Here is a 144,179-nt window from a genome sequence, read left to right on the forward strand (position 1 = left end):
CTTTTAAATACCTAACAGTTTCCCATTGTAAGAAAATAACACATTTTGTTTATCTCATCATCAGTTTGTGGACATTTAGGTTATTTCTACTTTTTCGCTATTGTCAATAATCACACTTTGAACTTTTATACATCTCTCTGTTTGGGCTCGTGTTTCTGTCCATCTTAGGTAGATACCTAGGAATGGGATTTCTAGGCTGAATATTAAATTTATGTTAAGTTTACGTTTAATTTTTATTTTATTTTATTTTTTTATTAGCTTTCTTTATTTTTGAGACAGAGACAGAGCATGAGTGGGGGAGGGGCAGAGGGAGAGGGAGACACAGAATCCGAAGCAGGCTCCAGGCTCCGAGCTGTCAGCACAAAGCCTGACGTGGGGCTCGAACCCACAGACCGTGAGATCATGACCTGAGCCGAAGCTGGACGCTCAACCGACTGAGCCACCCGGGCACCCCAGTTTATGTTTAATGTTTAAAGAAACTTTCCTTTATATACCCTTCTTAGTCTAAAACTATAGAATTGTTTTCCAAAATTGTTTTGGCTCCAGCCCTTCATCTGTTTTTTCCTTTTAGATTTTTAGAATAGGCTTGCCAATATATTCCTAAAGGTCTGTTGGCATTTTGATGGATACTAGGTTGAATCTGTATGTTAAATGGGGGAGAATTGACATATTAACAATATTAATACTTCCACTAATAAGCCTGGCATTTATCTCCATTGAATGAAGTCTTCTTTGATCTACTTTGCCAGCGTTTTGTAGATTTTAGCACACAGACCTTGTACATGTTTTCTCAGGGTTATACCTAAGCACTCTATTTTTTGGTTGCTATGGCAAATATGATGTACCAACTTTTCATTTCTAGCAGGTAGAAATACAAGTGATCTCATATAGACCATGTATGACTCTCTTCTGTAATATTGCAAAATATACTTACTATTTCTAGAAGATTTTTCTGTTTCAAAGACTCTGGGAATTTTTAGGTAGATAATCATGCTTCTATAAATAGAAATTTCTGATTTACAGCACAATTTGATGTCGAATTACAGTGGCAAGAGAGGAAGTCCTTGCCTGTCATTCAGTCTGATGGGCCATCATTCAGGCATCCGTCATTAATTATAATGCTGGTTGTATGTTTTTCATAGGTGCCACTCAGCACACGTAATGGGGAATTTTTATCTATTCCTAATTTACTGAAAATTTATATCATGAATGAAGATTATTATTATTTTTTTGTCAAATGCTTTTCCTGAATCTAATGTGACTTATCTCATTAATATGGAGAATTCCCTTGATTGATCTGCTGATATTTAACCAGCCTTAAATTCCTGGGATAAACATCCATTCTACTAATGGGTCGTCCTCTTCTTTCTTTGCTGGATTCGAGTTGCTGATACTTAGTTGAATGAAGACCAGTTGATTCTGTTCTTTAGTTGGCTTATCTTGTATTAACTTTGTCCGGATTCTATACTGAGCGACGTTTGTGTGGTTTTCTACACTCCATTTCTTTCCTGCATTGTGGAAGAGATTACGTGTACTTGCCAACGATTCTTCAGCGTTTGTTATACTTCACCAGCGATACCATCTGAGCCAGAATTTTCTTTATCAGAAGACTCCCAACTATGAACTCAAGTTCTTTGACAGATACAGAACTACGCTGTTGATCTGTTTCTTCCCAAATGAGTTGTGTCTTTCAAGGAGCTGGTCAATTTCACCTGCGTTGGCAAATTTCTAGGCTTCTGTTTTTCTTTGTATCCATTATACCTGCAGGTCTGTTTTCCTGATTAATTCTAAGCTTGGGCAGGCACACCTGCCTGGGTTACCGGTATGCAGCCTCTTGGTGCCTCTGCCCTCATGCTAGTTTGAGTCTGACCCCAGCACGGATGTCCCCAGCACGGACGTCCCCAGCATGGACATCTGCTTGTCTTCTGGGGCTTGTGGTAAATTTCTCCTTTCCCACTACCCTAGCTGAAATGGGTTTTCATCACTATCCTGAAAGTGGTAATGTTCATATCCATAGATGATAGATTTTTTTCAAAGATTCTTTGGGAATTTTTAGATAGATAACCATGCCTAAAGATTACAGATTCTTTTCCACAGAGGAAAGAGAGAAAAGTACCAGATGGGTTTTCATGATCTGCCTACAGTGAACAGTTGTTCCTGTCCCCAGACCTACATCACAGGGTTGACTTCCTCAGCTCTCTTACAACTTTTAAGGAGATTCCCTGGTTTGGCTCTAGAGGGAAAAGCTTGTAAGATGATGCACATGTCTTTTAAAATCTTAATTTCTTTACTGTAAAAAGATACTGAAAGGATTGTCATAAATAATAAAGAAGTGAAGGTTGTACTGATTTCAGTATTAACAATGACTATCAAGGGGCATCTGGGTGGCTCAGTCGGTTAAGCATCTGACTCGTGATTTCGGCTCAGGTCATGATCTCAGGTTTGTGAGTTCAAGCCCCATGTTGGGCTCTGTGCTGACAATGTGTAGCCTGCTTGGGATTCTCTCTCTCCCCACTCTTCTGCTCATGTGATCTCTCTCTGTCTCTCAAAATAAATAAATAAACTTAAAAACAGTGACAATAAATTTGGTGACTACAGAATATATATTTAGGATTTCCTCTGGCTAGACACGTTGCAGGGTCCTTTACATAACATCTAATGTTAAAACAACACAATGAGATAGCTGGCATTATTGTTATTTTCTATTTTTCTAGTTTAGAAAATTAAAGCCCAGAGTCTTAGTTTCACCAAGTCACAAAACCAAAATAAATAAAACATAGGAGATTGTAAATTTGTTAAGTATTACTTTTGTTCACGTAGGGCACATTCAGTGTATTTATAGAGCATAAGTAATACAGTGTGTGCCTGCATACAAAATAGCTTTGTTTAATATACATTATACCTTCCATATGCGTACAACAGGGTTCAAAATATGTTTATACACTCATGGATGAGTCAGAGGGGGTTTTCATTTTTATAGTACAAAGCTCCTAATTATAATAATCTTCTAGATAAAGATTTCCAAGGAAAGATAGCCAAGAGTGCCATTAGTTTGGGATACCAATAAAATTCATTATTCTGTAAGTAATGAATATGTGGTTTCCCCAAGATAATAAGTTTAATAACAATGAGATACTAGTGAAAATATTATAACATCCTGAACACAAGTTTCTTAAAATTACATTATTTAAGTTATTAATGAGATCTAAGTTTTCATTAAAAGAAACACACTAAATAAATGTGGCACCCTAATTATTGGAACTGTAATAATTTAACAAAAAAAAATAGAGAGTTTATATTTCAGTATTTATGGTACTGAGTATACTCTTTGAGTGTTACGGTGACAATTATATTTTCCATAACTCAAATGTGCAACTAATTTATGAGAGAAGCCTAGAGACCAAACCCAGCTTATTCAAAACAAACAACTTAATTAGGGGCTAGTAATATTTTGCTGTAATTGGCATATAAACACCCCCTTGACAAATGTTGACTTTTATCATTTTGATCACAAGATAAATTAACTGGTGATTAATTAGGTTAGTTACTTCCTGGCACAATTGAAGGGAAGGGCTCTGATTTGCTTACTTTTAAGGAGAGAATTGGGTTTCTTCAATAACTCAAAATAGATATCTAGGTGGATAACAACCTTATATTCTCCTTTATATTTTCCTTATATTCTCTTTGTGTGTGTGTGTGTGTGTATATATATATATATATGTATGTATATAAATATACTTATATTTCAGATGTTCTGTTCCAGTCCAAGAGAAGAAAATTTGCAAGGGGGTGAAATGTTATGAGCAATCACAGAGTGCAAGTTGGAAGCTTGGAAGTTATTGCTGTGTGCCAAGAACAGCCAAAATGTTAGGGCGCCTGGGTGGCTCAGTCAGTTGAGTGTCTGACTCTTGGATTCAGCTCAGGTCATAATCTCACGGTTCCTGAGTTTCAGCCCTGTGTTGGGCTCAGCACTGTCAGCGCAGAGCCTGTTTGGGATTCTCTCTCACTCTGTCTCCGCCCCTCCCTTGCTCTCTCTCTCTCTCTCTTTCTCCCTCTCTCGAAATAAATAAGTAAATTTGAAAAAAATAGCCAGCATGTTAGAGCAAAGTTCTGTAACTCCAAGGTTGGATGGCTTTGCATACTTGGTTTTGACAAGTACCACGAAGCTGCTGTAATGAGAGCAGTGTGCCAATGCTGAAACAATGTGCACACAGGTCAGTGGTACAGGAATAGAGAGCCTGGAAAGGGACCCACACATCACAGTGAATAGTCAACTGACCTCTGGCCTTCCCAGGGGAGCAAAGGCATTTCAACAGAGAAAAGTCAGTGTTTTTAACAAATGGCATTAGAATACCATATATAAGAAGAAGACAAAAAGAACCAAGGCATAGACCCTTCTTAAAAATTAACTCAGAGTAGACTAAAGACCAAAACATCAAACACAAAATTGTAAAAGTTCTAAAAGAAAATATAAAAGATCTATGTGAATTTGGATCTGGTGGTACATTTTTAGACATATCGCCAAAAGCTCAACCCAGGAAAGAAAACATTGATGATTTGTAATGTGTTAAAATTAAAAGTGTCACCATTGTGGAAGTCACTGTCAGAGAATGGAAAGACAGCAGCAGACTTGGAGAAAATATTTGCAAAAGAAAAATCTGATAAAGGACGTGTGTTAAAATTATACAGGTAACTCTTAAACTTCACCTGTAATATGACAAACAGTCCAGTTAGAAGTAAGCAAGAGATCTGAACAGACACCTTACTAAAGAAGATGTAGAGATGAAAAGTAAGTGCATGAACAATGCAAACTCTTGGCCAGGGTATGGAAGGTTCTCTGCTGGTGGGAATGCGAAATGGTGTGGTGACTTTGGTAGAGAGGCTGGTGGTTTCTTATAAAACTAAGCATGGTCTTAATGATCCATTACTCATGCTCTTAAGGGTTTGCCCAGCTGATTTGAAAACGTATGTCTACACAAAACCCTGCACATTAATATTTACTGAAGCTTTATTCATAATAGCCCTAAACAGGAAGCAAGCAAAATTCAGTCGGTGAGTTGATTTCAAGCTGTGTTATGTCTATACGATGGATATAATTCAGTGATAAAAAGAAATGAGCTAGCAGGCCATGTAAAAGAAAATAGTGAATCTTAAATACCTATTTTCAAGTGAAAGAAGCCAGTCTTTAAAAAGACACATACTGATGTTTCCAATTTTATGTTATTCTAAAAGGTAAAACTTAGGGGCACCTGGGTGGCTCAGTTGGTTGAGAACCTGACTTTTGGTTTTGGCTCAGGTTATGATCCCAGGGTCATGGGATCCAGCCCTGTGTTGGGCTCTGCACTGAGTGTGGAGCCTGCTTGAGATTCTCTCTCCCTCTCCCTCTGCCCCTTCCTAGCTCATGCATTCTTTCTCTCTCTCTTTCTCCCTCCCTCCCTCAAAAATTAAAAAAAATAAAATAAAAGGTAAAATAATAGTGATGGGAAAAAATATCAGTTTGCAGGGGTTTTGAGAAAGGACAGAGTGTTGAATAGGTGAAACATGAAGGAAAATTATGGATGGTAAAACTATTTTGCAGGTTGCTGTAATTATGAATTCAAGATGTTGAGCATTTGCCAAAATTCATGGAACAAAGCTTCAGAGCAGAAAGAGGGAATTTTAATGAATGCAAACAAAAGATCACTTAGGAAGGGCTGGATAGACTATAGAATGTAGCAGATACATTTAGATTTATGACAGTGTCTGAAACAACTTCGTATTTGTGCGGGAAATGGGTGTGAACTTGGTAGCTTCGGTAAAGCATGGTGTTTGGAAGGGTAAAGGCAAAAGCGGCTGTGCATAAAGACTGTATTCTTTGATCGAGCTGAAGTTCTTTCCCATGAGGACAGAAACTAACAGTTCTGGAAACAGTACGCACACATACTGGAATTGAATGGTGAACTACATGCATGGGGGAGGGTGGGAGCCAGGTTTCCATTGTGGGAGTGGGTTGTGTACAGGTAAGACGGGGGGTAGGACAGAGTGATCCATGTGGCAATCGATGAAAGTTGCAGATGTCAGTATGAACTCTTGTTTAGCTTAGTGTAGACATAGATGCTTATATACCAAAATGTTTCGATACATGTGAATACCTGGGGTTGTAGAGACACCTGTCTCCCTGCTTTGCCAGCCGAAGGCCTAGAAACAAGGACACTCGGTAGCAATGAGGACCCCAGCTCCTACATCTTGGGTTCTAATACCATTCTGTAAAGAAAGGAACCAGGATCTGAAAAGGGATGGCTCCAACTTGGGGAAGGTAATACACGAGACGATGACAGCAGCTCTTTACCACTGCAGTCACCTCCCAAGACACATTGTCCTGGTCTAACCTTGGAAAAACATCAGATAGGGCCACGTGGGTGGTTCAGTTGGTTAAGCATCCAACTCACTCTCAGCTCAGGTCATGATCTCGCAGTTCATGGGTTTGAGTCCCACAGTGGGCTCTGCACCAGAAGCATGGAGCCTGCTTAGGATTCTCTCTCTCTCTCTCTCTCTCTCTCTCTCTCTCTCTCTGTCAAAATAAATAAATAAACTTTTAACATTTTTAAAAAGAAAAACATCAGATGGATCCCAACAGAGGGCATTCCATAGAACACCTGACCAGCACTCCTCAAAGCTGTCAAGGTCATCCAAACCAAGGAAAGTCTGTGAGACAGCCATGTGACTTGTAAATGTTGTGTGATGTCCTGGGTGAGACCTGGGACAGAAAAAGGAAATTAAGAATAAACTGAGAGGACACGTGGGTGGCTCAGTCGGTTGAGCATCCAACTTCAGCTCAGGTCATGATCTCGTGGTTTGTGAGTTCGAGTCCCACATCCGGCTCATTGCTGTCAGCGCAGAGCCTGCCTCAGATCCTCTGTCCCTCTCTCTCTGCCCCTCCCCTGCTTGTGCTCTCTCAAAAACAAATAAAACCTTGGGGCGCCTGGGTGGCTCAGTCGGTTAAGCGGCCGACTTCGGCTCAGGTCATGATCTCGCGGTCCGTGAGTTCGAGCCCCGCGTCGGGCTCTGTGCTGACTGCTCAGAGCCTGGAGCCTGTTTCAGATTCTGTGTCTCCCTCTCTGCCCCTCCCCCGTTCATGCTCTGTCTCTCTCTGTCTCAAAAATAAATAAACGTTAAAAAAAACTTTTTTAATAAATAAAACCTTAAAAAATAATAAACTGAGGAAATCTGAATGAATCACTGGCTTTATTGAATAATAATATATTCATTTTTGTCAACTAATTTTGAAAAGCATACCTACTAACGTAAGATGTTAATAACAGAGGAACCTGGGTGGAGGCTGTGTGAGGGCTCTGTAATATAGCCACAGTAATGCTGTAAATATACAACTATTCCGAAACAAAAAAAAAATTATTTAAAAATCCTTAAATGAATTTAAAAGTAAAAATGGTAGATCGATGTTAGGTGTGACCACAAGTACAGATATTTGTGGGCTGGGGATTTAGAAGTATTAACAGAATTTTAAACTTCTTTGTATGGTTGTTATATTTAAGTTTGCTGTGCTCCTTCAGGTAATCCAAACCATGAGTGTGGTTGAATCAGGTGCCTCCTGAGTGTTGTTGAATCAGGGTGCCTCCGGATGCCTTAAGCACACTGGAAATTTCCCTTATGGTGTCTTCCTACCTTCCTCAACCTGAATTAGAGCTTGTCAACATGGGACCATATTGAACAGGAGAGTGAGCTGAACTTAAAAATAGGACCCTGCATTTCTATTGTATTTTCCTTAAAAATTTTAAATCACTTATGCAATTATTTTATTTGTTATGCTTAAGTATATTTTGAGTCTGTTGTGATATTATTATTGTTTTTTTATTTGGATGAGAAAAAAGTTATCTAAGTCAGACAGCTAATTCTTGGCAAATCCACTCATTTATTCTTTTATTCAATCACTTTTACAAACATATATTTATTGAGTTCCTGCAGTGTGCTAAACATAATCTTAAACATTTGGGAAGTATCAGTGAAATTCTCATAAAAGGCATGAGCTCTCCTAGATGTTACACCCTAGCAGGGCGGACACATAACGAATTCTGAGCGTGACAGACACTTTGTTTGTAAATGATGTTAGAACATAGGAAGTGTAATGGAAAATGAAAGCACGAAGAGTCTGGAGGATTAGGGATGTAGGCTTGGGAGAAGGGACGTCTTCCAGATTAAGTAGGATGGTTAGCACAGGACTTTTTGAGAGTTGAGACTTGATACAGGATTTAACGAAGGACAGGGGATCCATCAAATGGTTATCTGTGAGAAGATGCATACATACCCCCGGTGCATCCCTAAGGCAGGAGTGAGTGGTTTGGTGTGTTTGAAGTACAACAAGGAAGCCGGTAAGACTGGAGCAGGGCACGAGGGGAGGAGCAACAAGAAAGGGCTCAGAGGACAGTGGGCAGGCAAGGTGACACAGGTGTCAGTCCATCCTGAGGACTTCAGTTCTATTGCAGACAAGATGGGGGACATTCTGGGACTGTGACCACTCTAGCTCTTGCCTGGAGAGGGCACACTGTCACGGGTGGAGGGAAGGAGCTGAGACATTCAAGGAGGAAGCCAATGCAGTAAGCCAAGTGACATATGATGGTGGCTTTCAGATCAGTGACCAGATTCTGGAATTATGTTTAAGACTGAGCAAAAAGGCTTTCCTGAAGGGTTGAGTGTAACAGAAAGAAAGAAAACACAGTTTTCTTTGGGGTGGGGAGACCTCAAGGAATTGAAAGGCGGAATTGGAAGAGTTGAAATGTTGAAGACCCCTGGCAGAACAAGTTCAAGAGAGGAGACGGGTGAGAGGTTCACCGTGGCACGTGTTGATTTGAAACTTCTGTCCAAGTCCAGACGGGAATATTGAGTGCGTAGCTGGATGTAAAGTCTGGAGGTCTGCACAGAAGCCTGGGAGGTCTGCACAGGAGGCATAACTCTGGGGACGTCGACACATATTTAAGGCGGGACGATGAGATTGAGCAGGGGAGCTACGGACAGACAGCCAAAGAGCAGCAGAGACGGGCTGGGACCAACACCCACATTTCCTCATCCAGCGTTCTTCCTGTGAATCTTATCAACACAGGGACACTGGTGTAGAATAGCTCTGTTGAGACCGAGATGTTCATGTGTGCACAGAACAAAAATAGAAACAGATATGAAAGGAAAGGTTTCACCATGATTTCCATCGTAAGTAAATGTTGATTTCATTGATTTTGGTAATTTTCCATCTCCCCTGAAATCCTGGCAAGATTCTTCATGGAATATCACCAACATAAGTTGTTCTTGCAAAATCTAAATTTTCTTCCCCATTAAATGGGAAAATGTAATCTACATTAAAACAAATTATTACCAGCTAAAGACCAAGGAATGCATTTAAAATGTAGTTAATTGTTTAGCTATTGCAGTGCTTCTATTTTTGTGGTTTTTTTTCTGTTGCTCTTGTAAAGTTGCCTTGTTTAACTTTTTAATAGAAATTGTAAAATTAAAGTGCCCAGGGGCAACTGGGTGACTCAGTCAGTTGAGCGACCGACTTTGGCTCAGGTCATGATCTCACGGTTCGTGAGTTCGAGCCCCGTGTCGGGTTCTGTGCTGACAGCTCAGAGCCTGGAACCTGCTTCGGAATCTGTGTCTCCCTCTCTTTCTGCCCCTCTCCCACTCATGCTCTGTTTCTCTCTCTCTCTCTCTCTCTCTCTCTCTCTCTCAAAAATAAACATTAAAAAAACACTTGAATTGTACAACATGATGGCAATATACATACACATTTTGTGTGTGTGTGTGATGAGTGCACCTGAAATCCACTCTTAGCATTTCCAGTGTTCAGAACAAGATTCCCATCTGCAGTCCTCATGGTGCGCCTGAGACCTCTGACCTTTCTCGCCCTACAGAGCTGCAACTTCCTGCTCACCTCCCCTCTTCTCCCCCTCCCCACCCCTGGTCACCAGCCTTCTCCTCTCTGCTTCCTTGTATTTGACTTTTTAAAGATTCCACATGTGAGATCATGCTTTTTTTCTTTCTGTCTGCGTCTGTCTGACTTATGTCACTAACATCATGTCCTCTGGGTGCATCCATACGGCTGTAGATGAGAGAATCTCCTCTTTTAAAGCCGAATAATATTTCATTCCATATATGATACCTTACCCCGGTCAGGTGCTATTATTGACACAATAACAAGTGTTGGCGAGGACGTGGAGGAAAGGGACCCTTGTGAGCCATTGGTGGGGATGCAAACTGTTGCAGCCACTGTGGAAAAGGGCACGGAGGTTCCGCAAAGAGTTGAAACTAGAGCTACCCTATGACCCAGCAACCCCACCCCTGGGCACGTATCCAGCAGAAATGAAACCGGTACCTCGAAGAGCTGTCTGCACCCCTGTGTTTGCTGCAGCGTTACTCACGGTCGTCAAGATAGAGGAACGCTTTAAATGTCTGGCAACAAATGAATGGATAAAGAAATTGTGGTATGTGCGCCCTGCGTTTAAGTTACATTTCCAGAATTGGGAAATGCCACAGAGACTAGGACACAGTAGAGCAGATTAAGCCCTGCTCCTTTTTGTTCTCAAATCTACAACAAAGTGTCCGTGTGGGAGGGACCGGTGAGGGTACATAACGCTCGGTGACATTTGTAAAGTCAACCTTGCTTTTGCTTTTAATGTATGTAATGAATTTAGATTGTTATTTTTAAATATATATACATTTTATTTTAGAGAGAGAGAGTGAGCAGGGGAGGGGCAGAGGGAGAGAGAGAGAGAGAGAGAGAGAGAGAAAATCCCAAGGTGGCTCCACGCTCAACACAGAGACTGATGGAGGGCTTGATCCCACGACCCTGGAATCATGACCTGAGCCAGAATCAAGAGTTGGCCTTTCAACTGACTGAGCCACCCAGGCGCCCCTCTCCATCTTTTAACACGCCATGTATGATCCTGAATTCAACTTAGTCCTCTGTGGTGATGACAGAGTCGAACTAGGTGCTGTGCTGGATTTTCCTCAGGACACGGAACGCCTCCCCCATCCCAGCTGGAAGGGCATCTGTGGTCACCGCACTTTCTGGGCTCCTTGGTGAAAACCGTAGCACACTTGCGTTTAATACACATCCAGGTTTTCCAGCTTAACTCTGAGCGCCGAGGGTATATTGTCGTAATCCAGAACGGGTTTGGAGGGCCTCCGACTTGTTCTCTCCAAATCTGCCACTAAAATCTGTAAGGAGGGAAGAGTGTTCTCACTTGTTTTAGACAGAGTACGTGTTTCCCCCACCAAGATTCACGTGTAGAAGCCTAACCCCCAAAGCATGGTGTTTGGAAGCAGGTCGTCTGGCAGGAGAGTAGGATTAGATGAGGCTGTGCAGGTGAGGCCCCCAGGATGGGATCGGTGCCCTTATAAGATGAGAAAGCGTCGGGGCGCCTGGGTGGCTCAGTCGGTTAAGCGTCCGACTTCGGCTCAGGTCATGATCTCATGGTCCGTGGGTTCGAGCCCCGCGTGGGGCTCTGTGCTGACGGCTCAGAGCCTGGAGCCTGTTTCAGATTCTGTGTCTCCCTCTCTCTCTGACCCTCCCGCATTCATGCTCAAAAATAAATAAATGTTAAAAAAAAAATTAAAAAAAAAAGATTTAAAAAAAAAAAAAGATGAGAAAGGGTCTGGATGGAGGTCCTTCTCTTCTCCAAGTGAGGAGACAAGAGGAGGCGTCTGTCTGCCAGGAAGACAGGCACACCAGGAATGGAATCTGGAATCTGCAGGCACCTTGATCTCCGATGTCCAGCCTCCAGAGCTGTGACAAGTAAACATGTGTTCTTTGAGCCGCCAGCCTGTGGTGTTTTGTTATAGCGGACTAAGATATCGCTTTAACTCATGGCTAAACCCAAATGACAAGCAACAATGACCAGCTTCTCTTTCTACACCATTAATGGAGGAGCACCTCCCCTTTAGGGGAGCAAGTGGGATCCTGGCAGATAATACAGAGCGCTCTCCTACGTGAGCAGCTATGGCCCCTGGGGGCGGGAGGCATTCCATGCTAAGGCCTTTGCTGGTGGCGGCTGGAAAGACACAGGGTGCAGAAACCTGCCAGGCTGAAATTCCAGGGTGGGCATCTCTGCGCACCTGGGGTAAAGTGTGTGAAATACACGTGAGGAACGACCACCTTTCTGCAGTTTCCTACAATGACATCATTTTTCTATTACTATTATTCAGAACTAAACACTAAACACTGATTTTTTTTTTTTTTTTTTTTTTTTTTTTTTTTTTTTTTTTTGCATTTCAGTCAAAATAGGGGAATTATTTAATCCAAGTATTCGATGAACTGACTCCAAAACACTTTACCATTTGGAGCGGTTTTGTCCCCTGGAATACTAAAATCAAACTTTGCAAAAAGGAAAAATATGGTAGTTCATCCAAACAAGGTCAAAGCATGGACCAAATGGTTGCTTTCACTCCATGGGGAAAGCTCAAAGGTGTGTGATATTTCACTTCGAGATGCTCTGTCACTTGTGATCTCTCACTTATGGGGATAATGTTTCGTTGGAACTGTGTTTTCAATGAAAGAATTGTATGTTTTGATAATTGTACATTCTGTACTAGAATGGAATATTATTGAGAAGGCCCATGAAATTCTAAACATCTAAATTTGTAAACGTAGGGGCGCCTGGGGGGTTCAGTCTGCTGAGCCTTAGGTCATGATCTCGCGGTCCATGAGTTCAAGCCCTGCGTCGGGCTCTGTGCTGACAGCTTGGAGCCTGGAGCCTGCTTCGGATTCTGTGTTTCCCTCTCTCTCTGACCCTCCCCCACTCATGCTCTCTCTCTCGCGCTCAAAAATAAGTAAACATTGAAAAATTTTTACAAAAAATAAGTAAATTTGTCAACGTATGTGCAGTTTTTCCCTTAGCCAGACTCTTGAGGTGACATTTCTTAGTACGTGGGATAAATATCCCGTATTAGAGACTCAGTTTAGCAAAAATGGCATCGCAGTCTTTCTGTGCGAGGTACCTTCTGCAAGCTGGAGACCCTGGTGGTGTCACTCACCGTGGGTCCGAGGACCTGGGAAGCAGGGCAGCCGATGGGCGAGCCCCGGTGCGAGGGCAGGAGAAGACTGACGTTTCAGCTCAGATGCTCAGGCAGACGCAGGGGAAAACTCCTCCTTCCTCACCTCTGTTCTGTCCAGGGCCACAGTGGACTAGATGAGGACCCCCACACGCAGGGCATCTGCTTTACAGACATTGACTCACCCTCCCGGGCACACCCAGAGTAATGTTCAGCCAGATATGCGGGCACCTCATGACGTGGTCAAGTTGGCACAGAAAATGAACCATCCGTCTACACTTAACTTGCAGGGGTGTCCGGCCTCCTCGCCCTGGTGCTGCCCAAGGTAGAGATGAAGGGGCTTAGCTGTCGATCCGGAATATGGCTCTTACAGTCAGAGACCTCCCTGGAGGCCCCCTGCCACATCGCCTCACTGTTTCTGCATGTCTAGACTCATGTTTACCCGGTTTAACTGGCTACACAGCCTGCCTGACTGCCTGCACACAAGGTTAGAGAAGCCCTCATCGACACCCTCCCCTGGCCCCCCCTGAAGCCGGGACACCTCACTTAGTTCTTGGCGATGTGTGTGGACGCTGCCCAGCCCCGGGGCCGAGAAAGTGAGTGTCCACCCTGGGGACTGCCTTGCTCTCTTCCTCTGGCTGAATTGTGCCCTCTTCCTTTACTGTCACCTACCCTGAGTACATACTGTGGAGCCCGCCCGAGCCTGCAGGTCCGTGTGCAGCCCCCGTGGGCCCTGGCCGACGCAGGAGTGAATCTTCTGGGCCTTACTGGAATATGTAGATGAACCAGGAGAAACACGGATAGCGTCTTTATAAAAATGAATTTTTAAACACGGATTTTTCATTTTAATCAGCCTGCTCTCTGTTCTGATTTAAGAGGGTTTAAATCTCTAGAATGACGATTATTTTCCGAGTGTTGTGACATGTATTTTGTTTTGTTTTCTTGGTTAATGGGCCATATTTGTAGGATTTCTGGGGTTGCAAGTGACAGGAGAGCAGTCTCCTTGCCTTGGAGTAGAATTGACCTTCGTCACGAAGACACTGGGTCTTCCTGCGGAACTCAGGAACACCGGAGCAGGTGGGCCCAGAACCAGAGAGCATCACCCCTGCCTTCTCCCCCCTCTGGGCACCTGCTGACTGCTCCTGGCAAGTGCACGCCGGGCCACTGATTCACACGGAGCGAAACGAGGTACACGCCTCGGAAGCCCGTGTCTCCAATGTGTGTGAATCCCACCAGAGATCCCTCTGGGGTGGGCACGGGAGGGCCAGTGAGGATGAGGCATCTCCTAGCCCTGCCTCACTCACCCCTGTAAACCATTCACATATCTCGCTGATAATCGTGCGGCCGCACATATGCATCTATCCCTACGGATTAGAGCCGGAAGGGGCCCGCCTATGCTTTTTAGCGACATTTTGTATTTTCTGTGTCAGAATATTGGAACTGTTATATCACCATGAGAGCGGATCAGGGATGCACTCTGTCATTGTGAAATCACACAGTTGTATAGTTTTTAAAGACACGCATCTTATTCACGGGGCAAAGTAGGAGCGTGTGCTCCGGGGCCCCGGGCCTACTATTTCTTCCCTTTCCTTCTTCTTGGAGGCTCTTCATGGTGTCTCCGTGGTAAGGGTACCAGTCCACGACGGGGGAAGAGGCAGGTGGTGAGCTGCGTGTCCCGGGCACCCCTATCCCCTTTCCCTTGTGCACACGCACCGGGACCGTATGGCTGCCCCACGGTGTTTCCGTGTGGCCCAGACGGCCGTGGTGATGTGGTATCTCAGTCCTCCTGCTCCATTTCTCCCTTCCCCACCCCGCTGAGTGAGATTCACGACTCATCAGGTTCACCCTTGTGCATCTGGGATCCCACACCCTCCCTCCCCACTCTCCGGGCCACCCCACCCAAACCCCGGCACTGTAACATCCACCTGCCCTGCTCTGCGCGTGCTGGAAAGAGCCCCCCACGATGCCGCGGTCTCCCGTTGAACCCACAGTATTGCGTTCTGGTTCAGCTACGGTCACATAACTCCTCATCTTCCTCTCGAGTCCAGGTATCTTCTGCCGTGTGCCACGTGTAAACACCTTATGTGCTTTAAGGCGTAGACATGACTTTGAAGAATTAACGTGTGACTTACTTACAAAGGGTTAGGACGTGCAACCTTGGCCTCTGATTTGAGCGTCGAGCTGTCCATGGCAATAAGCCCAGTGGGCAGAACGTTTTCACGAACCGATCTGTGAAACACACATCTGATTAGATTTTGAGGCAGGTGTTGGGTGTACTTTATGGATGACACAGGGATGTGGCTGGGAACATTTTAAAAGTCCTAGGCTTGCGGGCGTATCAAGTTGAGTATGTCCCACAGAGGGAATAAGGTCTCCTTAATTGTCATCCAAGACCACAAGGGTGTTACGCACAGAAATGTGTGGGGATCTGAAAACACTCGACGTGAGTCGTGAGCTCCTGCCGCTGTTTCCTGTGGTGTTCTCCCCGGATCAGGGTTCGGGGAGGAAGCCACGTGTGGCCGGCTGTGCCTTTAAGCTGTTTGGACGACGATTTTCGGGCGGCTCTATCTCTGGTCAGTGCCCGAGCGAACAGCCGACACAATCCTTCTGGTTAAACAGTACGTTAAGCCTCTTTGTTTGGGCAGGAGCACTGTATGCCTGGAGGTCCTCTGGGAGATTTTTAACAACACAGCTCTTGCCTCTAGCTGTACAATTACTCTCTTTTCCTTCCCTCTCAGGTTTGTGTGTGTACTCGCTGTGTTTCCACGGTAAAAACTTCATACGCCGCCCCCCCCCCCCCGGAGGCTCTCGGGGAGCCCCTGAGCCACAGTTCTGAGCGAAGGGCTTGTGTTTGTGTCTGACTTCGGACTCTGGCTGGAGGCTCTGCAGACGTGCACCTGCTGATGGGGGCAGCGCTGAGCCCCCAGGTGGCGGTGCTCGACCCCGCCCTCACAGAAATGATCCAGGACAAGGTCTGTCACGTGCCAGGGTCAGATAGAATCAATCCGCATGGACTTAAAAATCCAATCGAAAATATCCATTTGTGCATTTTCTGGTGCACAAATGTTGACGCATCCAACGATCTCTCTTGAACGAGGAGAGAAGTAGGAACAGGGGCATAAAAGTGTGTGCGTCTGTGCGTATACATGGACACATATACTCACTTCCTCAGGCTGTACACTGAAGAGTATCTAAATGACAAGAATGGAGAGCTCTAAGAAAACTGTAAAATTCAGCAAAACATGACTTAGTTATTGCTATGGACTGAAGAGTTGTGTCCCTTGCAAATTCCTGTGTTGAAACTGAACCCCAGAGTGATGGTCTTAGGAGGTGGGGCTTTTGGGAAGGAGGTCATAAGGGTGGAGCCCCCATGATGGGTCCTTACAGGAGAGACCTCAGGGAGCCCCCTCGTCCCTTGGCCAGGCGAGGACATAGCGAGAAGACACCGCCTGGACCAGGAAGTGAGCCTCACCCGACACCAGGTCTGCTGGCTCCTGAATCTTAGACTTCCAGCCGCTAGGATTTTGAGGAATAAAGGTTCATTGTTTACAAGCCCCCAGGCTATGGCATTCTGTTATAGCAGCCTGAGCTAAGACAGGTGGATGATAAAGAAAAAATCTTTTAAAAACCCAGTAGTAACCCCAACAGTGCCACAACGCCCATGTGTTTCCAGGGCTGTGGTCCACAGAGCCGGGGGGAACGCCTAGTATCCCCTCCCAGGAATACAGGGTCGCACACCTGTTCTCTCCTTCTTGAACCAAGGTGGGCGTCAGCAGCTGCGTGAACCTCAGTGTGGAGTATTGACCAGAACTTTAATTTATGCCTCGAAGCGTTGCCCTTCTAACTTAGCACCCGAGGGAGGCGCCGTTGCATGGCCTCGTGTGACGGAGGCGTACTGCCCGTGCAGGTGTGCAGCAAGCCTGTGTCCCCCCCATCCTGGGCACAGAGACCAGGCTTCCCCTTCATCCCTGCAGTTGGGCTGGGCACCGTGGCTGAATTGCAGCAGAAGCAGAAGTGGAAGGGGCCGGTGCCACCAGTGTATCTTCCTCCTACAGAAGCCTAGAGGTGTGGCGTGTGCTGTGTGTGTGTGTGTGTGTGTGCGTGCTTCCTGTTGGTCCTCCCTAAACCACCTCAGACCTGATGGGCCTCGGCCTGGACCCTGACGGGAAAGGCCTCACTCAGGCTCTTTTGTGGCTGCCTCCTTCTGCATGAAGCAAAGTCACCATTGGGAGCTGGAGCCCTGGCATTGCCTGCCTAAACATCTGAGCAAGTGCCAGGACATGCTGGGTCCTCTTCTCCAGCCCGTTTCCTGGAGGGACGACCAGTGGTCAACATCCACGCTCGGCAGCCCAGGCTTTGGAGATCAAGTGTTGTTGGCAGGGTAGGCAGATGGAGATTGCATGCATCCACACGGGGATTGCATACGTACCACGGGGATTGCATGGGTCCACACGGGGATTGCATGCGTCCACACAGGGTTTGCCTGTGTGCATAAGGGGATATCCTGCATACATATGGGGATTACATGTGTACAAATGGACAAACATGGCCCTTTGTGACATTGATGGAATCTGGGGGGGGTAGGGAGAAGAAGGGAGACTAGCTGGGGTGGAGAGTGAGAGCCGGCTACTGGGGTCAAGGGCTGTTCCTCCATTCACTACCACATTTTGGCATAATGCAAGGGGTCTGAGAATTTACGGTTGAATCCGTCCTTTAAAAGATTATAGCTGTATGTTTGTCAAGGTAGGGGACTAAATGCCCTGCACAGTTAGTTCCTGATTTATCACTATAAATATTTAGGTGTGTACTATATGGACTTTTTTGCTTGCCCCGAGCCTCGCAGATACAGTGAAAGGGTCATTGAGCGAAGGGTCCGGTGGAGTCTTCTGAAGTTCAGGCAATGGAAGAGACGACTCACGGACGACACGGCTGCTGAGGCCGGGTGTGGGCACGTGCTCCGAGCCCGGCCAGCTACACTGGATTCCAAGGAGAGCCAGGAGTACAGTTGCTGATGTTAAACCACGTCATTTATTTCAAGAACCAGAATTCTTTACCTCAGTGAGTACAGAAATCGGAAGTAAGGGGGAGTGTGCTGTAATAAGGAAACTTCTTTAACATTTATTTATTTTTGAGACAGAGAGAGACAGAGCATGAACAGGGGAGGGTCAGAGAGAGGGAGACACAGAATCTGAAACAGGCTCCAGGCTCTGAGCTGTCCGCACAGAGCCCGACGCGGGGCTCGAACTCACGGACTGCGAGATCATGACCTGAGCCGAAGTCGGCCGCTTAACTGACTGAGCCACCCAGGCGCCCCAGGACACTTCTTTAAAGACAGCCTGGGGCTCTGTTAGCATTACAAGCTAGAGAGATGGAAACTGGGCTGTGGGCTGGCAGATGTCTAGGGAAACGCTCCCCTGATGAGCACTGACCGAGCGTCATGGGTGCCATTTCTTCCCATCCCTTGGTTCCTGCTTTAAACCCGTAAACCATGCTTGGTGCTGGAGCAGCGACTTGGGAAACATCTGGAAAAAATAATCGGAGATTCGGATATATCGAACCCATGGTAAGTCATTTATCCTAAAGTTGTTGTGTGAAAACATTAACTATTTTTTAGCTAACATTTGTCAGATTTTCTGTTACACCCAGCCCAAATTGTTGGTCTAGGATACATTGCTCAACTAGTCAGATACACAGATATATATTTTCCCGTGGCTCGCTGCCCTTCTAGCTCCTAAAACGTCATCAGATGGTTCCTACTTGCTCTGACAACAAATTTAAAGTCAAATCACACCCGCGAAAAAGTTACGTAAGCACCAACTCCTACAAAATAGAGCAAAATTTCAATTCACTAGCCAAAGTACTATTATTATATGGCAATAGAGAAAGCATAGAAATAGAGATAACATATTTAATTGGTAGGTTAGAAACTGTGCAGTCTTCATCAATTAAAGATATATAGACATCCACGGGGCGCCTGGGTGGCTCAGTCGGTTAAGCGTCCGACTTCAGCTCAGGTCGTGATCTCGCGGTTCGTGAGTTTGAGCCCCGCGTGGGGCTCTGTGCTGATGGCTCAGAGCCTGGAGGCTGCTTCCGATTCTGTGTTTCCCTCTCTCTCTGCCCCTCACCCGTTCATGCTCTGTCCCTCTCTGTCTCAAAAATAAATAAAAACGTTAAAAAAAAAAGATATATAGACATCCTTTATTTCAACATTTGTACAGAAAAACGAGATTCTATTAATATTTTGTGTCCCAGTAATTCACATTTCCACATATAAAACCCACATAAAATGGCAAAAGAACTCTATCTCCTTTTCTGTTGATTTAATATCGGTATTATTCTGGATCACACACCTATATTCTTTGAGTACATTAAACTCACAAAGAAAGAAGTTTCACGCAAATATTTTAATTCCTACAATTTTACATAGCTGGGTCCATACTTTCCAGGGCTTTCTAAATATTTGAATCAGAAGTGGCCTCGTTTCCCTTGAATGTTGACATTCCCTCACAATTTTGGTTTTGGAAATGATTACATCCCCACGATGGATGAATTAATTTAATGAGGGCAAGTGTTCAAACACGTTGTAAAATCAGACGAAAGCAGCTGTAGACACGGAAAGTAAACACACATGTACACAGGGAACTGACCGGAAAAGAGCGGCAGGATCTCGGCCTGCTAACAGCCATCCGTTTCCCCCAACTGTCCTTTTTATCATCTGACAAACTTCAGCACGAGCATGTCTTTTGGAAACGCGTACATCGCGATCCACCGAATGTCCTCAAGGGTTTGTTCCCGGCGCTAGTTGAGAGGTGACAGGGGCACTGGCTGGTCCCTTGGGTCCCTCTCTGTGAGTAGCGACCACCACGCCCGCCCGGTTTGGGGTTCTGGTAGAACAGTCTTAGGAAGGAAACACCAAACCTGTCTCGAAGAACCACCCGTGGCTAACAGCACTATAATATGTGCTCGTACAGAGTGCGTTACCGCTTAGGGTGAGGGCACTAATTTTAACCTCAGGTCTACATGTTGCCAAGAAGTATTGCTTTGATGCTCTACGCGCAGTTTTCAGTCCTGGTTTACGTAAGAAAACGTGTTCTCACAGCTACGGTGGACTTAAATCTGGCCACCGGAACTCTCGTTGCTTAAATTTCACGCTGATCTTCTTCGTGTCTCCCCAACCACCCTCTAGCTAATTTAAGTTAATTCACTAAAAAGCAAAGCTCCCTTTTTAGAAAGCTAGTGTATTTCTAATTTTCTCCAGTTCTGTCTCTGTGGCCCCAGGTATCCGTTTCCCCCCGGTAGGGAAGCAGTGTGGAGAAGTGTGGCCTCAAATCTGAGGGTCCTCTAATATAGAACATCGAAGAAAACTCCTTCCCCCACAATTGCTGCACACACACATTACTGCTATTAGAAGCTCGCTGCTTCTAGCTGTACAGAAGGTACTTGTGGATTTTTGCAGGAGGTCTCATGGCTGCTGTCCTCTGCGATGTTCGTCCTGCCTTCCTCCGTGAGAGTCCACCAGCAGTAAGTTGTGGCATTTGCATGAGACTGTATGTTGCTCTGCTGACATCTGACACGTGCAGGACAGCGGGCAGGCATAGGCAGAACATTCTAAGAGGACACCCCTCTTCAGCAGCATAAATCACGAATTTCAAAAATAGGAGTTTCTCAGATTTTAGGATTTCATTCCACTCCATTCGATGGCCTCACAGGGCCTGAACACAGCCGCCGGGAACCGACAAAGAAGGCATGAAAAAAATCTCCTCTGTTTTCATGTCTTCCTTCGAGATATGCCAGAACACTCCTCATCAAGCGAGTCAGGATGCCGGGGGCTTTCTCGGGGGCCTCTGTGTTCTTTCTCTTCTCCGTGGTGATGGCTTCAAGATGAAGTAGAACACCAAGGCATTCATCACAGGAACTATTGCTTTATTCAAAACATTTAAAAAATAAATACAATAAATCAGGGTTTTTTTCCTTTGCAAGTATTAAATACAGATGTACTATATGCATATGAAATTTTTGATTAAAATGTCTTTCACCAGTCTGTCTCTTTAATTAAATAAAGCCTGTTTGGTATTAATCAAGGCACAAAGAATTTATACCCCAAATCCAGATTAATTAAAAGCCTGGAGCTCGGAGAACAGACTGCGTATAAAGACAAAAATAAATCAATCCAAACATGATATTTATGAATATGGACTGTTTGTGAGCAAAATATAAATAATTTAGACGGAGTAATATATGTCAGATATGTGATAGGATTATTTTATATTATAGAGTGTATTTACATGTAAATTTGAACTCACGTTTTGAATTAAGGTTTCTATTTTTAACATTTATTGTTCATTACAGAGTGATGATAGCTCTTCCTGGCTAATCCTCTCACAGATCCTGACGCTTTTAACTACCTGCTCACATGCATCAGGAAAGGGAGCGCCAACGTGGACCCATAACTCTTTTTGCTCAGTTTGGTTCAATCTTACTCAACATTACATCTGTGTCCCAAAATGGAGCACAGTCTAATGCCCCGTCATGAGTCACTGGGGCCCAGCTCAGGCATGACATTTAAACTTGGTATTTTGAATTCATTAGTATGTTCACCAAATTAAAATTTGTATTAATGCTTAGCTATTTTTTAAGTGGGAATGTAATACAAATATTTGGTCAGCTTTAAAATTATACATGTAAGATATATATATATATATATATATATATATATATATATATATATGTGTGTGTGTGTGTGTGTGTGTGTGTGTGTGTATGTAACAAACAATAAAAATGTAGTGTTTGGGGGGTGCCTGGGTGGCTCAGTTGATTGAGTGTCCGACCCCTGATTTTGGCTCAGGTCAGGATCCCAGGGTCATGGGATCAAGTCCCACATCAGCATGGAGCCTGCTCAAGATTCTCTCTCTCCCTCTGCCCCACTCCCTGCTTGTACTTTCTCTCTCAAAAAAAAAAAAAAAAATTAGTGTTTGGAAGAGACCCTGACACCTGTTAAGTGTTAGCTTAAATCATCATCATCATGATTTTATTATATTTTAAAAGTAGGCGAACACATTCTTTAAGGCATTTATTTATAACTTTCAAGTCAACTTCATACTTGTACTACTTTTCACAAGTATATATTGATTGACATCCTTAACGATCTCAATTTTAGATTGTTAGTTAAGTCAAATGTAATTACAGCAAAATACATAAACAGACCAAAATTCATCTAGCGATAATGAATGTATCAAAATTACAAGGGTTTTTTGTTTTTGGTAAAATCACATATAACTCTATTTTATTATGGCATCCTGATTATCAGTTACTCATTCTTTTAAAAGATACTGCACTTAGTGTGCATAATTCTCTATTTTTGAAGTGGTGTCCATAGTAGCAATGTGTCCAGATTTAAGGAAAAAGCAATAACTGAAAATAGCTTGGAAGGTTGTGAAAAGTTCGGAAATGACAGAAGTAAACCCAGTGGGTCACTAAAGTGCTAATTTGTGGAAGTTTATTGTGCATGCACCAGAAAGGCAGCTGGAGTTGGGGGGGCACTCGACTGCACCCCAGAGCGGGGCTCGGGGTGTATTGTTCTACCCCGGCATGGTGAGGAGGTGCTGTGTGTGCCTCACCGTGACAGGTGAGAAGAATTTTGTTAAATGATAGGGAATTGGTCGGTGGTTACCTCCCACCGACCTTGGGAAACAATTTAAGTTTTGCTTCTGATTTTCAGTGGCATAAACAACGAATGACCCAGGTCAGGTCAGTCTTGTCAAATAAACTAAATTAAACTTTGTGGGACTAAAAGCATGTCTGCTCAGGGACTTTTCAAGGCTGGTCTCCGTTTGTTTTGGATTTGAACAAGGACATGCAAATTCCCAGTGCAGAGCCACCACCAAAATGATGAAATCGCTTTTCTCCCAGAAGGGATGGGAAACTCTGGCGAATCCGTGCTTTCATTCTAATCTTTCATCAGTGACGAGTACCAAAAATAATTGGTGCGAGGTTTGCAACATTTCTAAGTGAAAGATGTATTTTTAGCAGAGAAAGGAAGTTTCTGTGCCTTGTTTGTTAATGCATGGAAAGGAGGTTCATTCGTTTGTCGGTATGAATCCGTAGAGGGATCTGGGAGCTTGCGCCAGTTATCTGTTCCTCATTTCCCTGAATTAGTAGGTCTCAGGCTGTCCTGTAGACTAGAGGTACAGTGATGTGGAAGATCTATTCCCCAATTGTCTTCTGGTGGGAAAGACTTGCCAGTGACCATCTGAAAAGAAAACAAAACAGAAACAATTGTCTGGTGACAAACAGTGATGGTGGCGAGGAAGGACATCAAAGGAATAGTGGTGAGTGAGAAATCTGCCCTTTCAAATGAGGTGATAACCCTGGAAGGCTTCCCAGGAGAAGCAGCCCTTCAGCATGAAGCCATTAAGATAGAAATAATCTCAGTTTCTTGAAGTCCCTTGTCTTTTGACTTTACTGATGTTTCCCATGAACACTTTCTTCATTTTTTTTTTTTGCTTTCCAAATACTGTTTTCTCTACACTTTTCCTATAAAATCTGGATTTAAGGACACTAATTTTAGTAGACTGTCCTTGAGTCACTACAATCTAGTGTGGACACAGCACATTTCTTGTTTTTCACTAACAACTCTGTAATTATGGGTGCACACACACACGTGCACACCTCCCACACACGTGCATATCCCCCCACACGTGCACACAACATACACCCATGCACACCTGTACACAGATGCACACACCCACACACATGCACACCCACACTCCCTCACATCCATGCACACCTGTACACACATGCACACACCCATACAAATCTGTACACAGATGCACACCCACACATGTGCACACACAGTTTCTAAAATTGCTAAGGAGGGTGGGAGACCTGCTGGTCCGTCTCATGGAGTCGAAGCACTAATCTCATGGACAACAGAGAGAGAGCAAAGCAATAGCTTATTGAGAGAAAGTACAAAGCTGTCAAGAGTGAGAGCGGTCCCGACTGGGCAGCCGCCAAGGACTTTGTCCCCGACTTTTTACTGGGACCTGATCAGAAAGTGTGTGCAACTCTGTGCATGGCCCCTAGCTCGGGCAGGTGCGGGACACGTTTACCTCCTCGTTTTCTTTTCCAAACTCCTCTGCCATTGCTGCCTCCTCACCTCCCACTTGCCCCCTGCAGCCTCCCCGGAGGCCCTGATCTCTCCCTGCCTGGTGTTAACCCTCTTCCTGCTCAACATCACCAACCCTTCCTTTCTGGAGAAGAAGAAACTGTGGGCTGAGGCACTCCTGCCCACCTGAAAGAAGTGCAGAATCTGACAAAACTGTTTCTGAGACCTTCCTATTTTGTAGGATTGAATTTGTAAAGAATCACACGTTGGCAATTAATCAATTTGGGCTTATTTAACCCTCTGCTGATTCTTCGCCAGCGTTCACGCTCTTTCTTTAAGTGCTAGACCCTATGGTATCATTTAGCACGTTTTGTTGAGCAAAACACCTTACTTCAGGAAATGAACCCAAATTGGGAGCTGCAAAAAAAAAAAAAAAGACTGGTCGATACTGTGCCTTCCTGTCTCTCCCTTGGAAAGACTCTCGATCAAGAAAATACTGAAATGTGAACAGACGTGTGTGTGTGTGTGTGTGTGTGTGTGTGTGTGTGTGTGTGTGTGTTTAATTCAAGCCGATCACTTCCCACGCCATTGTCTGCGCGGATGACGAACGCCAGCCCTCCCAGCTGGGAGACGATGGTTGCTACCCCTCGCTGCTCTCCCCAAGCAAGTTGGCCCGTTCCAAACCCTAATGTGAGAAGTTCCTGAAAGATAAAAAGCTCTTGGGGCACCTGGGTGGCTCAGTCTGTTGAGCCTCTGACCTCAGCTCAGGTCATGATCTCACGGTTCGTGGGTTCGAGCCCCGCGTTGGGCTCTGTGCTGACAGCTTGGATCCTGGAGCCTGCTTAAGATTCTGTGTCTCCCCCTCTCTCTACCTCGCCCCTGCTCACGCTCTGTGTCTCTCTATCTCAAAAAACCAAAAAAAAAAAAACAAAAAAAAACCCACAAAAACGAAAAAAAAAAAAAAACGATAAAAAGCTCTTATTTGGACCGTTCAGCTTTCTTCCTAAATTTTCTTTCTGTCACTTCACAAACCATGGTAGACTGTTGAATGTTGAAAATAAAAACCGGGGCGTCCGGGTGGCTCAGCCAGTTAACTGTCCGACTTCAGCTCAGACCATGATCTCACAGTTCACGAGTTCAAGCCCTGCGGTAGGCTGCGTGCTAACAGCTTGGAGCCTGGAGGCTGCTTCGGATTCTGTGTCTCCCTCTCTCTCTGCCCCTCCTCTGCTCATGCTCTGTCTCTCTCTCTCTCTCAAAATAAATAAACATTAAAAAGAAGAAAAAGAAAAAGAAAAGTCCTTGTCCCAACATAATCAGTCAAGGAAAGTTCTGGACTTGGAGCACTCGCGTTGGCAGGTTCTCTGGAATTCGGGTCTCCCGCTCAGTGACGTTTGTTTGTTTCGACACCTGCACGTGCCAGCTGGTAATGGTTACTTTGTTTTCTACCACTTGTGCTTTTGTGTGGAGCTTGTTAATAAGGATGGATGGGGAGCAGGTGTGGCCGTTTCTGAGCGCGGTTATTGGTACGTAATTGCCCCAGGCTATTGTTTTCAGCAGTTTCCACTTGTACATTGTCGCGTTGCAGCTGGCCGTAACAGCCGAGCTGCGAATGCGCCACTGCCTCGTGCAGGCTCCGCTTACGAATCTAATTTCGTCATGGAAAGCGGCCAGATCTGTCCACTTAAGCAAAAACACTGGTGATGAAAGCAGAGTTCAAACTAGCCGAACCGGCGAAAGGTTGAAAAAAGTTGCGATCTTTTCAAGAATGTCAAGGATGTCATTTTACGTTCACAGGCCAACCACTCGCTGATAAATTAAAAAATCTGAAATTTTCACCACGTTTGGCAGTAAATCAAGACTACCATAAGAGATCGAGATTAAAGACTCATTTTAGAACATCCCGCTTAAGATGGTTTTTTCCCCCAATTGTCTTCTCTAATTCAACTCAGCAACTGAAACGGTGGTGTTGAGCGGTCCGCAGATGTGATGTGCTGCTCTTAAGTCACCGCAAATTCGTAAGCCGTGGAAGAAGTGTTGCCAACTGAAAATTCCGGTAAGAAACACGTGTGCTGCACGGTGTTGGGGAAGAGGTGGGGCGATCAGTTTGGGGGCTTGGAACCTTTTGATCATTCAGATGTTTTTAGCTCATGTTTGGAAAATCACAAAAGATAATTGCTTGTTTAGGGCGAAAAGGGGAGTAGCTTGACGTCCTGGTGTAGATTATCTAGTCTTTTCAGGGAAAATATTTACAAATGGGACTCTTGAGAGGCCACTTTGTAGAAATCATCCCATGGCTTCGTTGCACCCAGGAGCGAGGGCGGGCTTGGTTTACTCCGGCACGTCCCAGCCATGGGCGTAACTCTGTTTTTGCCAAGTTGCTGCCTGCATTTGGACAGACCACCTGCACTGTCAGCCTGACCTTGAAGGGGCTTTGTTAATTTTCCTTCACCGGTAGGGATTTCAGCACTGAAGTCCCTTGGCCAAAACAACCTGTATTAATCAAAGGCTGCAATCATTGCTCACCAGCCACGCGTCGTGACACGTGCATGCAGAATGGGATTCGTAGAATCTAGACATCCAAGGGGAGAGCTGAGGGGAGCACTCTGACGCCGGGGCTGCCCCTCTGACTACCCAGATGTCCACACTCACACACACAGGGCTGTCGTGTGCTACAGAACGCTTGCCGTACCGGGCAATTCCCAGTACTCTCAAAGCAATGTCAGGGTGATACATTTGCTGCCAATATTACTCTCACATTCAGAGAGTTCCTGAAAAACTGCACGCATAATTGCTCTGTTTGAACTTCCTGACGTTGATATTATCTTTCAAATTATTCTCCCACACGTACTCACTTTTAAAATCATAATTGTGGGGGGAGAGGTTATTTTGTGGAGCAGGAAAAAAAATCAAAGTACACGTGTTCTTTTTTAAAGAAGGAAGTTGGGTGTTATTTTATTAGTGCCCAAAACTTTAGAACGTTTAGAATTTTGTAGAATCTGTGTAAGGTCATAAACATCTCTCAGGTATCGTGTAGAAAATTCAGGCTTTGGAGGTGTCTGCACCCGGGCGAACGCCCACTGTGGTCTTCTTCCTGTGTGACCTTCAAAGCCCAGTTCCTCTGAGTCACAATTTTCTCTCTGCGAAGGCAAAACATGTAGCAATTGTTGTGATGCTCTTTGACGAGGTGATTGATGTAAACTCAACGTGCATTGAGCAGTTACCCTGTGGTAGGTTAATACACACGTTTCTAAGCATTTCCTCTGCCTCTTGTTCAGTCCTCAGAAAAGCCACGTGTCAGAGGCTGCAGGAAGTGAGGCGCACAGGGACTCAGCATATGCCTCGTCTCAGAACCGGAACTCAGGCCCTGGACCTGCACGTCTCCCCCTCCTGCTCCCAGCTAAGCTGCCAAGGTCAGGCTACCTCATGTAGCATTCCAGGGAGCATCTGTTTTAGGAAGCACGTTAACCAGTGTCTACTACTTTTGTTGGGAATGGCCATGTCTTACCCCTATTTCTGTAGAATCCTGGTATCCCAAGAACTAGATTACAGTGTTTACCACCAAATTGTACAGTATTACCTCCAAACCAGTTTGTAAACAAAACAAAAAACAAACAACCACAACAGGTTAATGAATAAAAAGTCTTACGTAATTTTCACATTTTCACCCACATTTTTCCTCTTGGGTACCTTCTAGAAAGCCAGAGAGAGGGGACAGATGATGGACTCAATCAGCCAGGATTAACTAGCACCATTAGGAACAGGTGAATATGTTTAAGTGAGTCAGCACCAGGAAGCTGTGATTTTAATTTGACATCGTACGAACACTATTTACTCATATTCTCTGGCCTTAGTTCACGAGGTGACATTAAACGTGCCGATCCCTCCCCGTGCCAGGCAAAATGTCACGCGTTTCCGTGAATGCCAGCCAGCCAGTGTTCTGAGGAGCCCTTGAGGCCCCCGCACCTGCATTTAGGGCCGGGGGGGGGGGGGGGTGGAGAAGACACTGGGTCAAACCTGTCTTCACTCAGGACACACGGGCCATTTTCCCGATGATTTTTACAACTTCAGCCTGTGCTCTTGCCTGGAACACAGATACTGAAAAGTGGAATTTACTTAGGCTTTTGCGAGATGCACTTTTCTCTCATCAGGACTGCTTTCAGAGGTGAGGAAGCTTGTCTGGGGCTCGGGAGGGGGCGCCGCAGACCGGAGGTTTGCACCCCGACCCCCTCTGCGGTGTTGAATCTTCACCCCCCAGGTGAGGCCACCAACCATCACCTTGGGCGGGTGGGCCCCGTGGGGGCGGAGCCCTGGCGGTGGTAGAGGGAGGGCGGCCCCCTCGGGGAGGTGGTGGGGGCCTCCTCAGAGCAAAGGAAGGCCACGTGGCCCCAGGAGCCTGTAACACACACGCCCATTCGGACTGCTTGTTAGAAGTTGTGTGAAAGGCTCCACCCCGCTGTGCTCGGGCCCAGCCCCTTGGGTGGGAGCCCGTGGAGCCCGTGGAGCCCGTGGAGCCCGTGGAGCCCGAGCCTCGGCCCGTCCCTCTGGGCAGGAGTTCTGACACGTGGTGCATCCCTTATAAAGAGAAGCCAGGCCCAGCGGCTGCTTTCTCTCCTGGGTGTGAACAAGAAGGAAGATGCCCGCGAGGACGCTGTCTCTGCACTGGGGAGCGGCCTTCACCGGGACTCCCCACGCTGGGCTTTAGCCCTGAGCCTACAGCTGCCACGAGCATCTGGGGTCAGTGCTAGTCGCCTGGAAGCCCAGGTCGGGGACCTCTGTTGCTGGGCTAGCACTGTGAGCCTTGGCTTCGGGCCTGCTAGGAACAGGCGCCTTGGTCAGCTCCTCTCCTGTGCTATCTCCCCCGCTGCTGGTGTGCAGGTGGCCTGGGGCCAGTGGGCCTGCTCCGGGTCCCCAGAGCACGGCAAATTCATAGGGGGCCCCTGAGAGAGGGGCACGCCAGGGGTCTTCGAGTGCCTTTCCAGACAGCCTGGAATTTTCTAGTCTTTGCTGCACAGAAGGTAACTGGGAACCGGTTCCCTGGTTTCCCCCGGGGGAGCCCTTCATGCCCCCCACCCCTGAGAATCGCACTGGGGACTTTTGTAGGGTCTAATCCCAAAACCCTAGAGGACTAAACTCTAATCCTTGTCTGGTAACCTTTCCTCACAGGTGAAAACAGGCAGCAGGTAAGGGTGTCCCCTCTCATTCTAGAGTTTCCGTGTACGGATCTGCCTGCTAGACTGGCAGGAGCTCTCCTCAGTTCTCCCTGGGCTACCCTGCTGACTGGGCTGTTCCAAATGGAATCTGCCCCAAACCAGATCTACTGTTCCTGTGTCGCAGACCTTCTGTTCCTAGGAAATGGCAAAAACCTGTCTGCAGTTGCTCAGACTTAGGTTGGTGGCCTCTCTCATCTGGTTGTGAACCCTGGCTGCTTGGGGAGGCACAGGGAGAGCCCCCCGGAATCCCAGAGCTCAGCCCGGCTGCAGTGGTCTCACACAGGCCTGTGGGTGTGGTGACCCCAGGCCCATAGTGCCCCTTGCTCCCCACTCTAACTCTGCAGGGTGTTTTTAGAAGCCCGTCTGAAGACCCTTCCCACTCTGGAGAGCTTCAGCCCGAGCCCCTTGGGCCTGACCCCAGCTGGAGCCCCTGAACTCGGACACCAGCGCCGCTGCCCGCCTCCCCCCCTGCCCCCGCACAGGTGAAGGGAATCGGTTACTGGTGGGGTCATGGGGAGCACGGCTTCCTGAGTCCCCGCAGGCCTCTGTAGGAGGAGCCAGTGATAAAAACCTGGGCCCCGTCTGATTTCACGACCCTGCTGACCCGTGGCCCTCCCCAGCCCATATTACACTTGCAGCCTCAGGCCCCTGGTGTCTGACTTCTAGAAACTTCCATCAGCTATAAACTTATTCCATCGACTTGTCCTTTTCACTGGAACGCAAATGTTAGTCTGAGTCAATCTTGCTCAAAGCCTGGCGTTTAGAGAGAGGCCTAGGCAACTTACAGGAGCTCGGGATCATTTAACAAATGGGTTAATTTAACAAGCCTCTGGGTAGACGCCTGGCAATCCCAGGATCAGAGAGCCAGTATGAATTAGCCAAGGGCGCTTCTGGGTAGATGGGGGGCCCAAAGCTTCACAGCCTCGAATTTTGCTTGCTTTGGGTTAGTAATGCCAGTATACCTAGTTTGACTCCGTGAGTGTAGGAGAATCACAAAAGCGAGCTAAGGCACCTCGAAGTCAGGTTTTCTCTCCCTGGGTCGGTCTCCACTTCTGTGTGCGTGGTGCTCTCATCTCTTAAAGCCAAACACCAAGATGCAGGGGAATGAAATCTAGTCCCCCTTCCCCACCCCTGCCCCCAATTAGCAGGAAGTTACCAGTGTAGTGCTCAACAGTTCACGCTTCATTTTCACCACTTGTCCCAGTATTAGAGGCTAGAGAAAACATGTTTGGGATCTAATCTCGGACCAGAGGTCAGCTGCTCATATCCTGCATGCTGTGCCCTCGGAAGAGGGCTCCTATGCTTCTTCACACACTACCCACCGGTTTTGCCTGGAGCAGCTCCCGGTCCCCTCCAGAAAGGTCCCTGGCCCGGGGGGGGGGGGGGGGGAACCTCAGGAGGCCCAGGTGGGGTGTCCCAGCATTATGACGTGAACGTGGGTGTGGTTGTCTGCTGGGTTCCCTGGCACCTTTGTCCTGAAGTCTGTGCATCACTGGGTGGGGGGTGGGGGGGGCTTTGGGCCTACATGAGTGGTGGTTGGGTGGCTGGGTTTGCATTCAGGATGCCCTGGAAGCACCCCCAGAGGGTCTCCTCTGTGCCACCTTGACTTGGGGTCCCTGTGGAGCAGCGGCTTGCAGCTGGGGGGTGGGTAGTTGGAGACGACTGTTTGCCCTCAAGCACTGGTGACTTGCTGGTGTCCTAGGACTGCTGGCCTGTGACTTCCCCTACCAGCTTGGAAGTAACCTTCTCCAAGCTACTCTGAGGGTGCTCTTCCCAGAGACCCCAGAATGTCTAACTAGTCAGATGAGCTAGGAAGTAATCTGGGACGTCCCCCAAGGGTGAAAACCGAACAGGGAGCCGAAAATGGGGATTTTGTGGTTCCCGGAGGCTTCAGCTGCCTAGTGGGAATTTTGCCATGGAGATCAGGTGGGGCCCACGTTTTCATCACTGGCTTCTCCTGGAGACACATGCAGGGGCTCAGGAAGCCAGCCCCCCTTGCCCTCACCAGTGACTGATTCCCCTCACCTGTGAGGGGGGGAGTGTTGCAATTGAATTGGGGTCTGGCTTTTAATGGCCCAAAGGAGTCTAGTGACCTTGTCACCCAGGACTAACAGCGGGATCATGAAAGACGGGCCAGATGTACTATAGCCAAAAAAAACTTCTCAGGCTTTCACTTTAAGGTCTAATGAATGGTCTCCTATAAGGTTTACTGATGTTTTTGGTTCAGAAAACCTGTAGTCCGTATGTACAAATGGATTCTAGGAAAACCTTAGAAGGAATTAAAAAAAAAAAAAAACCCTATGGCAGCGGATTACAGGGAGATTGAAGGATCTGGATGGGGAGTATTCCTTTAGATTTCTTAAAGGTGCATAAACCATTTGAGAGGTGCTAGGAAAACCACAATGTAGGCTCTGGGTCTTCCCAAGTACCTGGCAGGGGCAAAACCCTGTCCCCCGTGGATGAACTGGCTTCACAGAAATACTACAGGTAAACATGAACACAACATAGAGTGCATCTTGTCCTGCGAGTTGGGCTCCTGGGTGACAGGTTCAGTTGGCTTGAGTACAGTTCTGGAAGCCCAGGGCCGCGTGAGCTCATGTGTGGAATCAGACTGAGGTCTTAGAACAGCGGGATGGGGCTGGAGGGTGGGGGAAAAGAGGTTGGTGGGACTTTGTTACAAGTCCCAGGGACCGGGTGTGTGGCCTCACACCTGCGGTTCACACTGGGTGGTGTGGGTGTGCGAGCTGTGCAATGCACTTGTGTTCTCACCCTCACAAGAGGGTGGTCCTGGGAGATGAGGGTCGTGTTTGCCTTACTGTGCAATCTGACTACAGACCTCACCTTGTATCCCTTACACTTAGGCTCCAGGCTATTACCTCTGACTCCAGGAGGAGGCTCCCACTCGACGGGTAGAGGCTCTTCACTGAAGGCAGGTAGCCAGTCCGTGCTCACTCCTGAGCTGCTGGTGACAGGCTGGGGGCCAGGTCACACCCACACTGGTGCTCAGAGGAGCCCGTGCGGCCACCCTGCTCACTCTGATTTGGCTGTTAAATACTGGGGTGCTTCTATTATAGGGTGTACAGGAGGCCTTGCCTGGGAGTGTTCCCACAGTGGCTTTGCATTGGCCTTGTTCTTAAGATCTGGGCTCCGTCACATCCTACACTTTTCTGTATCCAATTCTAGAATACTTAACAGTAACTTATTCACTTATTATACAGGAAAACCATCTGAAATCATCCAAAATTCCAGTAACAATGCATGTTGTATGCCCTCTTGAGTAAGGTTAGGGACCGATTACCTGATGTTCTACTGAACTGAATAATCTACACTTAAATAAGTCTTTGAGCTGAGCCTAGTGACTCCTTCCCTTGCTCTCTTCCTCCTGCCATCTTCGTTTTTGTGAGACCCCTCGGTTGCTAGACAGGTGTTCAAGCCTCCAACTATGATGAGCGGTTGTGTCTGTTTCTTTTGGCTCTAAGGGTTTTTTGCCTTGTGTATTCGTGAGCTCTGTTGGGTGCAGACCTGTTTGGGAATGTTAGAGAGTTGATCTCTTCGTGACCATGAAATTCCACTTTGTCCTTCATTTTCCATGTTTTAATGTCTGTTTCTCTGAAGTTACTATGGATACTTCATGTGTGGGTGAGAGGGTTAATCCCTTTGTGACCATCTTTATATGGCCTTCTGACATAGCATATCTTAAAATCCCTTTTGTCTAAAGTTCTTAAGGCTTTGGTAAAACAAAATCAGTGGAAAGTTCTGTTGAGAATAACTGCCATTGATGTTTTGTATTTGGAAAATAACAGGTATAACAAACACAGGAGATTGGTTTCAGGTGTTCAACACAATCTGATATTTATATACTTACAAAATGATCCCCATGGTAAGTCAAACACCTGTCACTTTACATAGTAACAGATTTTGGAAACTGAAGATCTCCTACCAATACGTAATGGGGTGCTAACCCTAGCAGCCTTGCTGTGTGTCACTTGCCTGTGACTTCTATAAAGCTGCACTTACAATTGTCCCTTTTGACCCCTTCACCCCTTTATCCCCCCCCCACACCTATGGGAACACCTATCTGTTCTGAATTTGTGTGTGTTCTAGTTTCCACATAAAAGTGAGATCATGTACTTTTTCCTGATCTGCTTCGCTTACCTAATGCCTTTGAGATCCTCTGTGTTGTCACAAATAGCCGAGTGTTCTGTTGTGTGTATATGTCATGTGTCCACCAGTAGGTCCTTGTTTCAGTATATGGCTGCTGTGAGTCAAATGAGCATGGGGGTGGGTGTTATCTCCCCAAGTTCGTGTCTTTGAATACCCATTATTGGAACTGTTGGATCCTGTTCTGAGTGAACTCTGTACTCCTCTCCATAGTGGTTGTGCCAACTGACACTCCCCCCAACCATGTGTGGGGTTCCCTTTTCTCTGCATCCTTGCCAGCACTTCCTGCTTTTTGATTCTAGATATTCTGACAGGTGTGATGTGATAGCATTGTGGTCTTGATTTGCATCTTCCCCATTTTATGCATCTTTTCATGTACCTGTTGGCCACCTGTAGGTCTTCATAAAACTATTCAGCTCCTCTGCTCTTAAATCAGACTTTTTTGCTCTTGAGTTGTGGTTATTTGTGTAGTTCAGATGTTAACCCCTTATCGGATAGTTTGCAAACATCACTCTAGGTTGCCTTACCATTTTACCTTGCTGTGCAGAATCCTTATAGTTTGATGTAGTCCCACTTGTTACCTGTTTTAATTTTTGCATATGGTGGAATAGTGGTCCAATCCCATTCTTCATTTGCTTGTGGCTGTCCAGAATTCGCAGTATCTTGTGTGGTCTTTGCTTGTTTGTCATAAGATAATTGACCATATAAGTGTGGGTTTATTTCTGGGGTGTTTGTTCTGTTGATCTGTTCTATGCCAATATCCTACTGTTCACTGTAGTTTCATGATATAACTTGGTATCAGAGCGTGATTCCTCCAGCTTTATTTTTAAGTTTCCTTAGGCATTTTAGGGTTCTTTTTTCCATGTAAATTCTCAGATTTCTGAAAAACCCCATTGGATTGTGTTAAATCTATAAATTACTTTGGGTAACATGGAAAGCTTAACCATATCCCAATGTAAGAGCAGAAAATAGCTTTCCATGTGTGTTATCTTCAACTTTTATATGTAGTTTTCAGTGTTTGTCTTTCACCTCCTTGGTTATTCCTATTTTGCTATATTTTACTGTCAGAACATAATTGAGCCTTGTTCCCCTTGTCTTCTCACTGGTGTGAGTAGATCATATGAAGGTAAACACAGGAAAGAAAGGTTGGTGTCCTAACTCCTTGTGTATTAGACATGTGTAGATCTCTACTGCTCAGACGAAATCCCACCCTTACGTTCAGAGGTGATTCTTATCTACTGGGGCCACTTAGAGCCTGTTCAAGATGTTGGTGCAGGGGACCAAAGTGTTCCCATCTGACCCTCTCAGACCTTTCTCGGGTCTGGTGAGAGTTGACTGAAAAGGATTAAATGAACTCAGAAGATTCCTTATTTTCCCAAGAATTTTAGGCTAAAATTAAGGTATCTTGGTGAAACTTTCTATATCCTAGTGAAGGTTGGAGATGTATTGCTAAGCTGTTCATACCAAAGCATCCCCTCCCAGTGAGTTCAGTTTCTAACAATATATCCTAGAACATTCTTGTAAGGTTGTCAGCTGTGGAAGTATCCTTGATGTTCTGGTCATGGTGGCTGTGTGGCACACAGAAAATACTCCATCGTGTGTGGCACGTGTTTATGGAATGCAGCCTGGGACAGAAGATTCTACAAAAGCCCACTCCCTTGTGTGTGGGGAGCACATGTTTCTAGAATGCAGCCTGGGATGGAAGTTTGTATAAAAACGTTCTTTGGGTCTGTCTCCCTGAAAGCCCTGGGGCTGGGGATGTACCAGTTTAAGGACCTTTGGAAATCGTGGAATCTGCAACTGGAGGCCAGGGCACCATCTGTAAGCACTGCTCTTGCTGATCCAGCTTCCACAGGGAACAGGCCAGATGTGTCTATAAACTCCAAAGAACCCCTGAATGATCCATGTAACACATAAGCCCTAAGCATGATGTTTTGCTGCCTAGCTCTACATCTAAAATAGTTAAATGTTGGTGTATGCAGGGATTAGAATAGATCTATTGCTGTCAGTTAATAAAATCTGGAAGCAACCTAAGTAGCAATGAGCATGTCCAATGCCTAATGTTTTTAATTTAAAAAAATTTTAAGCTTGAGTGTAAGTGGGGGAAGGGCAGAGAGAGGGAGATACAGAATCGGAAGCAGGCTCCAGGCTCCGAGCTGTCGGCACAGAGCCCAACGTGGGGCTTGAACCCGTGAACCGTGGGATCATGACCTGAGCTGAAGTTGGCTGAACTGAGCTACCCAGGTGACCCCCATCTTCATTTTTAATCCCATTCTCTAATCCAAGCATCATGGGATTCCTAGAGAAATGGCTGAACCCGAAAGTAGAGAAGGGAGTTTCCGTAAGCCTGGTGCCTCTTGTAATTCCAGGGAGAAAGTGCTAACAAGCATTGAGTAGATGAAAGGGACACAGCCAACTGAAACCTCCAAATGGTCAAATTTGAATAATTTGAGCAACTAAGTTATAAACCAAAGTAGAACATAAGTGTCCTTGAGTTTGTAGGGGTATAGTTATTGAACATATAAATGGCGGAGATCTGTGCAGAATTCTAAACTCCAGTAGAAGTATTTAGTGGAATATTGAGTGTAGAAAGAATAGGAGAAGGTGGATGAACACTACCTTGTCCAGGTGACCAAGGTCCATCCTGATGGTGACCAGTCATGGCAACCACATGGAACCTTGCAATGGGTTTCAAAGGTCTTTAACCCGGTCTGAGATAAGACCTCAAACTCCATTTGAAGGAGCTTCCCGAGTACCAGCACCCCTCAAAAGTGCCCAGGTCTTCAAACATCGGGAAGTGTGAGAAACTACCACACCCAAGAGAAGCCTGAGGAGACTGGACACTCCAGTGTAATGTGTCCTTTGTGGGATCCTGGAACAGAAAAAGGACACAAGGGAGGAACAAATAGGAAGAAACCTATGGATGTTAGTAAAGAATGTTTCATTTCCTACTTGTGACAAATGTACCATAATGTCTTCCATAGAGTCCTTGGGATCTTTTGTAGTATTTTCAGGTTTGTTTCTATAATCCTGAAACCTAAAATGTTTTAAAATTGGGTCATGTTGTACTGTAAACCTTAGACCCTCGGAGTTAATCTATACTACCGATAAAAGCTTTACTGGATGTACTGAAGTCCCTAAGTTACACATCACCAGAGGGAATATATGCCTTTCTTATGCAGGTTTTCAGATAATCCTAAAAATGTCGGGATGGAAGTCGTGTACTTGGCCTCTCTGAGGGAGCAGGGATGTGAGCAGTAAACTGCAGGCAGCAGTAACCGACCCTCCAAGATAGTTCTCATGTTGCACTTTGAGTCTCAGAAATGCTAAATGCCTCCGAGGGATGAGAACCTAACACATGGGCACACAGCAGAAGGTGGAGGATATGGGCATTAACCCAGAGCAGGATGGGTCTTGACCATGAACTCCTCCCGGTGCCGGTAAAGTATAGTCAATTACTTCTATGATTGCTCCCGCACTAATGCTGGTGTCCTAATGGGATCAAGACCATTCTACTTTGATCTGTTCCTACATCCTATGAAGTAGGGGGTAGGAGGTATGTGTTAACCATAAGAAACTCTGCAAATTAAAAAACCTTGATAATGACCTGAGTCCCCTAAAGTCAGGCTGTTGTGATTTGCTTTGGTCAACTTACAAATGATTTGAAGGAAGGGAATTCTGGCAGTTCAGATCCTGTATGGAAGGCATAGTGACCTCTTCCTGCCATGTTGGATCATCACTGTTTTGGCAGGATGATGAAAAATTAAGGGTCAGCTCCTTCAAGTCAAAGCTGTTGGATATTGTCTGGAAAAACCGGGTAACCTGGGCTGTACTTGGTAGACCTGGGGCTCCAGTTTATTGCCGTGTGCGCCTAGTGGACTCGGTCTTTATTGAGTCTGTGTTCAGTGGGGTTAATTACTAAAGTGATAGACCATTTTAGGAAGTACTCAAACTGGCAGATTAGGAATATATCTAGCTTCCACATCAAGATGTGTTTCTTTTCATTCCTTTTGTGTTCTGGGAAACTTCATGCTTTAAGTCAGAATCTTAAATCCTTGTGTACAAATCCCTTCGTAATCCAAGAGTATCTGAGGCAACATTTGAGTGAATTTTGACTGGCTCCACAGCTAGTTTTGAATGCTTGTGGTGTGCAGAAAGGGGTGGGGAAGACCGGCTGTCATTTCAGGTATTTCTGTTAAAAAAAAAAACAAAAAAAACCCAAAAAACAAAAAACTAAAGCAGTGGGTCAGATCTTGCAATGTCAGAGATGTGCCGTTTCTCGGGAACGATAATGTGCTGCTGGCTGCTACGGGAGTACAAATCTGACAGCTGCCGGCAAAGGGCAGAAAAACCACATGTTGGTACTCCTTGCTGAGGACGAGGATGCAGCGAGTGCCTTCCTGACGACGGCTGGCATACTGCAGTAGAGTCCTCAGACATTCTATAGCTCAGTGTGTGACCAAGACCTTCGATACTCCCGGGGGATCTTCCTGACTCACCAGGGGTGCTGAGGGGGCGGTTTTCTGGGAGGAAGAATGTAATCTGTGTTGACTTTTCCTTGGGAAAAGCCTGAATTTCCTACGAACGTCCTATCGGATCACCTCACGTTATGTGCAGACGGTCTTGGCGTTGCAATTCTGTATCGATGCTGCTCTTCTGGAGAGCGCCGGTGTTCTGTGGGACTTCTTTTCCCTTCAATTGTTCTCTACTGTCTCAGAGATGGCAATCTTCGCGGATAGGTAAGACACTTATGTTCAGACTTAGAAGCGGTGGAACCATCTGGATCCACCACACTAACTTCTGTACAAGAGATCAAGCTTATTTTTTCTGAGATTGCTATGAATTCTTATGGTATAGTATTACTTGTTCACACTGAATTTACTTAGAAAACAAGTTTTCATGACTTCCCAAATATTTACACATTAGGGGTAATTCACACTTTGAAGACCTGATTTGCCTGAGTTGGGGAGGACAGCTGCCCCAGCAATGGTCCTTGTTAGAGTCCTGTTGGTGGATTTTGCTGGTATTTAGAGAACAGGTGTTGTGATCGAGCAATCTAAGTCTGGAAAAGCACAGCAAAGATGGATGAGGTCGCCAGCAGAGCTATGGGCTACCCCATTCTCACTGGCAAGTAATATGGGCTGTATTCCCTTGGGGTCACCGAAGGCCACGGTTTCAAATCGCCTCGCTAATTTGCTCATTAAACTGCACCTATTTGCAGGTGTCACACCTTAGAGGAAATTGTTCTTGGTTTTCTTTTGCTTAAAGTAGGAGTATTGGTCTTCCTTGCAGGGCATGCGTGAGAATGCTGAACTTGGGGACTCTGTTCTCAAAATAGAATGTATACATAAACTGACAGCGTAGGGGGATGTGAGGGTATGAACGTCAAGTCCATAGCGGGTGTGTGTGTGTGTGTGTCTTGGCCAGTGCATATGTCCTGCTCTACCTCTCAGGGGAGACCAAAACTCCACACTAGAGCCTGATTCCATGTTCAACAACTACATCTGTCACACTCACCTTTTCTGAGGTATAACGGACCTGCAACAGGTGTAGGTACCTGTATGGCATGATTCAGTATCTGTCTACATTGAGGGGGGAAAAATTTCTCAACACCTGTCCCTATGCATGGTTATAAATTGACTTTTTCTGGTGACTGGGGCTATTAAGGTCTATTCTCTGCAACTTTCAAATACTCGGTACAGAATCAACTAGTCCTGCTGTTCGTTGTATCCCAGTAATTCCTAACTGGAAGTTTGGACCCCCTTCACCTTTCCACTTCTGGTAACTGCCCATTTGCTTTGTATCTAGGAGCTCTCTTCTACTTAACATCAGTGGGATCATATGGTGTTTGTCCTGCTCGGATTTAATGCCCTCAAGGTCCATCCGTGTCCTGGCGAATAGCAAGATTTCCTTTATGGCTGAAAAGTATGTGTGTATATACATACGTACCCTTGTATCTAGTCACCCATCAATGGACACGTGGGCTATTTCTTGGTTATGGTAAATCTGCAGTGAACATCGAGGTGCATGTAATCCTATTAGTGTTCTCATTTTTCAGATCCCCACAAGTGGGATTGCTGAATATGGCAGCTCAATTTTTAACTGAGGAACCTGCCCCCCATAGTTTTCATAGTGGCTGTACCAATTTACGTTTCCACCAACAGTGCACAAGGCCCCTTCTCTACAAGTTTCCAACACTTGTTTCTTGGGTCTTTGATAGTCCTGAAAGGTGTGCTATCACCTTGTGGTTTTGATTGCATATTCCTGATTAGGGACGTTGAGCACATTTCCAGGGTACCTGCTGGCCATCTGTATGTATCTTGGGGAAAATGTCTATTCAGATACTCCTGCCATTTCTAATCTGATGTTTTTATTCTTGCATGTTTTTATTCTAGGAGTTCTGTATCTTCAATCTAACCCCCATCAGATAGGATTGGTATATATTCCATTCAGTGGTTTGTCTTTTCCTTGTGTTTCCTCTGTGCAGAAGCTTTTAATTTGATATAGTCTCACTTGTTGAATTTTGTCATTGCCTGTGACCTCAGATGAGAAGAAAAACCTTGCCAAGCCAGTGTCAAGGAGCTTACCATCTGTTTTGGCTTGTTCTATGGTTTCAGAGCTCTAATCCACTTTGAGTTAATTTTGTGTACTGCCTAACATAGTGGTCTGGTCTCATTCTTTTGCATGTGGCTGTCCACATACAAAATAAACTCCTAGCACCAGTTATGGAGACTGTCCTTTCCCTGTTGTATTTTTTTTCCTTTATTGCAAATGAATTGACCATAAATGCACAGGTTTATTTCTGGGCTCTGTGCTCCATTGAGCAGTGTGCTGCCTGTCAATACTACAGTGTCTTAATTACCGTAGTTTTGTAATAGTTTGAAATCAGGGAGTGAGATGCCTCCAGCTTTAATGTCACTTTGGCTATTCAGTATCTTGGCTTCCATACAAATTTTAGGCTCTATTTTGTGAAAACTTCCAAGGCATTGAATCTTAGACTGCTTTGGGTATGGTGGACATCATTAACAATATTCTCACAACCCATGAACATGTAATACATTCCTCCAATTTCATCGGTTTCCTAAAATTATCAGTGTATCTCTTCCACCTCCTTGATTATACTTATTACTAGATGTTTTTGTTTTTGTGGGGTTTTTTGGATGCAATTGCAAGTGAAGCTAAGTCCTGATGGTTTGTGTATAGAAACACAACAGGTTATTGTAGAATGCTATTGTATCCTGCAACTTCACAGTTTACTTGAACAGATTTTTGGCAGAGTCCTTTGGGTTTTCCACATAAAACCCCATGTCATACGTAAATAGTGACAGTTTTACTTTCCAATTTGGATGCCTCCTCTTGCCTAATTAGTCTGGCTAGGACTTAAAACTCGGTGTAAAAAAACAGATCACCAAGACCAGGATCCCACATTCTGAGGAAACCATCCCAGCTTTCCACCACTGAGTATGTCTGCCATGTGCTTTTTCTCTTTATTCCCAATTTGTTGAGTTTTTTCTTAACATAAATGGATGTTGGATTCTGTCCAGAGCTTTTTCTTCATCTACTGAAATACATTTTTTAGATCATTTTGTTTTAGGGTATCATACAGACTGATCTGGGGATGTGGAACCCTGGATCCCTGCATCCCTGGAATAAATCCTGCTTGAACATGAATGATCCTCTTAATGTAGTATTGAACTTGGTTTGATAATTTGGGGATTTTTGTGTCTGTGCTACTGGCCTGTAGGTCTTGTGTCCGTATTTGGTTTTGTCCTGGCAATGCTGGCCTCATAGGAGTTTGGAAATGTTCCCCTCTGTTATGAAAGGGTTTGAAGAGAATCCTTATCAATTGAGTGTGGGAAAATTTACCTGTGAAGCCCTCTGGTCCTAGACCGTTTTTTTGTTGGTTTTCGATTAGTGATTCCAATCTCCTTACTAGTAATTAGTCTGTTCAGATTCTCTGTGATTCAGTCTTGGAAGATGGTAAAGGTATAGGAATTCACTCATTTCTTCTAGATTAACCAACTTGTTGGTGTATTAACTTTTCATAATGGCCTTTTACAATCCTTTTGTATTTTTGTGTGCATTGTAATTTTCCTCCAGCCCTCTTTTTTGGCTGAGTCTAACCAAAGGAGTGTCAGTTTTGTTCCTTCGGAGAGAAACCACTCTTTTGTTGGTCTTTTCCATTCTTGATTTCACTTCTGCTCTGGTATAACTACGGACTTCGTTTTTTTTGTTCCTTGAAGTGTAAAGTTAGGTTGAGATGTTTTTTTCCCCTCTTTCTTGAAATGGTGCTTAAGGCCATGAATCTCCCTCTATAAGCTGTTTTTGCTGTATCCTGTAAGTTTTGTTTTCATTTAACTCCAGGTGTTGGTTTCTTTCATCCATTTTTTCATTAGCCTATTTGATCTCCACATAGTTTGTAGATTTTAATTTTTTTTTGTAATTGCTTTTTAGTTTCCTATCTTCCCCTGCCCCCACCTGCCAAAAAAGATATTTCAGTCTTAGTCTTGTGGCCTAACCTCTATCCTGGAGAATGTTCTGTGTGTACTGATGTGTTTTGGGATGGAATGTTCTGTATATAAAGTCCATCTTGTCTAATGTGTTATTCAGGGCCAACGTTCCCTCGTTAATGGGATGATCTCTCCATTGGCCTATGTGGGAGTCCCCTGCCATTTCTCCTTTTGCTTCAGTTGATGATTGCTGTATATATGTAGGTTCCTTGTTGGGAGTATATTTACATGCTCTTGTTGTATTTCACCCCTTTATCCTGATGTAATGCCCTTCATTGTCTCTTACTGTGGTCTTTGTTTTGAAGTCCATTTTCTGATAAGTAGAGCTGTCCAGGCTTTCTTTTGCTTTCCATTTGCGTGGAATCTTCTCCTACCCCCTTCACTTTGTATTCTCTCCTTAAAGGTAGGAGCTGCTTTTTCTTGTGCCCAGAACCTTGCAAAAACAGTGGCTGGTACATGCACTGAATGGTGATGGTTTAGATGGTCTTAGAAACTAATCTGCTAGGGACTGCACGTTACTTGTTTCACACTGTAAATCATTCGCTCTGCTTAATGCAGGCTTCTTTGTAGATCCATTTCTCTTGGGGATTTAGCATCTCAACATTGCAGATAAGCAACTGGGTCTAACGTTTTCAAGACTTTTCATGATGCTTCTGTAACTTTTCAGTCCCTGGGCCCAGACTAGTGATGTCTTAAAAGGTACCATCAAGGGCAGTGGAGGATTTTTTTTGGAGGGAGGAGACCCAAGGACACACTTGTACATTGTGTCACTGCAAAAAGTTTTTCAAAGGTTTCGACCATGTAGTCTAAATTTTTGACCTGCCCATACAAGAAATGTGCACACATGACGTTTCATGCTGTTAGCTCTAAGCACAATGCTAAGAATTAGAAGATAAAATCCAATAGGGGTAAAGTAATATTTCAGCAAAACTGTAAAATAAACTGCATTTGAAAACAAATGATGCATGATTGTAAACAAGGCAGTTTCTGAGATGGTCATTAGGGTCACTTTTGGTCTCCGACCTTGATTTATGGATGGAGACCATTTATGCGTCCATCCCAAGCCCTCTACACTGTCCATGACCAGAGTGCTCAGTCTTGGTACATTGATACTCCAGTCGTCCTGGGAAAGCCACTGTTAAAGATGCTTCACAGTTCTCCATCTCTAGGTATTTACTGAAATATTTTTCTGCTGTTTAGTTCTGGCCAGTTTCTCTCTGGAGATCAGAATGCTCTGGCCAAGAAGCTGATTAGCAAAATAACAGCAAGCCTCGTGGTGACCTCTGAAATTGTCAGGCACGTTCCAATCCAAGATCTGAGATTCATAGCCCTAATTGTTTTCACTATAATTCTCCGTGGCCATTGGAAGGAAACCATTATGGATACAAATGCATGCAGCATTCCTGGCTCAAGATTATCAATCTTCCTCCAATTTGGAATCTTTGTACATTCTGCCTATGGGAGGTCAGAATTGCCTTCCATGTCCTCTTCGGTTTCTCTGTCTCCTTACTCTGTTTTCTGGGATCCTCTGTTTCTTCTCTGCCCTTGTTTTGGTGAAGCCCATCAGGTAGATTTTGGCAAAAAAATCTATGGGAAACGAGGTTTTGTTATAAAACTCCTGAATAGTTGTGCCATTATGTCCCTTGACTAATAGTTTGGGGGTAGAATTCCAAGTTATAAATAACTTTTCATTGTTAGGAAACACTGTGGAAATGATTTCATAACTTCCACTGTTGCTATTGAGAAATCTAAGGATGTTGTAATTCTCTTCAGTAGGACTAGATTTTTTCTTTCTCCTGGAATTTTACCATTGAGGTGTCTTGTTGAAGTATATCGCTTTAAATATGGAGTTGCTGGAGTGAGCCATTTTGACTAGGAAACCATTCACTCTTGAGGCTCCCCTTTCTGGGTTTAGTTGGTTTCCTTCACCCATGTTTGGAAGTTCCTGATGAAGCTTTGGGGTGATGGTAGGGTGGTTTCAAGCTGATGGCCAAGAAAATTCTTGAAGGCCTCTTTGGTGCAAAAATGTGACTATAAAAGCACAGGAACAGAACCTGTAAACCGAGCTGCACGGGGCTTGTGGCAGGTAACTGGTTATATACTGTCAGGTTAGGGCTTAAGGATAGAGTAAGTCTCTGGTATTTTGGAAGCAAGGTTTCCAGGACCTTGAGGGGCTGGGTATTGTTAGGAAAACAAGCCATTTATTACCATTTAGGAAAACCTCAGTCATGAGACCCTTCAGATGTATATGGGGGGGGCCCTAAGCTTGGAGGATGATTACCAGCATATATCTTGGGGTGAGGGTGAGGTAAAGGAAGTTTCCCAAGGAAGCTTGTTGTAGGTTAAAGTAGGCTTACGGGTTCCTCGTGGGGTGGGGGGAGTCAGGATAATGTTAAGCCAAGATTCCCTTATGCGTCTAGCAAGGTATCCTCATCGAGACAGGTGAGCTCCTAGGGGGAGGTCATTCTGTTTCAAGGACTTGTCACTGGGCTGTAGGCAGTAAAGGAATTTTTCACCTGCCTTAGTTTCCCACATCACCATGGCAAGCACTTAAACCCCCCTTACATCTTGATGAGGGTGATATTTGGGCTCCAGGAAACGGAGTTCTGTAGGTTTCTGGAAATTAAGCTTTGGATAGGATTGCCTTTTTCTTGCAGGTTACTAAGTTGTCGGTAAACTTGGAGACTCCTGTCCTGCATGACTGATCTGTTGGTCAACCAGCTGCTTTCCTTCCTTTCCCCTGTTCTGGGCGGCCAAGAGTGTCTGAGGAATGTCACAGTCACACACACATCCCACCTATTGGGGGAGGGGTGTGCTGTTAGCTTGTGCTGTGCTCTCTGCTTGCCCCATACTCCCTCCTCATGGACGTGGAGGTGTTGAACTGTGTAGGATTAATCCCTCAAGTGCCTTCCCTCTTCCTGTTACCTGTGCTTCTGTTCGAGTCCATCTATATTCCAGTTTTTCTATTGAGCTTTTGTTATAACAAATATGGAGATTTGTCCGAATGTCTTTGAGAAGTGCCTTGTCTCAGGTGCACAATGATGTGTGTTGTCACTCTAAGAACTTAATGACCTGGCTTGTGAATTTTTCTTTGTATAAAGTTGTGTACTACTTGCCTGAACTCTTAAAAAGCTTTATACTTCGGGTCCTAGACTTTCCTTGGATATTGGGCCATTCATGAGTATTTGTAGATGAAAATAATAGAATAAACTGGTATTTGGAGTCTTGAGCTTGACGATGAAGTAATTTGGTGGGTAAAACGTGTGTTTTCACGAAACAAAATGTCTTATTCTTGGTGGGGTTCAGGTTCTTCATAAGTGTAATCTTAAATCTAGGGATCCATTCAATAGTGTTTTATTTTTAAGTTTTGATGTTTACCCATTTTTGAGAGCGTATGAGTGGGGCAGGGGCAGAGAAAGGGAGACACAGAATCGGAAGCAGGCTCTGAGCTGTCAGCCCAGAGCCCGAGGCGGGGCTCGAACTCCTGAACCGTGAGATCATGACCTGAGCCGAAGTTGGACACTTACCCGACCGAGCCCCCCAGGTACCCCGATCCAACAGTGATTGGTGAGCCAAGTTCGGAAGAACTAGGCAGCAGCCTCCAGTGAGCAAGGCGGGACTGCTCCTGGCAGGAAGGCCATGACCTTAATTGTGACTGTTTTCCAGTCCTGAGCCTCTGTCTCCTCACATGGAATAAATTCGCAGACTTGCATGAGTGGAAGGCAGGGGCAGGAGCCCGGAATGAGGAAAACATCCGAGGAGCACATTGCTTCTCAAGACTCCAAGCAACCCTGACTTGTATTTGGATTCTCCAGAGAAAGAGAACCAGTAGGATGTGCATGCATAGAAATCCATACTTGGGATTTATAAGAAGGAATTGGCTCTTATTGTTATGGAGGCTGGAAAGTCCTAAGATCTGTCATAAATTGGAGACCCAGGAAAGCTAATGGCTTACTTTCTGGTCCAAGGGCTGGCAGGCCTAACCCCCCAAAAGCAGGGGTTTTGGTTTGAGTCCCACTGAAGGGAAAATTCCTGTCCCAGTTTGAGGGCAGAGGGAATTTTCTTGGGGGGGAGGGGTCAGTCTTTGTTCTATTCAGGGCTTCTGATGATTGGAGAATTTTGCCCCCTATAGGATTCAGTCAGCATCACTGGCTTAAGTGTTTTCTCCATCCAGAAAGGCCCTTACACCCCTAGAATTCTGTTGGACCAAATGGTTAAGAATACTGTGGTCAACACACAACCATCAAAAGCCACCTTTTTGACTTCGCCCCCCTTCATCAACTCAGTGTTACTGGAGGGGCCCTAGTTTCTGAACTTTTGAGGAATCTACATTTAGATCGGCCTTCTTCCCCGTAGGTTTGTGGATGCCCTCTTGTATCTGCTAGATGGGTTCCTATTTCCCCATCTTCCTTCCAGACTTAATATATAGACTTAATATATAGACTTATGGCTTTCTTCTCTCCAGTTCCCCCCCCACCTTTAATTTTTAAAGTTTGAGAGCAATGAGAGTGTGTGAGCAAGAGGAGGGGCAGAAAGGGAAAGAATCCCTAGCAGGTCCCGTGCTGACAGCATGGGGCTCCCATCTCCCGAACTTGAGCTGAAATCGAGTCAGGTGCTTGACCGACTGTGCCATCCAGGTGCCCTGTGGGTTTATATTTTTAAAGTATATTTAGTACTGGGGCACCTGGGTGGCTCGGTTGGTCAAGTGTCTGACTTCGGCTCAGGTCATGATCTCCCGGTTTGTGGGTTCGAGCCCCGTGTTGGCTCACTGCTGACAGCTCAGTCTGGAGCCTGCTTCAGATTCTGTGTCTGTGTCTCTGCCACTCCCCTGCATGTGTGCGAACGCTTGCTCTCAAAAATATTAAAACAATGTCTTAAGTACCAAGGACTTGGAGAAAGGATTACTATAGATTTCTTTCCACTAACCCTGAAATTTGACTTGAATATCCAATTTAATGTACTAAGTATTTAAGTTGTAGTAGTAACTATGCTATGTGTGGGGCATAGAGAGTTGATAATGGAATTTTGGGTAAGAACACAAACTGAATTCATTACCACAACTCAAGAATTAACACATTCAAGAATGACACCTATGCACATGTGCAAATATTGTGTATGTGAGTGTGTACAAAGATTATTCCTTCGTAGGTGGGCATTCTTACAGTTGTTCCTGTGTAAGGCTGAAGGCTAAAACTCCCTAAGAGGAAGGTGTTGGAATAGTTACAAATCTTAAAGATCCTACTAAGGAGTGTTAAACTGTGTTTTTCAACTAAAGTTGGAAAATTCCAAATGGACTGAAGTCCTTCAAGTATGTGTGCTATCACAGTCTTCTCAAATACCTAATGTCTAATTTCACCTAAACTGGAAGGTATTTTGCTACTCAAAAAAAAAACCCAAAAAACAAAAAAAACAAAACTGAGTGTAGCAGCAATGCCTTGTCCTCTGAAACCGGGTTTGTGGTGTCAGAAATGTAGGATACTCTTCAGTGAGTATTTCAGGTATTTTGGACCCATAACATCTGGTGGATAAGCATCTATGGTGGGTGGCAGGATTATAAGATTAAAAAATTTGCATAAGCATGTTAGGAAATTCCTGCCCTTGGCGGGGGGGGGGGGGGGGGGGGGGGGGGTGGTTATCTTAATTTGTTAGGCTGATTTCCTTCCCCAGAATCAAACTTCCATCACTTGCCATGTGCTGTTTCCATCCCCTGCTTCCACTGGGTGTCTTGCTGGTGGTATGCAAGAGTATTTCTGGTTGTGACTCCTTTTTTGAAATTATGTGATTAAATTATAGACTTTTATTCGGAATCCCTTGACTACTGTCAAAACAAATTTGTGTCAAGGTTTCAATCCCTGTCATAATTTGAGAAGCTTTGATTAGTTCACTTTGAACACTTCTTTATGAGAGCATTTCTTAGCATCTTGATCTTTCCAGATCATTTATAACCAGACTAATCTATCAGAACTTTGTCTTAATGAAGATACAGTTGGGGTTACTTTGTCACCTATTTATACAATAAAACATACTTTTAGTAACTTATTTCTCCAATTCTTAGACTCAAATAGTAAAAGGTGACATTAAGTCATTGTTGTTACTGATACATTTACAAAATCTTTGTGTGATATGTGATGACTAATGCATTTGAGAATGTTCTATAAGTTGGGAAGTGTAATAAACTTAATACTTCAGTGATTTATCCTTATTCTACACCTGAAATTTAATATTAATGGCATGTTGGAATGTAAATAAAAATTTGGAGGAAAAAATAGAAGAAGCAACAAAAATACTTATCTCAACATCTAAGAAGTAATTGGCAAGACCACTAAGGTACTTGCAGGCTGTGGTCAAGACCCATTGTCCTGTCTGACCTGGACGGATGTCCCTGATTTTGTCTTTCCTTTGTTCTTGTTTTTATCAAAGTGTGCATCCTACATAGGACCGTCTATCTTCTACCTTTGATCTTCTATGACTGGCGTTAGGCTATGTGCAGTCTGAATTTTATTTTCTAGTGCCCAACCCCACGATCTGTCCCCTTTCACGTATAGCTGTACTCCCCCTCCATGGCTGTAGTGTGTGAACACGTGATGTTTTCAGTTTTCCATTACCGGAGGTCTTCCCTGCATACAGTCTGAGTGTTGTGGGCTCAGGTTCCTGAGCAGGTTTTGTGCTCACGTGTGACCCTCTCTCCTCTGGGAGGGATGTACGTGTTTGAGTTTGTGAAAGGATTAGAAGTTCTTGGGACCTCTGCACAAGATTTCCTTTCACACCAGTAATAACACAAATGGGCTTTTCTGGCTGTAGTATGGTTATACTGGACTACTTTTGCCAAATTAATAGTTAGAAACCTGTATTACTGTTACTTTGAAGTTGTAAGATGTCAAACATCCTCCCATTCATTGGTCCTTCGTGTGTTTAAATGGGTGTTTTTCCTTCTATTTTTTTTTTTTTTTTTTTCCCCTGTACTGATCTGTGTGCTTTCTATCTTCAAGTTAGTAAAATTTGTTTAAAAGGGGTGCCTGGGTGGCCCAGTTAGGTGTCTGACTCCTGATTTTGGCTCAGGTCATGATCTCCCAGCTTGTGAGTTTTAGCCCCTCTTGGGGTTCTGTGCTGACAGCGTGGAGCCTTCTTGGGATTCTCTCTGCCTCTCCCCACATGCACTCTCCTGCTCGCTCTCAAACATCTTAAAGTGAAAATCCATTTCCCCAGTTAGTACCTCCATGTTCTTGCTGTTTTCTTTAGAGGAATGGAATGTCTTTACAGTATTGATGTGTTAAAATCTTTGAGAGCACCTCAAATACCCTAATTCTAATACAAACTTATTCTCCAGGGTCAAGACAAGATCGTTCTTCTATGGTATTTAAAACTTCCCTTTTGTGTAAGCCTTTAACTTCTTTGACGGTGGTTTTAGAAGTGGTTGGAAAAGGATACCCAACTTAACTTTTCAAATAGAATCCCCAGCCCTACTAGCATTACAGCCCTCCCCCCAGAGTGCACCTGGCTTACAGCAAGGCCTCTGGAGCCGCTCAGTCTCTGGCTTCCATTTTTCTCGGCCTACTATCCTCATGGCTGGTTTTGGTCTTTGTTTTCCAGCTCACTTGTATTTTCTTTTATTTCAGTTATAACTAATGTAGTATTTGTTTCAGGTATACAATATATTCATTCAGCATTTTCATGTATTTCTCTGTGCTCGAGTTCAATTTACTTTTAGTCCCTTTAGTTCACCACCCCCCCCTCCACCTCTCCTCCAGTAACTGCCAGTTCTGTGTACTGGGGAGTCTGGGTTTTGTTTTTTTTTTTTCCTTAAATTCCACAAATGAGTAAAAATTTGACTCTAACTTATTTGGCATTATCCCTTCTAAGCCTGTCCATGTTGTAACATGGTAAGATCACATTCTTCTGGCTGAGTAATACTCCACTGAATACATATACCATGTATATACAAACAGAATGGGTTATCTTCTGTATCCATTAACTTATGGATGGACTCTTATGTTTCTGTATCTTTGCTATTGTAAACACTGCAGTAAACAGTAAGGTGTAGCTCTCTTTCCAAACTAGTGTTTTCCCTTCTTTGGGTAAATACCCAGCACTGGGATAACTGTATCGTAAGGCAATTCTAGGTTTACTTTAAGGAACCTCCCTACTGGTTTCCTCAGTGGCTGCACCAGTCTACATTCCCAGCAGTGCAAGAGGGTTCCCTTTTCTGCATCCTTGACAACGCTTGCTGTTTCTTTCTTGTTATAGACATTGACAGCTGTTAAGTGATAACTCCATGTGGTTTCAATTTTCATTTCCCTGAATAGTGATCCTGAGTTCATGTGTTTGGCCATCTGTATGTCTTGATCTGGATTAGAGGATGTTTTCTCATTGCACATTAGGAAGGTTTTTGCCGGTAATGACCATTAAACCTACTGAGGACCCAGTCTAGTTTTTTGAGGGATTCCTTGACTTTCATGGACATGCATTGGGTCTATAGAGTAAATAAAGGACAGTGTATAACTATTAAAAACTACCTGCCCTTCCTGTAATTGTAGTTGAGCTGTAATGCGTTTCAGGTATACAACCGTGATTCAACAAGTGTATATGTTACAAGATGCTCACTGCTGTAAGTATATTGCAGCATTACTGACTGTATTCCCTATGGGGCACTTCTCACCCTGTGACTTAACAGGAAGTTTGTACTTTTAATGCCCCCATTTCACCCCCCCCCCACTTTTCTTTGGCAACCATCTGTTCTATGAATGTTTATTTTTGTTGATTGTTTTTTAGATTCCCCATAAACGAAATCATGGTATTTCTTGGTCCAATGTCACTTAGCATTATACCCTCTACATAGATTCATCTGCTTTGTTATAAATGGAAAGAGCATGTTCTTTTTAAAGCTGAGTAATACTGTGTTGTATACATACCCCTTTATCCATCTATGGATGGACACTTGGGCTGCCATATCTTGGCTATCGTAAATAATGCCACAATAAACAGGGGTGCACATGTTTTCTTGAACTAATTTGTATGAGTAAATAGTAGTGGAATGACTGGATCACATGGTAATTGTTTTTGAAAGAATCTTCCTACCGGTTTCCATAGTGACTGTACAAGTTTATGTGCCCACCAGCAGTGTACAGGGGTCCTTTTCTCCACATTCTTGCCAGGAATTGTCTTGCTACTGGCCATTCTGACTGGTATGAGGGGATCTCATTGTAGTTTTGATTTGCATTTTCCTGATGACCAGTGTTGAGGCTTCTTTCACGCATGTGTTGTCCATCTGGATATCATCTTTGGAAAAATGTCTTGATTCAGATTCTCTGCCCATTTTTTAATTGGATTGTATTTGGTGCTGAGTTAGGTGAATTCGTTCTGCCTTTTGCAGAACGCCCCTTATCGGATATCATTTGCAAGTATCTTCTCCCATTGAGTAGGTCACCCTTTGAATTGTTGGTTTCCTTCAGTTAGCAAAATATTTTTTTCTTTATATGTAAATACTTTAATTTCCTTTTTTTCCAATATATGAAACTTATTGTCAAATTGGTTTCCATACAACACCCAGTGCTCCTCCCAAAAGGTGCCCTCCTCAATACCCATCACCCACCCTCCCCTCCCTCCCACCCCCTATCAATCCTCAGTTCTCAGTTTTTAAGAGTCTCTTATGCTTTGGCTCTCTCCCACTCTAACCTTTTTTTTTTTTTTTTTGCTTCCCCTCCCCCATGGGTTTAAGTTTCTCAGGATCCACATAAGAGTGAAACCATATGGTATCTTTCTCTGTATGGCTTATTTCACTTAGCATAACACTCTCCAGTTCCATCCACATTGCTGCAAAGGGCCATATTTCATTCTTATTGCCACATAGTACTCCATTGTGCATATAAACCACAATTTCTTTATCCATTCGTCAGTTGATGGACGTTTAGGCTCTTTCCATAATTTGGCTATTGTTGAGAGTGCCGCTATAAACATTGGGGTACAGGTGCCCCTATGCATCAGTACTCCTGTATCCCTTGGATAAATTCCTAGCAGTGCTATTGCTGGGTCATAGGGTAGGTCTATTTTTAATTTTCTGAGGAACCTCCACACTGCTTTCCAGAGCGGCTGCACCAATTTGCATTCCCACCAACAGTGCAAGAGGGTTCCCGTTTCTCCACATCCTCTCCAGCATCTATAGTCTCCTGATTTGTTCATTTTGGCCACTCTGACTGGTGTGAGGTGATATCTGAGTGTGGTTTTGATTTGTATTTCCCTGATGGGGAGCGACATTGAGCATCTTTTCATGTGCCTGTTGGCCATCCGGATGTCTTCTTTAGAGAAGTGTCTATTCATGTTTTCTGCCCATTTCTTCACTGGGTTGTTTTTTGGGTGTGGAGTTTGGTGAGCTCTTTATAGATTTTGGATACTAGTCCTTTGATAGGTCATTTGCAAATATCTTCTCCCATTCTGTTGGTTGCCTTTTAGTTTTGTTGGTTTCCTTTGCTATGCAGAAGCTTTTTATCTTCATAAGGTCCCAGTAGTTCATTTTTGCTTTTAATTCCTTTGCCTTTGGAGATGTGTCGAGTAAGAAATTGCTACGGCTGAGGTCAGAAAGGTCTTTTCCTGCTTTCTCCTCTAGGGTTTGGATGGTTTCCTGTCTCAAATTCAGGTCCTTTATCCATTTTGAGTTTGTTTTTGTGAATGGTGTGAGAAAGTGGTCTAGTTTCAATCTTCTGCATGTTGCTGTCCAGTTCTCCCAGCACCATTTGTTGAAGAGACTGTCTTTTTTCCATTGGATGTTCTTTCCTGCTTTGTCAAAGATGAGTTGGCCATATGTTTGTGGGTCTAGTTCTGGGGTTTCTATTCTATTCCGTTGGTCTATGTGTCTGTTTTTGGGCCAATACCATGCTCTCTTGATTACGGCTTTGTAGTAGAGGCTAAAGTCTGGGATTGTGATGCCTTGTGCTTTGGTCTTCTTCAGAATTACTTTGGCTATTCGGGGCCTTTTGTGGTTCCATATGAATTTTAGGATTACTTGTTCTAGCTTCGGGAAGAATGCTGGTGCAATTTTGACTGGGATTGCATTGAATATGTAGATAGCTTTGGGTAGTATTGACATTTTGACGATACTTATTCTTCCAATTCATGAGCATGGAAAGTTTTTCCATTTCTTTATATCTTCTTCAACTTCCTTCATAAGCTTTCTATAGTTTTCAGCATACAGATCTTTTATGTCTTTGGTTAGATTTATTCCTAGGTATTTTATGATTCTTGGTGCAACTGTGAATACGATCAGTTTTTGTCTTTCTGTTGCTTCATTGTATAAGAATGCAACTGGTTTCTGTACATTGATTTTGTATCCTGCAACTTTGCTAAATTCACGTACCAGTTCTAGCAGACTTCTGGTGGAGTCTATCAGATTTTCCATGTATAATATGTCATCTGCAAAAAGTGAAAGCTTAACTTCATCTTTGCCAATTTTGATGCCTTTGATTTCCTTTTGTCTGATTGTTGATGCTAGCACTTCCAACACTATGTTAAACAGTGGTGAGAGTGGACATCCCTGTCGTGTTCCTGATCTCCAGGGGGAAAAAGCTGTTTTCCCCCATTGAGGATGTTAGCTGTGGGCTTTTCATAAATGACTTTTATGATCTTTAAGTATGTTCCTTCTATCCCGACTTTCTCGAGGGTTTTTAAGAAAGGTTGCTGAATTTTGTCAAATGCCTTTCTGCATCGATTGACAGGATCATCTGGTTCTTATCTTTTCTTTTAATGTGATATATCACATTGATTTGTGAATGTTGAACCAGCCCTGCATCCCAGGAATGAATCCCACTTGATCATGATGAATAATTCTTTTTATATGCTGTTGAATTCGGTTTGCTAGTATCTTAGAATTTTTGCATCCATATTCATCAGGGATATTGGCCTGTAGTTCTTTTTTTTTTTTTTTACTGGGTCTCTGTCTGGCTTAGGAATCAAAGTAATACTGGCTTCATAGAATGAGTCTGGAAGTTTTCCTTCCCTTTCTATTTCTTGGAATAGCTTGAGAAGGATAGGTATTATCTCTGCTTTAAACGTCTGGTAGAACTCCCCTGGGAAGCCATCTGGTCCTGGACTCTTTGTTGGGAGATTTTTTGATGACTGATTCAATTTCTTCGCTGGTTATGGGTCTGTTCAAGCTTTCTATTTCCTCCTGATTGAGTTTTGGAAGTGTGTGTTTAGGAATTTGTCCGTTTCTTCCAGGTTGTCCAGTTTGTTGGCATATAATTTTTCATAGTATTCTCTGATAATTGCTTGTATCTCTGAGGGATTCATTCTAATTCCATTTTCATTCAAGATTTTATCTATTTCGGGTCATCTCCCTTTTCTTTTTTGAGAAGCCTGGCTAGAGGCTTATCAATTTTATTTTTTCAGAAAACCAACTCTTGGTTTCATCTGCTCTACAGTTATTTAGATTCTGTATTGTTTATTTCTGCTCTGATCTTTATTTCTCTTCTGGGTTTAGGCTGTCTTTGCTGTTCTGCTTCTATTTCCTTTAGGTGTGCTGTTAGATTTTTGTATTTGGGATTTTTCTTTCTGGAGATAGGCCTGGATTGCAATGTATTTTCCTCTCAGGACTGCCTTTGCTGCATCCCAAAGCGTTTGGATTGTTGTATTTTCATTTTCGTTTGTTTCCATATATTTAACTTCTTTAATTGCCTGGTTGACCCACTCATTCTTTAGTAGGGTGTTCTTTAACCTCCATGCTTTTGGAGGTTTTCCAGACTTTTTCCTGTGGTTGATTTCAAGCTTCATAGCATTGTGGTCTGAAAGTATGCATAGTATGAATTCAATTCTTGTATACTTATGAAGGGCTGTTCTGTGACCCAGTATGTGATCTATCTTGGAGAATGTTCCATGTGCACTCGAGAAGTATATTCTGTTGTTTGGAATGCAGAGTTCTAAATATATGTCAAGTCCATCTGATCCAATGTATCATTCAGGGCCCTTGTTTCTTTATTGACTGTGTGTCTAGATCTATCCATTTCTGTAAGTTCAGTGTTAAAGTCCCCTGCAAATTCCACGTTATCAATAAGGTTGCTTATGTTTGTGAGTAACTGTTCTATATATTTGGGGGCTCCTGTATTCAGTGCCTAGACATTTATAATTGTTTGCTCTTCCTGATGGATAGACCCTGTGATTATAATGCCCTTCTATCTCTTGTTACAGACTTTAAAGTCTAGTTTGTCTGATATAAGCATAGCTACTCCAGCTTTCTTCTGACTTCCAGTGGCATGATAAATCATTCTCCATTCCCTCTCAATCTGAAGGTGTCCTCAGGTCTAAAATGAGTCTTGGAGACAGCAAATAGATGGGTCTTTGTTTTTTTATCCATTCTGATACCCTGTGTCTTTTGGTTGGAGCATTTAGTCCATTTACATTCAGTGTTATTATAGAAAGATATGGGTTTAGAGTCATTGTGAGGTCTGTAGGTTTCGTGCTTGTAGCGATGTCTCTGGTCCTTTGTCTCCCAGGATCCCCCTTAGGATCTCTTGTAGGGCTGGTTTAGTGGTGACAAATTCCTTGTTTTTGTTTGGGAAGACCTTCATCTCTTCTGTTCTAAATGACAGACTTGCTGGATGAAGGATTCTCGGCTGCATATTTTTTTCTGTTCATCACATTGGAGATCTCCTGCCATTCCTTTCTGGCCTGCCAAGTTTCAGTAGAGCGATCTGTCATGAATCTTATAGGTCTCCCTTTATATGTTAGAGCATGTTTATCTCTAGCTGCTTTCAGAATTTTCTCTGTGTATTTTGCCAGTTTCACTATGATATGTCGTGCAGAAGATCGATTCAAGTTATGTCTGAAGGGAGTTCTCTGTGCCTCTTGGATTTCAGTGCCTTTTTCCTTCCCCAGATCCGGGAAGTTCTCAGCTATTTCTTCAAGTACACCTTCACCTCTCCCTCTCTTCCTCCTCTGGAATACCAATTATGTGTATATTATTTCTCTTTAGTGCATCACTTAGTTCTCTAATTTTCCCCTCATACTCCTGGATTTTTCTTTTTCTCAGCTTTTTCCATAATTCTATCTTCTAGTTCACCCATTCTCTCCTCTGCCTCTTCAATCCAAGCTGTGGTTGTCTCCATTTTATTTTGCAGCTCACTAATAGCATTTTTTAGCTCCTCTTGGCTGTTCCTTAGTCCCTAGATCTCTGTAGCAATAGATTCTCTGGTGTCCTTTATACTGTTTTCAAGCCCAGTGATTAATTTTGACTATTCTAAATTCACTTTGTTATATTCAAATCGTTTTTTGATCAGTTCATTAGCTGTCATTTCCTGGACGTTTTTGAGGGGAATTCTTCTGTTTCGTCATTTTGGATAGTCCCTGGAGTGGTGCGGGACTGCAGAGCACTTCCCCTGTGCTGTCTTGAATAACTTGCGTTGGTGGGCGGGGCCTCAGTCAGACGTGATGTCTGCCCCCAGCCCACCGCTGGGGCCACAGTCAGACTGGTGTGTACCTTCTCTTCCTCTCTCCTCTCCTAAGGGTGGGATTCACTGTGGGGTGGCGTGGCCCATCTGAGCTACTTGCACACTGCCAGACTTGTGGTGCTGGGGATCTGGTGTATTAGCTGGGGTGGATTGGCAAGGTGCACAGGGGCGGGAGGGGCAGGCTCAGCTCGCTTTTCCTTCGGAGATCCGCTTTGGGAGGGGCCCTGTGGCACCGGGAGGGAGTCAGACCTGCCGGAGGGATGGATCCACAGAAACACAGCATTGGGTGTTTGCGAGGTGCAAGCAAGTTCCCTGGCAGGAACTGGTTCCCTTTGGGATTTTGGCTGGAGGATGGGCGAGGGAGATGGCGCTGGTGAGTGCCTTTGTTCCCTGCCAAGCTGCTCTCTATCGTCCGGGCCTCAACAGCTCTCCCTCCCGTTGTCGTCCAGCCCTCCCGTTCTCCAAGCAGAGCTGTTACCTTATAACCTTCCAGATGTCAAGTCCCGCTGGCTGTCGGAACACACTCTGCCCGGCCCCTCTGCTTTTGCCAGCCAGACTCTGGGGCTCTGCTTGGCCCGCGGGCCGCCCCGGCTCCCTCCCGCCAGTCTGTGGAGCGTGCACTGCCTCGCCGCCCTTCCTCCCCTCTTCCATGGGCCTCTCGAGAGGTCTGTGCTTGGCTCCGGAGACTCTGTTCTGCTAATCCTCTGGCGGTTTTCTGGGTTATTTAGGCAGGTGTAGGTGGAATCTAAGTGATCAGGATATGGTGAGCCCAGTGTCCTCCTACGCCGCCATCTTCAATACTTTAATTTTTTCGTTATTTTACCTCAAGGATTTGCTCGACTTTCCTTAGAACTGATTTATATACTCTTCTGTAGCCTGCTCCTTGCTACAGGCACCGCAAAATGTTACATTAATGTAGCCCTGTAAGATTTTTTGCTTATGTTTAACTGGCCTGAGGCAACATCTCTAGAAAAATGTTGCTAAAGACAATGTCCAAAAGATCACTGTTTTCTATTGGGATTTTTGTGGTTTCCATTCTTAAGTTTTCAATCGTTTTTGAGTTGGTTTGTGTGTGGTGTAAGAATGTGCTCCAGTCTCCCTTTTATGCATGTAGTTGTCCCAGCACTTCCTGAAGAGACCATGTTTTCCCCCATTATAGCCTTTTACCTCTCGTGTTGTAGACTGACCACTAATGTGTGGGTTTATTTCTGGGCCTCTGTTACAGGTACCTGTGCTGGTGTTTGTGCCAGTACCATACTGTTCTGATTATTACAGCTTCATGGGATAGTTTGAAATCAGATTGATACCTCTGGTATTGTTTCCTCAGATCGCTTTGGCTTCTTAAAGGTCTTGTGGTTCCACAAAACTATTCAGTGAAAAATACTGGTGGTATCTTTATAGCGATTGTGCCAAGTCTGTAGATCACTTGGGGAATGAAGACATTTTAGCAATGCTCTCCCAACACCTGAGCATGTGACATCTTTCCATTTGTTTTCCATTTTTCATCAATGTTGTAGTTTTTGGAGTACAGATCTTTCACCACCTTGGTTAAAATTATTCCTATGTATTTATTTTTGGGGCAAATTGTAAATGGAATTTTTCTCAGTGTTATAAAAACATGGCAGATCGCTGATGTTGGTATTCAGACTAGTTGGTTACTAGTTCTAACAGTTCTTTGGTGTCTAAGGTTCATTGGATGCGTTTTTGTGTTTTTTGTTTTGGCTGCAACTAGGACTTCAGTACTATGTTGACTAAAAGGACAGTGGGCATCCTTGTTAGAATAAAAGCTTTGTGTTGTATGTAAGCGATGAACCAGGAGAATCTACCCCCAAAGCCACGAGCACACTGTACATGCTGTATGTTAGCCAACTTGACAATAAGTTATATTCAAAATATGGCCTTTATTATAAGTTCCCTCTAAGTCTAAATTTGAGTTTCTCATGAATTGATGTTGAATATTCACTTTTTCTGTATCTGTTCATAGTTTCTATCCTTCTTCTAAAATTCTGGTATAGTTAACATACAGCGTTTAGTCTCCCGTGTGCAGTATAGTGAACCAACAGTTCTGCACATTGCTCAGTGCTCATCGTGAATGTCCTCTTTATTACCCTCATGAATTTAACCACCCCCTCCCTGCTTACCTCCCCTCTGGTAACCATGCATTCTCTGTAGTTGAGTCTTTTTTTCTGTTTCTTAAACCTCACAAGAGCAAAATCGTAGTGTTTCTTTTTCTGGCTTGTTTAGTGTTATATCCTCTAGAAACCTTTTGCAAATGACAAGATTTCACTCTATGGCTGAATCTGTGTGTATGTGTGTGAATACACACACACACACACACACCACGTTGTCTTTATCCATTTGTCAGTCACTGGATGCTTGGGTTGCTGCCATATCTTGGCCATTGCAAGTACTGCAATAAACACATGGGTGCATACATCTTCTCAAATTAGTGTTTTCCTATTCTTTGGGTACATACCCAGTATTAAAATTACTAGATCATGGGGTCATTCTATTTTTGAGGCACCTCTGCACTGTTTTCCAGAGTGGCTGCACCAACTTGCATTCCCACCAACCATGCGCAAGGGTTCTTTCTCCACATCCTCACCAACACTTGTTCCTGGTGTTGATTTTAGCTGTTCTCGTGGGTGTGAGGTGATAGCCCCTTGTAGTTTTGGTGTGCATTTCCCTGATCAATGTTGAGCATGTTTTCGTGACTGTTGGCATCTGGATGTCTTTAGAGGAACATCGATTCATGTGTTCTGTTTTAATTGGCTTATGTGTAGTTTTTTTGGTGTTGATTATAGAAGTTTATATATTTAGGATATTAACCCTTCATCGGATGTCATTTGCAAATATCTTCTCCCATTTAGATCTTGTTCCTTTTGTGCAGAAACTTTTTGTTTTTGATGTAGTCCAAGTTTATTTTTGTTATTTTCCTTGCCTCAGGAGACCTATTTAGAGAAATGTTGCTAAGGCTGAAGTCAGAAATCACTGCTTGTGCTCTCTTCTAGCATTTTTCTGGTGTTTTCACATTTAGGTCCTCTTAAAAATATTTTTGAGAGTGAGACTGAGAGTGAGGGAGGAACAGAGAGGGAGAGAAACCCAAGCAGGCTCCAGACTCTGAGCCGTCCCCACAGAGGCCGATGCAGGGCTCGAACTCCTGAGCTGTGAGATCATGACTTGAGCCTGAAGTCAGACACTTAACCAATGGAGCCACCCAGGCACCCTTCACGTTTAGGTCTTTAATCCCTTTGAGCTTTTGTGTAGTTTTTTTTTTTTTTTTCCTATCATGTGTTGCTATCCGGTTTTCCCAGTGCCATTTGTTGAAAAGCCTTTTTCTAATTGTGCATTCTTGCCTCCTTTGACTATTGGTCATATAAATGCAGACTTCTACCTGGGCTCTCCATTCTGTTCCATTCACTCATTTTCCTGCTAGTGCCATACTGTTTTGACTACAACCTTGTACAGTATATCTTGAAATCTGGAATTGTGATCCTTTAAGCTTGATTAAGATTGTATTAGCTATTTTGATGTGGTTTAGGACACTGACTTGCTAATACAGAACAACCTTAGCATCCCAAGAAGAAATCCCACCTGCTTGTAAATCTTTCATGTATTGTTGTAGTCACTTTGCTAATATTTTGAGGATTTTTGCTTGTATGTTCATCGGTTATATTGTCCTGTAGTTTTTGTCTGATGTCTTTGGTATTTGGGTAAAGGTGACCTTTTATGATGTATTTGAAAGCCTGCCTTCCTCCTATTTTTTGGAATAGAGAAGAATAGGCATTAACTTTTTTTAAATGTTAGAATTTGCTTGTGAGTCCATCTGGTTCTTGACTTTACTTTCTGGTAGTCTTTTGATTACCCATTGAATTTCATTACTTGTAATTGGTCTGTTAAGATTTTCTATTTTTCGAAGACTAGGTTTCTAGGAATTGTGGGTTGCCAACTTTGTTAGACTGTTTCATAGCCTTCTCTTTATAATTCTCTATTTCTGTGGTGTCTGTTCTCCTTTTTTGTTTTATTTGGGTCCTTTCTCTTGAGTCTGGCTAAGGGTTTGTCAATTCTGTTTGTCATTTCAAATGATCAGCTCTTGGTTTCATTAATGTTTCTTATAACTTTCAGTCTCTATGCCATTTATTTCCACTTGGAGTACCCCCCCGCCCACCAGTTGCTTTGGTCGTAGGATTAGCTGGAGTTTCCTTGAGGTAAGCCTGTATTGCTATTTGCTTCCTTTTTTGATTGCTTTCATTGTGTTCCAGAGATTTTGGACCATTGTATTTTCATTCGTATCCATGTATTTGACCTTCTCTTTGCTTCATTGACGTGTTGGTGGTTGAGAATCCTGTTTTGTCTCCTTGTTACTTTCCAGTTCTACAGATTTATATCCAGTTTCAAACACTGGTTGGAAAAATGCGTGGCATGATCTTAGCCTTAAATTTGAGGCTTGTTTTATGGCCTAATAGGTGATCTATTCTGTGGAATGTTCCATGTGCGCTTGAAAAGTATTGTTTTGGATGGAATGTTCTGTGTCTGTCATGTCCATCTGGTCCAATGTGTCAAAGATACTTGATTTTTGTCAATCTATCCATTGATGTAAGTGGAGTGTTAAAGTCCCCCTACTGTTGTACTACCATCAGTTAATACTTATGTATTAGGGTGCTCCAGTTTCAGGTGTATATTTACAATGGTCTTCTCTCTTTGGATTGTTTCTTTTATTATAAATTGTCTTTCTTGGTCTCCTGTTCAAGTCTTTGTCTTAAAGTCTATTTTATCTGATAAAAGTATTGCTACCTCAGCTTATTTTTCTCACTGCCATTGGAGTGGAGAATGTTTTTCTGTGCCTCCACTTAGTACGGATCACTAGGTCTGAGGGGAGTCCCTTGTAGGCAGCATAAAGATGGGTCCTGTTTTCTCCACTCTGCCACTGTGTGTGTGTGTGTGTGTGTGTGTGTGTGTGTGTGTTTAGGTGCTTTATATTTAATTTTTGATAGGTATGTATTCCCTGCCATTTTAAAAAAATGGTTTCTGGTTGTGGTTCTTCCTTCTCTTGGTCTGTGTGATCAGTGAGTGTAGTGTTTTGTTTTGGCTTTCTTTACTGTGTATCACAGGTTTTGGATTTGTGGCTACCATGAGGTTCATAGAAGATCTCCAAAGTAAGTAGCAGTCTGTAGTCTGTATTAACTTGATCTAAGTTCAAGTACATCCAAAAATTTTTCCTCTTGCTATTTTACTCCCCTTTCTGCATTTTACGTCTTTTTATCTTTCCACATTTTATGCCGAATTAGGGCCACTTATTTTCCACTTGAAGAAGCCTTGAGAACATTTTCTTGCTACCCAACTGCCTCTTGTATCAGAAGAGGCTACCTTCAGTACTTTAGTCTTAATTCTATCCTAGTTAACATGTAGTGTTCTATTTCAGGTGTACAACATAGTGATTCAACAATTCACGTTACTCTGTGCTCCTCTCCACCTGTTTTGCCCATCCCCCAACCTCCCTCTAGTGATCAGTTTTTTCTCTAGTTAAGTTTTATTGGGATTTTTTTCTTGTCAAATTCCACATGAGTGAAATCATACGGTATTCGTCTTTGAATCCAGTTCATATTATACCCTCTAGATCATTCTGTGTTTCACATTACTGTTTTTATGGGTAAATAGCCAGTACTGGAATTACTGGGTCATGCAGTGTTTCGATTTTTAATTTTTTGAGGGACCTCCATACTGTTTATCCTGGTGGCCGCACCAGCTTGCACTCCCATCAAAGTGCACAAGGGTTCCTTTTCCCCCACATCCTCACCAACACTTGTTTCTTGTGTTGATTTTGGCCATTAAAACAGGTTTGAGATTAAATCTCATTGTGGTTTAGATTTGCATTTCCCTGATTAGTGATGTTCAACGTGTTTTCATGCGTCTGTTGGCCATCTGGATATCTTCGGAAATGTCTGTTCATGTCTTGTGCACAATTGTCATTGGATTACTGGTGGTATTGCTGTGCTTTTGGTTTCCTTGGCTGTGCAAGAGTTTTGACAAGGGTCCCGATAGTTTATTTTTGCTTTCATTTCCTGTGCCTCAGGAGAACTATCTGGAAAGAAGTTGATCTGCCGATGTCAAAGAAGTTACTGTGTCCTCCTGTAGGATTCTTATGGCTTCCAGTCTCACATTTAGGTCACTAACCTATCTTAAAATTTTGTGTATGGTGTAAGAAAGTTGTCCCATTGCATTCTTCTGCATGTGGTTGTCCAGTTTTCCCAACACCATTGGCTGAAGAGACTGTCCTTTTCCCATTGGATATTCTTTGTTGAAGTTTAATCGACTTTACCAATGTGGGCTTATTTCTGTGTTCTCTATTCTCTTGCATTGATCTTCTTGTGCCAGTACCATACTGTTGTGATTACTACATTGTATAGTGGATCTTGAAATCTGGGATTGTGACCCCTCCCATTGTTTGTTTTGGCTATCGGGGTTTTTTGTGGTTCCATACAAATGTTAGGAGTATTCTAATTCTGTGAAAAATGCTATCGGTATTTTGATAAGGATTGTATTAAATCTGTAGATAGTTCTGGGTAGCATGGACATTTTAACAATACTGGTTTGCCCAGTGCTTGAGCATTGAATATATTTTCCATTTCTTCAATGTTTTATAGATTGCAGAGTATAGGTCTTTCACCTACTTGGTTAAGTTTGTTTCTAGGTGTTTTGGTGCAATTATAAATGAGATTATTAATGACTTCTACATTATTACTGTATAGAATTGCAATGGATTTCTGTATATTTTGTAGCCAGTGACCTTACAGAGTTGAATTATTCTAATGATTGTTGATGGACTCTTGAGGCTTTTCTATATATAGTATCATGTCATGTGCAAATAGTGGGAATTGTACTTCCCAATTTGGATGCCTTTGGTTTCTTATCTGATTGCTGTGACTAAAACTTCCAGTACTGCTATTTTGCATAAAACCCCCAGGTCAATCCATGTTTTTGCAAGTAATGTGATCTTTTGATGGCTGATTAATAGTCCACATATACATATATGTGTGTGTGTGTGTATATATGTATATATAAAATCACATCTTCTCTATCCATCCTTTCATGATTGGACATTTAGATTCCTTCAATATCTTGGCTATTTTAAATACTGCAGTAAACAGAAGGGTGCATACATCTTTTTGAGTTAATGTTTTAAGGTAAAAACTCACCTTAAATTACTGGATGGTAGAGTAGTTCCAATTTTGAGGAACCTCCATACTGTTCTCCATGGTGGCTACACCAGTCTGCATTCTCTTAAACGCACCATGGTTTTCTGTACATCTTCAACACTTGTTGCTTGTCGTTTTGATAGCAGCCATTCTGACTGATGTGAGGTTGACCCTGTTTATTTCCGTTTCCCTGATTAGTGATCCTGAGCATCTTTTCATATCTGGCCATCTGTAGGTCTTCAGAAAAATGTTTATTCAGGTGCTCTACTCCCTTTAGGTAGTGGGGTGTGTGTGTGTTTCCATGATTTCTTTATCTTGGGTGTGAACCCTTTACTGGATAACATTTGCAAAATGTTTTCAGTTTATAGTCAAATTTCTTTTGTTGCCCTTCCCTGAGGAGACTGGTGTTTAAAAAAAAAAAAAAAAAAAAAAAGTCAGAGCCTATACTGCCTATATATACTTTTGGAAGTTTCAGGGTTTCAGGTCTTACATATAGGTCTTTAGTCCATTTTGAGTTTTTGTGTATGGTGTAAGAGAATGGCCAGGTCAGTCTTTTGCATGTAACTGTCTGGTTTTGTTCAACATTTATCAAAGTCTGCCTTTTTCTCGGTGCCTATTCCTTTTGTTATGGATTAATTGACCATGTAAGTGTGGGCTTATTTCTTGTCTGTCTACTGTGTTCCATTGCTCTGTTTTTTGCCAGTACCATATTTTATTTGTAGTATAGTTTGAAACCAAAGAGTGTGATGCTTCCAGGTATGTTTTTCAAGATGGCTTTTTGAGGTCTTTTTTGTTCCATACAAATCTTAAGACTGTTCTAGTTCTGTGAAAAATACCATTGATATTTTGATAGGGATTACAGTGAATCTGTAGATTGTTTTGGGTAGTACAGACCTATTAATACTCTCCTAAGCCATGAGCATGGTATATCTTTTCCATTTGTCATTTTCTTTGATCAATGTCTTAGTTTCAGAGCAGAAACATTTCACCTCTGAGATTTTTTGATGCAATTGTGACATTTTCTTTTTTAGTGTACAGAAACTCAACATATCTATATATTTGTATCCTGCTACTAAACTGAATAGTTTTTAGGTATAATCCTTAAGGTTTTCTATATATAGTGTCCTGTCATCTGAAAATTGTCACCGTTTACCTCTTCCTGACCAATTTAGACGCCTTCTTTTGTCTGATTGCTATGCCTAGGACTTTTAGTACTATGTTAACTAAAAGTGATATAGTGGGCATTCTTGTCTGGTTTCTGATATTAAGGGGGAAGCTTCCAGATTTACATGGAGTCTGTTACCTATTTTGTCCTATATTATACTGAGCTATTTTCCTTCTATGTAACTTTGCTGAGAGTTTCTATCATAAATGTTGAATTCTGTCCAGTGCTTCTCTGAATTTCACATGGTCGTTGGATTTTTATTCTTCTGTTACTGTGGTCTATCATGTTAATTCATTTTGCGGGTGTTAAGCCATTTTTGCACCCCTGGAATAAATCCTACTTGATCATGGTGCATGATTTCTTTGACACGTTGTATATGACTTGTGTAATCTTGAATGTTTATATCTATGTTCATCAGAAACGTTGGGCTATAATTTTTGTAGTGTTTATGTGGGTTTAGTGTCAGTACTGCTGGCTTTGTAAAGTGAGCTTAGAAGCATTCTTTCCTACTCAGTGTTTTGGGATAGTTTGTGAAGGATCTGTATTAACTGTTTCCAAAAAAATTGAGTGGAATTCATGTTTGAAACCATCTGGACCTGGGAGGTTGTTGACTGCTGACTCAATTTCATTACTAGATGGTTTGTTCAGATTTTCTACTTCTTCCTGATCCAGTCTTGGGAGTATTTTGTTTGTAGAGTTTTATCCATTTCTTCCAGTTTGTCCAATTGTTGGCATATAATTGTAGTAGTCTATTAGAATCTTTGCTGTCAATTGTAACTTCTGATTTTTTTTTGGACCTTGTTCAAATCTTTGATCCCTTTTGAGTTGGATTATCATGTATGGTGTCAGAAAGTGGCCCAGGTGTGCTCTTGGGCATGGGACTGTCCAGTTTTTCCAGCACCACTTATTGAATAGACTTGTATTATCTTGCCTCCTTTGTAAGTTAACTCTGTTTATTTCTGGGTTTTGTATTGTGCTTTTGATTTGTGTGTTCTTAAGTCAATGCCACTCTGTTTTGATTAAAATCGCTTTCCATAGAAATTTTTCTATTTCTGTGGAAAAAATGCCAATAGGATGTTAAGGATTGCATTGAATGTGTAGGTTACTTTGGATACTTGGACATCTTAAGAGTTTTCCAATCCATGAGTATGGAATATCTTTCCATTTGTGTTCCCTTCATTTTTTTTTCCATTATGATCTTAGTTTTCCTTGTAGAGCTCCTTGGCCTTCTTGGTTAAGTTTACTTCTAAGTATCTTAGTCAATTGTTAACTTTTCTGGTAATTCATTAGTGTCTAGAAATGCAACAGATTTTTGTACAATGATTTTTGCAGTATGTAACTTCTCAATTTTTTGGTACTTTGAGTTTTTTTATACAGGACGTCCTCTGTGGTGACCATTTTATTTTCCATTTGGAGGTCCTATTTCTTACCTAACTCATGAAGCTAGGACTTCTGATACTGTGTTCCACAAAACTAGTTTTTCAAAAATTAAGGCTTTGGTTTATGTTCTAATAGGTAATACTTTCAAAGTGAAGTATGTATATGTAAGGAGAATGTATTTTGTAATAACTTGATACAAAATCTTCTACAGGCTTAATCAAAAATAACTTGGGGCAAATCTTAAGTTTGAGAGAGAGAGCACATGAGTGGGGGGAGGTGGGGAGATTCCCAAGCAGGCTCCCCACCTTCAGCGTCAAGCTCCCGATCTCACAAACCATGAGATCATGACCTCAGAGCCAAAGATGCCTAACTGGCTGAACTACTCAGGTGCCACTGGGGCAAATTTCTTAATAGATGTTGAAATACTCTCATAACTAGAGATCAGAGTCCAGTCTCGGTCCTTGAGAACAGTGGAAGGGATCGAGATCTGATGCACTCGGGCTTCTAGGTAGTGACAAAGGTCTGTTCATAAGACAAACATCGTAAACTACAAATTAAGCTTTTATTGAAATTCCAGTTCGTTAACATACAGTATAATTTAAGGCATGATAGTGACTCAGCACTTCCATGCATCATCACCCCGTGCTGATCACAGGTGTTCTCCTTAGCTGCCGTCACCTGTTTCCCCCATTCACCTGCTGACCTCCCCTCTGGTAACCATCCATTCTCTATAGTTAAGAGTCTGTTTCTGGGTTTGACTCTCCCCCTGCCTCCCCCATTGCTCATTTTACTTAAATGCCATATATGAGTGAAATAATAGTGTTTCTTTTCGGGCTTTCTAGTTCCATCCATGTCATTGCAAACGGCAAGATTTTGTCCTTTTTATGGCTGAGTAGTATTCCATTGTGTACATATACTGTGTCTTTTTATCTGTCCTTCAGAAAGTTAAAAATTAGTCTGCAATCCAGCCATTGCACTACTAGGTATTTACAAATTATTTTTTTAACTTTATTTTTGAGAGACTAAGTGGGGGAGGGACAGAGAAAGGGAGACACAGAATCTGAAGCAGGCTCCAGGCTCTGAGCTGTCAGCCCTGAGCCCAATTATGGGGCTCAAACTCACAGACCGAGAGATCATGACCTGAGCTGAAGTCGGACACTTAACTGACTGAGCCACCCAGGCGCCTCTTACAAATTATTAAAAAAAAAAAAAAATAGTACCAATTAGAGAATAATTGGAAAGGAGGACAATTAAAATCAAGAAGTAAGCAGGAAACAGAAATGGAACTTCAGGAACTAAAATACTAGTTCTTAGATACTATTGTCTGTATATTTTACATATTCAAGGATATAAAAGATAAAATTGAGCATCTCAAAAGATACCCCCCAAAAAAACCCTGCAAACCCTAAAAGTACTTGGACTTTATTTTTTTATATAAATCCAAATTAACATAAAGAGTAACGATTTCCGGAGTCGAATTTAGGGATTCATCACTGACAGGTAACACCCAGTACTCCTCCCAACAAGTGCTCTCCTTAATGACCATCCCCCCCACCCACCTCCCTGCCAGCAACCCTCCATTCTGAGTCTCCTGTGGTTCGTGTTCCTGTTTTTATATTTTTGCTTCCTTTACCCTCTGTTCATCTGTTTCTTAAATTCCACATGAGTGAAATCCTATATTTGTCTTTCTCTGACTTGTTTTGCTTAGCATAATACACTTTAGTTCCATCCATGTTGCAAATGGCAAATGGCAAACTTCTGTTCTTTTCGATTGCTGAGTTAATAGTCTATTATGTATATATGTATATACACCACATCTTCAGTCAGTGGACATCTGGACTCTTTCCATAATTTGGCTATTGTAAATGCTATAAATGCCACATATAAACATCAGGGTGCGTGTGCCCCTTTGAATCAGCATTTCTGTATCCTTTGGATAAAGACCCAGTGGTGCAATTGCTGGGTCCTAGGGCAGTTCTATTCTTAACTTTTTTAAGAACCTCCATACTGTTTCCCACAGCGGCTTCCCCAGTTTGCATTCCTGCCACTGTGCAAAAGGGTTTCTCTTTCTCCACATCCTCGCCAACATCTGTTGTTGCCTGAGTTGTTAATGTTGGACATTTTGATAGGTGTGAGGTTGGTGTATCGTGGTTCTGATTTGTATTTCCCTGATGTTGAGCATTTTTTTTTCATGTGTCTGGTCATCTAGAGGTTTTCTCTGGAAAAGTGTCTATTCATGTCTTCTGTCCCTTCACTGGATTATTTGGTTTTTGGGTGTTGAGTTTAAGTTCTTTATAGAATTTGGATACTAACCCTTTATTCAATATGTGATTTGCAAACATCTTCTGTCAGTTGACTTTTGGTTTTGCTGATTGTTTCCTTCACTGTGCAGAAGCTTTTTATCTTGATGAGGTCCCAAAAGTTCATTTTTGCTTTTGTTTCCCTTGCCTCCTGAGAAATGTCAAGAAGTTGCTGCCTGTTCTCTCCTTAAGGATTTTGATGCTTTTCTGTCTTATGTTAAGGTCTTTTGTCCATGGGAAGTTTATTTTTGCATGTGTGTAGGAAAGTGGTCCAGGTTCATTCTTCGTCACTTCCCAGTTTTCCCAGCACCATTTGCTGAAGAGACTCTTCTTTCCGTCGGATATTCTTTCCTGCTTTGTCAAGTTAGCTGGCGGTACATCTGTGGGTAAACTGGGTTCTCTAGTCTGTTGCATTGATCCATGTCTGTTTTTGTACCAGTACCAAACTGTCTTAATTACAGCTTTGTAGTAAAGGCTAACGTCTGGGATTGTGATGCCTCCAGTTTCGGTTTTCTTTTCAACGTTACTTTGGCTTTTCTGAGTCTTTTGTGGTTCCATACAAATTTTAGAGTTGTCTGTTGGATCTCTAAAGAATGCTTGTGTTATTTTGACCGGGATTGCATTGAATATGTAGATTGCTTTGGATAACACATTTTAACGATATTCTTCCTATCCATGAGCGTGAAAGGTTTCCCATTTCATTGTCCTCTTCAATTGCCTTCATAAGTTTCCTATAGTTTTCAGCACACAGATCTTTCACCTCTTTTTATTCCTAGGTATTCTATGGATTTTGGTGCAATTGTAATTGGGATCGATTCCTTGATTTTTGCTGCTTCATTATTGGTGTATAGAAACGCAACCAACTGCTGTACATTGATTTTTGTATCTTGGAATTTTGCTGAATCCTTGAATCAGTTCTAGAAGCTTTTCTTTTTTTGAATCTTTTGGGTTCTCCACAGAGTCTCATGTCTTCTGTGAAGACAAAGTTTGACTTCCTCCTTGCCAGTTTGGATGCACTTTATTTCTTGTCTGATCGCTGAGGCTAGGACTTCCTTCACTATGTTGAATAACAGTGATGAGAGTGGACGTCTCTGTTGTGTTCCTGACCTTATGGGAATGCTCTGTTTTTTCCCCCTTGAGGATATTAGCTGTGTGTCTTTCATGTATGGCCCTTATCTTGAGGTATTTTTCTTCCATCCCTACTTTCTTGAGGGTTTTTATTGAGAAAGGGTATTTTGTCAAGTGCTTTTTCTGCACCTATTGAGAGGGTTATGTGGTTCTTGCCCTTTCTTTTATTGATGAATGACATTGATTCGTGGATCTTGAACCAGACCTGTATCCCAGGAATAAATCCCACTTGATCATGGTGAATAATTCTTTTAATGTATTGTTAGATCCAGTTTGCTAGTATGTTGTTGAGTTATTTTTTGCATCCATGCCCATCAGTGAAGTTGGTGTGTAGTTCTCCTTTTTAGTGGGATCTTTGGTTGTGGAATCCAGGTAATTCTGGCCTTATACAATGAGTTTGGAAGTTTTCCTTCCATTTCTATTTTTTGGAACAGCTTCAAAAGAATAGGTGTTAACTACTTTTTTTTTTGTTTTAGTGTTTATTTTTGGGAGGGAGGGGGAGAGAGCGAGAGAACGAGCATGAGTCAGGGAGGGGCAGAGAGAGGAAGACACAGAATCTGAAGCAGGCCTCCAGGCTCTGAGCTGTCAGCACAGTGCCTGACGCAGGCCTCGAACTCACAAACTGTTAGACCATGACCTGAGCCGAAGTTGGACGCTCAACGGACTAAGCCACCCAGGTGCCCCTAGTCGTCTTTAAATGTGTGGTAGAATTCTCTTGGAAAGCTGTCCTCACTGGATTCTTGTTTGTTGGGAGATTTATTATTGATTCAATTTCCTTACTGGTTATGGGTCTGTTCAAATTTTCTACTCCTTTTTCAGTTTTTGTAGTTCATATATTCCTAGGAATTTACCCATTTCTTCTAGATTGCATGATTTATTGGCGTATGATTGCTCATAATACTGTATTTCTGCAGTATTGGTTGTGATCTCTTTCATGTTATTTGGATCCTTTTACTTTTTGATCAGTCTGGCTAGGGGCTTATCAATTTTGTTAATTCTTTCAAAGAACCAGCTCCTGGTTTCACTGGTCCATTGTTTTTTATTTTAATATCCTTGATTTCTGCTGTAATCTTTCCTGTCTTCTGGTTTTGGGTTTTATTTGCTGTTTTTCCAGCTCCTTAAGGTGTAAGGTTAGGTTGTATATCTGAGACCTTTCTTCCTTCTTTAGGAAGGCCTGGGTTGCTATATACTTTCCTCTTATGACCACCTTTGCTGTGTCCCAGAGGTTTTGGGCTGTCAGGTTTTCATTTTCGTTGGCTTCCATGTACTTCCTAATTTCTTGGTTAACCCATTCATTCTTTAGTAGGATTGTCTTTAATCTCCAAGTATTCATGATCTTTCCAAATTTTTCCTCATGGTTGATTTCAAGTTTTCATAAGGTTGTCTAAAAATATGCATGATATGAACTTGATCTTCTGTATTTGCTTTAGGATGAAATGTTCTGAATATGTATCAGGTCTGTTTGGTCCAGTGTGTCATTCAAAGTCATCATTTACTTGTTTTTCTCCTTAGATGATCTGTCTATTGTTGTAAGTGGGGTGTTGAACTCCCCTATTATGTTATAAATGAATTTCTTTGTGACGAATTGATTTATATATTTGGGTGCTTCCAAGTTGGCACAAACATTTACAATTGTTATATCTTCTTGGTGGATAGACCACTTAATTATGATATAAATCCCTTAATTTCTTGTTTTATTTTTTTTTTATTAAATATAACTTATTGTCAAACTGGTTTCCATATAAAACCCAATGCTCATCCCAACAGGTGCCCTGCTCAATGCCCATCATGCACTTTCCCCTCTCCCCCAACCCCTATCAACCCTCAGGGTTCTCTAAGGTGGTTTGCCTCCCTCCCTCTCTGTAACATTTTTTCCCCCATTCCCTCCCCCATGATCTTCTGTTAAGTTTCTCAGGATCCACATGAGTGAAAATATATGGTATCTGTCTTTCTCTGGCTGACCTATTTCACTTAGCATAATGCCCTCCAGTTCCACGTTGCTACAAAAGGCCAGATTTCATTCTTTCTCATTGCCAAGTAGTATTCCATTGTGTATATAAACCGCAATTTCTTTATCCATTCATCAGTGGATGGACATTTAGGCTCTTTCCATAATATGGCTATTGTTGAAATGCTGCTATAAGCATTGGGGTACAAGTGCATCAGCACTCCTGTATCCCTTGGGTGAATTCCTAGCAGTGCTATTGCTGGGTCATAGGATAGTTCTATTTGTAATTTCCAGAGCGGCTGCACCAGTCTGCATTCCCATCAACAGTGCAAGAAGGTTCCGTTTCTACACATCCTTGCCAGCATCTATAGTTTCCTGATTTGTTCACTTTAGCCACTCTGACTGGCGTGAGGTGGTATCTCAGTGTGGTTTTGATTTGTATTTCCCTAATGAGGAGTGACGTTGAGCATCTTTTCATGTGCCCATTGGCCATTTGGCTGACTTCTTTAGAAAAGTGTCTATTCATGTCTCTGCCCGTTTCTTCACTGAATTATTTGTTTTTTGGGTGGGGAGTTCGGGGAGTTCTTCGTAGATTTTTGGGTACTAGCCCTTTATCTGATATGCCCTTTGCAAATATCTTTTCCCATTCTGTCCGTTGCCTTTTAGTTTTGTTGATTGTTTCCTTTGCTGTGCAGAAACTTTTTATCTTCATGAGGTCCCAATAGTTCATTTTTTGCTTTTAATTCCCTTTCCTTTGGAGATGGGTTGAGTAAGAAATTGCTATGGCTGAGGTCAGAGAGGTTTTTTCCTGCTTTCTCCTCTAGGGTTTTGATGGTTTTCTGTCTCATATTCTGATCCTTCATCCATTGTGAGGTTATTTCTGTAAATGGTGTAAGAAAGTGGTCTAGTTTCGTTCTCCATGTTGCTGTCCAGTTCTCCCAGCACCATTTGTTAGAGACTGTCTTTTTTCCATCGGATGCTCTTCCCTGCTTTGCCAAAGACTAGTTGGCCATACATTTGTGGGTCCACTTCTGGGGTCTCTATTCCATTGGTGTATGTGTCTGTTTTTGTGCCAATGCCATACTATCTTGATTATAGCTTTGTAGTAGAGGCTACAGTATGGGATTGTGATGCCTCCTGCTTTGGTTTTCTTCAGTATTACTTTGGCTATTCAGGGTCTTTTGTGGTTCCACTCAAATTTTAGGATTGTTCATTCTAGCTTTGAGAAGAATGTTGTTGCAATTCTGGTTGGGATTGTGTTGAGTGTGTAGATTGCTCTGGATAGTATTGACATCTTAATATTCCTCCAATCTATGAGCATGGAATGTTCTTCCATCTTTGTATCTTCAATTTCCTTTATAAGCTTTCTATAGTTTTCAGCATACAGATTTTATGTCTTTGGTTTTTATTCCTAGGTATTTTATGGTTCTTGGTACAATTGTGAATGGATCAATTTTTCTCTTCCTGTTGCTTCATTATTGGTGTATAAAAATGCAACCAACTTCTGTACATTAATTTTGTACCCTGCGACTTTCCTGAAGCCATGTATATGTTCCAGCAGACTTTTGGTGGAATCTATCGGGTTTTCTATGTATAATGTCATGTCCTCTGCAAAAAAGTGAAAGCTTGACTTCATCTTTGCTGGTTTTTATGCCTTTGATTTCCTTTTGTTTGCTGATGCTAGAACTTCCAACAGTATGTTAAACAACAGCGGTGAGAGTGGACATCCCTGTTGTGTTCTTGATCTCGGGGGAATGTTCTCAGTTCCCCTCCATTGAGGATATTAGCTGTGGGCTTTTCATAAATGGCTTTTATGATGTTTAAATATGTTCCTTCTATCCTTTCTTGGGTGTTTTTATTAAAAGATGCTGTATTTTGTCAAATGCTTTTTCTGCATCTATTAACAGGATCATATTGTTCTTTTCTTTTACTAATGTGATGTATCACATTGATTTGTGAATATTGAACCAGCCCTGCAGCCCAGGAATGAATCCCACTTGATCATGGTGAATAATTCTTTGATATGCTGAATTAGATTTGCTAGTATCTTGAGAATTTTTGCATCCATATTCATCAGGGATATTGGCCTGTAGTTTTTTTTTTTTTTTTTTTTTTTCTTTCTTCCTGGGTCTCTGTCTGGTTTGGGAATCAAAGTAATGCTGGCTTCATAGAGGAGTCTGGAAGTTTTCCTTCCCTTTCTATTTTTTGGAACAGGTTGAGGAGGATAGGTATTATCTCTGCTTTAAATGTCTGGTAGAATTCCCCAGGGAAGCCATCTGGTCCAGGACTCTTATTTTGGGGGAGATTTTTGATAACTGATTCAATTTCTTCACTAGTTATGGGTCTGTTCAAATTTTCTATTTCTTTGCATTTGAGTTTTGGTAGCATGTGGGTGTTTAGGAATCTGTCCATTTCTTCCAGGTTGTCCAGTTTGTTGGCATATAATTTTTTATAGTATTCACTGATAATTACTTGTATTTCTCAGGTATTGGTTGTAGTAATTCCATTTTCATTTGTGATTTTATCTCTTTGGGTCCTCTCGAGGAGGCTGGCTAGAGGTTTATCAATTTTGTATATTCAAAAAACCAACTCTTGGTTTCATTGATCTGTTGGTTTTTTTTTTTTTTTTTGATTCTATATTTCTGCTCTGATCTTATTTCTCTTCTGGGTTTTGCATGCCTTTGCTGTTCTGCTTCTATTTCCTTTAGGTGTGCTGTTAGGTTTTGTATTTGGGATTTTTCTTGTTTCTTGAGATAGGCCTGGATTGCAATGTATTTTCCTCTCAGGACTGCCTTTGCTGCATCCCAAAGCGCTTGAGTTGTATTTTCATTTGTTTCCATATTTTTTTTTCTTCTCTAATTGCCTGGTTGACCCATTCATTCTTTAGTGGAGTGTTCTTTAACCTCCATGCTTCTGGAAGTTTTCCAGACTTTTTCCCGTGGTTGATTTCAAGTTTCATAGCATTGTGGTCTGAAAGTGTGCATGGTATGATCTCAATTCTTTCATACTTATGAAGGGCTGTTGTGTGACCCAGTATGTGATCTATCTTGGAGAATATTCCATGTGCACTTGAGGAGACAGTATATTCTGTTGCTTTGGGATACAGAATTCTAAGCATATGTCAAGTCCATCTGCTCCAATATATCATTCAGGGCCCTTGTTTATTGAGTTTGTCTAGATGTTCTATCCATTGTTGTAAGTAGAGTATAAGTCACCTGTAATTATCACATTCTTATCAATAAGGTTGCTTATGTTTGTGATTGTTTTATATATTTGGATGTCTCCGCATTCAGTGCATAGACATTTATAATTGTCAGCAATTCCTGATGGATTAACCCTTTAAATACTATATAATGCCCTTCATCTCTTGTTAAGGTTTTCAATTCAAAGTCTAGTTTGTCTAAGTATGGCTACTCCAGCTTTCTTTTGACTTCCAGTAGCATGATAGATCTCCATCCCCTCACTTTCAATCTGAAGCTGTCCTCAGGTCTAAAATGAGTCTCTTGTAGACAGCAAATAGTAGATGGGTCTTGTTTTTCTATCCATTCTGATACCCTGTGTCTTTTGGTTGGAGCATTTAGTCCATTTACATTCAGTGTTATTGAAAGATATGGGTTTAGAGTCATTGTGATATCTGTAGGTTTCATGCTTGTAGTGAGGTCTCTGGTACTTTGTGGTCCTTGCAACATTTCACTGAGTCCCCCTTAGGATCTCTTGTAGGGCTGGTTTAGTGGTGAATTCCTTCACTTTTTGTTTGGGAAGACCTTTATCTCTCCTATTCTGAATGACAGACCTGCTGGGTAAAGGATTGTCAGCTGCATATTTATGTTTATCACATTGAAGATTTCCTGCCATTCCTTTCTGGCCTGCCAAGTTTCAGTGCATAGGTCTGCTACTACCCTTATGCATCTACCTTTGTATGTTAGGGCCCGTTTATCCCTAGCTGCTTTCAGGATTCTCTTTATCCTTATATTTTGCCAGTTTCACTATGATGTGTCCTGCAGAAAATCAATTCAAGTTATGTCTCTAGGGAGTTCTCTGTGCTTATTGGATTTCAATGTCTGTTTCCTTCCCCAGATCAGGGAAGTTCTCATCTATGATTTGTTCAAGTACACCTTCAGCCCCTTTCTTGCTTTCTCTTCTCCTGGAATTCCTATGATATGGATACTGTGCCGTTTGAATCACTTAGTTCTCTACTTGTCTCTTAATCCTGGTTTCCTTTTTCTCTTTTTTCCATAATTTTATTTTCTAACTCACCTATTCTGTCCTCTGCCTCTTCAATCCATGATGTGGCAGCTTCCATTTTGCACCTCATAGCATTTTTTAACTGAAAATCTAGTTTACATAATAGAAGTATGGCTACCCCAGCTTGCTTTTGATGACCATTATGTGATGGTTCATCCTTACTTTCAATCTGCAGGTGTCTTTAGGTCTAAAATGAGTCTTCTGTAGGCAGGAAATAGATGTGTCTTGTTTTCTTATGCATTCTGATATCCTGTGTCCTTTGATTGGAACATTTAGTCCATTGACATTTAGAGTAAGTACTGAAAGAAGAATTTAGTGCCATTCTGTTGCCTGGAAAGTTGGTGTTTCTGGTGAAGTTCTCTGGCCCTTTCTAGTCTTTCTTGCTTTTGGGCTTTTTGGAGAAAGGACAAAACAAACAAGAGCCCCCCTCTTAATTTCTTCTAGGGCTGGTTTAGTGGTCACAAACTTCTAGTTTTTGTTTATCTGGAAACTCTTTCTCTCTCCTATTTTGAATGACAGCCTTGATGGATAAAGAATTCTTGGCTGCATGTTCTTCTGATTCAGCACATTGAATCTATCCTGCCACTCCTTCCTGGCCTGCCAAGTTTCTGTGGTCAGATATGTGATCCTCATCTGTCTTCCCTTGTAAGTTAAGGACTTCTTTCCCTTGCTGCTTTCACAACTCTTGTCTCTTTTGTGAATTTGACTATGATATGCCTTGGTGATCAGTTTTTGTTGAATCTAACGGAAGTTCTCTATGCTTCTTGGATTTTAATGTCTGTGTCCTTCCCCATATTAGGAAAGTTTTCTGCTGTAACTTGCCCAGATAAAGCTTCTTCCCCTTTTTCTCTCCATCTTTTGGGACTCCTGGGATTCAGATGTTCCTTTTTAATAACTGAGTAGTAACTACTTGAAGAGTAGATCCAAGTAGTTGACTTAAAGCATGTCTACAATTGCAGAATATTGACCTCCACAAATCTCCACAAAAATAACATTTTCAGAATCTGTCAGAAGAAACTTCTGTAGAACTCTAGAAAATAACCAAAGACTTGCACAATCTTGAAACCTATGCAAAAAAAAAAAAAAAAATCAATCTTGGAAGGGTGAACTTTGTGGTGTTTTAACTTGCTCTGTTCAGTAGCCTTCCAAGTTCCTTTTCAGTCTTAAGTGGTTGCAATCATGTGAAAACTAGTAGCCCAGCAGCCACCCGAAGGCTCATAATGGGTCTGGAGCTATTTTAAAGTCCCATTTTTCGACTCCTCATCATTTGACCTGTCTTGGAGGTTACTTCAAAGTTCCAAGTTGTAGGTCTTCCCTTTGACCTGATTCAAATGTTGCCCAATGTAAAGAGCCTTTTCTTAGTTGATTACAAAACTGACACTTGCTGTTAAACATCATAGTTCTAAGTTTGAGAGAAAGACTTCAGAGAAAAATGGGTTAAAAACCCTAAAAGCAAAATCTGGGGAATGCAGTATTCATAGGGATCCTCTAAAAACTCCAATGTAGTCTTTGGACCACAGAAGGTCTTGTGTATGCCTAGGCCATGTTGTGTGCTCAGGAAAGCTAGAAGAAAGATTGAGGCTTTCTGGTTTGGTGGTTGCACATAAGGATGAAATGAAGGCTAAACCAGAGTTTTCAGCTCCCTGAGTGTTAAAAGCATACCTCTGTACACATACAGATTCCACTAAGCCTGGGAGACTTCGTGATTCCAGGCATTTGTTATTAGATGACCAATGAGCTGAGCAGAAAGTTCAGTGGCCACAATGACATGGAATAGATTCAAGACACTTGATAAAAAACAAAATTTTTGAGATGGTAAATCTCTAGAGCTGCCGTGTACTATTTGAAAGGATTTCTTCCCAAAATTTTAAAAAGGGAAATACTACCCAAAGGGGAAATCAATAAAACCATCATCCATGAAGCCCAAATGTTGAACTTAAGGACTTCAATTCACCTCTTGAGACATGTGTTCAATCTTCAGTTTTTATACAATGAAGTATATCACATGTACTGGGTCATAGCAAATGGATTGTTTCAGTCACAGAATCCTATTGAAATGGTGGCCTGAAGTGTGGGGGCGGTATGGGAAATGATACTGGAGAGGTAAAGGCTTTCAGTTATGGAATTAATAATTCACAGGGATGAAAGGTACAGTATAGGGAATATAGTCAAAGAGAGTAGCCTTGAGTGGTGACAGATGGGAGCTACACTTGGGGTAAAAATTTTACGGAAAGGCTCACCAGCAGATTTGAGCAGTTAAAAGAATCAGTATTTTGAAACTTCTAAAAATGTTTACTCATTTTTTTAGAGACAGAGACCACCACATGAGTGGGGAGAGGCAGAGAGAGAGAGAGGGAGATACAGAATCTGAAGCAGGCTCCAGGCTCTGAGCTGTCAGCACAGAACCCAACACGGGGCTCAAACTCCCTGAGCTGAAATCGAATGCTTAACTGAGCCACCCAGTGCCCTGAAGAATCCGTATTTTGAAGATACTTGACATTATTCATGCAAAAGAACATCAAGAATGAGGAAAAATGAAGATTAGACCTATGAGATCTTATTCAACATAAACATGTGCATAATGCAGTATTAGAGGAGGGAAAAGGGAAAACAGGATGCTTGAAGGAAATGGCTGGAAACTTTAAAAATGTTAAACTCAAGTGAAATAAACCAAAAGTGAGTCACACCTGGACACATGCAGCATTTACTTGTCAAAAACCGAAGCAGTTATTAGCCAGGAGGAAAGGACTCCTCATCTCTAAGGGAGCCCCTACAAGCTGATACAGCCTATTTCCTAGCTCTCCTCAGTAACTCTGGAGGCCGGGAGTCCTTGCGATGCCATATTCAAAGATCAGAGGGGGGAAAAAAATAAGGATCACAAGTAACTTTAAAAAAAAAGGAGAAAATAGCCCAACGCTTAAGTTGCTAAATCTTTTCTTCCAGAACTAATGGAATCTTTGAGGCAAAAGTAAGACAGAGAGGAACTTGAATCTGCAAAGGACACTGGGAAAGGTAACCATACAGTTAATAAAGGGTTACATTTGCTATTTCTCCTGACTTCAAGGACCAGGAGTTTTGGCAAAAAGTCTGCATTGAGGGTACATGACCTAAAAACACAGTACAACAAATCAGAAGGATAAGGCCTTTAAGCATTTTTACACATCTGGAAACAAAACATTGTCTAAAAATAGGACAAACAGGCACCTGGGTGGCTCAGTTAACTTCCAACTTTGGCTCAGGTGAGGATCTCATGGTTCGTGGGTTTCGAGCCCCATGTCAGTCTCTGTGCTGATAGATCCTGGAGCCTGCTTTCAGATTCGGTGTATCCCTCCCTCTCTGCTCCTCCCCTGCTGTAGTTGGAGAAGCAGGTAAATTGGAACAATGGATTGGAGAGGACTAAAAACTTTCCCAAGCTGATACTCTCAGGATTCAAAAAGTCCTAGGAGTCAAGTACAGAATAAATGCAAAGCATAGAGTTCGCCATAACTGGGAAATTTAAAATCTGAAAAAACTAGTTAAAATCTGAAGACCAAGGAAGAGAACCCAGCCAAGCATCACATTTACCAAGGACTTCTAGACCGACGTGGGGGGAGTCCGCTATTCACTAGGCCAGCTCTCTGTGCTTGTGTACTCAGCTCACCAATAACAGAGAGGGAGATCCTGGCAGTCAGAAGCGACAGGGTGTTAGAAGACTGTGCTCCCATCACGCCTGCAGCCCAAACCTGAGTTCTGGTTAAAGGTGAGGCAAATCTAAACGAGCTGGCAGGGGTGGGGGAAGGTAACTGGTAGCATTTACAACACAGCACCACCTACACTAAGGGGAACTAGCATCTGCTTTGCCGACTGTCTTCTGACTTCTGTAGGAGAATACGGCATGCCATCACTTGAGGCTTCGAATCCGTAGGTCTCTTGGGGGTGAGAATGGAGGGCATCCCCTTCAAGGCCCTGATAGAAGTGTGATATAGGGTCCAGCAGGTCTGAGGAAGAGTGTGAACAGTCCTGCACATAACCCTGCTCCTGGACCTTCACATATCTCCCCTTCTCCCTGAGACTTGGGTTTTGGCCAGACCACTGTAGTTGGTGTTCTGGATAAGTTGTCAGAGCAGGGTTGATGTTTGGGCCTCTCCTGCCGTGAATCTGGGCCACACGCAGCAGCAGATGGACAGAGTGAGACCCCTGCCCCTCTCTCCTGGCTGTCCTGCACTTAGTGGATTCCTGGGCTCTCCAGGGCCCTCCTGAAAGGGGCAAGGTGGTGTGATGTGAAATTGTAGAGTGGTGACCTTTGACCTATGGGAGGAGGGAGAATTAGGGCAGAGCTGGAGCCTGCCTTCTCTGTGGTTTCCCTAGATCGCCTGTTCTAAATCTCCTGTGTAAGGTCTTTGTGAAAATGTCTTGGAACACTGGGCAGTCAGCCATGCTTGTCCCTGATGCTGGGGTCTGCTCAGTACCTCCCTTCATCGGTTCTTCTCCACACTGCCTCCCCTGTACTCCTGCTTCCCTGGAAAAGAACTTTACAAGATGTTCATTCTTAAACGTCTGCCTCACATCTTTTATCTAAAAAGCTCAGGTGAACTTAGGAACTCTGATGCCTTCCTACTCTTGATCCCTCTGCAAATGGTTTTTCTATACTTTAAATGTTCCTGGATTTTCTAAGTGCATCCTCTGATGAATGGATCGTGGTTGGGCAAATATCTGGACAAGCCAGAAGTCCCATGGAATTTACAGCTCGATAAATGAAAGGTGGAAGTTGGTTGTGAGATAACCCAATCGTCTCCCTGCTCTCTTCAAACATTGTGTTTAATAGACTAGAAGGAAAATCCGAAAAGTTTTTAAAAGACTAAAACAGGGGACAAAGAACAAGTAATGCAAGTAGAATGAAAAAGATTTAAACATGTCAGTGGTGACGTTAAATACAAATGGACGGAGATAAAACTAAGATCTTGACTGACTTAGTTCTATATTTGATTTAAATTTAAGGTAATTAACTAGAAAAATGCAATCTAAACCAACTAACACATTCTTTTTGAGCGTACGGTGGGGAGGGGCAGAGAATCCCAGGCAGGCTCTGCATGGTCAGCAAAGCTGGACTAGGGGCTCAAACCTGTGAACAGTGAATCATGTCTGAGCCAAAGTCAAGAGTTGGACGGACCCTCAATCAGCTGAGCCACCACACACACCTGAAGTAATTTCTGAGGCCATATTTTCGGATACTCTACAAAATATAAAGACGAATTTGAAACTTTCAGATAATAAACCCCACCCATCTTTGAGGCCAGGATTGCCTTAATACGAAAACAAGACAAAGGGGATTATGAAAATGTTAATTATCCCTCCAAATATAGATTACTTGAATCTCTGATGAAAATAACAGATTATGAAGCTTGATAAGATGACTCTAAAACCTACATGGGGATAAAAAGTCAAGAATAGCCAAAAATTTAGGAGAAAATTGGTGGGAAAGCTTCCTCTACTGGATTACTGTAGCTTTTTTTTTTTTTTTAATATTTTTTGAGAGAACAAGCAGGGGAGGGGCAGAGAGGGAGATGCAGAATCCGAAGCAGGCTCCAGGGTCCCAGCTGTCAGCCCTAGAGCCCTACACAGGGCTTGAGCTCGCAAACTGAGATCATGACCTGAGCCAAAGTCACTTAACCGACTGAGCCACCCAGGGTGCTCCTACTGTAGCTTTTTTTTTTTTTTTTTAAGTTACTGTAATTAAGATAAATTACTCCAGGATGGAAAAATACAATGTAGTAGGGGGCCTGCAGAAACTGGTTACTTGTAGAACCATATTTTAAAAAGCTGCTTACTCTATCATTGCAAACATAAGCGTTGTGGATACAAAATAGCATAGCCTTCTTAATTCTAGAACGTTTTCATAAACTGGAGAAAAGTCTGGAGAAACCAGTAACTAATCGGACATTATAATTAAGAACTTGTGTTTATGGAAAGACTGGAATAAAGGGACATACCACAGGGGTAACACGTATTTGCAATATGTATATAGAACCAGCAGTGCTCTCATATGCAGAAAATAATGGAGTTTGAATCATTTTCAAGCACTTTTGAGAACAATTTAGCATAGGCCACTAGAGTTGCATAAATTAAGACTGACTTGGAAAGCCTTTCAAACATATTTCCCTACAGAACTATGTGCCCGTATACACGTTGGAGAGTAGGCGTTATTTACAAAAGCGACAGACTGGGGTAAAAATGCCTCAAAAGCATAATAGATACCTGTGTCGTAGGACATTCAGTGGAGTGTTAGCATTTGCAGTAAAACATTAGTTCATGGTACTAAATCCGTGATTTGCACAACAGCAAACTAAACTCAAAACTGCACTTTCACGAAAGTCCAAATTGAACTGGTGTTGAGCACCTGTGATGGGGTAAAACACGAAAAGTGATTTCTGTAAAAGTCAGGACGGGGTGGTGTGGAAGAATGGCTTCTGGGAAGCTGGCACTGGGGTTTGTTGACGTGTGGTCTATGTTGGTGATGGATGACGTTGGTGATGGTGCCGTGAGCCATATCCTGGTCTTGCCAGTTTCCAGAGAGTCATGAGGGTCAATCCTGAATTTAATAAACCATACAGCATAAAGGTTTGACAACGTGTATCGTGATTACCACAACAAGCTTAGCTAACATCTGTCATCTCCTATAGGTAAGATAAAACCAGAAGTTTTCTATTCTTTCCTTGGAATGAGAACTCTTAGGGTTTACTCCCAACAACTTGGGCATACATCATACAGCAGTGATGAACAGTTTTTACATTACATCGTGAACGCTTGCTTATCTTACAGTTCAAACCCTGTGCCTTTTTGCCACCTTCTCCATTCCCTGACGTCTGGCCCGGGTCTCTGGTAACCACAAATCTGATGGGTTTGGCTTTTGTTTTTAGATGCAAACTGTGACATCAGGCAGTAGGTTTTCCTCTGGCTTATTTTGCTTGGTGGTAATGCCCTCAATGTCTGTCTGTGCTGTTGGAAATAGCCGTGTTTCCTCCTTTCTTAGGACTGAGCAATACTCTACAGGCAGGTGGGTGTATACCATATCAGTCAAGCGTCTGACTTTGGCTCTGGTCATGATCTCACGGTTTGTGACTTCTAGCCCCACACTGGGCTCTGCACTGACTGTGTGGAGCCTGCTTGGGATTTTGTCTCCCTCCCTTTACTGCTTCTCCCTCCCCCCCCCCCCACCCAAATAACCTTAAAAACAGACTTCCTGTTTCTCGACACCGGCATCTGTTACCCCTTTTATATAGCCCGTCTAACAGGTGTGAGGTGATGCTTCCTTGTGGTTCTGATGTGTTTTCTAATGGCTAATGGTTGAGCATTTTTCACGTACCTGTTGGCTATTAGTAGAGTGTCTTTATTGGATTATTTTTTTCCCCTGCTTTTGTGGGAGTTTTTTAATACATTTTGTAGACTAACTCCTTATCAGATATGGTCTGAAAATCTCTTTCGCCACTGTGTTGCCCTTTCACTTTGTTCTTTTACTGTGTAGGAGCTTTTTAGTTCTGCTCCTTGTTGCTTATGCTTTAGGTGTCAGACCTAAAGATTCATTACCAAGACCTATGGCACAGAGCCTGTTTTTAAGTTTTTTTGAGAGCCAGGGAGGGGCAGAGAGAGTATCCCAAGCAGACTCCATGCTCAGTGTGGAGCCCAACATGGGGCTTGAGTTGTGAATTGTGTGACATTTGTGACCTGAGCTGAAATCAAGAGTCAGACGCTTAACTGAGCCACCCAGGTACCCCACCAGTTCTTTGTTTTTTTTTTTATTTTTTTTTTTATTTTAACTTTTTTAAATTTACATCCATATCAGTTAATATATAGTGCAACAATGATTTCAGGAGTAGATTCCTTAATGCCTCTTACCCTTTTAGCACATCCCCCTCCCACAACCCCTCATGTAACCCTCAGTTCTCCATATTTGAGTCTCTTCTGTTTTGTCCCCCTCCCTGTTTTTATATTACTTTTGTTTCCCTTCCCTTATGTTCATCTGTTTTCTCTTAAAGTCCTCATAGAAGTGAAATCATGATTGTCTTTCTCTAATTTCACTTAGCATAATACCCCCCCAGTTCCATCCATGTAATTGCAAAGGGAAAGATTTCATTCTTTTTGATTGCCAAGTAATACTCCATTGTGTGTGTGTATAATCACATCTTCTTTATCCATTCATCTGTTGATGGACATTTGGGCTCTTTCCATACTTTGGCTATTGTCGATAGTGCTGCTATAAACGTGGGTGCATGTGTCCCTTTGAAACAGCACACTGCATCCTGTGGATAAACGCCTAGTAGTGCAATTACTGGGTCATAGAGTAGTTCTATTTTTAGTTTTTTGAGGAACCTCCATACTGTTTTCCAGAGGGGCTGCACCAGCTTGCATTCCTGCCAACAGTGCAAAAGAGATCCTCTTTCCCCACATCCTTGCCAACATTTGTTGCCTGAGTTATTAATGTTAGCCATTCTGACAGGTGTGAGGTAGTATCTCATTATGGTTTTGATTTGTATTTCCCTGATGAGTGATGTTGAGCATTTTTTCATGTGTTGGTTGGCCGTCTGGATGCCTTCTTTGGAGAAGTGTCTATTCATGTCTTTTGCCTATTTCTTCACTGGATTGTTTTTTGGGTGTTGAGTTTGAGAAGTTCTTTATAGATTTTGGGTATTAACCCTTTATCTGATATGTCACTTGCAAATATCTTCTCCCATTCTGTTAGTTGCCTTTTAGTTTTGCTGATTGTTTCCTTTGCTTTGCAGAAGCTTTTCATTTTGATGAGGTCCCAGTAGTTGATTTTTGCTTTTGTTGCCCTTGCCTCTGGAGACGTGTTGAGTAAGAAGTGGCTGCGGCTGAGGTTGAAGAGGTTTTTGCCTGTTTTCTCCTCGAGGATTTTGATGGCTTTCTGTCTTACATTTAGGTCTTTCATCCATTTTGAACTTATTTTTGCATATGGTGTAAGAAAGTGGTCCAGGTTGATTCTTCGTGTTGCTGTCCAGTTTTCCCAGCACCACTTGCTGAAGAGACTGTCATTCCATTGGATATTCTTTCCTGCTTTGTCAAAGATGAGTTGGCCATATGTTTGTGGGTCCATTTCTGGGTTGTCTGTTCTATTGATCTGAGTGTTCTTGTGCCAGTACCATACTGTCTTGATGATCACAGCTTTCTAGTATAGCTTGAAGTCTGGGATTGTGATGCCACCTCCTTTGGTTTTCTTTTTCAAGATTGCTTTGGCTATTCAGGGTCTTTTCTGGTTCCATACAAATCTTAGGATTATTTGTTCTAGCTCTGTGAAGAATGCTGGTGTTACTTTGATAGAGATTGCGTTGACTATGTAGATTGCTTTGGGTAGTACCAACATTTTAACAATATTTGTTCTTCCTGTCCAGGAGTGTGGAATTTCTTTCATAAGCTTTCTATAGTTCTCAGTGTATAGATTTTTCACCTCTTTGATTAGATTTATTCCTAGGTATTATTTTTGGTACAACTGTAAATGGGATAGATTCCTGGATTTCTGTCATTTCATTGTTGGTGTATAGGAATGCAGCTGATTCCTGTGCATTGATTTTCTATCCTGCAACTTTGCTGAATTCGTGAATCAATTCTAGCAGTTTTTTGGTGGAATCTTTTGGGTTTTCTATATAAAGTATCCTGTCATCTGCAAAGAGTGAACATTTGACCTCCTCCTGGCTGATTTGGATGCCTTTTATTTCTTTGTGTTGTATGATTGCAGAGGCTAAGACTTTAGGGGGAATGCTGTCAGTTTTTTCCCATTGAGGATGATATTAGCACTAGGTCTTATACATGGCTTTTATGATCTCGAGGTATGCTCCTTTTATCCCTACTTAATTGAGGGTTTTTATCAAGAAAGGATGCTATATTTTGTCAAATGCTTTCTCTGCATCTGTTGAGAGGATCTTATGGTTCTTGTCCTTTTATTGATGTGATGAATCATGTGAATTGTTTTGCGGATATTGAACCAGCCCTGCATCCCAGATATAAATCCTGCTTGGTCGTGGTAATTTTTTTAATGTATTGTTGGAGCCGGTTGGCTAATACCTTGTTGAGGATTTTTGCATCCATGTGCATCAGGGATATTGGTCTATAGTTCTCCTTTTTAGTGGGGTCTCTGTCTGGTTTTGGAATCAAGGTAATGCTGGCTTCATAGAGTTTGGAAGTTTTCCTTCCATTTCTGTTTTTTGGAACAGCTTCAAGAGAATAGGTGTTAACTCTTCCTTAAATGCTTGGTAGAATTATCCTGGAAAGCCATCTGGCCCTGGACTCTTGTTTTTGGCAGATTTTTGATTACTAATTCAATTTCCTTACTGGTTATGGGTCTGTTCAAATTTGTTTCTTCCTGGTTCAATTTTGGTAGTGTATATGTGTGTAGGAATGTTTCTTCCATATTGCCCTTTTTATTGGAATATGATTGCTCATAATCTATTTCTGTTGTGTTGTGATCTCTCCTTTTTCATTCTTGATTTTATTTAGGTCTTTTTTCTTTTTGATAAAACTGGCTAGTGGTTTATCAATTTTAATTCTTTCAGAGAACCAGCTTTTGGTTTCATTAATCTGTTCTGTTTTTTTGGTTTCGATAGCATTAATTTCTGCTTTAATCTTTATTGATAATTTCCTGTCTTCTGCTGGTTTTGGGTTTTGCTATTTTTCCAGCTCCTTAAGGCATAAGGTTAGGTTGTGTATCTGAGATCTTTCTTCTTTAGGAAGGCCTGGATTGCTATATACTTTCCTCTTATGACTGCCTCCCAGAGGTTTTTGGGTTGTGGTGTTATTTTCATTGCCTTCCGTATACTTTTTAACTTCCTCATTAACTTCTTGGTTAGCCCATTCATTCTTTAGTAGGATTTTAAGTCTCCAAGTATTTGTTACCTTTCCAAACTTTTTCTTGTGGTTGATTGAGTTTCATAGTGTTGTAGTCTGAAAATATGCACAGTATGATCTTGATCTTTTGGTGCTTAAGGCTTATTTGTGTCCCAGTATATGGTCTATTCTGGAGAACATTCCATGTGCACTGGAGAAGAATGTATATTCTGCTTTAGGATGAAATGTTCTGAATATATCTGTTCAGTCCATCTGATCCAGTGTGTCATTCAAAGCCATTGTTTCCTTGTTGATTTTTTGATTACATAATGTGTCCATTGCTGTGAGTAGGGTGCTGAAGTCTCCTATTATGGTAGTACTATTAATGAGTTTCTTTACGTTTGTGATTGATTTATATATTTGGGTGCTACACGTTTGGTGCATAAATGTTTACAATTGTTAGGTCTTCTTGGTGGATAGACCCCTTGATTAGGATATAATGTCCTTCTGCATCTCTTGATACAGTCTTTATTTTAAGGTCTAGATTGTCTGATAGAAGTATGGCTACTCTACGTAGCAATCTCTTACTTGACACATCCCCAAAGGCAAGGGAATTAAAAGCAAAAATGAATTACTGGGACCTTATGAAGATAAAAAGCTTCTGCACAGTAAAGGAAACAACCAACAAAACTAAAAGGCAACCAATGGAATGGGAAAAGATATTTGCAAATGACATATCAGACAAAGGGCTAGTATCCAAAATTTATAAAGAGCTCACCAAACTCCACACCCGAAAAACAAATAACCCAGTGAAGAAATGGGCAGAAAACATGAATAGACACTTGTCTAAAGAAGACATCCGGATGGCCAACAGGCACATGAAAAGATGCTCAACGTCGCTCCTTATCAGGGAAATACAAATCCAAACCACACTCAGATATCACCTCATGCCAGTCAGAGTGGCCAAAATGAACAAATCAGGAGACTAGAGATGCTGGAGAGGATGTGGAGAAACGGGAACCCTCTTGCACTGTTGGTGGGAATGCAAATTGGTGCAGCCACTCTGGAAAACAGTGTGGAGGTGCCTCAGAAAATTAAAAATAGACTTACCCTATGACCCAGAAATAGCACTGCTGGGAATTTACCCAAGGGATACAGGAGTACTGATGCATAGGGGCACTTGTACCCCAATGTTTATAGCAGCACTCTCAACAATAGCCAAATGATGGAAAGAGCCTGAATGTCCATCAACTGATGAATGGATAAAGAAATGGTGGTTTATATACACAATGGAGTACTACAGGGCAATGAGAAAGAACGAAATATGGCCTTTTGTAGCCACGTGGATGGAACTGGAGAGTGTGATGGTAAGTGAAATAAGCCATACAGAGAAAGATACCATATGGTTCACTCTTATGTGGATCCTGAGAAACTTAACAGAAACCCATGGGAAAGGGGAAGGAAAAAAAAAGGTTAGAGTGGGAGAGAGCCAAAGCATAAGAGACTGTTAAAAACTGAGAACAAACTGAGGGTTGATGGGAGGTGGGAAGGAGGGAAGGGTGGGTGATGGGTATTGAGGAGGGCACCTTTTGGGATGAGCACTGGGTATTGTATGGAAACCATTTTGATAATAAATTTCATATATTGGAAAAAAAAAAGGTATGTCTACTCTGGCTTTCTTTTGTTGGCCATTAGCATGATAGATGGTTCTCCATGCCCTTATTTTCAATCTGAAGGTGTCTGTAGGTCTAAAGTGGGTCTCTTGTAAACAGCATATAGATGGAGCTTGTTTTCTTATCCATCCTGTTACCCTATGTCTTTTGATTGGAGCATTGAGTCCATTGATGTTTAGAGTGAGTACTGTAAGATATGAATCTATTGCTATTATGTTCTTACAGAGTTGGAGTTTCTGCTGGTGGTCTAATCTTTGCTGCTTTTAGTGTGTGTGTGTGTGTGTGTGTCACCCATGAATATATATATTTTTTTTCCATCTTTCTCCCATCAGAGTCCTCCTCAAAATTTCTTGCAGGGCTAGTTTAGTGGTCACAAACTCCTTTAACTTTTGTTTGGGAAACTTTCTCTCTCCAATTTTGAATGACAGCCTTGCTGGATAAAGAATTCTTGGTTGCATATTTTTCTGATTCAGCACATTGAATATATCCTGCCACTCCTTTCTGGCCTGCCAAGTTTCTGTCAGTAGGTCTGCATGTGTGATCTGTCTTCCCTTGTAGGTTAGGGACTTTTTTTTTTTTTTTCCCCTTGCTGCTTTTGTGATTCTCTCCTTGCCTGAGTATTTTTTGAATTTGACTATGATATGCCTTGTTGATAGTTGGTTTTTGTTTAATGGGGGTCCTCTGTGCTTCCTGGATTTTGATGTCTGTGTCTTTCCCCAGGTTAGGAAAGTATTCTGCTATGATCTGCTCACAATAACCTTTCTACCCCCATTTCTCTCTTCCTCTTCTGAGATGCCTATGATTCTGACGCTGTTCCTTTTTAATGAGTCACTGATTTCTCTAATTCTTAGATACTGCTCTTTGGACTTAATCTCCCTCTTTTCTGCTTCCTTATTCTCTATAAGTTTGTCCTCTGTAACGCTGGTTCTCTGTTCTGCCTCATCCATCCTTGCTGCCGCTGCGTCCATCCGTGATTGCAGCTCAGAGCATTTTTAATTTTGTTCTGGCTATTTTTTACTTTTATCTCTGCAGAAAGGGATTCTAATCTATTTTCAACCACCAACTAGTAGTATTGGGATTCTGAATTCTGGTTCAGACATCTTCTATCTGTTTTGGTTAAATCCCTGGCTGTCGTTTCTTAGGTGTTCTTTCTTTTGGGGTGAGTTACTTTGTTGTCATTTTGAAGGGAGAAAAGGAATTGAGGGAGAAAAAGTAAAATTAAAAAAATTTAAAAAAATATTAAAATTAAAAATACACAAAATTGAATAAGTGATGCTAGATCCTAGGTGTGCTTTGGTCTGGGCGTTGAAAGTGGTTTGAAAGATTGCAGGAAAAGGGGAAGAAATCATTTCAGAATTTGAAAGAATGAATACACTGAAGTAGACTAAAATGTGATGGGAGTAAAATAGAATTTGAAAAAATTTACACAAAAGTAAAGAATATAGTGGAAAAAATTAAAGAATATTTTAATAAAACTAAAAAAATGAATTTTTCTGTATTCAAGAAAAATGAAAAAAATCATTTTAAAATTTGAAAAAGTGAATACACTGTAGTAGACTAAAATAAAATGGTTGTAAAATAGAATTTGAAAAAATTACATAAAAGCAAAAAATGTAAAAACTTGAAAAATATTTTTAATAGAAATTGAAAACCTTTTTTCTCAATTCTGTGGTTCAGGTTGTGCAGATTGTTGTGTTAATCCTCAAATCAGTAGTGTCGGTCTGGCTGTATTTCATGGATGTGAGACACACAAAAAAAATTTCCATGCTGTTCTGCCATCTTCACTCTCACCAATTCTTTATCTCAGGATTACTTTGCCTCTTCAGGGTCTGTGATTACATATGAATTCTAGAATTTTCTGTGAAAAATTTCTTTGGAATTTGGGTAATTAAATTGAATTTGTAGAATGCTTTGCATAGGAAGGACTTTTTTTAATGTTCTTCCAATCCATGAAATAGGGAGATCTTTCATTTGTGTCTTCAATGTCTTTAATCAGTGTTCTTTATAATTTTCAGTGTATGGATCTTCCTTGGATAAATGGACTCCTAAATGTCCATTTCATACAACTTGTTACGCTAATGGCCTTTTTTAGTATAGGTCATACAGTTACTTCTCGGTGTACAACTTTGTGATGAGACAAGTTTATACCATATACTGTGTTCATGAGTAGAACTATCACTTGCCCTACTACATTGCTATTTACAATATTATTGACTGTATTCCTTATGCTTTGCTTCTCATTTCTGGAACTTAATCCACAAGGGGGCCTGTATCTCCCTCTACACATTTTGATCATCCCCTCCCCCTCCACTCTCTACTCTGGCAACCATCAATTCTCTATAGTTCTCATTCTTTTTCCGTTATTTTTTAGATTGCATTTATGAGTAGAATCCTATGGTATTTGTCTTAGTATGATTTATTTGACTTAGAATAGTAACCTCAAGGTCCATCCATGTTGTTGGAAATGCCACGATTTCCTCCTTTTTAAAGGCTGTGTGATGTTCCATTGTATATACACGCATCATCATTATCCATTCATCTGTTGATGGACCCTTAAGTTGCTTCTAGGTCTTGGCTGTTGCAAATAATGCTGCAATAAACGTGTAGAGGCACATATCTTTTCAAGTTAATGGCTTTGTTTTTCCTGGGTAAATACCCAATAGCGTGAGTATTGAACCATTCTTGCATTCCAGGAATAAATCCCACCTGATTGTGGTGAATGATCTTTTTGATGTATTGTTTTAGGTGTTTTTGCCATTATTTTGCTCGGGATTTTTCTATTTATTTCAGGGAAATTGGCCTATAGTTTCCTTTTTGTGTGGGGTCTTCATCTAGTTTTCGTATCAGGGTAATACTTTCCTTTTCTATTTTTTTCAGAATAGTTTGAGGAGAATAAGTGTGAACTCATATTTAAATGGTAGAATTCACTTGTGAACCCATCTTGTCCTGAACTTTTGTTTTTTGGTAGTTTTTTGATTACCAGTTCAATTTTGTTACTTGTAATCCATCTGTCCAGATCTATTTCCTCCTGGTTCATTTTTGGAAGATTGTTTCTCAGAACTTATCCATCTCTTCTAGGTTGCCAAGTTTGTTAGCATATGATTTTTCATAGTATTATAATCCTTTGTATTTGTGTGATATGATTTGAGTCCTTTTTTTTTTTTTTCTTGAGTCTGGCTAATGGTTTGTCAACCTTGTCAAAGGATTAGCTCTTGATTTCACTAATTTTCTGTGTTTTAGTCTGTTATTTCCTATAGGTGTAAAGTTAGATTGTTTGAACTTGTTTCTTGAGGTAGGCCTGTAATGCTCTAGAATTCCCTCTTGAAACTATTCCTGCTGTGTCCCAGAGATTTTTCAGACGGTTTTCATTTGTATCTATGTATATTTTAAATTCTTCTTTGATTGCTCAATTGACCCATTGGTTGCTTCCATGTATCCATGTGTTTGGTTTTTGTCCTATTTTTTTAAGCTTCTAGTTTTACACAGTTGTGACCAGAAAAAAGCATAGTATGATTTCAAACTTAAATCTATTGAGGTTTGTTTTACAGCTGAATACATTATTCTGGAAAATGTTCCATCTGTGCTTGAATATGTATTCCATTTTTCAACGGAATGTTCTGGATATGTTAGGTCCATCTGATCCAATGTGTCAAAGACCTTGTTGCCTCATTGATTTCCTCTCTGGATTATCTATCCATTGATGTAAATGCAGTTTTAGTCCCAAACTATTGCATTGCTATTAGTTTTTTGTCAATGTTTGCTTTATGTATTTAGATGCTTCAGGGTTGGGTACATAGGCATTTACATCTTTTTTTTTTTTTTTTTTGTATCAAGTTTTTAAATTCTAGCTAACAGTGTAATATTGATGTCAGGAGTAGAATTTAGTGATTCATCTCTTACCTAAAAGACCCAGTGCTCCTCAGGGGATGGGCTAAATGGATGATGGGTATTAAGGAGAACACTTGTGATATTTATGTTAGGTCATCTTGTTGATTAGGTCCCTTTATCAATATGTAATGGTTGTCTTAGTCTCTTGTTATGGTCTTTGTTTTAGAGTATATTTTGTCTGCTATAAGTATTGCTACTCTTGCTTTCCTTTTGTACTTCAGTTTGCATGGTGAATGTTCCTCTGTTCCTTCACTTTGTTTATATAGATCTTTAGGTCTGGTGTGAGCCTTTTATAGGCAGCATACAGATCCCTTTTTCTCCATTCTGCCACTCTGTCTTTAGATTTGAGAATTTGGATAATCTAAAGTATTTTTTTGATATGTACTTAATTACCATTTAAAATGTTTTCTTGTTTTGTACAAAGTTTCATCTTGTTCTTTCCAATCAATGAGTATAATGTTTAGACTTATTTGTTTTTTTAGGGGGATATCCTAGGTTTTGGGTCTGTGGAGACCATGAGGTTCATACATAACCTAAGTAAATAGGGGTCCATATTAATTCGGTGACTTAAGTTCAGTCTTATTCTTAAAAAAAATTTCCCTTTTTTACTTCTCCACATCTTACATATACATTGTCATAATTTACACCTTTTTATTCATATTTTCCTTATATCCACTTACGGCCATTTCCTTTCAATTTAATTTTCTCTTGCTGCACAACTACTTTGGTTATCTGAAGAGGCTGTATTAAGTACTTCAGTCTCAAAATTTTAATTCCAGTATAATTAACATACAGTGTTACATGAGTCTCAGGTGTGCAATCTGGGGATTGAATGATTCTGTATATTACTGGGTGATCTTCATGAAAAGTACTCTTTAAAACCCTCCACATACTTCATATCCCCACCCACTTCCCTTCTGATAACCATCGGTTCTCTATAGTTAAGAGTCTCGGGGTATTTTGAGGGGGGGGTTCTTTTTTCTTGAATTGCATAGGAGTGAAATCATGCTATTCCTGACTTCTTTTATTTCACTCAGCCATAAGAATGAAATCTTGCTATTTGCAACAACATGGATGGATCAGTTTGTTGTTTTTGATTGTAGCCATTCTAACAGCTGTGAGGTAATGTAGTATTGTGGTTTTGTTATACATATCCCTGATGAGAAGTTGCTCGATATTGCTCATTACATGTCTGTAGGCCATCTCTATGTTGTCTTTGTCAAAGACAAATTGACCATATAATTGTAGGTTTATTCCTTGGCTCTCCATTCTGTTCTATTGATCTATGTGTCTATTTTTGTGCTAACACCATACTGTTCTGATTATTATGGCTTTGTGTAACATATTAAATCTAGAATTGTTACCTCCAGCTTTATTCTTAGGATTGCTCTGGTTATTTGGGGTATTCTGTGGTTCCATACAAGTTTTAAGATTAATCTGTTCTAGTTTTATGAAAAATGCCATTGGAATTTTGATAGCAATTGCATTGAATCTGTAGATTGGGCAATATGGACATTTTGACATCATGACTTCTGATTCATGCAGATGGAATATCTTTCCATTTGTGTCAATTTCTCTCACTGGTGTTTATTTTGTTTTTAGTTTTTGGGGTTACAGGTCTTTTACCTCTTTGGTTAAGTTTATTCCTAGGTAATTATTTTTGGTGTAATTGTAAATGGGATTGTCTCTGTATTTTCTGCAACCTTGTTAAGGGATAGAAATGTTACCAATGATACCAATGTCTGGGCATTAAATTTGTATCATGCCACTTGCCTGATTTTATTACTTCCAGTAGTTTTCTTTGATAGTATCTTTAGGATTTTCTATGTGTACTATTCAGTCATCTGAAAATAGTGATAGTGTTTCTTTATCAAAATCCCTCTTTATTTGGCTGGATGTGGCCAGTACTTCCAGTATTATGTTTAGAAAAAGTGGTGAATGTGATCCTTGTCTTGTTCCTGATCTTGAGGGAAAAGCTGTTTTTCACCACAGAGGAGGATGATAGTCATGAGTTTTTCATAGATGGTCCTCACCATGTTATGTTCCCTCTAAACCTATTTTGTTGAGGGTTTTTTTTTTTTATCATGAATTGATATACTTTGTCAAATGTTTTTCTGTATCTATTAAAATGTTGCTAATACCAAGGATTTTTGCATCTATGTTCATCAGAAATAGTGACCTGCTGTAGTATTTTTTTTTTCCAGTGTCTTTATCTACTTTTAGTATCAGGGTAAAGCTGGCTTCCCAAAGTGAATTTGGAAGCTCTCCTTTTCTTTCTGTTGTATTTTTTTTGGAATAGTTTGAGAAGAACAGGGTATAGATTTTTCTTGAAATATTTAAAAAGAATTTCTTAAAGTTTATTTTGAGGGAGGACAAGGGGGGAGGAGGAGAGAGAATCCCAAGCAGGCTCTGCACCATCAGCATGGAGCCCAAAATGGGGCTCAAACTCATGAACCATGAGATCATTAACTGAGCCAAAACTAAGAGTGGGTCACTTCACTGACTGAGCCACCCAGGTGCTTCAGTATGGATTCTTTTTTAAATGTTTGGTATAACTGAAGTGGTCTATAAGTGAAGTGGTCTGGTCCTGGAGAGGTGGTGGTGATGTTGGGAATTGATTACTGATTCAATTTCATTGCTGGCAATTGGACTGTTAAAATTTTTTCTATTTCTTAGTAATTCAGTTTGGGGACCTTATATTTTTCTAGGAAACTATCCATTTCTCTGGATTGGCATATAATTTTTCATAATAATCCTTTGTAAGCTTTTGTAGTTTTGTGGTGGTCTAGTCTGATTTTGAGTTTTGTGGAATTTTTTGTGTGTGGTTCCCCCCAGCCCAGGATTTTGACTAAAGATTTATCAATTCTGTTGATCTTCTCAAAGAACCAGGTTCTGGTTTCATAGGTCCATTTTTGTTTCTATTTTTGCTTATTTCTGCTCAAATCTTTATTTCCTTTTACTGTTTTTGGTTTTGTTTTTCTAGCTGCTTTAGGTAAGTTTACCTTGAGAGCTTTCTTGCTTGTTGAGGTAGGCCTGAATTGCTATAAACTTCCTCTTAGAATAGCTTTTGCTGTATCCCAAAGATTTTGGACCATTGTGTGTTCATTTTGTCTTCATGTGTTTTGTTATCTCCTCTTTGGTTTCCTGGCTGACATTCATTGTTAAACTGTTATTTAACCTCCATGTGTTTGTGTTCTTTCCAGACTTTTTTTCTTGTGATAATTTCATAGCCTTGTCAGAAAAGATGCATGGTATGACTTCAATCTTGATGAACTGGTTGAGACTTGTTTTGTGGCCTAGTAGGTGATCTATTCTAGAGAATGTTGGAGAGTGTTCTATGTGCACTCAGAAAGAATGTATATTCTATTTCAGGATGGATGGTTCTGAAGGTATCTGTTAGATCTATACGGTGGAATGTGTCCTTCAAAGCTGCCATTTCCTTTTCTGTTTGAGCTATCCAGTGATGTATGTGGGGGTGTTAAAGTCTCTTATTACCATATTGCTATTTCTTAGTTTTATATATTGGTGCATAAATACTTAAAATTGTTGTATCTCTTTGTTGGATTATTCCCTTCAGGATTATATATTATCCTCCTTTGTCTCCTGAGCCTTTTTTAAAAAGTATTTTGTCAAATACACGTATTGCAACCCAGCTTCCTTTTCACGTCTCTTTGTATGACCAATGCTTTTCCATCATAAACCGTGTAGTTCTCTAGTCCCTCTGACCTGCAGAACTTTCCTGCAACTTCTCCACTGCTTCCCAGAGTTCCTAGTGTTGTGTCTCTTTTGCATGCTACTTTCTCTTGAATACTGCAGCTTTTTTTTCTCTTGCCCAAGCACGGAGGGATCTGTTCTTGGTCCCTACGTACTGTCCATCCCCAGTGGCAGTGTTGGGGGTTCCTCTTGTTACCATGTCCACATCTCTTGCAGTTCTCTCTTCAGTTGGGAAGCTTTTTGTCTTGCCCTCGGTTTTTCTTCGGAGGAATGGTTTGTTAGTAGGTGGAATTTGGTTTGTTCTGTGGAGATGAGTTCTCTCTTCCTATATTGCCATCTTAAGCCAGAACTCCTCTTGATATGACTTTAAATGGGATTGTTTTCTGGTTTCCTTTTAATGGAAATTTATGTAAAGAAATACAACTATTTTTGTATGTTTTCTGTTCTTCCACTTCATAGAATTTTGGTTTTAGTGGTTGTGTGGAGTCCTCAAGGTTTTCTGCCTATGAGATCGTGTCTTCTGCAAGCATAGTTTTACTCCTCTTCTGAGTTGAATACCTTCTCTTTTTTGGCCTGCTAGCCCTTGCTCTTAAATACAGTATTGTGTTGAATACAAGTGCTGTGAGTATCCTTGCCTTGGGCTGAGTGTTAGAGGAAGAGCTTTTTACCTTTCCCCGTTGTTGATCGTTAGCTGTGGGCTTTTTGTAAGTGAACATTAATCATAACGGTAGGACGCTGGCATGAGAACTAGCATAGACTTTGGGAATAGAGAGCCTGGAGATCCAAGTAAATATGGTGAGCCAGCTTCTGACAAGGGCACCAAAAATACACAATATATTCTCCTCAGTGGTACTGGGAAAACGGAGTATCCACATGCAAAAGAATGAAATTGGACCCTTAAACCATGCAGAAGAACTAAAACAGAATAAAGACTTTAAATAGTAACCCGTCAAAACTCCTGAGAGAACATGAAATAGCTCCTTGACATTGGCGTTGGCAGTAACTTCTTGGGATGTGACTGAGACACGGGCAACAAAAGCAAAAGTGAATGAGCACAACTACGTCAAACTTACCAACTTTGACATACCAAGAGGAGCCGTCAATAAAATGAAGTCACCCTGCAAGATGGGAGAAAATACTTGCAAGCCCTGTAACCGATTAGGGGTTAATATTCAAAATGTCTAACGAACTCCTATGGATCAATAGCTGTAAAGAGGGAAAAAACTTATTTTGAGAAATGTCTCCCCATTTCTAATTATGTATAAATGTCCTACAGGGATATGAAAAGGGGCTTATCTCCACTGATCAAGGGAAGTGTCTGTCCAAACTACAGTGAGCTCTATCACCTCATGCTGTTAAGAAAATACAAGATCACAAATGTTGGTGAGGAGATAGAGAAAAGGGACACTCATGCACTGTTGGGGGGGGGGGTGTGTGTAAATTGGTGCAGCCACTGTGAAGAACAGTATAGAGGTTCCTCAAAAAGTTAGAACTACCAGGTGATCTAGCCCACCACTTCTGGGTATTTACTCAGGCGAAATGAAATCGGGATTTTGGAATTCACCCTCAAGTTCAAATGAACTATTCCTAATAGCTTAAATCAGGAAACAACTTAAGTGCCTGTTGACAGACGGATACAGAAATTGTGGTATAGTGAAAAGCTCAGCTGTGAAAAGGGAGACCCTGTCACTTGCAGCACCATGGATGAATGTGGAGGACATGCTAAGTGGAATAAGCCGGACCCAGAAGAAAAACCTCTCCCATGAAATCTAAAAAGTTGAATGTGTAGAAGCCGACAGTAGGTGGTGGGGAAATGGGCGCAAAGTGGCAGCTCTGTGGAATGACCGAGTCCTGGGATCTCCTAAACCGCACGAGGATGGCAGTTGGCAATTCTGTATCGAACACTGGATGTGCTAAGAGTAGGTTTTAGGTGCGCCTGTCACAGTGGTAACTATGTGAGGAGAGGAGGTGTTTATCAGCTTGACAGTCGTGATCATGTCAACCTACATATCGGGTCACCACACTGTATGCCTTAAATATATTTGTACTAAAATAAGCAGTTGACCTACCCCTTCAACGAAAACTCCAGAAGGGCATGACAGTCATGAACTTCGTCTTCCCTCATTGATATAAGTGAATCCCGAAGCCCTGGGGAGGAAAAAAAAAAATGAGCTATAGAAAATTTCATGCAGTGTATACTTACGGAAAAGTACATACACATGTATGTATAGGCACATACGCATGAACTCCTGTGTGTATATGAATGTCAGGCATAAATGTATGTAAATATACAGAAAACTTTAAACTGTAACCTATTAATAGAATGCATACATAGGTAGTAAAACTCTAAGGGAAAACACAGAAATCATTTGACCCAAAATTCATAATGGTGCACCTTGACTCTGAGGAAGGTCATGATAGAAATGAGTTAACAAGGAGTTTCAGAGGTGTGCTTTTAAAAATTTTTTAAATGTTTATTTTTGGGAGACAGTGTGAGTGGGGCAGGGGCAGAGAGAGAGACACAGAATCTGAAGAGGCTCTGGGGTCTGAGCTGCTGGCACAGAGTCCGACACAGGGCTTAAACTCTCAAACCGTGGGATCATGACCTGAGCCAAAGTCAGACACTTAACCAACTGAGCCACCCAGGTGCCCCTCAGAGGTGTACTTCTAATTCTATTCCTTAAACAGCATGGTGGGGGGAAAAGGTGTTTGCTGTACCTTCTACGTATGAAATCAAGAACCAATTTGATGTGTATCCAGTGATGCTGTTTAATCAAGACCAACTTTTTTTCCTGTGTCCTACACGCTTGCCAAGAATAATTCTAACGTAAAGGGTAAAGTAGCCCGCATCCAGGTGGTCAAAATCCAAGGGGTACTGATCATTGACATTTGGGCTGTAGTTGAGTTATTGATGAATGGCTGTATAGTTGGATGCTAGAATTCATTTTGTACATTAAAATTTGGGTGTGTTTTAAAATTTTCATGTTTATTTTTGAGAGAGAGTGGAGGAGGAGCAGAAGAGAGTGGGAGACGCAGAATCCGAAGCAGGCTCCGAGTGGTCAGCACAGAGCCCTTTGTGGGACTTGAACTCGTGAACTGCGAGATCATGACCGAATCTGGAGTTGGACTCTTAACTGACTGAGCCACCCCGGTGCCTGTAAAACTTTGGTGTGTTTTAAATTGATTTTGGGGTTTAATTATCACTGTTGTCTTAACTTCCTGCTAACTTAAAGCCTTTTGCTTTTTAAACCCTAAGGACCTAGGCATGTCAAATTTTTTTTAAATGGCTAAAAAAACAAACAAAAAAAAAAAACCCTAAAGACATATATGACCTAAATTACAGTGGTTTATGGAATATCAAAAACCTTCTGTGTTTCAAAACAGAGAATTCTATCTTAAAAGATACGGTGAGTCTAATAAAAATCAAGAAACAGATTGAATGGTCATGAACAAGCCTTTGGGGGGGTTTTCCATGACAAGTATTGCCCAACATTTAAGTGTCATCAAAGGTGAGTACATTTACGTTAAGGATTAAAATTTGAAGGCACACATTTGAAACTGAACGAAAGGAGAATCAGGGCAAACGTGTCACTATGGGTCTCTGACATTCGGGATGTCCTGTTTCTCTAGTCTGGGGAGATTTTGTAAACCCTCGGCACGTTTTCAAAATGCTTTTGGATTCTCTTACTTCACCAAGCATTCTTCCCTACATAGTTTTTTTTCCTGGCAAAAATTCAGTGAAACCAATCCGATTTCCCCCCAGAAGCACACCAGAAAGTGTTAAAGTTCCCGATTCTCTTACACTAGAATTTTCACCATTTGAGTTGATATTGAACACATTCGTGTAGTAAGTTTGCTTTCAGGTATTTCTTATAAATATGATTTTGTGTACTGTCATATCTTATGATTCAGACCTATGTTATAAGTAGGACTATCTCCTATATACTTTCTAGCATGTTTCAGCTTTTAAAGAAGTTTAGAAGCTTACTCTCACTGAGGCATATTGAATTACTGTATGAATTTCTCTAGTTGTGAGGGTACAGTTTATGAGAATTGATCTTGCCCTTTTGCTGCACATTCAGACCTCTTCTAGCATTTGCTGATACACATGTATAGGTATATATGTATGTTGATATAGTCCTGTGTGTGTGTGTGTGTGTGTGTGTGTGTGTGTGTGTGTGTATATATATATATATATATATATATATATATATATGTATCTTATATGGTGTATATACACGTATATTCACATATATAGTGATATACCTATTGATATCAATATAGAGCTCTAGATCTTAATATCTGTATCGATCTATGGGTGTTCTTACCCTTACAAGGTTGGGATAGGGAGTGCTGTCTCTACTCTGCATACTTGCTGGTATTCTATAAGTAGAAGATCCTCTGGACCTTCCTTCAAGATGGATTCCTGTGAACAACCATGTAGTTAGCATTTATATACTGGATAGCACCTGCCAGACCTTGTTCTCAGAGCTCTGATATTAACACAATTCTTACAATGGTCCTATGATGTAGGCTTCATTACTACTGTCTCCATTGTATGAATTAACCAGCATAGAGACAGAAGGTCCAAGTAACCTCATCACCACATGTGTAGTGAAGGGCAGGCCCTGCGTATGGAGCTGTGTCTGGCTCAGGGTCTCAATCCTAAACCACTAGGCTACCTCCTCTAATAGCTAAAATAGATCGTTTTTGCAACAGACCTTGTACAAGGCTTTTTTCCTACTTATTTTAACTAGGAGTTAAGATACTGTTGTTGTAACCTGTCCTTAAACTTGTAGATGACAAAAGTAAGACCTAGAGAAGCCTCCAAAACAAGCCAGGAACAGTGGAGCCCGGAGCTGAAGCTGGTCTCATTCCACAAGATGCCTGCTGAGTGACCCTTTCCTGACGGTAATCAGAGGCTGCTTGCAGCTCCAAGGTAGCCACTGGCAAGCTGGTTTTTTAAGCTGGGAAGTTTGGCCTCACAGAAAATCCATGCATCACGTTTTTTTTTTTTTTTCTTTTAGCGTCTTCTCAAATAACCATGATGCTTGTATCTTATTTGGGAGATTCTTTCAGATGAAGGAAGGACCTGTAGTAATCCAAAATAGAGGTCATCTTGTATTCTTCACACATTTCCAATGACTAATTCTCATTGGACCAGTGACCAATTCTGACAACAGCACCTTGGGACACGGGTAAGGTAAATGTTTTGCCCTTGACGGTATTGTTAATGTTTAGTGCTAGGCTGAAACAGGAACTAGATTTCCTAAAATCTAAGTGCTGTAGATGGAAAGTACCCCTAAGTTTGTGTGCTCAAACCTGAAGGGCGTGTGGGAGGGGTACCGTTGCTGCTTGTATTCTGTGCATGCAACACTAGACTAGGGACTGAGCATGGTGTCCCCTGAGAAGAGAGTACGACCTACTGTCCAAGATGTGTCACTTCGGATCTCAAAGAACATGGATTCTTTGAGGTGAAAGCAATTAAGACTCCACAAACTCAGGAAAAGCTTGTTAACTCCCTTTCTCCGCCCCCCCCCCCCCTTAAAAACCTAAAAGCTTAGACGAGGGGCCTATATGAGGAAGAGGGTCTTCCCAACGCTTAACGTCTTATATTGGACTTTGTGGCTGGGCCAACATCAGCCTGGCCACCTAGGAGTCTGTTTTGTCGTCTGTTAATGACCACTAATAATCAGCCCAAAGGAGCTAGTGGGGAACAGTTGGTCCCCCTGCAGCTGGGGCACCACGGGTGGTTGGTCCCTGCTCCAGGGCTGTTACAGCTTTAGTGTCAATGTATTTTATAAACTAAAACTCTGTCCTTTCAGGGATGAAAGATGAACTTCTTGGACTATCGGCCTGCTCTTAAGATTGTGAACATTTCCTTGTTAAAAACAAGATGGCGGACCCAAAGTGAAGTACCTTATGCTGAACTCCATGTCACCAAATCAAGACTAAAGTTGTACCTTTTCCAGAAATGGAATCTTAAACCTCTCAACCAGGTATCGCTGATCTGCATGACTTAGGTCCTCTGCCTGACAGACTCCTATCCCCAAGGAAAGTGACCTTGCACTCACCAACCTACTTTTCTGCCTTCCTTATGCCTATAAAAGTTGTTCATTTTATGTAACAGGTTGAACTCCTATTTGCTAGATGGAATGTTGACTGCTTTGAAGGGTGTTTTGAGCAAAAATGGATTTAATTTTAAGATGCTTCATTTTAAAGCCATCCTGGTGTCAGAAGAGGACACCAAAGGAGTCTCCCCATGGCCCCTAGGAGTGGCCAGCAGCCAGGCAAAGGTAGGTACCCATTGAGCCCCTTGAGCTAAGTGCTTTCTCACCACCTCTGGAGGTCACGGGTAAGTCTGGCAAATCCTGGATCCTAGCTCCACAGCTGAGACTGGGTCCTACTTAAAAACAAAGACCATATCCTACACAGGGTGGATCCACTGTGAAGCCTAAAGTGAATGAAATTTTGCTTTAAGGTGAACAAGCAGGTCAACGTTATGAAAGATCTTGAATTAGAGTGGCCACAGTGGAGAATGTTCAGCCTGGATAAGCTTACTCCCTATTTGAGGTATCCTAGGGGTAAAGGGGTCTTAGCAAAACACTCACCATAATGAAAAGAGGGAAAATTATTTTTCCTTCTCCACATATTTTGGTTGACCAGGATGAGACCCACTTGGACATACCACTCACTCCTGATGGCATTGTGGGGAAAAATGGCAGAAGCCAGCAAAAAGTGACCTTTGTTACTCAAGCCAGCTCTCCTGGATCTCTGCGGTGGTGCCTGGCCACCAGAGGAAGGTAAGATTCCTGTTGTCCCTCCTTTCCAAATTCACATGGGGTCGGTGGGGGAACTTGCAAGAATTAGATCTTTGAATTATGACTCCTGAACTTGCCTTCAGGTAGCCACTGGTCGTTTTGCACCCCACTCACAGATACAGTTACTGCCACCTTGTTTGACTTGCTTTGTGTACTGAGAACTTGGCTTGATAACCATTAGGTTGGGGGAAGCCCCCCAAATCTGGCTGAACAGGGAGGTCAGTTGTATTACATCTGTGCTGGGGCCCTACCGAATTGTGCCGCCCCCCACCCCCACCAGGGGAATTATCTGAATCGTTCTGGGTAACATTGGGAGTCGCTCTGGTCTGAGGAAGGTAGTATGTTTGCATCCTCTTTAGGGATTCCTCTTGCATCCAAGGAGTTGTTGAATATCGCCAGGAATTTGTACTGTTTTGAAAGGTGTTCATTTTGTTGGTAAGTGGCTCTAAGGTCAGAAGTGGGCCAGACTGGAAGCTTACATGCACAGCCTGATAAGAACTTTATTTTCTGTCTTGTCCCCTAAGCTAAAATAAAACTTTGTTTTTCCTTCCTTCTTGGTTGTACATTCTAAGCCTTTTGAGGAAAGACTTACTAAGATTTACAAAGAAACCCAGCTCTACATCTAGAATGTAGGAATCTTCTGACTTCCCTCTGAGGTCCTCTCCCTGATATGAGGAAGCCAAACTGAAGAATCGCGTAATTGGCTCGATGGGCGTTCTTGCCAAAACCTCCCTTACTCCTATCAAAAGGCTTTCGGGTATTATAAAAGATCTGAATTTGGGGAACAAAAGTCCTTCTTGATGGAACTTGGCATTCTTTCTCTGTGCCTTTTTTTTTTTTTCTAGAAACAAGGTTATTCTTTCCAGAAGCTTAAAAAATGAAAAGGATGCTTGAAAAATGAGGCCTTATGAAATGTCTTAAGTCTCTTCCACCAATACTAGCCAAAAAGCATTAGCTGTCTACGCGGGTAAACTTATTCTATCTGCCAGAAGCTGCAGTGTGAAGCCATCTGTTTCTTATAAATTAGTGAGTTGTACATTATTGTAAATGTCTCATGGCTAAAATTTTAAAATGAAAGGAAATCGGATTCCATTTATATAATTTTATATGGCTATGTGGATAATACATGTGATTTCCACCTCTGGATGGGTTCACCAAAACTTGTGAGGAGTTCCACTTAATTTGCATAAGGACAAGTGTTTTTATAAACCAACTGTACTGTCAAATAGGGAAACACAAATATTTTTCAGGATCTTGTGATCTAGAATATAATCTTTGGTAAATAAAAGCTAGTTTAAGTTGGTTTAATTAAAAATGGGTGTGTCTTCAGGATTACCAGCGTCAAACTGAATTTTATTCTGTTTTTCAGGAGGAAAGATAAGACAGCTGGCTGTTTAATGTGACCCTTTCATGACCAATCTAAACCTAATTGTGAACGAGTAAATTACATAGCTGAAAGGTGGAAATTCACAAGCAAACTTTTCAACAGTTAAACTTTGTGGTAGGTCGCCTCGAAAGAGTTTCAGAATTCTTTCTGGTGACTCAGCCTTAGAGTTCTAGTCGCTGACTATGTCGATTATTTCTGAATGCAATGAGCTACTGAAATGTTAATAGGCATATCCACTCTTGGCTTCCTTTTACAGAGGAGCAAAGTCTATCCGGGTGTGTAAGCCCTGAGAGTTGTGCACACTCTGTTCTTATAACGTGAGTGCCTGCCTTCAGACACGGAAATGCTGGTGCTCTCCATTCACCACACTGCGGCCACATGACTCGATGAGCCAGGCTCCCTGCCACAGTGAGGCTCCTCTATTTGGAGATCTTGGTTGATGTTGATAACTGACCCTTTGGGCCACTTGGGCTTTTTTTTTTTTCTTCCCATGCTTTAAATTACTGCTCTTAGGTTTTAAATTTACCATTAAACCATGTGCCTGGGAAGCCCTAGGTCCCCACCCTTGCCCTCAAAAGAGGCAGAGCTGCAGGCCCATGGGTGTGCTGTCCCTCAGCTTGTGGCCTCTTTGTGGGGCCCCAAGTGTGTTCTGTCATTTCCAGATCTTGTAAGGAATAAACCTGGATTTTTTTTTCAAGGTTTCCTGATGGTTATTGCTGAAGGGGGTCTTGCAGTCATAGAACCACAAGGGCTGGTCCAGCCACGACATTATTTACTGAAAGGCTAAAATCACTAAATAGGGCCACACTGGACAATGTACTGTGAGGAATTACGTGCTTTTGTGCAACTCCAGAAATGTATTTATAAGTTTTCCAGTCCACAGAACACAGCGTGATGTCCAGAGTTGCTTTCTTATTTTCCACTAGGAATTAAGGATTTTAAGAGTTAAAAACTGTAGTCCATATAGGTACTTAAAACCACCTTGAAATCCTAGAGAAAGGAAACCTGTATATGAAAAGGGTACAGGAAGACAATGATGGAATGATGGCTTGTTCCAGAATGAGAAAGGGGAAAAGAAACACACACACACCCCTGAACATCTATAAAAATGCTGTAGGGGTGCCTGGATGGCTCAGTTGGTTGACTGTCCCAACTTCGGCTCAGGTGTAGCGATCTCCCAGTTTGTGGGTTCGAGCTCCATGTCAGGCTCTGTGCTGACAGCTCAGAGCCTGGAGCCTGCTTCGGATACTCTTGTTCTCCTTCTGTCTCTGTCCCAACACCCCTGCCCCAATCACTTGTGTTCTGTCTCTCAAAAATGAACATTAAAAAAAACTCTAGAAGGTTTGTGGGAAAGGAATTTTATGTGTAGTTGAGTGAAGATTGGATTGGATTTTAAGTTTTCAAGAAGAGTTTTGATATCCATAAGCTAGTGCAAAATTAGGATTTGGGTTTTTCTAATTAAAAGTTTTCTTAGATCATTGATATTCCCTTAATAGGAGCCCTTTTTTTTTTCCTTTTAAGCAATCTGGACAGCAAAAAATTTGTGTCTTATCTAATAATTTAGCTTCATGTCTTTTATCCTCTGATTTCTTAAGGAAAATGCAGTCTCTGCGATTAAGGGTGCTAAGTAGTTTCACACCTACTTAGTTCAGTGTTTGCCTTTACAATCTCCTAGGTTGTTTCCTAAGTCAAATTCCAAATAGTTGTTTTGAGCTCAAATTAACTTTTGGGATTTTCCAGGGACCCACTGGATAATCTCAAAGATTTGTCTTTCACGTGTCAAAGAGAGATGTTAGATTAACTAGATTTATTTGGTATGCTAAATTATGTAGGAAGCATTGTCAAGTAATGATAAACCTGTGGTTCTATATGTGGATATATTACTAATACAGGTATTCTAGAAATTGTAGTTCATACAAACTTGATGTTGTCCAACTAGTGCCTTAAATTGCTGCTTAATTGTTGCCTCAGAAATAACTCCTTTATCTTGTGAACTCTGACCAATACTTTAGCCATGGCCATTCTAAAGTCTTTGTCATTTATAGTGACTTTTACTCCAATACTGTTGGGAAAGTGTGTATGTAAACTATTCTGTCTTCAGGGAGACTCCTGGAAAGGACCCTGACAAGGACAGGTTTCTGAAAACTCTCAGATCATACCACTGAGTGGATAAGGGATTGCAGAACCCCAGTGGAGAAACTGAGGGCTTTGTACAATTGCCAACAAAAGGTGAAGATCAACAAGAATTAATTACATCAGCCTGAATGAACTGATAGATTAAAATATGTAGGACTTTTTTTTTTTTAAAGCATTGTTGGTTCTTTTGTTTTTCCAGACTATAGAAACCATTTTTCTCTCAAGCTGTCAACAGTTGGGTGAAGAGTACAATAAGAATATGTCCTCTGACAGGACACAAATGGAAACATTGGTTATGTTGGCAAGACTTTGACCAGGATGTCTGGTTTGAGAAAGGATCCATACTCCAGTGACCTGACAGTTTTAAGGAACTAAGTTGAATTTTGGAGCCAATAATACCCCTTGGAAAAATCAGCCTGGTACATTGCTTACAGGGTTCCCAGCAGCATGACAAAGTAAATAAGGAAGGTCATGTCCAGGCAGGCTCAGGAAACTCTGGATATTTGGGGGTACTTTGAAGAAAACCCAAGTCTATAGCTGTTGCAGGCAAAGTCTGACGGTGAGTCTCCTTGGATCGGCTCCCTCGAGACTTAAAAATTCCAATCTGACATTCCTTAAAAATCCAGCAAAGCAGATTTAAGAGCAGCTATATGGTCAACCACTCTCTTTGCTGCATTTATACACATGATTAGGCCATGTTTGGCTGTTCAGCAATCCTGTTAATTTGATTATCTTTGAATAGCATAAGTGTAATTGTAGAAAAATTATTTAATGACCTTAAGGCTTTAATAGTCTCTCGGGGGTACTGTTTTCTTCCTATACAAGTTTCTCTAATAACTTGTATGTAACTCTCCCCAGACTTCTAATTTTCTCCTATGTCTTAAAGTCGCTGAGAATAAAGAATGCCTTTTTTCTGAAGGGGGAAGACTTGATATGAACTTCAAAACCACGTGAGTTAACAGCTCTTGTATAGACTGTTTGCATGCCTGTTGTGTGTACCCCCAGAGATCACCAGAGCAGTTCAAACTCAGAACCAGCAAAATCTGTCAGATGGCCACTGCCTGCCCTAATTCCACATGCAGATGCTTCTGGCCTGACATCTGGGGTGCTTCATGACTGGCTGCACTCAGGACTCAGAACCTGGGTTATGGGCTGTTTCAATCATTAGTGTTTTTTTTGTTTCCATAGAATGTGGTTTATTAGACACCGGATTGCTTGCATAGTATAGACCGAACCTGGGAGCCCACCTGCCCCTCCTGAAGTGACTTTTTATTAGCACTGTGGGGTTGAGTCAACAAAATGGAGCCATCTGCATTCTGGGCTTCTGGAGAAGTTTCTACCTGGAGAAGTTTCAAAGGTGGGACTTGGGGGGAAGCACAACACATCACCCCAAGGGTTTCCATGCTGGCATGTAGATTGCTGGGGAGCTGAAGGCATTGAAGACCCAGCACACTCCGGAAAAGGTGCTTACCTGGCTCTTGATGGCCTGAAGGAATTTACAGCTCACTCCCCGCCAGGAGGAGCTGTTATCAGAAGTTTTTGTGATCCCAGTTCTGGGGGGTGGGGTTGGGTGGCAGATGTCTGATTTCCAAACATCGGCTTTTCTCCTTTTCCTGAGGATTCTTCCCCCACTATGTACCCCCTGGACCCCTACCCCTTCTTACCTAAGGATGGTATATGGGGCTCAGTTGCCTGAGTGCTTGTGAGTCTATCTGTAGGGGTCTCCCATACATGCAGAATTCGTCTCCTGTCAGTTGGTCTTCCTGATTAGACCAAGGAGCCTAGTGGAAAAGGGAAAAATTCCCCACCCCTACAGATGGGCAACTTCTCTCTCTCCACCAGGGACCCCTCTTTCTGGGGCGCTGTAGGCGGAGGCATCCTGGGACTGCTGGCAGACAGCAAGAACTCTTGCCATGTGGGTCTCCTGGATCTCTGCCTGCAGGGTCTGGTGGCAGTGGGGGTGCTGAGAGTCCCTTTTCCTTCTCTCCAAACCAGGATTAGCTGGAGGGAATACTTGGGGAAACCAGTGTGTTGGGTAGGCAGACTCCAGTAAAGTCAGAGTACAGTGAGTTACTATGGTTTCCTCCCAGAGCTGGCCACCCTGTTCCTTGGTCTCTGTCTTGTGTCCTTGGTCACGAGGGAGGGACACCATGGGGCAGAAGGCAGGCACACCCCCATTAGCCTGTTGTTGGAGCCGGGCCCCATACTGGTGAGTTCACAGTTCTCACCAGACAGGTGTCTGTTTAGACCAACTTTGCTGTGGGTCCCCTCTGTCAAAACCAGATGAAGTTTTCCATGTGCTTTGTGTCTGAGCTGGGCTCCGTGATCAGGGAGCATATGCCCTCTGGCCCCTGTCATCTGGAGGGTGTGCTTACTGGGGTGACTCTGGTGGCCAATTGAGTAGATTGAGATCCCAGACAGGAAGTCACCAGTAGCACTCTGTCTGGCCCAGCTGATACTCGGGGGTTTGTCCTAAGGGTCCCGGTCTGCAAGGGCCTTTGTCATCTTGCTGGGAAGGTTCTATCCTGGTACCACCTTCCCAGGGTCCCAGGTTGGCGAGTCTGTGACTGGAGGGGTGTCTCACCCTCTGGGGGACGGGGGACACCATTTATAGGATGTCATTCTTACTACCTATGCCACGTGAGCTTTTACATCTGAGGCTACAGGTTCCGCACCCTTCTAGGATGCCCTTTGTGTCAATTGTTATCCTACTGGTTGGAGTTGCATTGAGGTTAAGAAAATATCCTACTTTCGGGGTGCCTGGCTGACTCGGTTAAGTGTCCAACTTCAGCTCAGGTCATGATCTCACGGTTTGTGAGTTTGAGATGCATGTCAGGCTCTGTGCTGACAGCTCGGAGCCTGGAGCCTGCTTCAGATTCTGTCTCTCTCTGCTCAAATTCTCAATAAGAACTGTTTAAAAAAAAAAAAAAAAAAAAAAAAACTGCTTAAAAGAAAATACCCTACTTTCTAATGGCCAGATGGTGGAATCCCTGAATTGGAAAAACCTGTTTGAGAACCATTTTGTGAGCACTTGTCTCCTAAACTAGTGTCTTATTGGTTCCAGTGGAAAGACCAAAATAACAATGGGCATGAACATTTAATCACTAGCCTAGGGAGACTCCATAACAAGACCAAAGGACCAACACTATAGAGCAACAGTTAAAGTCTACATCCAATGTCTGTTCCCTCCTCCAGATCCTTCTCATGTCCAAGCAAATTCCCGTAGCCCCCGAAGTCCTCCACCCTCCCCGGACGGTCCCTTACAAGCTGCCTGTTTTCCCCTTTCCCTGTAGGCCTTTCAGAGAGCTCCTGCTGATCTCCACGCCTGGGGAAGCAGGTGTTTGTGTCAGTGCTGAAAGCTCAGGGGTGCGCTGAGCAGAAGCTCTAGGACAGGAGTAACCCAGGACTTCCCAGGTGGTGGTCATGGGCATTTCCTGGACCTCCCTCCCCGCCTCAACCCTGGTTTTAAGAATTTGTGACCTGTGGCCAGCAGCAGATCTTTGAAATTACACGTTTCTCAGAAGATCCTCCTCTATCCAGAGAAGAATTAAAATGACAGGGTCTCATTACTGTATCCAGGGAACTTGACTAGCTGTTCAAAGAATGGTCTCAACAATCACGATTATACTGAAGTTGAGACCAGCCAGGTGGCCCCCACCTCACAGAGGAAGCATATGACCCAGGACCAGAATCTCCCAGGCCCTCCTCCAAATGTCAGGAAATGCATCATTTTGGAGGCCAGTGTTCAGGGCTGATAGAAGCAGTAGCTGAGGCTTTTGCTCCTGAGGGGAGTTGTTCCAAGATTGAGGTAAACACTCGGAAAAGGGAAAACGAGAGGCTCTGGCCTCGTAAAGGTGGACTGCCTCAAACCCTGAAGCTCCAAGACCCAGAAATCCTTTCACTTCTGTCAGGTTTGGGGATCTACTCCCTGATCTAAAGAAGCAAATGGAAGGTAATGTAGTTGGAGATCTAGCCCTTGGTATCATTCAGGCTGCAGCCCAGTGCTTTCAGGAATCCAAAGTAACTGTCCTTCTCAAAATTGCTACAAAACCAGAAATCCAGCTCTAGAAACGATTCAGAGCGGTTGCTGCCATCCTTAAAACCACCCCTCTGCACCTCCATGCTTGTAGACCTTGTAAAAGGGAGGACTTTGGGGACAGACCTGCACTGCTCTTAAGAAATAGAGCCTTAAAGGCCAATCCCCCTAGATTTCCCAGAATAGAGAACTACACCTCAAAACTCCTAGGGGTACACTTACACTCTTTCTGTTCCTTGAAGATCTAAATCTCCCCAGGTCTTTGAAATATAAATACCCCAGGAGGTAACTAAAGCCCCGAGAACATCACCTATAAGTGAATAAAAAAGGAAAAAGAGGCTTTTTAAAAATAAAAACTACCAAAATCATAAGCCAGTCTCCATAAGATTAGTGGCAGGAGGCAAATACCTACCTGAAAAGTCAGCTCTGTAAGTGCTAGTAAAAACTGAAGCATCAGCTGTGTGAGCGTATGGTCATGTCTGCCAGTGACAAAGGTGGATTCAGTCCGTGATTGTAAACCGTGTGCTTTGCGTGTTGTACCTGCTCCGTGGTGAGAGTTTGCCACGGGAGCTGTGGGGTCTCTGTGTTTTCAGCTTTGTGTGTCCTGCATAGAAGGGCATACTCCTGTGCCGGGTTCTGCTTTATTGTGGTTTACAGATTGAGCCTTTCTTTAAAAAGTGAAGACTTAAGGCAAACCAGCTTGAGTCAGTTTGTCGGCACCATTGTTCCACTAGCATTGGGCTCTGTTGTGTTTTGGGGATCGTCTGGTATTTCAGACTTCCTCGTACTCATTACAGTCGCCTGCGATCTGTGCTATTGGACGTTACTATACTTGGGGGAGACGTTTCTGACTGCTCTGCCCACTGGCTGTTCCCCATCTCTGCCTGTGTCCTCAGGTTCCCTATTCCCTGAGCTACAGTAATGATGAACTTGGGCCAGTTCGTGACCCTGCGACGGCCTCTGGGTCTGCACATACAAGTGGGGTCACTCGTCTTTAAATCAAAAGCTAGAAACGATTAAGCTCCGCAAAGAAGGCGTGTCAAACCTGACGTAAGCCAAGAGTTAGGGATCTTGCACAAACAGCCCAGTTGTGAATGCAAAGGAAAAGCGCTTGAAGAAAATGAAAAGTCCTGGAGTGAACACACAGATAAGGAGAAAGCAAAACAGCCTTCCTGTTGATAAAGAGAAAGCTTGATCTGGATAGAAGATCAAACCAGCCACAACATTCCCTTAAACCAGAACTTCATCCAGAGCAAGACCTGACCTCTTTTCAACTCCATGAAGGCTGAGAGGTGGGGAAGCTTCAGAAGAAATGCTTGAAGCTGGCAGAAATTGGCTCCTAAGCTTTAAGGAAAGAAGCTTCCTCCACAAGAGAAAAGTGAGAGGTGAAGCGGCAAGTTCCCCAGACGATCAACGTAGATGAAACAGCCGGAGGCTGGAGGCGGACGTGGTGCGGAGGAGGATCCCAGCCGGAGGGTGGAGGCTGTCATCGTGCAGAGGAGGATCCCAGCCGGAGGGTGGAGGTAGACAGTGGTGCAGGAGGATCCCAACCAGACAGGTAAGGCCGATGCCTGGCTTTAAAGTCTCAGTGGACAGCCTCACTCACGTTAGGGGCTAATGGAGCTGGTGACTTTAAGTTGAAGCCTATGCTCCTCATCCTTTCTGAAAATCCCAGCACCCTTCAAAGTTCTGCCAAATCCACTCTGCCTGTGTTCTGTAAATGGAACGAGGCCTGGATGACAGCACAGCTGTTTACAACATGGTTTATTTTGAGCCCACTGTTGAGACCTGCTCAGAAAAAGATTCAAAATAGGACTCCTTGTTGACAGTGCCCCCAAGAGCTCGGATGGAAATGGACGAGATTGATGTTGTTTTCATGCCTGCTAACCTCATTCTGCAGCCCGTGGATCAAGGAGTCACTTCAACTTTCAAGTCGTGAGAAATATGTTCTATGAGGCTATAGCTGTCCTAGATAGTGATTCCTCTGATGGATCTGGGCAGTGTGAACTGAAACCTTCTGGAAAGCGTTCTCCATTCCAGATGCCAGTAAGAACACTCATGATTCACAGGAAGAGGTATAAATATCAACATTCACAGGAGTTGGGAAGAAGTTGGTTCCAGGTCTCAAGGATGACAGTGAGTGGCTCACGACCTCAGGGGAGGGAGTCACTGCAGAGGAGGTGGAAACAGCGAGGGGACCAGAATCAGAAGTGGGGTCTGAAGGTGGGACTGGATGGCTGCAATCTCAGGATGGAACTTGAACACGTGAGGAGTTGTTTCTCATGGAGGAGCAAAGGAAGTGGTTTTTTGAGACGGAATCTACTGGCTAAGATGTTGAGAGGATCATTGAAAGGTCAACAAAGGATTTGGAATATTCCAAAACTCAGTTAAGACAGCGGAAGAGTTTGAAAAGACTGACTCCAGTTTTGAAATTCTGTGGATAAATGCTGTCAAACAGCATTGCACACTACAGAGAAACCCATGAGAGTCCATCGACGTGGCAAGTTTTGTTTTTAGGAAATTGCCACAGCTGCCCCAGCCTTCAGCAACTGTACCCTCAGTTGTGGTCAGTCTGCAGCCATCAATGTGCAAGGAGGACCCCTCTGCCAGTGAAAATGACCATTTATTGAACTATCAGATCATGATTAGCTTTTTTGAGTAATTAAGGTATTTAAGATCTGTTATAGTACATCATGGACTACAGAATTGTTACAGTATAACATAAACATAACTTTTATATGTACCAGGAAACCCCCCCCATCCCCCCAAAATTCTTTGGATTCACTTTATTGCATTTGCTTTGTGTTCTGGAACCGAACCCACAGTATCTCCAAGGTATGCCTGTGCTAGTGTTTTCTACCTTTGGACAGTAACACCAAAATTAATTTGCCTTTAGGTAGCTTAAAGAAGCATACATGCTCACCAACTTATTTTTAGGTGCTCAGAAATACAATAGGAACTAACCCAATTGCTTTTTTAAGAACATTATTTGGGATAATCCTCAGTAAATCTAGTTCATTGGTTGGCTTAATTAAAACAGACATGTCTTCAGAGTTCTCAAGAGGAAATACAATGCAGGCCTACAACTCCCATTCCACGTGCGTTTATCCATCAAATAAGCTTGTCACCTCTGCTGCAAAATGTGTCCACAAGAAAGGTAACATGATAGTTCACATTTGAAAGTCTCATGAACTTTTCATGAGTAATCGAAGTAGAACAAGTTAATTACGTAGATGTAAGTGGAATAAAAGAACGAGTTAATTATGTAGATGTAAGTGGAATAAAAGTTTATAAATGAACTTTTTAACACTTAATGTGTTTTATGGCATGTCTTAGTTTCCCCATTTTTTTGTTGTAAATTTTGCCCTTAGAAGACTGCAAATTTATTTACTTTTATTTAACGTTTGAGAGTGTGTGTGGAGGAAAGACAGGGAGGGAGGATCCCAAGGAGGCTTTTCGCTGTGAGTGAGGAACCCAATGCCGAGCCAAAATCGAGTTGGATGCTCAATCAACTGAACCACCCAGGTGCCCCGAGGGCTGCTAATTTAAATGATGGAAATTCGTGGAACATCTACAGGATATCTAAATAACATACTGATGTATTAGTACTGAGCATAGTCTTATCCACTTTGGGGTACTTGGAGTAAACAGGTCTTGTGCCATATTTCAAAAAAATGTACTGAGAGGACATGCTTCCAGAAATTGCAAAATATATTTGGTGATTTCAAGAATGTTGAATTGTATGGGGCGCCTGGGTGGCTTGGTTGGTTGAGTGTCCGACTTCGGCTCAGGTCATGATCTCACAGTCCGTGAGTTCGAGCCCCGCGTCGGGCTCTGTGCTGACAGCTCAGAGCCTGGAGCCTGTTTCGGATTCTGTGTCTCCCTCTCTCTCTGCCCCTCCCCTGTTCATGCTCTGTCTCTCTCTGTCTCAAAAATGAATAAACGTTAAAAAAAAAAAAAAAAAAAAAAAAATTTAAAAAAAAAAAAAAGAATGTTGAATTGTACAGTTCAAAATTGCTGACTTCTCACTAGTGATAAAGAACTCTGAAGAGCTAATTGTAATAAAGTAATTAAGATTACTAAAAAGGGAAAATTTTTGTGAGGAAAGTGGGATGTGTTTTAGAGAAGAAACATTGAGTTAGGAAGATGTTTTGTTAAAGGAAAGAGTAGTACACAGGCTATTTCAGATGAGAAAGGAAAACAATCAAATATAGATGGCCAGGGGAGAAAGAATTTTTCTTGTGTGGTCAAGCTAACTGAAATTCATGTTTTTTTTTCTTAAAGCCTTAACATTAACAGTGTTCTTGCATAAATAAAAAGGAAACCAAGGAATCGTGGGGACAGGAATGTTATGTGTGGCCAAACTAAGATTGGAATGGATGTCAGTTTGCAAAGCATGAGTTTTAATTTCAAAAGAACACTGGTGCAAAATTAGAAGATTCTTTTGAAAGGGCAAGGTTTTTAGGTTATTGATCTGTTCTTAAACTATAGCTGAAGTTTTTTCTTAAGACAAAAATCTTTGCTGTCTTGGGAGATTACTTATTAAAATAAGGTGCTGTGCTTTGCATAGTCTTTCTCAGGCCTTTGATTTCCTAAGAAAACCCAATCTTCTGAATGTGGGGGCGGCTGAGTAGTTCCACATCTGTATAGCCTTCTGTATTTGCCTTACCACCTTCTTCTCACTCTGGTTAAATAACTAAATGTTATTTCCTAATGAACTGTGATCCTACTTAATTACATGTTCAGAGAGTTTGACATTTTCCCAAAACCTAATTCTAAGTGGAGTTTCTGACCTCAAACTAACATTGAGATTTTACATAACTTGGGTTTATTGGGTATGTTATATTAGGTGGGAAGTATCGTTAGGGTTATATGTGTGGATATGCCACTAAGACAGTCTGGAAATGCTTGGGAGTTTATAGAAGCTTGTCAATACTAGTTAGTTCCTTAGATGGTTGTATGCCACAGAAATCGGTACGTTTTCTTGCAAAATGAATGCTCATCAGAACTTTAACCATGAACATTTTAAAGTGTTATTTACAGTTTTACTTAGATGCTTTGGCAAAAGTGAGAATTATGGAAAAGACCCCACCAAGAAGAACTCTTGACCACTGACATTGCTGCCAAAATACAAAATATCAAGCCTTGGATGCATATTTCACAACTGGTGAAGTCTCCATTTGACAGACCCTGGGACTTCAGGATGTTGGGGGGACCTTGTGAGAAGACAGGAATTCACCTAAATCTGTATATATGATAGGTGAAATCTGATGGTAAGTCCTTGGATTTTTAAAAGGCTCTCAAGGCTGGGAAGCCAAGCCAATCTGACCTCTCTTGTGAAAAGTTCCAGCAAAGGGGTGCCTGGGTGGCTTAGTCGGTTGAGCGTCCGACTTTGGCTCAGGTCGTGATCTCGCAGTTTGTGGGTTTGAACCCTGCGTTGGGCTCTGTGCTGACAGCTCGGGGCCTGGAGCCTGCTTCCGATTCTGTGTCTCCCTCTCCCTCTGCCCCTCCCCGACTTGTGCTCTGTCTCTCAAAAATAAATGTAAAAAAAAATCTCAAGCAAAGCAGAGCTAGAAAAGCCTGTTTGGACATTCAGTATTCATGCTGCACTTTGAGGCCAAATTTACTGAGACTGGACTGACTTTGTAAAGAAATCAGTCTGGGTAACTGGAGGGGGAGATAGTGTTTCCATAATACTTTCTGGATATTAGATTCTAGTACTATTGTGAGGTTTTGTTTTCTGACCATAAAGTAACTGGATCCTGAATTCCCCTAGTTTCTTCAAAATTTGGCTCTACTTCCCCTCAAACTACCATTTCTATCTTCCCCAACCTTCCTCACTTGGAATCACAAAATACAACTGCCCTTTACCTGAAGCCTAGCAAGTCTATAGCTAGACAACTTGATACAAACTTGGGAGAACCCATCCAAACTGCTCCTGTACAGATGATTTTTGTGGCTGCTCTGGTTGTTGGAGACCTTCAAACTACAAAGAAAGAACATTGTCCTTGCCATACCTGCCCCCACTCCACCTGAAGATGGTTCAAGCCTGACCTCTAAAATGGATTTTGACTGCCTTAAATGGGATGCTGGTCTGGTATGGGATGTATGGTTTTGAGCACGAATCATCATTTTGTTTTGCTTGTGTGATACAGGCCTACTTTGGGGAGCCCGCCTAAATCACCACCTCTTGAGAGGAGTTGAACTGACCTCTTGTCAGGACTAATTCAGTGAGATGAAGCAGTCTGCCACCTCAGCTTCTGGACTAGGACTCTTCTTGGAGAAGTTTCAACGGTGGGGCTAGGGGGGAACTGACCATGCCACCCCAAGTGGTTCCATGTTGATGTGTGGATTGTTTTGAGCTGAAGGCAAGTAACACCCAGTAGACTCGGGAAAAGCTACTTACCTCTCCATTAATTGCCTAAAAGAATTCAGTTAGGGGACCTTGTTCCCGGAAATGGCTTATGTCAGGAAGACCTGTGTGTATGACTGGACATGTAGGATTCGCAGATCTGTTTCTTTCCTTGAGCATGGGTTTCCTCCTGTTGGAAGCCTCGGAACTCTTCCCCTTGGGATAGCACATAGGCTTCAGTTTCCTGGGTGCTGAGAGCCTGTTTTTGAGGCTCCTGTATGTATGAAATTTGTTTTTGTTATTTGGTCTCATGCCAATTTAATTAGACTGGCAAAAGAAGCTGGGGGAGGGGAGAAGGGAAAACTTTCAGGCCCCTATATCTCCCCAAATCTACATGTTGAAATCCTTCCCCCCATCCTCCAGTAATGGTATAGGAGGGAGGGGCTTTGGGTAAGTGATTCTATCAGGAAGCTGGGCCCCCATACTGGGATTAGATATGAGAGAGCCCAGAGTGTCCCCTTGCCACATATGAGGACACCATGAGGAGTCCACCTATGAACCAGGAAGGGGGGCTCTCAGACACCATATTGGTGCCTGATCTTGGACTTCCAGCCTCAGAATGGAGAAATTTCTATCCATAAGCCTGTGGTATTTTGTTATAGCAACCAGAAGGGAATAAGACAGTAAGAAACTGAAAGTTGATGGAAACAAGGTTGTCATGATATAACTGACCTTAACTGGAGAGGTTCATGTTACACATTTTGTAGTCTAGATGGTGTTGGTTGAAATAATAGTACTTACAAAAGTGAGATTTTGTAAAATCCTTCACATTATTTCAACTATTTCGGCTCCTTTACCCAGAATCCTATTTGTTCTTGATCAAAAAGGATCTTAGAGGCTTATCAAAATTCTGTTTATGTTGAATAAATATTACACAGACTTGCTTTTACTCTCATGTCCTTGGTTTTTCAAAAACAAAAAACAAAATAAAAAAACTGAGACCAGGAAACAGGTGGTGCTCCTGTTCATGGCTTAAAGAAATAGTCTGGAAAGGTTAAGTGAGGTGTTCATCTGCTAATTACATAAAAGTAAAATTTGTCATAACTTTATAAAGGTAAATTTCTAAACAGTCATTGAGATAATAAAAATCCTACTTTCAGCCATAGGCTGTTTCCACTGGAGCAAGAAATAATCTGGCTACAAGCAGGAGGTGAACATAAATTACTAAATTGCAGATAATTCATGTCCAAAGAAAAAATTACAGAAAGAGCTTCAACTAACACAACTTCTTACAGATTTTCCATGATTTTAAGCACAGAATGAACTCTTGAAGTGATTGTCTAAGGAAAAGTGTTGGAAGGTACAACCATCTTAGATGACAGGAAGGAGAAACCAGGGCAGTGAAGACTGCTTAAAAGCCTATATGGATGATTGGGGAGACACACACACACACACACACCCCACAATGGAATATTGTGCAAATATTAAGAGGAGAGCCTGCCACTTGGAACGACATGGATGGACCTAAACGGTATTATGGTTATTATGGTAAGTGAAAAAAGACCTACTGTGTGATTTCCCTTACGTGCGGGGTCTAAGCAAAACCATGAACAAAAAGCATGAATTGGACTATAGAGGAGAATTGGGTTGCCGGAGTGAAGGGGGGTTGGGGGCTGGGCAAAATGGGTAAAGGTGCGTGGGAGGTACAGGCTTCTAATTAGGGAGTGAGTAATTCACGAAATACAAGGGGTGGGTAGAGTCGGGGATTGTAGAGGTGTTCTGTGGGGATGGATGGTTCCTACCCTTGGGAGCATAACACCTAGACTTGTTGGATCACTAGTTGGTAGATCTGAAACTAATGTAATATGTCAACTGAAATAAAAAGCTATGTGATAAGGATATAAGGAGTCCCACCAAAAGAGGCTTATTTAGGACCCAACATCCCCCCCCTCAAGTGGTAGGGGCTGCCTGCTGGAATCCGTAAAAGTATAGATGAAGCAGGGCATCAGAAAACCTGCCCCAGGAATCAGTCTGTCCTCCAGGGAGCTCGTCATAATCCTCCTACAGCAATGGTGTAATTCCTGGGAATATGGCAAGGACAGGATGGAGCAAAGTGAAAGAAAAAACCAAGAAATCCATTAAATAGCACATCTTCCCTAGTCTGCGAGACCCTTAAGGGACATCTGTATCAAAGTTACTCTGGATGACCTCACTGGTTTTCCAGCACTTGCCGTTTTTCCGAGGGATAACAGGGGGCTTGCTCAGTCCAAAACACTAACCTATTCATCAGACCAAAAAAAAAAAAAAAAATTGGAGGCCCTTTCTGGAAACCCATTTAATTCTAGCATGGAACTTTGGTAAGTACTGAATGAGTTGGAGGGGAAAATAATTCAATCAAAAGTGGTCAAGTTGGAATTGAAACACGAGCTTGAACACGTGGTCAGACCTTCCCCCATAAAGCTTGGGCATGAGATTTTGTTTTGAGGATTAAAATTTAAATAGTAACTAAACCTCTAAAGGGTGTCGGATGTTTCCTACTCCAATTTAGACATTCCCTGCTTCTCTTTATGAATTGGGACAAATACCTTCACACGGTTTGTTGTTTAAATGGGCTGCTGTAAGAAAAACACAGTTGCTCTGGACACCCAGCAAGCGCTCAGTAACTGTTATCTCATTGCTGCCACAGGCCCAGTTCCAGTGTCCTCCCTGGTACATATGGATCCACACGTCCCTTTGAGCACATGTGAAAGCAGGCAGACACTTTAGCACTAATGATGGGTGAAGTGATTGATAACAGCCCAGTTGAGGACAGAAGGAGCATGAGGTTTTGTTTCCAGCCAACCTTTCATCTTTTTTGCCAAAGCAAATGTTCTGTGGATCCTGTCCAACGACATAAAATACAGTGCTTGTGGGAGTATGCGGAGGCTTTATGAGGAAATACAATTAAGTTATGTCCAAGAGCCCAGCAGCCCGAGATGGCTCGAAGGCCGTGGCCAACTCTCTGCACAAACCTGAACCCCAGCCCTGTGATCCCTCAAGGTAACTGGACGGAGACCCCGAAGGACAATCACAGTGGGCTAGGCTTCCAGCTGTAGTCAGTCAATAATCCCCTTTGCTTTTGCCTTTTCTCTACAGAAGTCTTCTGTTGGTGGGGGGGCTCCTACCCACTCACAGCTCTGTGCTGCCCTATTTCAATCGATTTCTGCTCAAATAAACTCTTAAAATTTTTAACATGCCTCCATTTTTAACAGTAATGCTAAAACTTAGGCAATGGCTAATCAATATTTTAATTGCCTCAGGGTCCCAAGCTGCTCTTGGAGATAAGAAAAGATGAGCATTTCAGGTCAGTCAGAAGTAAAGAAAACTACAAAATTTGCAGAAATAAAAAGACGTGGAAAACTTTTCAAACGCTATTAATGTGCTGGTTGGGTTCTCTTCAATTTCTTTGGCTTTTCCGACTTATAATTACACACCACCATGTCTGAAGGTAAGTCTCTCCATGTCTCTCATCTATATGATCCCTGCCAAACACCATATGCCATTTATTAAAAAAAAAAAAAATCTAACTCCATTGATCTCCCAGTGTAAAGTTTTAAAACTTTTGATCCTTGTAATTGCCGTATTAATGCACTTACATTGTTTTCTTTATCTTTACCTAATACCAGTGTTTCCAGGAGATAAATCAGGCCCTTGTTTGGATTTTGTAGGGACATTTACTTTTATACTGTCCATTACAGCAAAGAAGTTGGGAGGATGATGGGGGTATCCCACGGGAATGCCTCTGGGGACATGAACCCGGAGTGAAGGCAGTGTCTAGGAAAACAGCTGAACGTCGGGTTTTGTGGGAGGTGGTGGTGGTGACCAGAGAGCTGGCCGTAAGCCAGGGGCCCTCGGGACCAAGCTTAGGACTGTGGACACACTCGGTCCTCTTGAAGGTCTGATAGAACAGTAAGTCCATAGCTTATGTTCTGGTCTGTTGAGGGTCACGGAGAGGACGTGACCACCCTTCCCCACAAGCTGGTCCTAGGCAGGTGGAGGCCCCTCGCCTTCTCCATCCTTGGAACATAGCTCTGCCCACCGTTCCCAGAGCAGGAGCCATTTTCACTGATGCACCTCGTGAGAGCAAGGTGCCAGGACCACCTGTACGGTATGTGGGACTGAACCCAGGGGAAGGGGTCCCTAAGCTTCAGGTTCTGGTTGGTAAGGGTGGATCAACATTCCTCTCGTGGCCACCCAAGACTACCTTGTATGTGAGTGTCCTTGCCCACTAAACCTGCCACCTACCAGTCTGGAGTGACCCCCTCTCTGGTGCCTCCCTGACTTCTGCGCATAGGGGCCAGCGTGAGCCAGGCTGGAGACCGAAGACACGGTTCGGGGAAGAGGCGGCTGTGGGGAACATCCTGAGGTGGCTGTCCAGCCCTGGCAGCTTCTGTGTTGGATGCTTGTGGATCACCCTGAGAGCACGGGGGCCCCTCTGGTGCCAGCCAGTGGAACGTGCTTGAGAAGTGGCACAGCGGACAGGCCCTGGGTGGGTGTCGGCCCGGCTGCCGATGCCCAACTGGACACCAAGGCTCAGAGTAGAAGGTCGGGAGAAGAGCTGAGGTCCGTAGGCCTCGTGGGTGTCTGCTAGTCTGGCCTGAGGGGGGCAGGGCAGTGAGCTGGGGGCCCGGTGTGTGGGGCTGGCACGAGCAAGCTGCCCTGGGCGAAGGGAGTATGTGTGTGGGACATGTCCTGGCCGGGGACCCTGGGAGGGTACGAGTGGGGGGCAGTCTTTGCGCGGGTGGAGGAGGAAGTGAAAACGGTGCTCCGTGCTGCCCCACCCCAACGGAAGGGGACGCTTCCTCTGATGGTAGAGCGACAGCCCCAAACTGCTGCGAGGGAACTTGGCGGTCTGGAAGTTGTGCGTCTCGCGTTTGAAGTGTAAGCAGCCAGGAGCAAATTAAAGCGTCACCCAGGGTGGCCCGAGGCCTGAAGGGCAGAGAGGCTTCGGAGAACACAGACGGCGGCCGCAGCTCACCCGCCTGAAACCGTCTGCGGCCTCCCGATGCTTGGGGAGGCCGAGCAAGAACCCGAGGCGCCCTCTGCAGACGACTGCAAACGCTCCTGTCCACCAGGCGCGCCGTTTGGATCCGACTGTCCTAAAGGGATGAGTCGCTTGTGTCGTCGCAGCTGATTCGTGGCTGAAAGTTTGCAACAAAAGCTCTGAGGTCCGTGTGCTTGTGAACACCTGTGGAGACGCCACACATCCGATCTTCTGCCTCCGGGTGCCAAAACCAGGTTTTGTTTGTTCAACTTTTGTTTTTAAAGGTGATTTTGAGAAAAAGAGAAACTATGAGTAGGGAGTGAAGAGAAAGGAGGGAGACAGAATCCCAAGCAGGCTCTGCACTGGCAGGGCGACACCCAACGTGGGGCCCGAACCCATGAACCGTGAGATCGTGACCTGAGCCGAAATCCAGGGTCGGTCGCTTAACCGACTGAGCCACCCAGGCGCCCCCAAAATCCGTTTTTAAAGGTGCTCTGCTGACTTGACTTACGGAAAAATAAGCTTTAATACCAATACTGTACATATTTACAGCTGAGTCTTTTTACCTGCTGGAAGGATGAAGCTTTCTTGGACTATGGATGTGTTTCGGACTATGTGTATGGAGTGTGAATGCTTTTTCGTTAACATACCTGGGAAACAGATCACATGTCTTGTGTGCTTTTCCTGTGCTTTGTGTTTTCTTGACTTGAGAGCCTGATGACTCTGCAAAACAGCCTTTATTGAAAGAGTTAATTTTCTTTTCACACAAGGTAACTTTCCGTATTTGCCTGCCAAGTCTGTCGTTTGGGTTAAGTGGATATACAACAGTGCCTTGTGATCCTACTTAATCAAGTTTTTAAAGTCTCTTGATGTTTTTTGAACATTTTTAAAAGTCAAACCCTACATAGGGGGTGCCTGGGTGGTGCAGTCAGTTAGGTGTCTGACTTTTGATCTCGGCTGTGTCCTGATCTCCCAGTAATGAGTTCGAGCCCCGTGTTGGGCTCTGTGCTGATGGTGCGGTGCTTGGGATTCTGTCTCCTTTCTGCCCCTCCCCTGGTGGTTCTCTCTTTCAAAATAACTTCAAAAAAAGATTTTAAATAGTCTTGTTGACCTTGGACTAACTTTGGGGTTTTTCCACCAGATCCCTGGAATATCTTAAAATCTGTATTGTGTCAATATAGAAGAGAGCTAATTAGGTTTCTTTCTGTTGGATTACACGAGAAGCATTGTCAAATAAGAAATGCTAAGCTTTCTTTAGGTTATATTTATGCGAAATTCTTGAAAATTTAGTATGGTCCTGGTATGTTACCAGTTATAATTTCCGTGATCTCAGTGTTATGTAGCGCAGAGATCAAATTCCGGTGTCCATGGCATTACGGTGAACTTATCAGATCTTTAATTATGGTCATTTTTAAGATTTGTCACTTGCAGTTACCGTTGTACTCGGATGCTTTTGCAAAAGTCTGCCTGCAAAGTAGCTTCATCTTCAGGGAGATGCCTGGTGCCTTGATGTGGGAGGGGTGGCGATGTACTTCCCATTGCTCCCCCAGGACCACCTGCAAGTCCCCCCCCACCCCCATGTGTCACGGGATGGTGGCCCCAGACCTGTTCTCTGCCCCATGTAGTGAAATGGGCCCATTACACCGATGATCTAACGTTAACATGAGAAGATCTGTGTCTGCTGTGGGACACCCTCCAGGCTTTGCTGGAACTTCTGTGAGAGAGAGGATAGGTGGTGAATGTGGAAAATCAAAGGTATGTGCGCTGCTGTATGATTTGGGGTGTCATCCGGTCGGGTAAGACCCCTGTTGGCCCAAAAGCTGGGATTAAGGTGCAAGCTGTCCTAGGGATTTGAGGGGGTTAGTGGACTTTGCTTCCCCACATGACAGTGTTCCTGTCCCTTACGCTGCCTGGCAAAGAGAGGGCACATGTGGGACATGGGATCAGAGTAGCAAGCCACCTTGAGAGGGCACAACTAGTAAAACAGATTAAAGCTGTGGGCAGCTCCTGAGCAGGGCTGCTGTGAGTTAGATGCGTCTGTGACTCTGGAAGCATATGGTCAGGTGCTGTGGCAGAGACAGGAGGGTATGCCCCTGGGACTTGAGTCCCAGCTCTGGAAGGGGACAGAAACCTGAGCTGCCCCCAAAGAACAGGAGCTCCCCTCTCACACGGCAGCCAGTGCAGCAACCAGGGAGCTGAGCTCCGAGCGGTCTGGCTGGTGGTCACCAATGAACCCTGGCCATTGGCCTGTTGCATTGACAGCTCTAAAGGGACTGACCCTATGGCATGGATAATGGAAAATGGAGGGGTAGATGATCCTGAAAAAGCCCTCGTGGGTCCAGGATGTATGTGGAAAGACATTTGTGTTCCTCTGCAAGAGCCTTAGGCATCCTCCCTGCCTTAGGGCTCATAAGTCGCTGACCCCGCCTTGCGGTCAGGAAGCTAAAGCTGTACATTGGGTAGGAGTCCTGGCTACTGACCCTTTGGTAGATTCAGCCGATCAGGTACATAGAAGGAGCGGCCACTGTAACACCCAGGTGGGATTGCCTATTGCCAAGGATGCCAGATTGCCCTTGAAGCAGAGACTTGGTTAATGCAGGAACAGCATGTTTGTCACCGGTGCTCAAGGTGTGTGGGACCATTCCCTGGAGTTCCGAGCCAGCGAGGGATTGACAGCTTGGTTCTGCTTCCCCTTCCCCCCAAGTGAGGGTTCTCAATAGGTCTTGGTTTGTGTGGATGCTACATGGGCACCAACCCAAGCTTTCCTCACTATACAAACTAGGAGATGAGAAAAGCAGAGTGCCATATATGGCAACCTGCAAGCAGGATTAATGGAGAGGAGGAAAAATGGAACACTACAGATTGAATTACCAATACACAAAACCACTTTTACTGAGTGGATTACCAAAGCACGTTAGGCTTCAGTGCATTTGCACAACCAGCATCCAGGGCTGTTGCCCCACAGGCCAGACTGGGACCCCTTCTGGGCATCCGATACCATAAACTTCGGGAAGTCCCAAGAAACCATGGTTTGATGTGCTATGCTGCTGGGAGCGGTGAGCCTCCTCACACCTGGGAAAGATCTCATCTACTGGAATTTGTACTGGGAAGTCCTCCTGGGAGGGGTGAGTTACTCGGTACCTGTCCGTGAGTCTCCACTGGGCTCCCGCTGTCCCATTGCAGTCTGGTCCTATGGAAACGTACTAGATGTGCAATGGAATGGGCACCATCAAAAGAAGGGAGAAGGAGGGGGTCCTGGTCTTGCATGTCCTGTCCCTAGTCCCCTCACACCTGGCATGCAGCCCCCCCCCCCCCCCCCCCCCGCCCCCCTGCACCAGCAGGTATGGTGTGAGCAACCTGGTCAGATTCCTAACGCTGCTGACCTTTTCCCCACAAGGCTGGGTGGGGATGTTTTGCTGGTTCACTTGCAGGATCGTTTGGCCACCATATTCCCCTGCTGGCCTGGAGGACATTAGAGCACTCATGGATGCCTTTACGAAATCCACCAGCAAACCCGGAATGAGAGTCCACAAAGCCTGTCATTTCCGAGCACTGAAATGTCTATGAGAGAAGAGCTGTCCTCCAAAATAGGTCGGGTTTGGACGTTATCACTGCCTCCCCAAGAGGCACCTGTGCTATTCAAATAGGATGTGGTGTGTGCGTACCTGATGGGTGTAATGTATCTTCCTTCCTTCCTTCCTCACCTGAGGACACAGAAGAATCCCCTGAGTCATCTGATCCCCAGCTCAAGGGACTTAATAAACCTGTGATTTGGGTCATGGGGACTCTTCGTGGGAAGGGAAGTATTTGGGGAATCACGATCTCGATCTGTATTTTCTCTCGCACATTGTGTTGTTGCTGTGCCTCTGCTGCGGCCACAGAGCCACCAGATGAGCATCTCCTAGCTAGTAAGAGCTGCTGACAGCTCAGGGCCATCCTTGTAGATGAGGAGGGGCGGGCATCTGAGATTGCAGGAGCTGGTCACGAGGGGTGGACTGCTGGAGGTCATCGTTGACAGGACACGACTGCCCACTATTCCCATGGCCGGTGCTGTTCCAAGGATGCGACTTTGAGAGAGCAACGTGCTGTTGAGGCCACGCAGTTGGTATAGGGGACCAGACCCCATCAAGGCCTCTGTAATTGTCTGTTATGTGGAGACAGTGATGTCTCCCTCTTGCTGCCCAGGACACCGTTGTATGCAAGTTCCCTGGCTTACTAAACCTGCCACCTACCCTCTGGGTGGGCCTGCCTCTTACATCTCTCCCAGCCTCCTCCTGTAGGGCCCAGTTTGCAAACCAGCATCAGACCTTGTGCTTCAGCCCAGGGCCCATCTGTGTGTCTAGTACAGCAGCTCAGGGTCCACACCCATAATGGAGGAAGCCAGCCCCAAACCATATCCCTGTGTAGGGCTGTATGGAAAGAGACCAGGTTTCTGAAGACTCCTCCTTTAAAATTTTTTTTAAAGTTTATTTTTGAGACAGAGGGAGCATGAGGAGGGGAGGGGCAGAGAGAGAGGGAGACACAGAATCTGAAGCAGGCTCTGAGCTGTCAGCACAGAGCCTGACGCGGGGCTTGAACTCGTCAACTGCGAGATCATGACCCGAGCCGAAGTCGGATGCTCAACCAACTGAGCCACCTAGGTACCCCTAAAATTTTTAAAATATTTTTGGGAGAGAGCAGGACTGAGGATCCAGATTAACTGACTGAACCACCCAGGTGCCCCGAAGACCTTTTCTTTCCATTTCAATCACTTGGAGAGAAATGTGTGAAGACAGAAAGCTTCTGCAATACTTTTCTTGAGCAGGGTTACTTAGCTCTGTCACGTTGCAAGGCTGATGCCTGCTTATCAGAAAAAACTCAGCAAAAGCGAGTGAAACCTTGTGAAAACAGGCCAGCTGAAGTTTCATTGTTAATGGAAAACCTACAGTGACCTCTTAAATTTTAGAAAGACGAAATGTGTAATGGCTTTCCACGTGTGCTGTTCTACACAATCACTTTGGTAAACACTTCAGAACCAGCCGATGTAATTGGAGAGTTGTTCATTTGATCAACAAACACTAACTGGAAACTTTTCTGTCCCTGTGTTGGAGGGGACCATGAAGCTCTTGCTTAGGGACTGTGTATTGAAATTAATGTAAACAATTAAAATTAGATACTGTTACTGGATATTTTACAAATGTCTGTTGGAATCTTCAGTAAAACACTAAATTCGTGCCATGATCCTGACACTCTGAGAGACTTGGCCCATTTAGTCTGAATTCATCCTTACTAAAAGATTTTTCTCTCTCCACAAAGTGAGTAAAGTGTTACTAAGGACTTAGAAATAGCTGAGTAAAAGACTTTCAAGTTAGACTGCATGTTAACAGCATAAACTAATGTTTATTCGGTATTACCAAGCAGAAACATAGTTAAATTTAATAGCGCTCACAAGGGGCACCTGGGTGGCTCAGCTGGTTGAGTGTTTGACTTTGGCTCAGGTCATGATCTCACAGCTCGTGAGTTCGAGCCCCACGTCGGGCTCTGTGCTGACAGCTCGGAGCCTGGAGCCTGCTTTGGATTCTTTGTCTCCCTCTCTCTCTGCCCCTCCCCTGCTCATGCTTTCTGTGTCTGTCTCTCTCAAAAATATTCAAAAATTTTTTTAAATTGCTCACAAAATCTGAATTTGCTATCCAGAATTAGAAATATTTCTATTTAAGATGATAGCTGCATGGTATATTTTATATTACCATTGGAATATTTGAGAGAGCCTTCTTCAGTGGACTCCTGGTTCTTAGTCACAAAAAGGACTGTTACCTAACTTGCATTAAATGTGAATGTTGCTTCAAAATATTTTCATTTGTCATTCCAGTGTAGTTAACCTACTGTGTTCTATTTCACGTGTACGACACAGTGATCTAACAATGCTGTACGTTTCTCTGTGCTCATCAAGGTAAGTGCCCTCCTTCATCCCCGTCACTTACTGCCCCCATCCCCCACTTGCCTCCCCTCTGGCGACCATCAGTGTGTTCTCTAGAGTTGAATCTGTTTCTTGGTTTGTCTTTTTCATTTAATTCCACATAAGTGAAATGATATGGTATTTGTCTTTCTCTGACTTATTTCACTTCCTGTTATACCCTCTAGATCCATCCATGTCATTACAAATGGAAATATTTCATTCTTTGTAATGGGCAAATAATCCATTATGTGTGTGTATATATCTTCTGTATCTGTTCATCTATTGACGGATACTTAGACTGTTTCCATGACTTGGTTCATTGCAAATAATGCAATGAACATAGGGGCACATGTATCCCTTTGAATTAGTGTTTTTGTATTTTTAAAATTTTTTTTAATGTTATTTTTGAGAGAGAGACAGATCATGAGCAGGGGAAGGGCAGAGGGAGGGGAAGACACAGAATCCAAAGCAGGCTCCAGGCTCTGAGCTGTTAACACAGAGCCTGACACAGGGCTTGAACTTGCAGACTGTGAGATCATGACCTGAGCTGAAGTTGAACGCTTAACTGACTGAGCCACCCAGGCGCCCCAATGTTTGTGTTTTGAGGATAAATATGCGGCACAATTACTGGGTCCATTGGTATTTCTATTCTTTTTGCGGAGCCTCCATATAGGCTGCCTCAGTCTCCATTGCCACCTGCAGTGCAAGAGGGTTCCCTCTCTGTCCTCACCAACACTTACTGTTTTGTATTTTAACCATTCGAACAGGTGTGAGGTGAGACCTCATTGTGGTTTTGATTTTCATTTCCCTGGTGAGTGATGCAGAGTATCTTTTCACGTGTCTGTTGCCCATCTGAACGTTGTCTTTGGAGAAATGTCTATTCAGGTCCTCTGTGTGTAAGTTCTTTATCACTCTTGGATGCTAACCCTTTAGTGGTTATGTTGTTTACAAATACCTTCTTCCATTCTGTGGGTTGTCTTCTAACTTTGTTGATGGTTTCCTTTGCTGTGCAGAATGCTTTTGTTTTGGTGTGCTCCCAATAGTTTTTGCTTTTGTTTCCTTTGCCTCAGGAGGCCTCTAGAAAGATGCATCAGAGAAATTACTGCCTATAGTGCTCTCTTCCAGGATTTTTATTATCTCAGGTCTTACATTTAGGTTCCAAATCCATTTTGAGTCTGGGCATGGTGTAAGAAAGCGGTTCAGTTTCATTCTGCATGTGGTTGTTCAGTGTTCCCAGCATGGACGTCCTCGTCTTGTTCCTGATCTTAGGCGAAGAACGAATTTTTTTCATCAATGAGTATTTATGTTCACTGTGGATTTCTCCTAGATCTCCTTTACTATGTTGAGGTATTTGTCCCCTAAATCTACTTTATTGAGGGTTTTTATCACGAACAGATGCTGCGTCTTTTCAAATGCCTTTTCTCTGTTGAGATGATAGTATGACTTTTGTCCTTCGTTTTCTTGATTTGGCGTGTGACATTGATTTGTGAACCATCCTTGCATCCTGGGAATAAAGCCCATATGATTGTGTTGGATAATTTTGTTAATGTACTGTTGTAGGTGTTTTGCTAATTTTTTTTTTTTAAGGATTTTTGCTAATCTAAGGATCTTTGCTCATCAGGGGATATTGGCATGTAGTTTTCTTGTGTGGTGTCTGGTTTTGGTATTGGGGTGATGCTGGCCTCATAGAATGTACTTGGAAGCTTGCTTTCCTCTTTTGGACTAGTTTGAGGAGGATGGGTATGGACTATTCTTTCAATGTCTGGTAGTTTTTTTGTTTTCTGATTCAACTTTGTTTATAATCAATTGGTCTATTCAGATTTTCTATTAACTCCTGGTCTAGTATTGGAAGATTGCACGTTTCTAGTAGCTTGCGTGTTTCTTCTAGATTGCCGAGTTTGTTAGCATATTATTTTTCATATTCTCTTATGATCCTTTGTATTTCTGTGGTGTCAGTGGTTACTTCTCATTTCTGATTTTATTTGGGTCCTTTCTCTTTTTTGCGGAGTCTGGCTAAGAGTTTGTCAATCTTATCTTTTCAAAGGATCAATTCTTGGTTTCATCAACTTATTTTCTATTTTTTCAGTCACTACATCATTTATTTCTGCCCTTTATTTCCTTCTACTCACGTTGGGCTTTGTTCTTTTTTCTAGCTCCTTTTTAGGCATAAAGTTAGTTTTTTCTGGTTTCTTGATGTCGGACTATATTGCTATATCCTTTCCTCTTAGAAATGCTTTCACTGTGTCCCGAAGATTTTGGACCTCTGTGTTTTCATTTGTCTCCATGTACTTTTTATTTTAATTTTTTCATGTTTATTTTTCACAGAAAGAGCATGCACACATGTGAGCAGGGAAGGGCAGAGAGAGGGAGGGAGACACAAAATCTGAAGCAAGTTCCAGGCTCTGAGCTGTCCGCACAGAGCCCAGTGCAGGGCTAGAACTCATGAAGTGTGAGATCATGACCTTAGCTGAAGTCGGACACTCAACCGAGTCACCCTGGTGCTGCTCCATGTGTTTTCTGATTTTTTTTCTTTGATTGCTTAATTTGACCTATTGGCTATTTAGTATCCTAAGGTTTAATCTCCATGTGGTGTGTATTCTAGTTTTTTTTATCTTTTGATTTCTAGTTTCATACAATTGTAGTTGGAGAAGATGCATAGTACGATTTTGATTTTCTTAAATTTGAGACTTGTTTTATGGCCTGATATATGCTCTATTCAGGAGAATGTTCCATGTGCAATTGAAAAGAATGTGTATGCTGGTTTTTGATGGAACGTATATATGTGCTGTCCATTTGGCCCAATGTGTCATTCAAAGTCGTTACCTTATCGATTTCTTGTTTGGATGAAGTCCCCTATTGTATTACTATTGATTACTTTCTTATTAGCTGCTTTATGTATTCAGGTGCTACCATGCTAGGTGCATAAATATTTAAAATTGTTCTCTCTTCTTGTTGGATTGTTCCCTTTATATGGTGTCCTTCCTCCTTTCTTGTTACTGTCTTTGTTTTAAAGTATACTTTGTCTGCCAGGAGTCTCTGGTAGGCAGCATATAGGTGGTTTTATTTAATGCATTCAGTTACACTGTGTCTTTTGACTGAAGCTTTTGGTTCATTTCGGTTACATTCAACTTAATTGATAGGAGTGTACTTACTATCGTGTGACTTCTTGTTTTGTGATTGTTTTTGTGGTTCCTCTCTGTGCCTTCCATTCCTGCCCTTATTCGGTTTGCTGGCTTGTTTAACTGATGTAGGAGGATTCCTTACTGTTTTTTTGTTTTGTTTGTTTTTTATCAGTGGTTTTTGGTTTGTGGGTATCCCTGAGTTTGTATATTCTATACATATAGTTGTCTATATGAAGTTGATGGTTACTTCAGTTTGAACCTATTTTGGCCCCACCGTGTTTTAGGTAGATGGTGTCCTATTCATCATCATTTTATTTTGTGAATCCCTTGACTGATGTTTGTAGATAAACTTTAATGCTTTTGTGCTTCATACTTAATCTGGTTATTGCCTCTCTCTTTCCACTCCGCATCCTTTTAACATTTCCTATAGGGCTGGTTTAGTCCTGGTGAATTTCTTTCTGGTTAGAGTGTTCTTGATTGCAGGGTTTTGTTTTGCTTCTTTGAGAGCTTTGAGTATGTCATGGCCCTCCCTTCTAGCCTGCAGTTTCTGCTGAAAAAACAACTGATAGCCTTATGGGGTTTCTCTTGTATGTAACAGTTTTTCTTTGCTTAAAAATGATCACTGTTTTGCCAATTTAATTATGTGTCTTTGTGTGGACCTCATTGGGTTGATTTTTATTGGGGGGAGCTCTGTACCTCCTAGATCTAGATTTGTTTCCTTCCCCATATTCAGTAAATTGTCAACTATTTTGCTTGATGGAGTCATTGGGTTCTCTAAATCTGTTTCCATTTTTTTTTCCTCTCCTGTTCAGCTTAATTGCCTTCCATTACTCTGTCCTCCAGGTTGCTGATCCCTTTTTCTGTTTCTTGTCTATTTATTGCCTCTAGTGGATTTTTACTTTCATTTATTGAGTTCTTGGTCTCTAGTTCTTTTGTTTTCTTTCTCTTTGTTGAGGGTCCCACTGATGTCCTCCAGTCTTAAGTCCAGGAAGTGTCTTTGACCATTACTTTAAGTTCTCTATCACTCATATTACTTTACCTCTATTTTGTGTTGCTATTTCTATGATCTTTGTCCTTTTCTTTCACTTGGGACATATTCCTGTGTGTCTTCATTTTGTCTCTGTGTCTGTTTCTGTGTGTTAGGTAAGTCAGTTCTGGCCCCTGTTCTTGAAAGTAGCATCATTCTGAAGATGAGGTCCTGTCCTGCCCTGGAGTGTAGTCTCCCCTTTCACCAGAACCTGGCTTTTCAGGAGTGTCTTGTGTGTGTGTCCTACTCTTTTAGCTGAGCTTTGGCTGAGTGGACTTTTCCTGGAGTCTGGTCCTCTACAAGGGCTCCCTTTGCCTGTTATGGGGAGGGTTTGGTCCTTGCATGCAGGGGCCAGCCTGGGGATGCATTGGGCTTGAGTGGAGTCTGACCAGATGTCTGCCAGAGCTGCAGCGTGCTTTCCTTGTTCTCCAGAGAGGCTTTTGTCGGTGGGTGCAGCCTGCTGTCACACCAGATGTCTGCCCCCAGCCCCCTGGTGGGGCTGCAGTTGGACTGGTGTGTGTGGTTCTCTTCCCCTCTCCCCAAGGCCTGGGTCCCTGTGGTGTTGGCCCCTGTTGGGGCTGCCTGCACACTGCCATGCTTGTGGCACGACTTTGGATGGACTCCTGCCAAGGTCACCTTGGAGGGGGCGGGTCCACAAGGGCAGAGCGCATGGTGTTGGCAAGATTTATGCAGGTCTGTTGGGGGTGGGGGGGGTGTGCTGGAGCTGCTTGAGGAAGCTCTGCAGTGCTCGGGGGAGTGTGTCCATGGTGCGGAGGATGGAGGCAAGACCGTCTTCAGGGTCTGTGAAGTGTCTACTGCCAGAGGGGACTGAGGCAGGCTGCTTTGGGAAAGGGGGCGGGTCCACAGAAGAGAACAAGGTCTGGGTGGGCAGTGTTAGCAAGGTTTCACATTGTGCTGGTTCCTGCAGGTGTGGGTGTATCTAGGCTGGGAGTGGGGGTGGGGAATGGTGCCAGCCAGCCCTTTTCTTCTTGGAAGAGTCTCCCAAAGATTCCTGCCCCTCCAGCACACGATCTGAGATTAGTAAACTGATATCCCTCCTGTAGACCCCAGGCATTTTTTCAAACTGCTGCTTCTATGCTGTGTCTCAGTAGGGCTGTTTATTCTGTCTTTTTAAGGGCGCGGACTCCGTTTCCTCTCACCGCCTGGCTCTGCCTGAGCTGAGCCTGCTGACTTTTAAAATTCTGATGGTGTTAATTCCACTGATGGTGAGAACCCCTGAAGTTAAGCCCCCTCTTCTTTTCAAAGCCTAATGTTATGGGGATTCCTCTTCCCCGTGCAGATCCTGGTGCCTGGGGTGGGGTCTGGTCCTCTCCCATCACCCCTCCCTGTGCCTGCACAGCCCCTCCCACACACTGTCCCATGGTTCTATGGAGCTGCCTACTGTGTCTCTGCCCTCTTCTCCACATGTAGCTGTGGGCGGTTCTCCCATCTTCAGTCATTTCCTGGGTTATTTACACTGATGTGAGTGTTCTCTAGGTATATCCATGGGACAGGCAAGCTTAGGGTCCTACTCTGCCTTTTTCCCCCAGAAGCCCAAAATATTTTTCAGAAATCCCAAAATCCCTTGTTTCTTAAATTCTTTTCTAGCTGTTCACTTGGGATTGAATACAATCCTATATAATCTTGTATACTGACCCACTGTTGATCAGGACTGTGTCAAGTCTCCAGAAATATTTTCAGTGCAGAAAGGGCACATCCTTGATTCTGAGTTTCCATACTCTTGTGCTGTGCAACCCAATCTGGACTCCTTCCCAGAGAAAGGAGAGGGTTTTGTTGTGGGATATTGAGACCAGCTGCCATGTGGGAGCATGAATTACCTGTGAAGAGCTTCCAGAAGGACTCTGACTGCGGGTCTGAACAAGAGATCCCTCCCAGTGGATTTGTAAAAGCTTTAATGGCTTTCCTAAAGTCAGACTGTTTCTTGAGGCTGTGCTACCCTTCAGCAAATGCCCGGGATGGGTGAGATGTCACATAAAAGGATTCACGTTACACTGAGAGGATTGTGATCAGACCTTCAGAAAACCACCTGTGTTCCCTCTGTCCTGTGACCAGTTGAGACTGGCTCTGGGAAGAATACTGTTTTTCATCTCACCAAACCTCAAGGTGATAAAAAATGTGTTTTCTCCTATATTCTGCTTTACTCCTCATGGCTGGGCTATTTTTCCATTTTAATTATGGCTTCAGTATCAAGTGCGGGAGATGTCTTTGTCGGAAAGCAGCGACCCTTTATTAACATCACATTGAGAATGCAGAGAAAGCCAAGGCCTATACTAATTAGGGACACACTCTGAAGGTATCTTTCTTCTCTATTTTCAGGAGCAATAAAGAACGATTTCAGGACCACATGTGTGGGAGTGTGTGGATGCCGGGCCATGTTTGTCACATGTTTGTGTGTTTTCTCTACTGAAAATTCTAATTTCCTCCTGAATAAACCATTAAGGAGACTTGGTTGGGGATTTTGAGAGTTATAAACACTTAACTAAGATTAAAAATGTATTTTCTTAGTATTATACAAATATCCATCTTTGACTTCGTGCTAGATTTAAAAAAAATACAAAGTGGGGCACCTGAGTGGCCCAGTTGGTTAAGCATCTGACTTTGGTTTGGGCTCAGGTCCTGCTCTCACGCTTCACGAGTTTGAGCCCCGCATTGGTGTCTGTGCTGACAGCTCGGAGCCTGCTTAGGATTCTCTTTCCCTCTGCCCCTCCCCCTCTTTCTCTCTCAAAAAAAAAAAAATGCAAAGTGAGTTTTAATCCATAAAAATATTGGATGGAAAAAAAACTTTCGGATTGGAAATCACAAGACCTTTAATTAAAAGGCAACATGGAATTAATTGGTCTAAAGCTGGCAGGAATCTAAGGACCTTAAGGTATCTTGAGGAAAAAACTTTTTTTTTTTTTTTTTTTGGCTATGAAAATCAACTTACCTGCTCTAAATACAAGCTCTTGAGTGTGCTTTTCTCTTTATTCTTTTTTTCATTTCAGAGTGAGTTCAGGGCACAGGAGGAGAGAGAATCCCAGCAGGCTCTGTGCTTAGTGCAGAGACTGACACGGGGCTCGATTCACGACCCTGGGATCATAACTGATAACAAGAGTCAGAGGTTCAGCCAGCTGAGCCACCCAAGCATCCCTGGCTTTTCTGCTTAAATAAATGTAAGGTATAATGGGGCATGGTTATTTAACATACGGTGCTTATTTTACACATTTTATTTAAACGTTATTTTTAAACTTGAGCAGACTCTCAATGGTCCTTCCCAGGAGTGAGAGCCTGTATGTAGACGTTGATCACGTCACATGCTATCAGAGATGAGCAAACTTTTTCAGAAAACGGGCCGCATGGGAAATGGTCTGGGCTTTGCAGGCCTGGGGTGGATCTCTGCTCCAATGGTTCAGCTCTGTCCTCGTGGGGAGGAAGCAGCCATAGGCACAGCCGTATTCCAATAAAACTATTTACTGGTGCAGGCGGGAGGCCTATTTTTTAGGCTGTGGTTTGCCAACCCTTGTTCTGTAGCCTTGTTCTGTAGCCTTGGTTTTCAAATAACTGTCTTCTGTTTTAAAACCTTCCAGGTTTTCTTAAAGGGTGGGTCTCATTCTTAGCATTATAACTGGAAGGGGGTTCCTTTAAGAAAAATCATACTGTGAAATTATTTAGGAAGGGTGGTACATTTGGCATCTAGCATGTGAGGTCACGCTGAACGCCAAACAACATGAAGTGACGAAGTCCTTGTGTTCACAGACCTCTTGAGCCCACTTCCCCTGTGTGTGCTGCCCTCTGGACTAGCTTCTCCATTCATGGGATTTTCTACATTTTTGAAATGTGTCAGATCATTTAAATGTTGGTATTGTCCAGGAGGCATCTGGGTGGCTCAGTCAGTTGAGCGTCTGACTTCGGCTCAGGTCATGATCTCACCGTCTGTGAGTTCGAGCCCCGTATCGGGCTCTGTGCTGACAGCTCGGAGCCTGGAGCCTGCTTCGGATTCTGTCTCTCTCCCCCAGAAGTGAGCATTACAAAACTTTAAAAATGTTGGTAATGTCCTACAAGTATTTCTGGACTGTTAGTTCCGTGAGCTGGCTTCTGCCTCTCTGCATTGCAAACCCTGTTTCTCTGTGTGCGTGTGTGCTCGCTCACTCAGGTCTGGGCCGCAGGATCACCACCTTTTGCTGACTGCACTCCCCCCCCCCCCCCCCCCCCCCCCGCCCGCCGCCCCGCCCTACACACACACTCCAGGTCTGGCCCTGTAGAACCACGGGGAAAAATGGGGCAGTAAGCGATCTAGAAGCTGTCCCTAGCTTCTAACTGGATTGCAGATGTGAGGACTTCTCACAGAGCCACGTCCCCCTGAACCTGAGGTTCCCCAAAGCCCCCACTTGGGGGAAATGTGGCACAGGAGAGGCTTTGCTCAGACCGGCGGCCAGCCCTCTGACAGAGCAGGGGGCACTGGCAGGAGGAGAGAGAATATTTTGCCTTAGCAAACCTCACAAAGTACCTGGTCAGGTATGTCCTTTGACGGGGCCTCTGCCAAGGCCTTGCAAGTGGCGGGTGTTCTAGAAAATTCCCCGTGGTTTAAACTTTGTGACCTTGATGGTATAGTCCCCCTCAGACTTCCTTGAGAACGGAGACCTGTGCTCCAGCCCAGACCTCCTAAATGCGGGTTTGTGGGCAGCAGTTACAGGCCCTGTGCTGGGCCCCTAAAATGGCCTGGAGATGCCGTGTAGCTGTCAGAACAGAGTTCTCCTGGCAGTCCCTCTCAGATTCCTGGCCTCTGCTTTCTATTACCAGGATCGAAGTATTCTCAACATCGGAGAGGTCTCTAATTCTAGGTGATTATTCAACAAGGATAATTAGAATTTACACCCCCCCCCCCCCCCCGCCCCGTTTGAATCAAAATGAAGTATCACGTGTGGATGGGGAGGGCATGTGCTGGTATTTCAGTGGGCTTACTAATGTGCTGGGTTATTTATAATGCCTATATGTTTATGCTGGCATTTTAGTAATTTCAGATCATGGTTTGGAGGCTCAAAATCTCTGCAGTAACTATGACCACCCCTGTTCGTGAGTGGATGAGGCTCAAATGAAAGACAAGTTGCTAATTTTGATGCAAAAAATCGCCAGATTTGAACTGGTCCCCACCCCCCTCCTCAACCATCTTGTTTCAGAGAGGAGCGCAAGTTAAACGTTTCCTCCTGGTGCTGCATCGTTTCTTGAGGTCCTGGAACCAGTGTTGATGTGACTGATTTTACTTGGCCGTCAAGGACGGCCTTGTCCCCTTCGCGGAGCATGAGTGGTCTCCCAAATGCCCCACAGGTGCTAACTTCTCGTTGCAGTGCAGCAAGAGAGCCGTAATCATCCTCTGGCTTACAGATGAGGACACTGAGGTACAGCATAGTTAAATACTTCACAAGGCCATCCGGCTAGACTACGGGGATGCTCGCACTTCCATCCAGGTGAGTTTGATGTCCCCGTGTATCCTGTCTGTCAAATGCCCGTGCACACGGATGCAAACAGGAGGGAACTCCATATCCCGCAGTTACATAAGACCATCTTTGACCCTTGGTTGCTCAAACCATCTGTAACCATAGTATCCGGAAATCTGAGCTGTCAAGGCCTCGGCATTTTCCTACCTGTTCAGCTTTTTTCCATGTGGCGGCAGCTTGTCCTTTAAAAACCCATCTTGGCTATTAACTACGTCCGTGGGGAAATTTCTTCTGGCTGAACATCCATTAACTTCATTGCTAACGCATGTGGGCGAGAGACTCTAATTCATAAGCCGGTAGGGAGACTTACATTAATGTATAGATGTTCCTGAACAGGGACCTGTCTGGTGGCCAGGCCAGTATTTGGTGGCTTTTCTTAGTATTCATCTGGTGCATTCCCTTCAATTATCCCAGAGTTAAGTTTGTGATTCTCAAGTTGTCACGGGGTGATTTCCAAATGCCCCGTCACTTTCAGATGGCTTCCCAGTCACTTGTGAGTAGCACTTTAACTTTTAATCTCTCTCGACGCTTTTTGACCCGGACTGTGTGTGTTTTCTCACCATAAATCATCTCCATCTCTAAGGGAAGCCTCTCCTCAGTCAAGGTCTCATTGCATTTTTGCTTCCCCAAGGCTCCTCCAATTGCCTGGGATTAGAGTGAGAATCGCCTGAGACCATGCAGATAGTTCAATAAACTGCTTAAAAAAAACACAAAAAAACAGCTGCCCTGCTTGCCCAGTCTGCTCCCCAGCCTTCATCTCTGCACTTGATGCCCGGATCAATATGGGCATCGTGGTAATTAAAGGCTCGCAGGTCTGAAGTTCTGGCCTTCTGGCAGGCTCCCCTTATCTGCAGAAACACTGCCTTGCACATCTCCCACTGTCCTTGACTTCCTCAGCCACAGTCAACGATCCCGTTGCTGGTTTTTATTCCAGATCGACTATGTCAGGTGTACTATTGGAATGCTCTTTGCTCCTACAATCATTACCACGGCCCACCCTAGTAATACTGGACGGCACCGGCTGCTTTGTGTTCTTATCCTAGTACTAAACCGAATTCCCTTCGACTCCTCGTAAATCTCTTCTGGAGGAATAAATGCATTCCTGTTGAATTATGTTTACCTATCTGTTAGCTTTCTGACAGAGTGACTCTGGAAAATCCCCTTAAGTTTCAGAAGCTTCTGCTTTGGCTCTACCTTTGTGATGATCAATATCTCCACTAAAAATGAAAAATTCAGCCAAGCATAGGCACGACTGCAAATATATGAATATGTGATATTACACATATCCCAAAGCATTATAAAAATTGCCTTACTTTACATCTGGTGGTGAAAGCCAACTCTGTAGTTATATTTAGGTATTGAGGAGATCTTTGATTTGTGAGGCCCCGTGAGAAGCTGAAAAATACTTCAGACATATTTCCTCTGACATCTCCACTCACGGAGGCTGGAAGGTTTGCTATAAATTATGCAGGATGTCAGTAAGATCTGACTTAATCTTCTTTTTTTTTTTTTCAACGTTTTTTAATTTTTTTTATTTTTGGGACAGAGAGAGACAGAGCATGAACGGGGGAGGGGCAGAGAGAGAGGGAGATACAGAATCGGAAACAGGCTCCAGGCTCCGAGCCATCAGCCCAGAGCCTGACGCGGGGCTCGAACTCGCGGACCGCGAGATCGTGACCTGGCTGAAGTCGGACGCTTAACCGACTGCGCCACCCAGGCGCCCCTGACTTAATCTTCTAAAAGCCCAGATTGTTTCTACATCACTACGAGTCCACAGGCAGGATCAATGGGGGAGAGGAAATTAAGGAGAAAATGGAGAGAGGAGCAATGAAAAGGACACATGGTTTTAGTCAAGACTATCACGTGACTTGACAAAAGTAACAACATGGCCAACGATTGCCCCATCACTGACTGCCACCACCCACGCACCACTAGCGTCCGAACGGGTCTCTGCCAATGAGCACCATCACAACCAGCCTCTCCCACCGCCCTCCCCGCCACCAACCAACCCTCCATGTAGGAGTTAATGGAAAATGGTGCTGGTCAGGAGGGAGTCCTGGGTGGTAGGAATTCAGACAGGTGGTTGAGGGAAGGTCCCGATGCCGATAAAGAGAATAAAAACCGAATTTGGATGTTCATGCAAGGGGCTCAGGGGAGATCTGAAGGTTATGTATCTCAAAACCAAAATATTAGAGGCAAGCAGCATGATGGAAAATTTATAACCATGGTTGAAAACACCTGAGAAATAGAAGTCACCTGTTTGTTAGGATGCAGCCCCAAACTAGAATCCTGGTGTATCTGTAAAGGTACCGTGGCGAACTGGTGACATTTGACCTTCGTCCCTGTGGAGATTCAGAAGGCCCCGTGACAAAATCAAAAGTCTTTTCATCACACAGGTGGCCATGGCTTAGTCCCTGCCCCCACCCAATAGAAATTTCCTGTACTCAACCATGAGTTAAAACCTGCTCCGGGTGACTCTGTAAATTTTCCACTTCTATCTTCAACTTCTCAGGTAATTGTACGTAATAGTGAGGGGGGGAGGAGAGAAGAAAAAAATCAATAGGAGATTATATAATTGTATTTCTTATCTTCCAGTGCTGAAGCTATCCATAGAAAATCTAGTTGTCAGAAGACCTCCAACCTTGACAAGGTTAGTCTGGGTTTACAGTCGAGTAGTTTGTGATTTTTAAAGTATTATGATGATGATGATGATCATTATGGAGCTGTAGCATGTACCTTCTAATTTGGTTGTCAGGGGAGACAGGGAGTGGTAATTAAGGCTAAAAGACGGAGAATGAGAGCCTTATTAAAGGGTATATGGAAGATGGGAATTTGATCTGAGAATTAGGCAGTGATGAGCCCGCGGCTGCAGCTGTGGTGGTCTTGAGTGACAGAGGGATGGAGCAGGCAATTAGAACGACAGGCGTCTGCCTAATCTGTACAATCCCGAACTCCATCACATCCATTTAAATTAATTTTTATGAAGTCTGCACGTTTATAGCCTCACCAAATTGGAAATTTGTTTGTTTATTGTCCACAGGAAGTAATTTTAGGGGAGCAAACAGCACTGAAAGCAATCCTGTCTTGTCTTTTTAACTTGTAAAATTAATAATAGGAGATGAATCCGGAGGCTGCCGCCTTTATGAAGGGCTGATTGATCCTTGGCAGCCGGGCACCATCATGATCATGGGAAGGTCAAAGGGAGGCATGTAAAAGTCACTGCTGATTGAGTCCCTGCGTGGAGTGAAGGATTTGGGAGGGGGGGGGCTCGTGTTGTTGGGTGCTATAACTGAGAAATCCGTCTTCCCTGCGTTGCTGAAACTGAAATTTTCAGGAACGGATTTTAAACAACTTTGGACATAGTTATTTCAAGATGTCTGTTCGGCCGAGATAGCAATAGTTCATTACCATGCACGCTGAAAACCTATTTTAAGAAGTACTTTGCCACACAAAGATTAATTTACCACATCGCATTTTTTTCTCCCAGTAATGCTGATATAAATAATTGTTGTACCTTAAATTGGCATTATATTTCGATAGCCTAGTTTTTAACATACAAAGAATTGAGCAGAAGCATTGAGAAACAGGGAAATGGACAGAAAACAGGAATATTTGGGAGCAGAGCTCTCCATTTAAATCCCATTTATTGTTCTGATGGAGTGTGGTAGCTGAGGGTGCCTGCTTCACAATTAAGTTTCAAAAGTCATCAAATTTTTGACTCAGGACAGAATCTGAAAACTCACCCTAATTAAAAGTGTTCTTATTACCAACGGCTATTTTCTTGTCGGGTTATCTAGTGGGCCTCTATGTGTAGAAAATGTGATCCTATCACATCACATAGATAGGTGATAGGTATGCTGTTTTCATGAGCCCTCCTAGTGAAGGGGGGTATTGATGTCACCATCCTACAAAATAGTCAATAGATAATACCTATAAATAATGAAACAAATAAAATTTAGGATTAATATAAAAAGTTGAAAATACCGGAAAGTAACATACCTCTAATTTAGGGAGGAATCCACAGAAAGGAAAAGTTAATTGAATCCTGAAAATGTAGGGATGCTGTTTACAGTGTTTGATGTTAAACAACATAAAACTTGTATTTAGGGACATGATTTAAAGCCAGAAATAACAGATTTGAGTATTTATCACTGGGAATACAAAAGAGGAAATAAGGATCCTTCAGAGAGATGGTTTTCATTTTTTATAGGTATTTTTATTTTATGCATACAGATCATGTGTTTATAAGCTTCTAATCACTGTCAATTGATTCCAGATGAGATATCTGCCCCCCCCCCCCCAAGAAAAAAAATTCACTATGGTGTCTTTTACTCTTCATCATTTTTAGTGTGATGATGAATAGCTCAATGGTCCATTTCACTTCCCTCCTCTGTACAAAACTCGGGTGGCCATAGCTAATGTGTCAGTATGTTAGGTGTTGTGCATGTTACGGGGTGAACATGCATGTCATTCTCGGTGCCTTGCTGTGGTTCAGTCCTCTGTGCAGTGTTGGAGGAAGGCACCATCATTTCCTGTTGCATTACCACTCGGCATGCAGTCATGGGCCACCCGTGTGCCACCACCATTGACTGGGTGCTGTGTACCTTAACGCCCAGGATGCAGGACTGCTCAGAGGTGCATCTGACAGAACTCCCTCCCCCTCCAGGGCCACCAGACTTTCAAGGGTTTTCTGTAGGCCTCCTAGGGGTTCTGTATCTGTTCAGAACAAATACTGCATGCTTGTTGTGCTAAGGCTTAATTGCGGGCTGCTTACCAACCATTGGTGGGGCAGTTGGTCAAATCAATTGAAGGAGGCCTGTCAATGTGATGGGGAAAATTTGGTGTTGGAAAGGTCGTTTGTGGTGTCTTGTTTTTGAGTATTTTGTTCACAAGCTACGACTCAATGTGCCTTTAACAGGGGAAGGGAGCACAGACCTGTAAGACTGAATGTAGTCTAAACTCTGATATTTAGGGGGCACGTGGTGGGGCTCAGTCAGTTAAGTATCTGATTCATCATTTAAGCTCAGGGCATGATCTGGTTCATGGGTTCAAGCCCCATGTCTGGCTCTGTACTGATGGTGTGGAGCCTGCTTTGGGTTCTATCTCCCTCTCTGCCCTCCCCCAGCTTGCTTGCTCTCTCAAAAAAAATTTAAAAAGTATAAAAAAAAAAAACTATGCTAATTTTCTAACCTGAAACGAGTAATAGTCCATTGTATATATAAACCACATCTTCTTTATCCCCTCATATGTTGATGGACATTTGGGCTCTTTCCATAATTTGGCTGTTGATGGTGCTGCTATAACCATTGGGTACATGTTTCCCTTTGAATCAACATTTCTGTATCCCTTGGATAAATGCCTAGTAGTGCAATTGCTGGGTCGTAGGGTAGTTCTATTTTTAATTTTTTTAGGAACCTGCACACTGTCTTCCAGAGCAGCTGCACCAGTTCGCATTCCCAGCAACAGTGAAGAGGGGTCTCTTTTCTGTGTGGCCTCACTAACACCTGTTGTTGCCTGAGTTGTTTAGACCTGATGGGTGTGAGGTGGTATCTGATGGTGGTTTTGATTTGTATTTCCTTGATGATGAGTGATGTTGAGCATCTTTTCATGTCTATTAGCCATCTGGAAGAAGTGTCTGTTCATGTCTTCTGCCCATTTCTTCACTGGATTATTTGGGTTTTTTTGGGTGTTGGGTTTGGTAAGTTCTTTATAGATTTTTGGATACTAACCCTTTATATATGATATCTGCAAATATCTTCTCCCATTCCATCAGTTGTCTTTTAGTTTTGTTGATTATTTCCTTTGAAGAAGAATGAAATCTTACCTTTGCAGCAGTGTGGATGGAACTAGGTGTATTATACTAAGCAAAATAAGTCCGAGAAAGACGTATCCTATGATTTCACTTATATGTGGAATTTGAGGAACACAACAGATGAACATAGGGGAAGGGAAGGAAAAACCAGATGAAAACGGGGGGGGGGGGAGGCAAACCATAAGCAACTCTTACAGAGAACAAATTGAGGGTTGATGGGATGGGGAGGATGGGTTAAATGAGTGATGGGCACTAAGGAGGGGCACTTGCTGGGATGAGCACTGGGTGTCGTATGTAAGTGATGAATCACTAGATTCTACTTCCTGAAGTGAAGATGACACTGTATGGTAACTAACTTAAAAATAAAAAAGCTCTGATATTTATAAGACAGCGTATTGTTTGAAGTCTGCCAGGCTCCAGTCTGCGACCCTGGCAAAGCCTTAGCCGGTGTGTTCGCTTGTCTGTTATGTGAGCTGTCACCTGCCCTCCATCACACCACCTTCTGCTCATTCAACATGTAGGTATTAACACCCATTCTGTGCTTAGGAAAGAAGGAAACCATGGCCGGCAAGGTGAGGTGTTGCTCATGGCTTCGTGGAACTTAAAATCTGGGGGGGGGGGGGGGGGGGGGGAGAGAAAGACCAAATGAGACCTCCATTTCCTAGAGCGTAGAAGAAACGTCATGACTATGTAGGCAATAAGTGTGTGCACCTGAGAGAGGTTTACATAGGACACTTGCACATGTGAATGTACAGCTTCCTATTTGTTGGTGGTAGACAATAACCGGTAACTCAGATTTGAAGATGACTTACAGACCCCTTCCTATTAACATGGATGTAAAATTCTTAATTCAGTGGTTACAAATTTGGTCTTGTAGCACATTTTAAAACGATATCTAGAAGAGAGAAGGATGGGATCATGCCTTAATACTAAAATCTTACAAATAAGTTAAATAGAAAAACACCACCTGAATCCATTTATAAAACACCTGAAAAAAATTCTATAATTTCAAATATGTAGGGAGTAACTAATCTAAAATCATAAGAATTTTTAAAGCCACTTAATTCAACTGTTCCTAAAACTGTAGATTTAATTTCTTTGCCTTCCGGTGTAGATGCTCAAAATCTTACTG

The 144,179-nt window shown here is 42.8% G+C and overlaps 1 protein-coding gene across 3 annotated transcripts; it reads left to right on the forward strand.

Annotated features, from left to right (window-relative positions):
* The first annotated feature begins 30,865 nt into the window (after nt 1-30,865).
* On the forward strand, nt 30,866-104,590 carry LOC144616840 (uncharacterized). 3 transcript variants are annotated; one of them, XM_078449206.2, is made up of 8 exons: nt 30,866-31,031; nt 78,758-78,826; nt 100,701-100,840; nt 100,929-101,104; nt 101,727-101,900; nt 102,032-102,197; nt 102,568-102,704; nt 104,092-104,590. In XM_078449206.2, exons 6-8 carry the CDS (start codon nt 102,057-102,059, stop codon nt 104,123-104,125), a joined length of 312 nt encoding a protein of 103 aa, XP_078305332.1. In that variant the 5' UTR covers nt 30,866-31,031; nt 78,758-78,826; nt 100,701-100,840; nt 100,929-101,104; nt 101,727-101,900; nt 102,032-102,056; the 3' UTR covers nt 104,126-104,590. The 3 variants fall into 3 exon arrangements, with proteins under 3 accessions (XP_078305332.1, XP_078305334.1, XP_078305333.1); XM_078449208.2 differs by having other exon boundaries at nt 100,929-101,099; XM_078449207.2 differs by lacking the exon at nt 30,866-31,031 and adding an exon at nt 78,149-78,490.
* Nucleotides 104,591-144,179: the final 39,589 nt, after the last annotated feature.

The sequence above is a fragment of the Panthera onca genome, chromosome B4 (genome assembly GCF_046562875.1).
Source record: "Panthera onca isolate mPanOnc1 chromosome B4, mPanOnc1 haplotype 2, whole genome shotgun sequence".
Taxonomy (NCBI): Eukaryota; Metazoa; Chordata; class Mammalia; order Carnivora; family Felidae; genus Panthera; species Panthera onca.

Coding starts and splice junctions, on each gene's coding strand:
- LOC144616840 (XM_078449206.2), top strand. CDS start 102,057: ATGTTGACTGCTTTGAAGGGTGTTTTGAGCAAAAATGGATTTAATTTT. Junction 102,198..102,567: donor TGGCCAGCAGCCAGGCAAAG/GTAGGTACCCAT, acceptor TTGGTTGACCAG/GATGAGACCCACTTGGACAT. Junction 102,705..104,091: donor TGCCTGGCCACCAGAGGAAG/GTAAGATTCCTG, acceptor TCTGTTTTTCAG/GAGGAAAGATAAGACAGCTG.